Source organism: Pecten maximus, chromosome 1 (genome assembly GCF_902652985.1).
Source record: "Pecten maximus chromosome 1, xPecMax1.1, whole genome shotgun sequence".
In the NCBI taxonomy this organism is placed as follows: domain Eukaryota; kingdom Metazoa; phylum Mollusca; class Bivalvia; order Pectinida; family Pectinidae; genus Pecten; species Pecten maximus.
Window position 1 is genome coordinate 28,445,833 of NC_047015.1, and position 144,179 is coordinate 28,590,011.

The 144,179-nt window shown below is 36.0% G+C and overlaps 5 protein-coding genes across 13 annotated transcripts in view; 2 read left to right on the forward strand and 3 right to left on the reverse strand.

Annotated features, from left to right (window-relative positions):
• Positions 1–5,028: 5,028 nt before the first annotated feature.
• Positions 5,029–15,625, reverse strand: LOC117329453 (methylthioribose kinase-like). 2 transcript variants are annotated; one of them, XM_033887406.1, is made up of 8 exons: positions 15,460–15,625; positions 12,973–13,104; positions 11,828–11,957; positions 11,059–11,230; positions 9,992–10,229; positions 9,331–9,478; positions 8,773–8,881; positions 5,038–7,138 (listed from the first exon to the last, which is right to left on the reverse strand). In XM_033887406.1, exons 1-8 carry the CDS (start codon positions 15,544–15,546, stop codon positions 6,991–6,993), a joined length of 1,164 nt encoding a protein of 387 aa, XP_033743297.1. In that variant the 5' UTR covers positions 15,547–15,625; the 3' UTR covers positions 5,038–6,990. The 2 variants fall into 2 exon arrangements, with proteins under 2 accessions (XP_033743303.1, XP_033743297.1); XM_033887412.1 differs by lacking the exon at positions 12,973–13,104 and having other exon boundaries at positions 5,029–7,138.
• Positions 15,626–22,357: 6,732 nt separating this feature from the next.
• On the reverse strand, positions 22,358–59,613 carry LOC117329465 (zinc phosphodiesterase ELAC protein 2-like). Its single transcript, XM_033887421.1, has 19 exons — positions 59,265–59,613; positions 57,357–57,407; positions 56,783–56,853; positions 56,046–56,131; positions 55,614–55,650; positions 54,140–54,271; positions 53,736–53,803; positions 53,332–53,368; positions 52,793–52,940; positions 51,570–51,833; positions 49,840–49,946; positions 47,551–47,638; positions 46,241–46,379; positions 41,899–42,047; positions 39,836–39,908; positions 36,537–36,660; positions 29,559–29,637; positions 27,974–28,118; positions 22,358–22,945 (listed from the first exon to the last, which is right to left on the reverse strand). Exons 1-19 carry the CDS (start codon positions 59,492–59,494, stop codon positions 22,865–22,867), a joined length of 2,109 nt encoding a protein of 702 aa, XP_033743312.1. The 5' UTR covers positions 59,495–59,613; the 3' UTR covers positions 22,358–22,864.
• A 3,184-nt stretch (positions 59,614–62,797) lies between these two features.
• LOC117329474 (centrosomal protein of 131 kDa-like) lies at positions 62,798–91,440 on the reverse strand. Of its 6 annotated transcripts, none has more exons than XR_004533220.1 (21): positions 91,321–91,440; positions 90,176–90,325; positions 89,458–89,503; positions 85,587–85,668; positions 84,652–84,760; positions 83,404–84,123; positions 82,941–83,216; positions 76,497–76,695; positions 74,761–74,954; positions 73,549–73,728; positions 73,124–73,249; positions 72,168–72,274; positions 71,449–71,545; positions 70,777–70,994; positions 70,197–70,422; positions 68,957–69,180; positions 68,255–68,339; positions 67,878–67,964; positions 67,169–67,386; positions 65,847–66,710; positions 62,798–65,757 (listed from the first exon to the last, which is right to left on the reverse strand). XR_004533220.1 is itself a non-coding variant. In XM_033887433.1 (20 exons), exons 2-20 carry the CDS (start codon positions 90,317–90,319, stop codon positions 66,578–66,580), a joined length of 3,471 nt encoding a protein of 1,156 aa, XP_033743324.1. In that variant the 5' UTR covers positions 90,320–90,325; positions 91,321–91,440; the 3' UTR covers positions 62,798–66,577. The 6 variants fall into 6 exon arrangements, 1 of the variants encoding a protein (XP_033743324.1); XR_004533219.1 differs by having other exon boundaries at positions 62,798–65,788; XR_004533216.1 differs by having other exon boundaries at positions 65,818–66,710.
• Positions 91,441–91,668: 228 nt separating this feature from the next.
• Positions 91,669–114,900, forward strand: LOC117329497 (CCR4-NOT transcription complex subunit 3-like). Of its 3 annotated transcripts, none has more exons than XM_033887469.1 (19): positions 91,669–91,857; positions 92,920–92,987; positions 93,334–93,420; positions 94,018–94,107; positions 94,277–94,405; positions 96,142–96,231; positions 97,634–97,747; positions 98,254–98,359; positions 98,709–98,836; positions 100,858–100,908; positions 101,372–101,400; positions 102,369–102,472; positions 103,554–103,649; positions 104,519–104,835; positions 106,457–106,562; positions 107,062–107,311; positions 109,882–110,014; positions 110,319–110,444; positions 111,603–114,900. In XM_033887469.1, exons 1-19 carry the CDS (start codon positions 91,833–91,835, stop codon positions 111,699–111,701), a joined length of 2,148 nt encoding a protein of 715 aa, XP_033743360.1. In that variant the 5' UTR covers positions 91,669–91,832; the 3' UTR covers positions 111,702–114,900. The 3 variants fall into 3 exon arrangements, with proteins under 3 accessions (XP_033743360.1, XP_033743353.1, XP_033743368.1); XM_033887462.1 differs by lacking the exon at positions 101,372–101,400 and adding an exon at positions 101,431–101,552; XM_033887477.1 differs by lacking the exons at positions 101,372–101,400; positions 103,554–103,649 and adding an exon at positions 101,431–101,552 and having other exon boundaries at positions 91,670–91,857.
• A 14,289-nt stretch (positions 114,901–129,189) lies between these two features.
• Positions 129,190–144,179, forward strand: part of LOC117329513 (inorganic pyrophosphatase-like) — a 23,166-nt gene continuing 8,176 nt past the window's right edge. The window contains exons 1-6 of the mRNA XM_033887491.1: positions 129,190–129,429; positions 131,635–131,753; positions 139,214–139,333; positions 139,971–140,057; positions 140,495–140,558; positions 143,936–143,998. Coding sequence (XP_033743382.1) covers positions 129,216–129,429; positions 131,635–131,753; positions 139,214–139,333; positions 139,971–140,057; positions 140,495–140,558; positions 143,936–143,998 — 667 coding nt within the window. The 5' untranslated portion in view covers positions 129,190–129,215. The remainder of the gene's footprint in view (positions 129,430–131,634; positions 131,754–139,213; positions 139,334–139,970; positions 140,058–140,494; positions 140,559–143,935; positions 143,999–144,179) is intronic.

Sequence of the window (144,179 nt, forward strand, 5' to 3'; positions counted from 1 at the left end):
TGGTGAATGGACCTTAATTTCGTTTACCGTAAATTGATGGCCTAGCCTCTGGGCGGCAGAGAAACAAGGCTAAATAGGGGAAACCTAGAACCACTAGGTATATCAACAAACAATGGAAACGTCTGGTTTTACATCACATAACGAGGATATACTTCCAAATCAGATCGTGATGTTGACCGTAAATCTTTTTCTTGAATATCGAACCAACTGGACCATCGGTCGATATAATTATCTAAAACTGAGACCGAAGGACATCATAAGGTCTCTGTTTCCAACAGGGGGCTCAGTGTGCTCCCATGGATATGCCACTAGTCAGTTGGAAGGTCTGGTCATCAAAGTCAACAAAGATGTTCAGAAAATTATATTCTCACGAATTCATCTTCGATGTATTGTACGCTGCCGTATGGATCACAACATTGTAACTACAGGGCTGTTCACCTTTCTTTAGAAAAGCAACTGTTCGAGCCAGCAATAAAACGGTGTTTATTAGGATTCTTATAAAGTTGAGGAGTCTTTAATGAGGTAGAATCGCGTCCCTCTCACCATCCAGTATTTTGAAAGATTGCATTACTGAAAAAAAATATTGCTCAGTAAACTGGACATTTTTGATATAATTACAATGGTTATGAAGCAAGCCTCGTTCTATTTACAGACAAGAATAAAATCATCCGAACTATTCTTGACCGAATACCTGCAGAGGGACTTTTCGTGCAAGGTGGAAGTTCTTACACGGGACAAGACTAACTCCCATCAGACGGACGGAAAGGTTGGTGAACATTGATTGGAAGTGTGCCAGTGCAATGACTTGTTTTAAATGTTCCTTCTTAAAATCGTTCCGAAGCTTTCACTCTGTTCGACAGGAAGAAAGCAGAGTAGAGTATAGATATGGGTTTATAGACAGGAAGATAGTAGAGTAGAGTATAGAGATGGGTTTATAGACAGGAAGATAGTAGAGTAGAGTATAGAGATGGGTTTATAGACAGGAAGATAGCAGAGTAGAGTATAGAGATGGGTTTATAGACAGGAAAATAGCAGAGTAGAGTATAGAGATGGGTTTATAGACAGGAAGATAGTAGAGTATAGAGATGGGTTTATAGACAGGAAGAAAGCAGAGTAGAGTATAGAGATGGGTTTATAGACAGGAAGATAGCAGAGTAGAGTATAGAGATGGGTTTATAGACAGGAAGAAAGCAGAGTAGAGTATAGAGATGGGTTTATAGACAGGAAGATAGTAGAGTATAGAGATGGGTTTATAGACAGGAAGATAGCAGAGTATAGAGATGGGTTTATAGACAGGAAGAAAGCAGAGTAGAGTATAGAGATGGGTTTATAGACAGGAAGATAGCAGAGTAGAGTATAGAGATGGGTTTATAGACAGGAAGAAAGCAGAGTATAGAGATGGGTTTATAGACAGGAAGATAGTAGAGTATAGAGATGGGTTTATAGACAGGAAGATAGCAGAGTAGAGTATAGAGATGAGTTTATAGACAGGAAGATAGTAGAGTAGAGTATAGAGATGGGTTTATAGACAGGAAGGTAGTAGAGTATAGAGATGGGTTTATAGACGGAAGCTAGTAGAGTAGAGTATAGAGATGGGTTTATAGACGGAAGCTAGTAGAGTAGAGTATAGAGATGGGTTTATAGACAGGAAGGTAGTAGAGTAGAGTATAGAGATGGGTTTATAGACAGGAAGATAGCAGAGTAGAGTATAGAGATGGGTTTATAGACAGGAAGATAGCAGAGTAGAGTATAGAGATGGGTTTATAAACAGGAAGATAGTAGAGTAGAGTATAGAGATGGGTTTATAGACAGGAATATAGTAGAGTATAGAGATGGGTTTATAGACAGGAATATAGTAGGGTAGAGTATAGAGATGGGTTTATAGACGGAAGCTAGTAGAGTAGAGTATAGAGATGGGTTTATAGACAGGAAGGTAGTAGAGTAGAGTATAGAGATGGGTTTATAGACAGGAAGGTAGTAGAGTAGAGTATAGAGATGGGTTTATAGACAGGAAGATAGCAGAGTAGAGTATAGAGATGGGTTTATAGACAGGAAAATAGCAGAGTAGAGTATAGAGATGGGTTTATAGACAGGAAGATAGTAGAGTATAGAGATGGGTTTATAGACAGGAAGATAGCAGAGTAGAGTATAGAGATGGGTTTATAGACAGGAATATAGTAGGGTAGAGTATAGAGATGGGTTTATAGACAGGAAGAAAGCAGAGTAGAGTATAGAGATGGGTTTATAGACAGGAAGATAGTAGAGTATAGAGATGGGTTTATAGACAGGAAGATAGTAGAGTATAGAGATGGGTTTATAGACAGGAATATAGTAGGGTAGAGTATAGAGATGGGTTTATAGACGGAAGCTAGTAGAGTAGAGTATAGAGATGGGTTTATAAACAGGAAGATAGTAGAGTAGAGTATAGAGATGGGTTTATAAACAGGAAGATAGTAGAGTATAGAGATGGGTTTATAGACAGGAATATAGTAGAGTATAGAGATGGGTTTATAGACAGGAATATAGTAGGGTAGAGTATAGAGATGGGTTTATAGACGGAAGCTAGTAGAGTAGAGTATAGAGATGGGTTTATAGACAGGAAGGTAGTAGAGTAGAGTATAGAGATGGGTTTATAGACGGAAGCTAGTAGAGTAGAGTATAGAGATGGGTTTATAGACAGGAAGGTAGTAGAGTAGAGTATAGAGATGGGTTTATAGACAGGAATATAGTAGGGTAGAGTATAGAGATGGGTTTATGGACGGAAGCTAGTAGAGTAGAGTATAGAGATGGGTTTATAGACGGAAGCTAGTAGAGTAGAGTATAGAGATGGGTTTATAGACAGGAAGGTAGTAGAGTAGAGTATAGAGATGGGTTTATAGACAGGAATATAGTAGGGTAGAGTATAGAGATGGGTTTATGGACGGAAGCTAGTAGAGTAGAGTATAGAGATGGGTTTATAGACAGGAAGGTAGTAGAGTAGAGTATAGAGATGGGTTTATAGACAGAAAGAAAGCAGAGTAGAGTATAGAGATGGGTTTATAGACAGAAAGAAAGCAGAGTAGAGTATAGAGATGGGTTTATAGACAGGAAGATAGCAGAGTAGAGTATAGAGATGGGTTTATAGACAGGAAGATAGCAGAGTAGAGTATAGAGATGGGTTTATAGACAGGAAGATAGCAGAGTAGAGTATAGAGATGGGTTTATAGACAGGAAGATAGCAGAGTAGAGTATAGATATGGGTTTATAGACAGGAATATAGTAGGGTAGAGTATAGAGATGGGTTTATAGACAGGAAGATAGCAGAGTAGAGTATAGAGATGGGTTTATAGACAGGAAGATAGAGTAGAGTATAGAGATGGGTTTATAGACAGGAAGATAGAGTAGAGTATAGAGATGGGTTTATAGACAGGAAGATAGCAGAGTAGAGTATAGAGATGGGTTTATAGACAGGAAGATAGCAGAGTAGAGTATAGAGTATAGAGATGGGTTTATAGACAGGAAGATAGCAGAGTAGAGTATAGAGATGGGTTTATAGACAGGAAGATAGAGTAGAGTATAGAGATGGGTTTATAGACAGGAAGGTAGTAGAGTATAGAGATGGGTTTATAGACAGGAAGATAGAGTAGAGTATAGAGATGGGTTTATAGACAGGAATATAGTAGGGTAGAGTATAGAGATGGGTTTATAGACAGGAAGAAAGCAGAGTAGAGTATAGAGATGGGTTTATAGACAGGAAGATAGTAGAGTATAGAGATGGGTTTATAGACAGGAAGGTAGTAGAGTATAGAGATGGGTTTATAGACAGGAATATAGTAGAGTAGAGTATAGAGATGGGTTTATAGACAGGAAGATAGCAGAGTAGAGTATAGAGATGGGTTTATAGACAGGAATATAGTAGGGTAGAGTATAGAGATGGGTTTATAGACAGGAATATAGTAGGGTAGAGTATAGAGATGGGTTTATAGACAGGAAGATAGCAGAGTAGAGTATAGAGATGGGTTTATAGACAATCGGGAATCCATACAGAGTGGTCGGGTAAGGGGGGTAACTCACGTGGATAAGTTTGGGGGAAATGAGACATGGGTGCTAGACAAAATAGAAAAGATGAGAGTTTATCACTAATTCAATTAACACCCCAGAACTAGTATGCTAGCTGTATGGGTAATTTCTATCTTGTTTCATGCCTAAAGCTGATTTTATATTCTACAATTTTGTGGTTACCTCAGATTACTTTGTGGCGATATGAACTACTTTTAATTTTCACATTCTGAAAATTCATTTCATTGAAATCTTTATTTAACAATAAATTTTCATTAATTGCCCTCTCGCAGGAGGGGATTCTTCATTCAGCATTCTACGTTTCTATTTCATCCTTTCTTTCACTCATAGCATTTGTCAAATATTCAGCACTGTCCAAGAAATTAGTAGAAATTTAATTGAATATCTGACACTGAAAAATAGGTGTTAAAAACGTTCACCAAATCCAGAGAGCGTTTGTAAAATATAAAAAGAATGCATTACAAAAATATTCAATCTAAAACTTCATTGATTTTTCCTTGATTCAAGACAGATCAAAAGGTAATGTTATTTTGTTGCAATGAAAGCATAACACAATATTTTATTTTTCACTTCGATTAATTTTATCACATAAAGACAAATCAAAATGTTTTTTTTTTTTTTTTTTGAGTAAAATCTTTTTATTCAGGCAAAACATTTTCATATTACAAATATGTCCTCTCACAGGAGGGCTTGCACACGTCATTCATTCTACTTTTTTTCACATTCATTCTTCTTGCATATCATGTCTTTAAATATAATTCATAAAGTAATCATTTCGGTAATTCTCTCTCTCTCTCTCTCTCTCCTCTCTCTCTCTCTCTCTCTCTCTCTCTCTCTCTCTCTCTCTCTCTCTGTCTCTCTCTGTCTCTGTCTCTCTCTCCCTCTGTCTGTCTCTCTGTCTCTCTCTCTCTCCACATAATTGTTTGGACAAGTAAATATACAAATAAGGTAATAATAAATAAATCAATCAACAACTCTTTCAATAAAAAAGTACTACAAAAAAAAATAATGATAATCAAGTGAAGAAAATAAATGCGTAAATATGTTGGTGGAATTTTAGTATTAATCCGGATTCCGAAATCCGAGCATGTGTTTTGGTCTGAATTAGTTTTTATCTGCGTGTGTCTGCGTCGAGGTGGCTGTTCAAGTGTGTCTCGGAATTCTGTGAACCTAATGTGGTTGATGTAAGTATTGTTATTTCTTTATATATATATGTGTGTGTATAGTTATTTGCAGTAAGATAATTTATGTATATGTTTTTAGAATGTTATGTGAGTTTAGTATGACAAATCAAAATGTAAAGTAACTACTTATCTTTTGGTAAAACGTGCGACTAATATTTCATAAAATTAAAAGGTAATTTTAGTGTAACTGTTACATTAAGTTCTTCTACACAATCTAACTGATTACACAATCTAACTAATTACACAATCTAACTAAATACATAATGTAACTTATTACACAATGTAACTAATTACATAATCTAACTAATTACACAATGTAACTAGTTACACAATGTAACTGATTACACAATGTAACTGATTACACAATGTAACTAGTTACACAATGTAACTAGTTACACAATGTAACTCACTACACAATGTAACTAATTACACAATGTAACTGATTACACAATGTAACTAATTACACAATGTAACTGATTACACAATATAACTAATTACTCAATCTAACTAATTACACAATGTAACCCATCACACAATGTAACTAATTACACAATGTAACTGATTACACAATGTAACTAATTACACAATGTAACTAATTCCACAATGTAACTTATTACATAATCTAACTAATTACACAATGTAACTAGTTACACAATGTAACTGATTACACAATGTAACTAATTACACAATGTAACTGATTACACAATCTAACTAATTACACAATGTAACTAATTACACAATTAACTGATTACACAATCTAACTAATTACACCATGTAACTGATTAGACAATCTAACTACTTACACAATGTAACTAATTACACAATCTAACTGATTACACAATCTAACTAATTACACAATCTAACTGATTACACAATGTAACTAATTACATAATGTAACTGATTACACAATGTAACTAATTACACAATTAACTGATTACACAATCTAACTAATTACACAATGTAACTGATTACACAATCTAACTAATTACATAATCTAACTAATTACACAATCTAACTGATTACACAATCTAACTTATTACATAATCTAACTGAATACACAATCTAACTAATTACACAATGCAACTAATTTCATAATCTAAATAATTACAAACTCTAATTTATTACACAATGTTACTAATTACAAAATCTAACTAATTACATAATCTAACTGATTACACAATGTCAATGTTACGGTTAATTACGTTAAAAATGTAAAGGATTGTTATACAAAAAGTAAAAGGTAAAAATGACGTTTAACACTGTTTAGCAACTTTAAAGTTTAAAGTTCATCTAAATAGGCAATCCCTATAAATGTTTTGCCGAAATTAACACACAGCTTAACAAGTTACATGTCAACAACAAGACCCATGGTGATCCAGTTACTTCTGGTTCCACTGCACCACATTAGTGATTTATAGGCTTGTTAATGTCACTGGATATGCTATTTACATAGCCAAATATACAACCAACGTGTCACACAAAGCCGACAAATGCACGTGATTTACAATTGTCACAATTTGGAGATCAGCCTGACGCTGTCTCTGGACCAATGGCCGTTACACTTTGGTATAAATAAGTCTATACCAATCAGAATTTGCGCTAGTAATGAAGTAAATTCCAGATGCTATTCCTAGAGAAAAATATACTGACAATGATAAACTTATCACAACTGACGACAATACCTGAACACATTGTGTAACACCAGAAATGGTCTTTGTGAACACCGAATACATTATGTAATGCTGTATCAAGTCAGCATATGAGCAATAACCATCAATCTGTCCACTGTGTCGATCCTGTCCTTAGCAACTATCAGCCTGACTCCAGCTCCGAGGGCGTCGACTGCAGCCAAAGGTCTGCCCTCAAGATCTTCTACATGGGCCGCTCCGAGTATTCTGATACAAAACACACAATGGTTAAATCATCACATCTATAACTCAGTATACCTAAGGAGTTTAATTATCGCCTGACTAACCCAAGTATGAGTCAGTGCATCGCCTGATTATCTCCAAATCTGCAAGGAGTTTTACTTATCGTCTGATTATCCTGTAAAGGGTTTTACTTATCGTCTGATTATCCTGTAAAGAGTTTTACTTATCGTCTGATTATCCTGTAAAGAGTTTTACTTATCGCCTGATTATCCCCAGTATATGTCAGTATAATTGATATGATGATAGTTTACATTCCTTTATAATTATACTACCAATATTCAAATACAACGATACTATTTTTAGAGAAATGCTAATCTGATCAGATTCTATAATAAGGTCCATGTAAATAGTAGATCAAATGAGTTTTATCCAGATAAAAATTCACTATTCTGTTGCAATTAACAGATGTAACTTGATCAATTGTTAATATGTGTCATAGCTATCCATGGGTCTTGATTTTGACATTTAATTTGTTAAGTTACCTGTTAATTTCGGCAAAACAAGCGTAAAATGCAAGTTTTAGGAAAACAAATAAAGCTCATGTAAATCAGACATATTCCACAAAATAACCATGCCGTTATGGTCACAAGTGGCTATAGCAGGTAGTGCGAGCGCTTGTTTGACCGATTTTACTTTATAAAAGCATAAACGTCAATTCTCTTCTGACCTTGAAATGCAAATGGCGACTGATTACTTAACACATATTTGGCATATAGGAAGGCATTTCAATCTTCAAAAACGGTCTTATCAGACACTATAAAGAACTCGGATCATAGCAAGTAGCCCGTATTTAGGAAAAATAGTTCAACAGCAGAGTTTGAGGTAAAATATTCAGATTTCTGAAAATACAAACTCCACTAATTAACTATTTGTCTCGAAAACATTCCTCTTACTGTTCCCAGATGTGTCAATAGTATCTAATATGGGCATTTTTAGTAATTGAAATGCCTCCCTATATTTCATATCTGTGCAAAAGAGAATCGACGTTTATGCTTTTATAAAGAGAAATCTGGTCAAGCAAGCGCTCGCACTACCTGCTATAGACACTTGTGACCATAACGGCATGGTTATTTTGTGCAATATGACTGATCCACAGGAGCTTTATTTGTTCTCCTGAAATATGCTTTTTATGTCTGTTTTTGCCGAAATTAACAAGTAGCTTAACAAACTAAATGTCAAAATCAAGACCCATGGACAGCCATGATACATATTAACAATTGGTCAAGTTACTTCTGTTTAATTGCAACAGAATAGTGATTTTTAATCTGGATAAATATCAATTGATTTACTATTTACATGAACCTTAACCATATTGATAATTTGCTATTCACTGCATTTGACTGTAAACCACTTGTATCATATGCCACACGGTCGGATACATTGTGATAAACACTGGCATTCTGTCATTCTTATAACATATACTCGAAACCACTATTACATTATTACACTATATATACTGGTTGGTACTTAAATCACATCGTAATTCAGATTTTGATGGATCTTTCTATCAACTAACTTATTTAGGTATGGTAGATAGATATCCTACAACACTTAAATATTCCACAATTAAATGACGTTATTTTACACTCATTAATTACCTGCGAATTATCTCACAGCCTGCGAAACCAGCCACTTCAGACACGAAGTTCTTGTTGTAGCCGTCCATATCACCTGTGTAACTGGTCATGTTCTCGAAGTAGGTTTTTCCTAGGACAAAACATGTTCTTGCGTTCAATGTTTAATATTGTAAATTTGCAATATCAACTTTGCGCGATTAAAAAAAAAGAATCTATATCATGCAATGTCTTAGAATGTTGATTAGTCATCGAAAGAAATGTCAAAGCTAAATGGGTAGACGAACTAACCGTATGATTCAATAAATCTTAATCATTAGAAAAAAAGTCAAATACATGACTTGTGCTGAACAATATCACTTTTCAAATGGATTTTAACTTGACATACACGTTACCGATATTTTGGGTATTAGGACTGTAGACATTGAGATATTGCTCTTTGTCTCCGGAATTTACCGGTAAATCAATTATTGAAATTTGTAGTCCGACACTAAATTTTGAACTATATGGATATTAGCCAGTAGACGACTAATCCTTGACGAGGACACAGGAATAGGCTACTGATCTATAAGGTTTACATACCTGTAAGTTTACAGAAGTCAATAGTACGGTAAGCAAACTGCCGGTTGCCGTCCGACATGTGTTGGTAATAAGACATTATATAGTTAGCTATCAAACATCCTATATCAAATGCTCCAGGACCCACAAACGCAAATTCAATGTCCATCAACTGGCGAAAAAACAAATTACAAGTCACCATTACTACCAACATCGTAATGCTAATTGGTAAAACTCGAGGTCATATTGAACAGTGGCGATATGGATCTCAGATGGTCTGACAAACTTTGCCAACCTTTCAGTTCATTTGTCCATTACAATCGAGAGTTTACTATATACTTGTCTTGTTATCAAGTTAATTCGCCCTTGTAAAAATTTTTATGTCATGGTGTAATATATTTAGTAGAACATTTTTCGTCGGCTGCGCCAGTCAGAAATCGACTTGACGTCATGAATCGTGAGAGGCACAACAAAAATGGCTGTAATTTGTTTCATTTCATAAAATAAAAGATTTTCTACAACTCGTCTAGAACTTTTATTGTTTGCTCTCCAATTTAAGATTCGCAAAAACAAAAACATCTAAGACACGTTTTATAAGATCTCATATGAAATGAAAACTCATTTGAAATCCTATTTGTAGGTAGGTAGGAACATTATACCGAGGTCGTACTGCTCTGAAACTAACCTTGGCTGAATCGTTGCAAACCATTATGGACCCAGTATGTAGGTCACCGTGTATCAAACATTCCTTCTTTTCCAGGAAGACCTTTTTCATTTTTTCTGCGTTAGCTAGAACTTGTGGATTGTCGTAGACAAGGTGGGCATGCATGCTGACCTCTTCAGAGAATTTATTGGTCGGGTCATCCTTCGTAAATGGTTTGGTAAATACGAACTGCTCGGTCAGTTGTACCAGGTCTGTGTAACTATAGATATACCATTTAAATGAGAACGTAAACATTGTAACGTTTTAAAGTTTGATGATCGGGTAGGGGCCGCGGTGGTCGAGTGGTTTAGGTGTCCCGGCACTTTATCACTAGCCCTCCACCTGTGGGTTGCGAATTCGTAACCTCCGTCGGGCAGTTGCCAGGTACTGTTTGTATAATTTTACGCCCTATCAACAGCTATGGTCATTCAAGACTGGCCTCCCCTGTGTGCGTGTTGCATGCATGTAGTGCATGTGATTTGGGAGAAAGCGGTGTGTTCGTGTTTGTCTCATTTGCAACTCGCAATTTGCAACTCAACACTCAAAGAAAAGAACCCACCCTCCTCCCTGTGATAGCGTGATGTTGGCTCTGTAGTGCTACCCTGCTGCAGCATAATATCGACAAGCAGGACACTTCATCCGGTCACATAATACTGACAACGGGCAAACCAGTCTTCCCAATCACAAAAATGCTGAGCGCTAAACAGGACACTTTTATAGCAACTGCATGCTATGTCTCGGCCAGGACCCAACGACTTGTCCAAAAGGGCGAATACTGACCTAAAAGCCAAAAGTGAGGCAGTGTTAAGGAGAATATTAGGACCAAAACAATGTTTAGAAAGGAAATGTCAGATACCAAATTTAGTCGCCTCTTGTGATCATGCACTTGGGGCAGCAGGTACCATTCTTACGCCCTATCTGCAGGACAAAGCTATGGAAAGCGATATTGGTCGAAATGTACGTTAAAATATAAAATAGAGATGTGCACTAACCCCGCAATTCAATCAATTTGACCAACGATCATACCTTACATGTCGGTCTATATTTACCCGAACAGTTTCAGCAGGGCTTCCATGTCGGGGGTGCTGAGTTTGGCGACATGATTCTGTCTATGCACGATAGCAATGTGCTTAGCAATACATTTTACCGCCTCATCACTGAGTACTCCTTGTATAATCTCCCGGCGTAGGTCTTTGTATGATCTCAGATCTTCCATACAGACTAAAATAGCAAAGTGTAGGTATAATGTCATTATACTTACAACCTTAATATACAACCTTAACGCCACCAGTAAAATATACTGTCTAACAAAAATAAACGAAGGTATGATCTCAGATCTTCCATACAGACTAAAATAGCAAAGTGTAGGTATAATGTCATTATACTTACAACCTTAATATACAACCTCAACACCACCAGTAAATATACTGTCTAACAAACATAAACGAAGGTATGAAGCTGTGGTAACAAATAATGACTTGGGTGAAATGAAAACTCCAATCTAGGTACATCAATTCACATTATCACAAGCACATGAAAACTAGAACGACGTGTATATAAAATTGTACAAAATACACACAACTGTATATCACCTCTATATACGAATTTAATAACGGATACATTTCTACAGGATAAATTTACATGCTGAATAATGAATATTAAACTGTTCCTTCCAAGACTCGTAAGTGTTGTTAAAGACCAAAAGTGTGAAACCAAGAATGGAAGTCAGAAATCAAATTGGGCGATAATTGCAATCAGTCAAAATTCTAAGATAAGTCACTTTAATGTAACATTGGGATCTTTGTGTGATTGACTTACTGATTCTTGCGGTCGAGTCATAAAAATAGGTTCGAGGACAGCTGCCAGGTGATGCAGTGTTAAACTTGACCAAAGCCTGGAATTCAACGCTTCCTCTCTCAACTGCCAGGGGGTACTCTGGGCCCAAACACTTAAAAGACAACACGATTTACTCATATTTAACAGACAACTATATTGACTGATACTTCACAAAGACAACACTATTTATTTATACTTCCCAGAGACAACAAGATTTATTGATACTTCCCAGAGACAACATAATTTATTGATACAACGGTTCATTACTGTTTCTAAACAAGTGTAGTGCAGTGTTTCCCAAACTAAACATTTTGCCATAGTTCATTGAATATAGTGGTTAACTTGTTCTCAAGTTTTCTTTATATATACGAAGTGCCGTTTGACTAAATATTTAGACAATATACCAACGTTGGTGTGTCTACCTTCATGAAGGGAGATGTGTCTGTTGATAGTGACAGGAGTAAACCTACCTTGATGAAGGGTGGTGTGTCCATGTTGATAGTGACAGGTGTAAACCTACCTTGATGAAGGGAGATGTGTCTGTTGATAGTAACAGGAGTAAACCTACCTTGATGAAGGGTGGTGTGTCCATGTTGATAGTGACAGGAGTAAACCTACCTTGATGAAGGGAGATGTGTCCATGTTGATAGTGACAGGTGTAAACCTACCTTGATGAAGGGTGGTGTGTCCATGTTGATAGTGACAGGTGTAAACCTACCTTGATGAAGGGAGATGTGTCTGTTGATAGTGACAGGAGTAAACCTACCTTGATGAAGGGTGGTGTGTCCATGTTGATAGTGACAGGAGTAAACCTACCTTGATGAAGGGTGGTGTGTCCATGTTGATAGTGACAGGTGTAAACCTACCTTGATGAAGGGTGGTGTGTCCATGTTGATAGTAACAGGAGAAAGCCAACAAACGTAGACCTACCTTGATGAAGGGAATGTGTCCCTGTTGATAGCGACAGGTGAAAAACCTACCTTGATGAAGGGTGGTGTGTCCATGTTGATAGTGACAGGAGTAAACCTACCTTGATGAAGGGAGATGTGTCTGTTGATAGCGACAGGTGTAAACCCACCTTGATGAAGGAGATGTGGCCATGTTGATAGTGACAGGAGTAAACCTACCTTGATGAATGGAGGGGCATACTTGACGATGACACTAGAGTTGCTGTTTCGTCTGTCTTTCAACCTGGCGACATCGTTGAGGTTGCCATCTCCTACAGCCACAATCTCCACATTATCAGGTTCACGGACAAACTTGGTAAAAGTAAAGATACATGCTCTTGTAGGTATTTCTCGAATCGATTCCCTTTCGTTTATTAATCATAGTAAAGCCATTCGAATGCGTGTACATATGTTGTGTTTTTATGATTCCCTGTCACTTTCCAATTTATTTGGTTGGGCGGCGGTTGTTATTGCACCGGGTATGTCCATATGTAAATCATAGTATCACAACACGAAGTCCTTTGTCTAGCGAGGTTTTCATGTCCTTTACACAAAATACATTCAATAGATGAAACTTTTCTTTCCAAAAAGGATTGAATTTCTCTCATATCTCGCCATGTTGGGAAGAGTTTGCCTATGTAAGATAGCTATGGAAGAATATAAGACCCTTTCGTTGGTAGTTACGTAGGATGGGGATATTTCATCTCACAAAATGTGGTGAAACTACAAGGCTTGCCAAAAGTATTGACGGTGTTCTCAAATTCAACACTTACAACGAAACACGAGAAACAATGTGTTCGGAAGCTAGAGAGAGTGGCAGAAAAAAAACTACTACATTTTCAGTTTACTTATCAGGATAAGGCAAAGATACAGATTATTGACAACTCAACTCAAAATCAAGAAATTAACAACATTATTTTAATGATCTTATTTTGTCTTAATTAAAAATGTGTCCGTTAACCTTTCCAATGTATTGACTACGTATTGTCTCTCCTTTGTTACAGTATTTAAAGTTCACTGAGCCCATGTCCATTGTGAGAGGAGTATGCAGTAACAGTAGAAGTTGAGGACTGGTGATATAATCTCGTTAGTATTCTATATTGGTTTTGCAGTGATTATAGGTAATTTGTTGTTTAGCTTATACAAGTTAAACAACAAATATATGGCTATATGAAGTGAATGTATATTTTCAAATTTGAAAAAAAAAACACCTGTGCTTACTGAGTGTATAATATGTATGTCACACGAGTAGTATAATATGTGGGTATTTCTTCAATTATGCACAAACAATGTTTAAATGAAGCACAGTTTATTTAACATAAACACAGACACACACACGGAGACAGTGACCTGAAATAAAAAGAACAATACTTAAAATACATACGGACACGTGTAAACGATGCCGACAATTACATTATTTAATACTTAACGCATTAAATATTCATTTAGGTATATTTTATATGTTTATATTATATTCTATTTTATTCCATAGTTACACTTTTACAATTAACAATTATAATACATTATTTTTACAATAGCTTTGACCCTATGGAGCCCGACCACGTGTATGTCATAAGTTAAATATTTTAACATATTAAGGGCAAGATATTTAAAATGCAAATATATTAGTTTAATGTATTTTATATATCAAATAGCTAAAATACATTAAATATGTATTTATATTATTATTTTAAATTAAATAAACTTACCTAGAAGCACTGTGGCCATAAAGCACACAGGCTTATACCGGACGTGTGGCTTGTGTGGGGTCTATAGCCGTTGTGGCTGCACTCACCTGGGCAAGGCCCAGGTAAGGTTTTCCACGTGCACGGGTATAGGGTCATGCAGGGTCAAAGTGACACACTCAACCAATCCTTGCGCTCACCTCTCATACGTCACCATAACAACTATATACACAGGTACATAGGACATTATATGACACAGGGACTTGTACAAACATTATACACGATACACAGCACAAGTATCTATACACACTTTACATGTACAGGTGTTGGTCAGACTATTAAAGTTTGACCACCGTGACATGTACAGCTACAATGTTCCCTGTTAGCAGGTTTTGTACTTTGTTGATCGAGAATGAATGGAAACGACTGAAGATACCTCTACACCACGTGTAGGGCGAGTTCATTGTTTAGAATATATTATGTGGATCACTATGCATCTATATGCATGGCAAAGAAAAGTAAGTTAAGAAGCCCTTTGTGTTACGTATGTTATTGATACCAAAATAGCAAACTCTGCTATAATAAATATTCTTTATATAGATAATCGTGTTATATGTAAAGATACCCAATGTTTCCTATTAGAAATGTAAAATTGTTATAATTTAAGTTATTTGTAAATAAGTGAGTAGTGTCCTTGACCTTGATTTGATGCGTGCTGTAAACAAACATACAGCTTTCAGGTGGAGATACCATGCTGTGCCTGTTTTCTTCCTGTTGCAATATAAGCTAAGCAAACTACAAAAAAACACTTACACACAAACTTAGCAACACCTCCACCCCAAAACGCCCTCCCCGCGGTACCGCCAACATAGAAGAGAACAAATTACGTCACAATAAGTTACACACATTCGATCAGCTGTCCAGCTGGCGATCAATAAATACCAAAACCATGAACCCTATACACGTACAAATGTATACTTACAGCGAGGTTATCCTCGAGGTGGGCGTGACTTCGTACAACCCTGAGAAATTGATCAGTATCTCCAACAAGTCCTCCCACACAGGCCATAGTAGCGCCTGATTATTATATAATGGCCTCACTGACAGTTAGTGTGATATTTACACACGTGATATATAGTCTAGATAACAGACGCTGTGACCTTCCAGTCGACAGTGTGTAGTCAGAGACATATATATCTGTGTAATTATATGTCTCTGGTGTAGTGAACGAATTATTGACCAATAGTACGCGTATACCAGGCCATGTTCCGAGTGGACCACTTGACCACACGGAGATGTATTTTATTCTATACACACATCGACACCTTGCTCGACCGTCCAAAAATAGGTAAATATTAATTCATATTGTATAGTAATGTTGATAAATAATCTTATGTCAGCATTACTCGAAATTGTTACTTATTCTTTTTAATCTTATTTTTAAGTCAGTAATTAGTTTATTACAGATTCAATGTAAAAATGCTTAAAGGAAACTTCCATATAGACAAATAATAGGGATGGCGCGAATAAAGAGAGCAAATCATGTGAGGCGATGGTAGGAAATGTTGTTATTTTGCTTTATATCTATATTCATATTTTATGCAAGTAGGTGACGTCAAAGATTATACTACTGATCCCGCGCTTTTTGGCACATTTTGTCTTTCGGATTTCAATTCCATATTTTCGTATATGTTATATTTTGTCATACTCGTGATAAACATGCTATAATCAATGAGAAACTATTCCTATATGTATAGCTATTTATCCACATTTCAATATTACATATTTTCGGACTACCCTGCCTACAATCTCTCTAGGAGGGAACAACCAACCAATTGAAAAAATATATTTTGAAACAGCCCCTGTGTATAGAACGTTGAGCCAAGGATAAAATGTCTGGCAGCCACTGATTGGCCAGTATGTTATGAAGTGAGAAAATAGATATGTAGCCTGATCGGTAACTATCAATAAGAAATGTTGATATAAATTTCTTAAGTCCGATTGGTTTTTTTCCCAAAAGTTCACGTAATAATAGTAAACAGGTAAACATTTAAGATTTTTGAGAATTTTTACTGCGAAATTCACCTATTTTCAAAATGGCTACCATGGAGAAAATTTGAGCTGAAGGACCCAACTTTTTTTTTTGATTAGGTGTTATATCAGACCCTAAACTTTTGTTATAAACCATAATCGTCATATTCAATTCAAGAATTTGAATGAAATAATCCAAAACGTTAACACTAAGGTCTATGGGAAAACAATTGGTTGGTTGGTCTCTAGGAGAGATTGCCCTGCCTAAGGATTACCGGGCCTTCGGAACATTTGACCTTTGGCCTTCGGATATAAAGCGGTCACCGTCTGTGTGTGTGCATGTTTGTGTAGCTATGTAAGTGTGTGATCATGAACCTGAATGCATTTCCTTTCTTTCAATATTGTTTGAGATAGATGTACTTGTATTGTTCTTTAGATGGATTGGTATACCACGTAATAATCATGATTGCTTATTATATTATTACGGTATTGGTGATGAATACCACTATTTATTTCAATATGATAATGCTTTAGTGACATAGTTTAGACACAAATACATTCCAAATTATTACTATACAACTTCAACTATCAATGGGAGGAATGTTTGAAATATGTAACAAATCATTAAATTATTTCCTAGAGCGAGTCATTTCCTCAAAAATGTAGAAAACTTTTGATTTCTAGTAGATAATAGACACGTATATATTTCATATGTTGTATTGTACTTATGATATTTCTATGTATAGTGAGATAGCATTGCTTATATTCTCGTTATTACCCTGTAAGTCATGTACATTATTTTGTCATATTGACCTCTTGTTTCAAACTTTGTTTGTCCTGAGTGAATAAAAAACCGTGAAATCTGTATTTCTGTTCTTATCCTTATTTGGAGGAAATAAAAGAAAACGATAATGATTTCTCATTACTCGGACTTGAATGGAGAGTGTAATAAATTATTAGAAAGCTTTGCCGTGCCTATACCTATATATAGCCAGATAATATTCTTATGTCATACCTGTACGTACTTGTAATGGTTACCGTTTAGTTTAGCTCAGTAACTACAAACACCATGTTCGGTCTATTGTATAACCCAATACACGTCCTGGTTTTGCTGTTGAATCAGCATTTATACTGTTTACAGGTATATTTCACAACACTCGAGTAATAGTGTGTGGCGCCACAGTGTATATAAAGGCCGACTTGCGAGCTGTTGATTCAGAACACAATTCCAGTACTCCCGATATGCACTCATGGAGAGGGCAGAAGGCTATTGGAGGGTGTCCTCAGCCGCTTACTTCCTAACCAAGATGTACATTATCCAGAGCAAATCGTGTACGGGTCCGCCTCGTGTTTCAACACGGCCGCGGGCCCGGGTAGACTACACACATGAAGGATGATGACTAACTGGGTCGAAATGGGGTGTGGTTGTCCCGTTAGCGGCAACGCAGTCACACAGAAACGTGTGCTAGTTCCGGGACACCACCCCCAGGACGACCCCCCAGGCTTGCTATATTTGGGGGCGTGTTTTAATTAATTTCACGCTCCACAATGGTATTCCTGGGAATAATGAACTGCATGAACATCACTGCAACGGACAGCTGGTTTTAAAATATTGGACGACTCCTCGAAGAAGGTAGAAGATCTAGCTACATGTGTATAATGGAAAACCGCTTGTATCAATGTTAAAATTGTAACTAGAATGCGAGATTTTAGAAATAATTATGCAGTGTGTGGTCATCTAGATTGGTATTCGTGTGTACAGACTACAAGATCCAGATTGGCATTGAGTGTGTATGACCCAGATAAGTACTGGTACTGGTACATTGTATGTAGGGTCTAGATTGGTACTGGTACATAGTATGTAGGATCTAAATTGGTACTGGTACATAGTATGTAGGATCCAGATTGGTACTGGTACATAGTATGTAGGATCTAGATTTGTACTGGTACATAGTATGTAGGATCGAGATTGGTACTGGTACATAGTATGTAGGATCTAGATTGGTACAGGTACATAGTATGTAGGATCTAGATTGGTACTGGTACATAGTATGTAGGATCACGGCCCCTGTGTGTAGGATCTAGATTGGTACTGGTACATAGTATGTAGGATCTAGATTGGTACTGGTACATAGTATGTAGGATCTAGATTGGTACAGGTACATAGTATGTAGGATCTAGATTGGTACTGGTACATAGTATGTAGGATCTAGATTGGTACAGGTACATAGTATGTAGGATCTAGATTGGTACTGGTACATAGTATGTAGGATCTAGATTGGTACTGGTACATAGTATGTAGGATCTAGATTTGTACTGGTACATATTATGTAGGATCTAGATCGGTACTGGTACATAGTATGTAGTATGTAGGATCCAGATTGGTACTGGTACATAGTATGTAGGATCTAGATTTGTACTGGTACATATTATGTAGGATCCAGATTGGTACTGGTACATAGTATGTAGGATCTAGATTGGTACTGGTACATAGTATGTAGGATCTAGATTGGTACAGGTACATATTATGTAGGATCTAGATTTGTACTGGTACATATTATGTAGGATCTAGATCGGTACTGGTACATAGTATGTAGGATCTAGATTGGTACTGGTACATAGTATGTAGGATCTAGATTGGTACTGGTACATAGTATGTAGGATCTAGATTGGTACTGGTACATAGTATGTAGGATCTAGATTGGTACTGGTACATAGTATGTAAGATCTAGATTGGTACAGGTACATAGTATGTAGGATCTAGATTGGTACTGGTACATAGTATATAGTATGTAGGATCTAGATTGGTACTGGTACATAGTATATAGTATGTAGGATCTAGATTGGTACTGGTACATAGTATGTAGGATCTAGATTGGTACATAGTATGTAGGATCTAGATTGGTACATAGTATGTAGGATCTAGATTGGTACTGGTACATGGTATGTAGGATCTAGATTGGTACTGGTACATAGTATGTAGGATCTAGATTGGTACTGGTACAAAGTATGTAGGATCTAGATTGGTACTGGTACATAGTATGTAGGATCTAGATTGGTACAGGTACATATTATGTAGGATCTAGATTGGTACTGGTACATTGTATGTAGGATCTAGATTGGTACAGGTACATATTATGTAGGATCTAGATTGGTACTGGTACATAGTATGTAGGATCTAGATTGGTACTGGTTCATAGTATGTAGGATCTAGATTGGTACTGGTACATAGTATGTAGGATCTAGATTAGTACTGGTACATAGTATGTAGGATCTAGATTAGTACTGGTACACAGTATGTAGGATCTAGATTGGTACTGGTACATAGTATGTAGGATATAGATTGGTACTGGTACATAGTATGTAGGCCTATTATGTAGGATCTAGATACTGTTATCCTGAACTGATGTAATATGTTAACTTATCAAGTTGTTTGGGTAAAACTAGCGAGAAATATCATGAACCATGTTCATTTCCATGTCCATAATATCTAAAACAAACTTGTGCAGGTAACATAATAATTTATCTTTCATAAAACGAGAATACTGCACACCCTTGAACACCGACAAAGTGTGTGATAATTTTTTATGAAAATGACAAATTTCACATTTGCAAATATTTTCCCATTCATTTATCCACTATTAACGTCAATGAATTACTGATTTTGTGTGAAAACGTTTCTACATGTATGCATGTTTTCTGAATAATCTATTTTCATCTTATTGTATAGGCCAAAGCACCCGACAATACCCCTTAAGGTTCATGTAAATAGTAAATCAAGTGATATTTATCCAGATTCAACATCACTATTTTGTTACAATTAAACAGAGATAACTTGACCAATCGCTAATATGTATCATGGCTATCCATGGGTCTTGATTTTGATATTTAATTTGTTAATCTACCTGTTAATTTCGGCAAAACAGACGTAATAAGCATGTTTCAGGAGAACAAATAAAGCTCATGTGGATCAGTCATATTGCGGAGAAAAAAAACAGCCGTTATGGTCACAAGTGTCTATAGCAGGTAGTGCAAGCGCTTGTTTGACCAGATTTCACTTTATAAAAGCATCAACGTCGATTGGAAAAAAAGGAATGTTTGATCTGGATAAATATCATTTGATTTACTATTTACATGAACCTGAAGACGACACCTTGTTACCGCGAATGCTTTGTTTAGACTTGTTATGAACCGACTGGGGGGAAGCTAGGTGTAAAAAAAATACCTGGAATAGACAGGTATTCATCTCGGGTTATGTAATTAGCCAGACCTATTGTCCAGGTGTCTCATACAGACATCTTGCCGGAAGTATTACAAAATAAAACTCGGCCATGACAGAAACAAATATTATAATAAATGGACCGATAAAAGTATGCGAAAGATTGGTAATCCAGACAGAATACCGGGGATACAGGGATTGGTATCCCGAAGAAAAGTTAAGTATCCGAGTGACTACGGAATACCACCTATTTTGAGCCCCACTGGGCATGTCACAATACTTTGTTTCAAATAGTAACAGACAATAGTCTGGCTCTTCCAGTCAAGCTAGTCAAAATATTGATGACTGATGTTTTACAATGATGAAAACTCTTGGCACACATCTTACAAAACCGTGGCACATATATTTCCAACACGAGTATAGTTTAAAATTTTATTGGAAGACCATCTATTATAGATAACTCACTCACTTCAATCTTTATACTCTCTACTATGGCAAGTTGTCTTTTATTTGTGGAGCAATGTTGGCCCAGTATTTAATTAATTTATATAAGATATATAATTTTTCATGTAATATATCTTATAAAGCATATATAAAGATGTCTTATATGTTTGTAAGCTATCTTATTTATTTAAGATGTATCTTACATAATTATACATGTATAAGATACAGGTATCTTACATGATCTGGTTAAATGCTTGATCAACATTGCTTCATGAATAAATGGCTTGCCATACTCTAGTACACACCAGCATCTTCATTCTTTCATCAAACATCCTACCTGTAACCATTATAATGGTAAGGACTACAGGAGTGCATTGAAGCATAATTCAAACTGCACTCATGTATACAGTAACCACTGTTCTTCTGTTTTTTTTGTAGCTCCATGCCTTCATTTCATACTCTGTGTGCCGTAACACGATTCAAAGACGTCTGTGTGCTGTTACACGATTCATTGACGTCTGTGTGTTGTTACATGATTCATTGACGTCTGTGTGCCGTAACACGATTCAAAGACGTCTGTGTGTCGTTACACGATTCATTGACGTCTGTGTGCCGTAACACGATTCAAAGACGTCTGTGTGCTGTAACACCATTCATTGACGTCTGTGTGCCGTAACACGATTCAAAGACGTCTGTGTGCTGTAACACGATTCATTGACGTCTGTGTGCCGTAACACGATTCAAAGATGTCTGTGTGCTGTTACATGATTCATTGAAGTCTGTGTGCTGTAACACACGATCCATTGACGTCTGTGAGTTGTAACACGATTCATAGACATCTGTGTGCTGTTACATGATTCATAGACATCTGTGTGCTGTAATATGATTTTAAAGACGTAAGTGTGCTATAACACGATTGGCTGACGTCTGTGTGCTGTGACACGATTCGTTGACGTCTGTGTGCTGTAACACAATTCGTTGACGTCTGTGTGCTGCAAAACACGATTCAAAGACGTCTGTGTGCTGTGACATGATTCATAAACGTCTGTGTGCCGTAACACATGATTCATAGATGTCTGTACTGTGACACGATTCAAAGACGTTTGTGTGCTTTAACACGATTCAAAGACGTCTGTGTGCTGTTACATGATTCATTGATGTCTGTGTTGTGTAACACACGATTCATTGACGTCTGTGTGCTGTAACACAATTCGTTGACGTCTGTGTGCTGTTACACACGATTCATTGATGTCTGTGTGCTGTGACACGATTCAAAGACGTCTGTGTGCTGTGACATGATTCATAAACGTCTGTGTGCCGTAACACATGATTCATAAACGTCTGTGTGCCGTAACACATGATTCATAGATGTCTGTACTGTGACACGATTCAAAGACGTTTGTGTGCTTTAACACGATTCAAAGACGTCTGTGTGCTGTTACATGATTCATTGATGTCTGTGTGCTGTAACACACGATTCATTGACGTCTGTGTGCTGTAACACAATTCGTTGACGTCTGTGTGCTGTTACACACGATTCATTGATGTCTGTGTGCTGTGACACGATTCATTGATGTCCGAGTGCTGTGACACTTGATTTAGGAACATCTATTGTAGCATATCACAGTATCCAATATCACAGTATCCAATATAACAGTATCCAATATTGGTTAAGGTAAATCGGTCGGTTTTATCATCTTTTTAACATATAATTTGACAATTCCAGAAAGAATGGATTGAAGAGTGGGGTGTAGTCTAGGTCACTCAGTCGAACCTACAATCAGAAAATGAAATATTTATTATCAGTTTATTAAAATAATTGAAAGTCAATGTACACATGTAATGTGGGCTTCCGATACAATATCACTGTTTAGTGTGAGGTCAGTGTGAGGTCTCGAAAAATGTAATTGTGGGTTAATGTGTATTACTGTTTAGTTTTTAGAATAGTTGTGCAATACAGTGATATAATGGCACTACCACAAAATTATTTACAAGTGTGAGCGTTACCGTATTAGTTAAGTAATGCAATTCCCTTACATGGGAAACTTTTAAGTAACATGGCAACTTTTTCTCACTTAACACAAGAGATCAAAGAGGGACCTTAACGTCCACCATTGAACGGTCTTTATTGGATCAATAAGAGGGACCTTAACGCCCACCATTGAACGGTCTTTATAGGATCTATAAGAGGGACCTTAATGCCCACCATTGAACGGTCTTTATTGGATCTATAAGAGGGACCTTAACGCCCACCATTGAACGGTCTATATTGGATCTATAAGAGGGACCTTAACGCCCACCATTGAACGGTCTTTATTGGATCTAGAAGAGGGACCTTAACGCCCACCATTGAACGGTCTATATTGGATCTATAAGAGGGACCTTAACGCCCACCATTGAACGGTCTTTATTGGATCTATAAGAGGGACCTTAACGCCCACCATTAAACGGTCTATATTGGATCTTTAAGAGGGACCTTAACGCCCACCATTGAACGGTCTTTATTGGATCTATAAGAGGGAACTTAATGCCCACCATTGAATGGTGGTCTTTATTGGATCTATAAGAGGGACCTTAACGCCCACCATTTAATGGTCTTTGTGGATCTATAAGAGGGACCTTAACACCCACCATTGAACGGTCTTTATTGGATCTATAAGAGGGACCTTAACGCCCACCATTGAACGGTCTTTATTGGATCTATAAGAGGGACCTTAACGCCCACCATTGAACGGTCTATATTGGATCTATAAGAGGGACCTTAACGCCCACCATTGAACGGTCTTTATTGGATCTATAAGAGGGACCTTAACGCCCACCATTGAACGGTCTATATTGGATCTATAAGAGGGACCTTAACGCCCACCATTGAACGGTTTTTCTTGGATCTATAAGAGGGACCTTAACGCCCACCATTGAATGGTCTTTATGGGATCTATAAGAGGGACCTTAACGCCCACCATTGAACGGTCTTTATTGGATCTATAAGAGGGACCTTAACGCCCACCATTGAACGGTCTTTATAAGATCTATAAGAGGGACCTTAACGCCCACCATTGAACGGTCTTTATTGGATCTATAAGAGGGACCTTAACGCCCACCATTAAACGGTCTTTATTGGATCTATAAGAGGGACCTTAACGCCCACCATTGAACAGTTTTTATTGGATCTATAAGAGGGACCTTAACGCCCACCATTGAACGGTCTTTATTGGATCTAGAAGAGGGACCTTAACGCCCACCATTGAACGGTCTATATTGGATCTATAAGAGGGACCTTAACGCCCACCATTGAACGGTCTTTATTGGATCTATAAGAGGGACCTTAACGCCCACCATTAAACGGTCTATATTGGATCTTTAAGAGGGACCTTAACGCCCACCATTGAACGGTCTTTATTGGATCTATAAGAGGGAACTTAATGCCCACCATTGAATGGTGGTCTTTATTGGATCTATAAGAGGGACCTTAACGCCCACCATTTAATGGTCTTTGTGGATCTATAAGAGGGACCTTAACACCCACCATTGAACGGTCTTTATTGGATCTATAAGAGGGACCTTAACGCCCACCATTGAACGGTCTTTATTGGATCTATAAGAGGGACCTTAACGCCCACCATTGAACGGTCTTTATTGGATCTATAAGAGGGACCTTAACGCCCACCATTGAACGGTCTTTATTGGATCTATAAGAGGGACTTTAACGCCCACCATTGAACGGTCTATATTGGATCTATAAGAGGGACCTTAACGCCCACCATTGAACGGTTTTTCTTGGATCTATAAGAGGGACCTTAACGCCCACCATTGAATGGTCTTTATGGGATCTATAAGAGGGACCTTAACGCCCACCATTGAACGGTCTTTATTGGATCTATAAGAGGGACCTTAACGCCCACCATTGAACGGTCTTTATAAGATCTATAAGAGGGACCTTAACGCCCACCATTGAACGGTCTTTATTGGATCTATAAGAGGGACCTTAACGCCCACCATTGAACGGTCTTTATTGGATCTATAAGAGGGACCTTAACGCCCACCATTGAACAGTTTTTATTGGATCTATAAGAGGGACCTTAACGCCCACCATTGAACGATCTTTATTGGATCTATAAGAGGGACCTTAACGCCCACCATTGAATGGTCTTTATTGGATCTATAAGAGGGACCTTAACGCCCACCATTGAACGGTCTTTATAAGATCTATAAGAGGGACCTTAACGCCCACCATTGAACGGTCTTTATTGGATCTATAAGAGGGACCTTAACGCCCACCATTGAACGGTCTTTATTGGATCTATAAGAGGGACCTTAACGCCCACCATTGAACAGTTTTTATTGGATCTATAAGAGGGACCTTAACGCCCACCATTGAACGATCTTTATTGGATCTATAAGAGGGACCTTAACGCCCACCATTGAATGGTCTTTATTGGATCTATAAGAGGGACCTTAACGCCCACCATTGAACGGTCTATATTGGATCTATAAGAGGGACCTTAACGCCCACCATTGAACGGTCTTTATTGGATCTATAAGAGGGACCTTAACGCCCACCATTGAACGGTCTTTATTGGATCTATAAGAGGGACCTTAACGCCCACCATTGAACGGTCTATATTGGATCTATAAGAGGGACCTTAACGCCCACCATTGATCGGTCTTTATTGGATCTATAAGAGGGACCTTAACGCCCACCATTGAACGGTCTTTATTGGATCTATAAGAGGGACCTTAACGCCCACCATTGAACGGTCTATATTGGATCTATAAGAGGGACCTTAACGCCCACCATTGAACGGTCTTTATTGGATCTATAAGAGGGACCTTAACGCCCACCATTGATCGGTCTTTATTGGATCTATAAGAGGGACCTTAACGCCCACCATTGAACGGTCTTTATTGGATCTATAAGAGGGACCTTAACGCCCACCATTGAACGGTCTTTATTGGATCTATAAGAGGGACCTTAACGCCCACCATTGAACAGTTTTTATTGGATCTATAAGAGGGACCTTAACGCCCACCATTGATCGGTCTTTATTGGATCTATAAGAGGGACCTTAACGCCCACCATTGAACGGTCTATATTGGATCTATAAGAGGGACCTTAACACCCACCATTGAACGGTCTTTATTGGATCTATAAGAGGGACCTTAACGCCCACCATTGAACGGTCTTTATAGGATCTATAAGAGGGACCTTAACGCCCACCATTGAACGGTCTTTATTGGATCTATAAGAGGGACCTTAACGCCCACCATTGAACGGTCTTTATTGGATCTATAAGAGGGACCTTAACGCCCACCATTGAACGGTCTTTATAGGATCTATAAGAGGGACCTTAACGCCCACCATTTAATGGTCTTTATTGGATCTATAAGAGGGACCTTAACGCCCACCATTGAACGGTCTTTATTGGATCTATTAGAGGGACCTTAACGCCCACCATTGAACTGTCTTTATTGGATCTATAAGAGGGACCTTAACGCCCACCATTGAACGGTCTATATTGGATCTATAAGAGGGACCTTAACGCCCACTATTGAACGGTCTTTATTGGATCTATAAGAGGGACCTTAACGCCCACCATTGAACGGTCTTTATTGGATCTATAAGAGGGACCTTAACGCCCACCATTGAACGGTCTTTATAGGATCTATAAGAGGGACCTTAACGCCCACCATTGAACGGTCTTTATTGGATCTATAAGAGGGACCTTAACGCCCACCATTGAACGGTCTTTATTGGATCTATAAGAGGGACCTTAATGCCAACCATTGAACGGTTTTTATTGGATCTATAAGAGGGACCTTAATGCCCTCCATTGAACGGTCTTTATTGGATCTATAAGAGGGACCTTAACGCCAACCATTGAACGGTTTTTATTGGATCTATTAGAGGGACCTTAACGCCCACCCTTGAACGGTTTTTATTGGATCTATAAGAGGGACCTTAACGCCCACCATTGAACGGTCTTTATTGGATCTTTGTAAGACTGACCTTTCCCCTCTTCTTAATCATTTGATAACAAAGGAATCTATGTATAAAATCTAGAAAGATTTAAGAACTTTCTAAGACAACAAAACAAAATTTTAACAGTTAATATCCAAGATGGCTGCATGTTGGCCATTGTTTGTTTTCGTGATCAGTCCACATATGTACATGAAATCTGAGGAAAACAAAGAACAGTTTGAAAAAAAGCGATAACATACTTCAATTGTAGCCTTGGGAACCGACATATATTTGTAAAGAAATAGCAAAAACTAAGATGGCTGCCTCTCAGTCATATTGTTACTTATAGCACTTTCACACACACAACTAAGTATTAATGGCAACCAAGGTATTAGTCCAGTACTTCCAAAAATATACAGCTCCGTACCAAGCTCCAAGTCAAGACCTAACTCCAACAGTCGAAATTGCCACCTTTTGGCCATTTTGTTTTCCAATCAGTCTCAAAATTGATCTATAGCTAGAGCACCTAGGGACCATCATGGACCAACATATGAAATTTATGAATGATCCATGTAGAAATTTCTGAGATTTAACAATAACAATCTTCAAGTCAAAATTCAAAATGGCAACCTGTTGGCCATATTTTTTTTTTTCGATCAGTCTCAAAATCTATCATGTACAACTAGGGACCAATGGGAACCTTCATATGAAGTTTGATAAAAAACCTTACAGTACTTCTCAAGAAATAGTGATAACAAGAATTGTTGACGGACTATGTATGCAGGGTGATTTGAATAGCCCTCCATCTGACCTTCTGATGATGGTGGGATAATAAAATGTTACCTTCATATGATCCATTGCAATTGTGATGCTAATCTGAGATAAGATCAGTCTTTTCTCTTGAAGAAGAGCTTGTGATTTGAAGTGTGTCAGGATAGTATTCTTGGCCTTCATTTGTTTACTTGCCTCCACTGCCCCTGCCACTGTACTGAAAGAAATGAGATCAGACACTTGGCTATAAAATGAATGTCTTGAAAAAGGTTTCGGATCTACCTCCCCATCATATCTCATAATCTGTATCGACTCCCATACAATACGTTCCTGTCTTTGTGTGTTACAGATGTCTGTGAATCATGTAGTTTTAATCGTATGACTATCCTATCTATATTTTTTGCATGTTGATCACCACAGGTTACGGTACATGTTCAATATCAACACAACAGCTTTTTGAAAGATAACCTTTAGGTAACATTGAGTAAACTTCAGATAACTACACTACATATATATATACAATGTATAGAATTTGTAATTTCATCAGTATCAACCACAACACTTTGACAGCCGTATACCCAGTATGCCAGAGGGATCTCCAGGCACCTATCATTGAATAATCTTTACTGGTTCTATGTAAATATGAATTTTTAAAAACTTTCCTGCATGATTTTTTCTTTTTCATTCTCTGTTCCAGTCAGAGATATACATATAGTAATTACAAATTTCAACTGACATAATCCAAAATTGCTGCTTGACTGTCATTTCCTTTTTTCCAATCTGTCTCAAAATTGAACATTCACAGCAAGGGATTAAGTACATCCTTCCAGTACTACTCCGGAAAAAAAAAGTAAATACAAACTTCTACTGTCAAAATCTAAGATGGTCACCTGTCGGCATTCCATTCAGTCTTAAAATTAAAGTAAATACTAACTTCTACTGTCAAGATCTAAGACGGCCACCTGCTGTCTCAAAAAATTTTACATGCGATACAAGGGATCAATGGCAACACAATTTGATGAGCCAATTCCAAAATGACTGCATTTTGGCCATTTTGTTATTTCAATTTATCACAAAATTGACCAACCACAACTAGGATCAAGAGGAACCTACATATGGAAGTTGAGAATGATACATAAAAAACTTTCTGAGAATAGTGATAACAAACTTCAAAATTCAAAATCAAAGATGGCTGATTGTTGGCCATTTTATTCTTTAATCCATCTGAAAAATTTAATTTGCATACTAAGTAACTGGGACGAGGGAAACCTATAATACATCAAGTTTGAGAAGTGATTTTCAACAGATATGAAACACATGGAAATTCAGAAAGATCCCTCAGTTCTTAAAAAAAAAAAGAGTGCTGGTGGGGAGTGGCTTTTCCAAACTTGTGAAATCAAGATGTTGCTCAGGAAAACACACACATTAACATTTTATATCATTGAATACTAAACTTCTTGAATGCGATACTTTTTGGAAAAGCTTACTCCAAAACTTAAAACATTAAGATATTTGAGATTTAGACGCTGCCAGTGCATACCTGTATACTGGGTGGACTACAATAGACAAGCTTAAGAGACATTAGCCAGAGAAGTGCTCCTGTGCCATCATTGGAAATCCTGGTGAACTGTATGTATAAATCATGACAAATATTTACCTATGATTGGTCAGCTTGGCCAGATGCACATCCCGAGAACTGTACGTGGCTTCGTGTATCAATAAATCGCAGTTTAAGCCTGGAAGACCAAGAAAGATCTATATTATTTACACAATCATCTATCAAAACTACCTTTTCCAAATCCTGATGATTTAAAAAAAAATCCAACTTTCTCTTTTAAGCCAATTCAATGCAATTCTGTGCATTTATGAGTCAAAAATAGCTTAACTTTGGATAAAGTGCTACTTCAACGAAGCCGAGACATGTTGATATGATAGTTTAAAATTCTATGTAGGAAAACATTGGGAAGCCTACAATGATTGAAATGATTATATCAAACAGCATCTTCGCTAGCCAAGGCTTCTGATTACGTTACACTCCACGAACCCTTGGCAGATATACGCGTCAGTTCTGGCCCTCTAGCGGTGATTCGAAATTACCACCCTTCACGCATGAAATTTTCGACCAATCAAAACAAGCGTTACCGATTTACTTTATCGGTGATGTTTACAAACACACATCGAGGTTTGGTGTCATTTCGATGAGATATGTGATCAATGACTTATATGAATTGATCAAACACTGCGAATGTTCCCCCAAAGATTGTGATTTTTGTATTTAGGTAAAATGCCATGACATAGTCGGCAATGTAGCTCTGTACTGGGTGCCGCATTTTTTGTTTACTGCGAAACCAAGCCAGAATGTAAAACGCGATTTGATTGGGTGCCCTAGGATTCCAGGGCGCGACGGTTTGAACACGACTATATCCGCCAAGGGTTCGTGGAGTGTAACGTAATCAGAAGCCTTGGCTAGCGAAGATGATCAAACAGGGAAGCTAAGAATCATTGATTTGAGAGTCTTAAACCCTAATGAGAAGTCTGGAATCGTTAATATGATAGTTTTAATTATCCGGTACAAAATTTGCTATATTGAGAAGCAAACAATGGTTGAAATGATAGTAGGTACCTGTATCAAACACAACAGGGAAGTTAATAATTGTTGATTTGAGAGTCTTAAACCCAATGAGAAGTCTAGAATCATTGATATTATGGTTTTAAACACTATGAAGGAAATTTACTACATTGAGAAGCCAAGAATGGGTGTTGATACGAATGAACAAAGTATTAAAACCATTTATGTACATTGAGAAACTTGACACCTTAAAAGCACAATTATTTGACATCAATGAATCTGATAGACTGTGAAGGCAGATCTGATCACCTGTAAGGACTGTAATAACTGCTGAATTACAGTTTAATGACAATTCTTAGATCTTATAATTAATCCAACAGAACAGAGAAAATGGAATTTATTTTTGGTTATATTTTCTACATAATGGCTAAAATATGGCACAAAAAATTAGAATATGATACAACATTACTGATGAAGCTGATCAATTTTTGAGCAACAAAACCTTCTCAAACACCTGCCATGTAGACAACAGTTAATTTGTTGAGATGTTTTTAAGATTGCTGCCACATTACACAACTAAAGTTGAAAACAAGACTCGGAAAAGTAAACATATAGAAAGTCAAACTTGAAACAGTTTACTGGTACATTGTAAATGTTTTATGACAAAAAGAAACATAATTAGTTGAAATCAAATGAGAAGACATTCGACTACAGGTCATGGTCACCAAGTCAAAGGTCTAATTTGAAATATCTATTCACAGCAAATGATTGTGTTTGTAATGCAATAAAAAAAATAATTAAATTTTGAAAATCTTTTTCTCAACACCAATATGCAGTAAAATCAAATACTGTTCCTGGATGGCAGGGTATAAAGGGATTTACTGAAATTGTTAATAACTTCAAGTTCTACAGGGTACATGTATATCCGATGTACTCCTTGACCTCAAGTTCTACAGGGTATATCTGATGGACTCCTTGACGTCAAGTTCTACAGGGTATATCTGATGGACTCCTTGACCTCAAGTTCTACAGGGTATATCCGATGGACTCCTTGACCTCAAGTTCTACAGGGTACATCTGATGGACTCCTTGACCTCAAGTTCTACAGGGTATATCTGATGGACTCCTTGACTTCAAGTTCTACAGGGTATATCTGATGGACCCCGTGACTTCAAGTTCTACAGGGTATATCTGATGGACACCTTGACTTCAAGGTCTACAGGGTACATCTGATGGACTCCTTGACGTCAAGTCCTACAGGGTATATCTGATGGACTCCTTGACCTCAAGTTCTACAGGGTACATCTGATGGACTCCTTGACGTCCAAGTCCTACAGGGTATATCTGATGGACTCCTTGACTTCAAGTTCTACAGAGTATAAGTTCTACAGGGTATATCCGATGGACTCCTTGACTTCAAGTTCTACAGAGTATAAGTTCTACAGGGTATATCCGATGGACTCCTTGACGTCAAGTTCTACAGAGTATAAGTTCTACAGGGTATATCCGATGGACTCCTTGACTTCAAGTTCTACAGGGTATATCCGATGGACTCCTTGACTTCAAGTTCTACAGAGTATAAGTTCTACAGGGTATATCCGATGGACTCCTTGACCTCAAGTTCTACAGGGTATATCTGATGGACTCCTTGACTTCAAGTTCTACAGGGTATATCTGATGGACTCCTTGACTTCAAGTTCTACAGAGTATAAGTCCTACAGGGTATATCTGATGGACTCCTTGACGTCAAGTTCTACAGGGTATACCTGATGGACTCCTTGATGTCCAAGTCCTACAGGGTATATCTGATGGACTCCTTGACGTCAAGTTCTACAGGGTATAAGTTCTACAGGATATATCCGATGGACTCCTTGACTTCAAGTTCTACAGAGTATAAGTTCTACAGGGTATATCGGATGGACTCCTTGACTTCAAGTTCTACAGAGTATAAGTTCTACAGGGTATATCCGATGGACTCCTTGACTTCAAGTTCTACAGGGTATATCGGATGGACTCCTTGACTTCAAGTTCTACAGAGTATAAGTTCTACAGGGTATATCCGATGGACTCCTTGACTTCAAGTTCTACAGAGTATAAGTTCTACAGGGTATATCCGATGGACTCCTTGACTTCAAGTTCTACAGAGTATAAGTTCTACAGGGTATATCTGATGGACTCCTTGACCTCAAGTTCTACAGAGTATAAGTTCTACAGGGTATATCCGATGGACTCCTTGACTTCAAGTTCTACAGAGTATAAGTTCTACAGGGTATATCCGATGGACTCCTTGACTTCAAGTTCTACAGAGTATAAGTTCTACAGGGTATATCCGATGGACTCCTTGACTTCAAGTTCTACAGGGTATATCCGATGGACTCCTTGACTTCAAGTTCTACAGGGTATATCCGATGGACTCCTTGACTTCAAGTTCTACAGGGTATATCCGATGGACTCCTTGACTTCAAGTTCTACAGGGTATATCTGATGGACTCCTTGACTTCAAGTTCTACAGGGTATATCTGATGGACTCCTTGACTTCAAGTTCTACAGGGTATATCTGATGGACTCCTTGACTTCAAGTTCTACAGGGTATATCTGATGGACTCCTTGACTTCAAGTTCTACAGGGTATATCTGATGGACTCCTTGACTTCAAGTTCTACAGAGTACATCTGATGGACTCCTTGACTTCAAGTTCTACAGGGTATATCTGATGGACTCCTTGACTTCAAGTTCTACAGGGTATATCCGATGGACTCCTTGACTTCAAGTTCTACAGAGTATAAGTTCTACAGGGTATATCCGATGGACTCCTTGACTTCAAGTTCTACAGAGTATAAGTTCTACAGGGTATATCTGATGGACTCCTTGACCTCAAGTTCTACAGGGTATATCTGATGGACTCCTTGACCTCAAGTTCTACAGGGTATATCTGATGGACTCCTTGACTTCAAGTTCAACAAGGTATATCAGATTGACATGGTGATAATTATTTTTGTTATTGAAAGATAACACATCATAGATATACCTATAGATAAAATTTAAGGACTTTGCAAGGTCTGTGTCCCCTCTTCTGATAAGCTCTTCAATACAATCAGCTTTGCATGAGAACAAAAACGAAGTCAGCCAACAGAGAGGCACAGTTTGTTCCCGTGGGTATGTCAGTCAGCCAACAGAGGGGCACAGTCTGTTCCCATGGGTATATCAGTCTGCCAACAGAGGGGCACTGTCTGTTCCCATGGGTATGTCAATTAGCCAACAGAGGGACACAGTCTGTTCCCATGGGTATGTCAGTCAGCCAACAGAGGGGCACAGTCTGTTCCCATGGGTATGTCAGTCTGCCAACAGAGGGGCACTGTCTGTTCCCATGGGTATGTCAGTCTGCCAACAGAGGGGCACTGTCTGTTCCCATGGGTGTGTCAGTCAGCCAACAGAGGGACACAGTCTGTTCCCATGGGTATGTCAGTCAGCCAACAGAGGGGCACTGTCTGTTCACATGGGTATGTCAGTCAGCCAACAGAGGGGCACAGTCTGTTCCCATGGGTATGTCAGTCAGCCAGCAGAGGGACACAGTCTGTTCCCATGGGTATGTCAGTCATCCAACAGAGGGGCACAGTCTGTTCCCATGGGTATGTCTGTCATCCAACAGAGGAGTACAGTCTGTTCCCGTAGGTATGTCAGTCATCCAACAGAGGGGCACTGTCTGTTCCGGTGGGTATGTCAGTCAGCCAAGAGAGGGGCACTGTCTGTTCCCGTGGGTATGTCAGTCAGCCAAGAGAGGGGTACAGTATGTTCCCATGGGTATGTCAGTCAGCCAACAGAGGGGCACAGTCTGTTCCCATGGGTACGTCAGTCAGCCAACAGAGGGGCACTGTCTGTTCCCATGGGTATGCCAGTCAGCCAACAGAGGGGCACAGTCTGTACCCATGGGTATGTCAGTCAGCCAACAGAGGGGCACAGTCTGTTCCCATGGGTATGTAGTTAGCCAACAGAGGGGCACTGTCTGTTCCCATGGGTATGCCAGTCAGCCAACAGAGGGGCACAGTCTGTTCCCATGGGTATGTCAGTCAGCCAACAGAGGGGCACTGTCTGTTCCCGTGGGTATGTCAGGCAGCCAACAGAGGTACACAGGTTTGCCAATAGTAACCAAAGAGACTGTCGGTCCGAAATTCCATCATACTCACAATTTAATCTTTAGTACATGGGGAATGGTTTCTAGTATATATTTTGAATGAATGAATGAATGAATGAATGAATGAATGAATGAATGTACATGTACCTAAGGAATCTTGCTGATGGACATTGTCAGCAAAATGTTGATAAGTTATGGCATTTGTTTACTCAATATGCAAGCTAGCTGATAATGTATGGAGTTTATTTACTCAGCATGCATAGCTATGGTCATAACAGCAACACAGCTGTAAACTTCCAGGGAGGTAAACTGGCAAATTCAAATTTGAATGAGTATACAAAAAATTTATACAATGGTAAAACAAGTAAATCAGTTTTTGTTTTTCATTTTACATTATGTATACAAATTTTATAAGAAAAATTCTACAAATAGACTAGGTTTTATTTATTTTTTAATGAATTAATATTTTTTTTTTTAAATTTTTTTTTTACTAAAGATGATATTCATACAGGTGTAGGAGCAGCCTATTCTTTCCCCCCTGCTAAAAGTTTCCCCGGGGAAACAATTGACTAGCCAATTCTTCCCCCCCTATCAGCGATGTTAGCAGGGAAATTTTTGGCTAGCCCTTTTGTTCCCCCCTATCAGCTTTGTAGATGGGGAAACTTTTGGCTAGCCTATTCTTTCCCCCTTATCAGCTTTGTTAGCGGGGAAACTTTTGGCTAGCCCATTCTTTCCCCCCTATCAGCTATGTTTTTACCATTATTTCTTTGGTACTTTTAATTGCAAGAATGGATGCAGGCTGAATAACTTTTGGGCTAGCCAAAAATTTCCCCGCTAACAAAGCTGATAAGGGGGAAAGAATAGGCTAGCCAAAAGTTTCCCCATCTCCAAATTTAAAGCCGACAGGGGGGAAAGAATGGGCTAGGCAAAAGTTTCCCCATCTCCAAAGCTGATAGGGGGGAACGAAAGGGCTAGCCAAAAATTTCCCTGCTAACATCGCTGATAGGGGGGAAAGAATGGGCTAGCTGATTCTTTCCCCGGGGGGGGGAAACTTTCAACTAGGGGGGGGGGGGGGGGGGGGGGGGGAGAATTGGCTAGCTGATTGTTTCCCCCGGGGAAGAAATTGGCTAGCCAATTCTTTCCCCGGGGAAACTTTTGGCTAGCCATTTCTTTCCCCGGGGAAAGTTTTATGGGGGGAAAGAATTGACTCCTACACCTGTCCGTATTCAGGTTCTTAAAAATGTAACCATGACAAAGTCCCTGTTAGATATTTTCTAATAAACATTGATTTGAGGAAATAGTTTTGCATCACTCTTGATTTTCCTACATTGCTTTTGAAAGTGTATGATATCAACAATTTTGGCTTCTTTATGTAGGAAATTTCTAAACTGGGTTTTACACTGGGTTTAACCATTGTAGGCTTCCAAATGTAAGGTTACATTTGTATTTTCCTTCATTGTGTTCAATACTTGCATATAAACCATTCTAGACTTCTCAATGTAGCAAATAGTGTTTAAAACTATCATATCAATGATTCTTGGCTTCTTGATGTTGGAAATTTTCTATGTTTGGTTTCAAACAATCATATCTATTCTAGGCATCCCAATGTAGCAATTTCCTATGCAATGTTTCCAACATCAAAGCAGTATAGCACAAATTTCAAAGAAAGGAATTTTTTCTCCAAAATGCACAGAATCACATAAAATTGACCTAAAAGCAAGGGAAAGGTGGAATTTTCTCTTCTTATTTGGAATCATGAAAAGATCTTTTACTAAGTTCACAAAATGTGAGGTTTTTAATCTAGAAAATTTTTTCTTATAACCTACCTGTATATGGTAGGATGTCCTGACTAGATAATACAGCTCCGATATAAATAAAACAGACGACCAATGATAAATTAGGTAATATGTAATACAATCAAATCTAGCCTCTCACCTAGGTTAATTAAACTGTCAGATGGCATGGTGTCTCCTGAAAAAACCAGGTGCCATCCACTTTGATGCTTAATGGAAACAGAATGTGCCCGTCCGTAGTTGTGAAGAGCTTTAACTGTCCTAAACTGTAAAACAAGCATACCAGTAAACAGAAAAGTAGCCAAATATTTAAAGCATAGGTGAAAACAAGAGATCCCAGAGGGATCTTGGCGCCCACCATTGAATGATCTTTATAGGTTCCATGTCAGATTGATCTTTTCTCTACTTTTCCCTTCCTCTAAGTCTTACTAATCTGTGTAAATTCAGAAACAGCCCTCTAGTACTTTTCAAACAAGGGGAACCTATATATAAAATTTAAGATTTAGCGATAATGGCTGTCTGTTGTTTTCGGATTGGTCCCAAAATGCAACACCAGGGACCAAGGGGAACCTACATATGAAATTTGAGAAAGATCCCTTCATTACCTTCTGTAAAATAGCGATAACAAACTTCAATTGTCAAAATACAAGGTGGCTGCCTGTCGGGCAGGTTGTTTTCTGACTGGTCTCAAAATCCAATATGCATAACTAGGCACAGAGGGCAACCTATAAATGAAATTTCACAAAGATCCCTTCAGCAATTTCTGATAAATAGCGATAACAAACTTCAATTGTCAAAATCAAAGATGGCTGCCTGTCGGCCATGTTGTTTTCCTATTGGTCCCAAGAATTAGATGCAATATGCAGAACTACAGACCAAGGGGAACTTGCAAAAATGTTTGAGAAAGATCCCTTCAGTACTTTCTCAGAAATAGCGATAACAAACTTCAATTGTCAAAATCCAAGATGGCTGCCTGTCGGCCATGTTGTTTTCCGATTGGTCTCAAAATGCAATATGCATAACTAGGCACCAAGGGGAATCTACATATGAAATTTGAGAAAGATCCCTTCAGTACTTTCTCAGAAATAGCGATAACAAACTTCAATTGTCAAAATCCAAGATGGCTGCCTGTCGGCCATGTTGTTTTCCGATTGGTCTCAAAATGCAATATGCATAACTAGGCACCAAGGGGAATCTACATATGAAATTTGAGAAAGATCCCTCAAGAACTTTCTCAGAAATAGCGATAACAAACTTCAATTGTCAAAATACAAGATGGCTGCCTGTCGGCCATGTTGTTTTCCGATTGGTCTCAAAATGCAATATGCATAACTAGGCACCAAGGGAAACCTACATATGAAATTTGAGAAAGATCCCTTCAGTACTTTCTCAGAAATAGCGATAACAAACTTCAATTATCAAAATCCAAGATGGCTGCCTGTCGGCCATGTTGTTTTCCGATTGGTCTCAAAATGCAATATGCATAACTAGGCACCAAGGGGAGCCTACATATGAAATTTGAGAAAGATCCCTTCAGTACTTTCTCAGAAATAGCGATAACAAACTTCAATTGTCAAAATCCAAGATGGCTGCCTGTCGGCCATGTTGTTTTCCGATTGGTCTCAAAATGCAATATGCATAACTAGGCACCAAGGGAAACCCACATATGAAATTTGAGAAAGATCCCTTCAGTACTTTCTGAGGATTAGCGATAACAAGAATTGTTTACGGACGGACGGAGGGACGGACGGAGGGACGGACCACGGACCACGGACGCAGGGCGATTTGAATAGCCCACCATCTGATGATGGTGGGCTAAAAACTGTATTTGATTATCCAATCAAAAAGCTATAAAGCCCAATGGCAGCTGAGACAGAGTCTAACATGTCAAAGATAATCTCCAAAACAATAGCATGCGATTCAATGTATTTCTTACAGTGTTATGGTCAATTAAGTGTATAAGGTCGTACAAGTTATCTCCCTTCCCGAGATTATACGCTGTATTACCTATACAGGTATGATATTGTTACGTTATTGCACATGAGGTTGTAGGTTCCGACACGTGGAATATAGATTTAGGGCATTGTGAGGCTCACTGTTGTTCAGTAAGGACGTGTTTCTAATTGTGCGCGTTATGTGGTTGCCCCACCCTCCCACCGATTTGGCTTTTGATAGCGCAGGAGAAAATAAAACATTTTATAATTATGTTCATTGGCTTAATCGGGTAGTAAGGAGGTTCAATCACCACACTCTGGAGGTAATGGCTTCAGCAATTGCTATATCAAGATAAAGTTCTCTTGTTAAGGCATCGCATGCCATCGAACACAGGTTTCCATTCTACATAGTAGATCGTGGTTTTTCCTGGGCGGCGACATTACCTGTGATAGAGGGTACCTATCCAGTATTTACATTTAGAGAGAAAAAGTACTTCCTACATGTTATTGCACTTTGTATTAATCATATCAGCAATTTTTTGTGAAATGATGTTATTATGCAGGAAACAAAATACAAAAGCCGCACATCCTATATTCATTGTTTTCTTGTCTTTGATAAAACTACATAAGACAATATTTACTGTCGGACGCACAGTATGAAGGGAGAAAATAATTCATCTCACTTTGAATGGTACTGATACATCACTATGTCAGGATAACCTCACTTTGAATGGTACTGATATATCACTATGTCAGGGTGACCTCACTTTGAATGGTATATCACTATGTCAGGGTGACCTCACTTTGAATGGTACTGATATATCACTATGTCATGGTGACCTCACTTTGAATGGTACTGATATATCACTATGGCAGGGTGACCTCACTTTGAATGGTACTGATATATCACTATGTCAGGGTGACCTCACTTTGAATGGTACTGATATATCACTATGTCAGGGTGACCTCACTTTGAATGGTATATCACTATGTCAGGGTGACCTCACTTTGAATGGTACTGATATATCACTATGTCAGGGTGACCTCACTTTGAATGGTATATCACTATGTCAGGGTGATCTCACTTTGAATGGTATATCACTATGTCAGGGTGACCTCACTTTGAATGGTATATCACTATGGCAGGGTGACCTCACTTTGAATGGTATATCACTATGTCAGGGTAACCTCACTTTCAATGGTATATCAATATGTCAGGGTGACCTCACTTTGAATGGTTGAACGCTTCCTTATCAGATTGGAGAATATTACCTTTGTCACCTAGGTGAAATGCAACTACCCAATCCACAGTTTTACTCTATGTAACAGGTTTTGATTTGACACATTCTACATAATCATAAAACAGATGGTAAGTAGGATTTGCCTCATTATCATAAGACATGGGCCATATGAGTAAAATAAACATGGCCATCAACACACAAAACAATCCTCTACTGACATGTCTTAGTCATCTCTATAAGTAAGGACTACAATATTGATAACTTACCTCTGTCAGGTTTAATTTTTCATGAATTTTTGACAAGTATCCAATTGGTCTGAAGTTCCTAGACTTGTGTAACCTGAAATCAGACAATGTTAACATGTCTTAGTGTCCACCATCTCATATCAATCACAGAATTAATTGATCGTTTGCCTTGGCTATCCTGAGAGCTTTTCATTATTATATTATAAAGAAACTTTTAAAAGGGGAAAAAAACAGACTGTAGATATTTAACCTCCAAGACATTAAATGTAATCCTGCATTAATAGAAAGTTGGGTTCATACTCTACAACTCTGCTTCATAATTCTTCAATACTGCATCAGAATGTTTGCCACAAAGACCTTAAAGAACTTAAAAGTTGACATCTTACTAACCATACAACTGCCTAATTTGCGTAATTATATACTGAAACGAAAAAAGAAACGCAACATGGAAAATTGTGATTAATTTTGTATTAAATATACATATCTGTATAAAAATCGCGGAAATAAACATGCACCCTGCCTAACACCCATACCAATCTTCAAAATCACCCAAGTGTGACTAGAGACCTATGCACTTCCGGCGCGGTAAAAACATCAAAAACCGTGCCTGTACAAACATATGCGTTCTTTTTTCATTCAAACCAGTATCAATTCATCACTAACATTGAGCCACATCATCGCCAATACTTTTGCAAACAATAATTCCTTTTACAATTATGCCACGGTTATCAAAGGTTGATAGAGGACGTGCTATAGCGATGCTTCTGGCAGGGAACACGCAACTTCACGTCGCTCGACAATTCAGAGTTCACAAATCGACTATTAGTCGATTAGTTTCACGTCTTAACGCAACAGGAAGAGTCGATGACCAGCCGAGATCAGGACGTCCACGCGTAACGTCGCGACGTCAAGACCGGGTTCTTAGGTTGGCACACCTGCGTAACAGGAGATTAACGGCCGCTGAAACGGCAAGGAATACGATTGGTAATCATAACCGTCGAATTCATCCCCAAACAGTGATCAACAGACTGCGTGAGGCTAATTTGCGTGCAAGGCGACAGTACGTTGGTTTACCACTAACACCGCAACGTCGAGCACGTCGTATGCAATGGGCAACGGCACATATGCCCAGACGTTTTCCTATGAGACGTTGGAGGTCTATGCTCTTCACCGATGAATCTCGATTCACGTTATTTCGAGCAGATGGCCGTCAACGTGTGTACCGGCGTCGAGGCGAACGTTTTGCTGACGCCTGTGTTTTGGAACACGACCGATTTGGGGGTGGATCAGTTATGGTTTGGGCGGGAATCTCCCATGGTTTGAAGACGCCTTTGGTGATAGTCAATGGGAATTTAACGGCCGTACGCTATCGGGATGAGATCCTTAGGCCCCATGTTGTGCCGTTTGTTAGGCAGCATCATCTAACCTTTCAGCAAGATAACGCGAGACCACACGTTGCAAGAGTCTGTAGAGACTTTCTTGCGACACAGAACATTGTTCCTATAGATTGGCCTCCATATAGCCCCGACCTGTCCCCAATCGAGCATTTGTGGGATGAATTACACAGAAGAATTCGAAATCGCCGTAACCCCCCAAATACCCTCCCTCAGTTAGCAAATGCACTCGTCCAAGAATGGAATAACATTCCAATACGGAAAGTCAATGCCCTGATGAACTCAATGCAACAAATTAGAGACAAAGAATTAGAGATGTGATAACTGTTCGAGGAGGACACACACGATATTAGGGCACGGTTTCAAAACTGCTGCCATTTCAACTTGGATTCACGTAGGGTACTACCAATCATGACCTTCTAGCAAAGTGACCTGTTCTTAAAAATCTCTAAACATTTAAAGGATGTTACATCAATATTCAATATTAACTATTACATATGAAATTTAAACATAATGCTCACAAGTATTATTTTATTAAACCTACAATTTGAAGTTGCGTTTCTTTTTCGTTTCAGTATATATACATGTACATGTATATTGTTTTTGAAGATTGAGTTCAGAAATCTTAAGGTTTGTATATTCACCACCATAACAGGAAAACATCTGATAGACAATCAGTTATCAACCTACACTGTCTCTTTCAAGATATTAGGCACGAAATATGCCAGGGTGTATGTTAAGGCAGATATGTCATCCTCTCCAATGATGTCAACGGCCTCCACAGGAACACCAATCTCCTTAAAGGCCAGGTGTCTCTGCTTAAGAATACTAGCTAACCCCTGAAACAATATAAGCAAAATATCAGGAAAATTACAACCCTCCATACCCTGTAAATGGTATAGAAAAATACTGTAAGATATATTTCCTGGGTTAAATTCCTGTCAATAAAAATGTATTTTTGTCTGTTCATACTACTGCCAAACGAAATCTCTCAGGTTGTGGTCTTTTCGGGAATTCTCCAGAATAAAGGATGAGCGGTATAAAAGTAGTGGACTGGTGTGTGATGCAATGTATCAGGCATGACTGGTCACTCAGTTAATAGATCATTCTTAATTCGGTAGTACCAAGGATTAGACAGGTTCAAGGGTGTCACATTCAAAATCTATAATCAGAAGGATTTATAAAAAGTATCCTGCCCAAAGCGGGGCTCATCATAGCAACCTCTTCTAGCCCAACACTCTACCACTGAATAGAAGGAAATTCACGCCAGTGTGTCCTGGTAACCTATACTATCTACTGTTACACATAACACAGTGTGACCTGGTAACCTATACTATCTACTGTTACACATAACACAGTGTGACCTGGTAACCTATACTATCTACTGTTACACATAACACAGTGTGACCTGGTAACCTATACTATCTACTGTTACACATAACACAGTGTGAGCTGGTAACCTATACTATCTACTGTTACACATAACACAGTGTGACCTGGTAACCTATACTATCTACTGTTACACATAACACAGTGTGACCTGGTAACCTATCTACTGTTACACACATAACACAGTGTGAGCTGGTAACCTATACTATCTACTGTTACACACATAACACAGTGTGACCTGGTAACCTATACTATCTACTGTTACACACATAACACAGTGTGACCTCGTAACCTATACTATCTACTGTTACATACATAACACAGTGTGACCTGGTAACCTATACTATCTACTGTTACACATAACACAGTGTGACCTGGTAACCTATACTATCTACTGTTACACACATAACACAGTGTGACCTGGTAACCTATACTATCTACTGTTACACATAACACAGTGTGACCTGGTAACCTATACTATCTACTGTTACACATAACACAGTGTGACCTGGTAACCTATACCATCTACTGTTACACATAACACAGTGTGACCTGGTAACCTATACTATCTACTGTTACACATAACACAGTGTGAGCTGGTAACCTATACTATCTACTGTTACACACATAACACAGTGTGAGCTGGTAACCTATACTATCTACTGTTACACACATAACACAGTGTGACCTGGTAACCTATACTATCTACTGTTACACATAACACAGTGTGACCTGGTAACCTATACTATCTACTGTTACATACATAACACAGTGTGACCTGGTAACCTATACTATCTACTGTTACACATAACACAGTGTGACCTGGTAACCTATACTATCTACTGTTACACATAACACAGTGTTACCTGGTAACCTATACTATCTACTGTTACACATAACACAGTGTGAGCTGGTAACCTATACTATCTACTGTTACACATAACACAGTGTGACCTGGTAACCTATACTATCTACTGTTACACATAACACAGTGTGACCTGGTAACCTATACTATCTACTGTTACACACATAACACAGTGTGACCTGGTAACCTATACTATCTACTGTTACACATAACACAGTGTGACCTGGTAACCTATACTATCTACTGTTACACATAACACAGTGTGACCTGGTAACCTATACCATCTACTGTTACACATAACACAGTGTGACCTGGTAACCTATACTATCTACTGTTACACATAACACAGTGTGAGCTGGTAACCTATACTATCTACTGTTACACACATAACACAGTGTGAGCTGGTAACCTATACTATCTACTGTTACACACATAACACAGTGTGACCTGGTAACCTATACTATCTACTGTTACACATAACACAGTGTGACCTGGTAACCTATACTATCTACTGTTACATACATAACACAGTGTGACCTGGTAACCTATACTATCTACTGTTACACATAACACAGTGTGACCTGGTAACCTATACTATCTACTGTTACACATAACACAGTGTTACCTGGTAACCTATACTATCTACTGTTACACATAACACAGTGTGAGCTGGTAACCTATACTATCTACTGTTACACATAACACAGTGTGACCTGGTAACCTATACTATCTACTGTTACACATAACACAGTGTGACCTGGTAACCTATCTACTGTTACACACATAACACAGTGTGAGCTGGTAACCTATACTATCTACTGTTACACACATAACACAGTGTGACCTGGTAACCTATACTATCTACTGTTACATACATAACACAGTGTGACCTGGTAACCTATACTATCTACTGTTACATACATAACACAGTGTGACCTGGTAACCTATACTATCTACTGTTACACATAACACAGTGTGACCTGGTAACCTATACTATCTACTGTTACACATAACACAGTGTTACCTGGTAACCTATACTATCTACTGTTACACATAACACAGTGTGACCTGGTAACCTATACTATCTACTGTTACACATAACACAGTGTGACCTGGTAACCTATACTATCTACTGTTACACATAACACAGTGTGAGCTGGTAACCTATACTATCTACTGTTACACACATAACACAGTGTGACCTGGTAACCTATACTATCTACTGTTACACATAACACAGTGTGACCTGGTAACCTATCTACTGTTACACACATAACACAGTGTGACCTGGTAACCTATACTATCTACTGTTACACATAACACAGTGTGACCTGGTAACCTATACTATCTACTGTTACACATAACACAGTGTGAGCTGGTAACCTATACTATCTACTGTTACACACATAACACAGTGTGACCTGGTAACCTATACCATCTACTGTTACACATAACACAGTGTGACCTGGTAACCTATACTATCTACTGTTACACACATAACACAGTGTGACCTGGTAACCTATACTATCTACTGTTACACATAACACAGTGTGACCTGGTAACCTATACTATCTACTGTTACACATAACACAGTGTGACCTGGTAACCTATACTATCTACTGTTACACATAACACAGTGTGACCTGGTAACCTATACTATCTACTGTTACACATAACACAGTGTGACCTGGTAACCTATACTATCTACTGTTACACACATAACACAGTGTGACCTGGTAACCTATACTATCTACTGTTACACACATAACACAGTGTGACCTGGTAACCTATACCATCTACTGTTACACACATAACACAGTGTGAGCTGGTAACCTATACTATCTACTGTTACACACATAACACAGTGTGACCTGGTAACCTATACCATCTACTGTTACACATAACACAGTGTGACCTGGTAACCTATACTATCTACTGTTACACATAACACAGTGTGACCTGGTAACCTATACTATCTACTGTTACACATAACACAGTGTGAGCTGGTAACCTATACTATCTACTGTTACATACATAACACAGTGTGACCTGGTAACCTATACTATCTACTGTTACACATAACACAGTGTGACCTGGTAACCTATACTATCTACTGTTACACACATAACACAGTGTGACCTGGTAACCTATACTATCTACTGTTACACATAACACAGTGTGACCTGGTAACCTATACCATCTACTGTTACACATAACACAGTGTGACCTGGTAACATATACTATCTACTGTTACATACATAACACAGTGTGACCTGGTAACCTATACTATCTACTGTTACACATAACACAGTGTGACCTGGTAACATATACTATCTACTGTTACATACATAACACAGTGTGACCTGGTAACCTATACTATCTACTGTTACACATAACACAGTGTGAGCTGGTAACCTATACTATCTACTGTTACACACATAACACAGTGTGAGCTGGTAACCTATACTATCTACTGTTACACATAACACAGTGTGACCTGGTAACCTATACTATCTACTGTTACACACATAACACAGTGTGAGCTGGTAACCTATACTATCTACTGTTACACACATAACACAGTGTGACCTGGTAACCTATACTATCTACTGTTACACATAACACAGTGTGACCTGGTAACCTATACCATCTACTGTTACACACATAACACAGTGTGAGCTGGTAACCTATACTATCTACTGTTACACATAACACAGTGTGACCTGGTAACCTATCTACTGTTACACACATAACTTAGTACATGATACAAACACTTACCACAATGTGGTCAGCATGTAAATGTGAAATGAAGATGCACTTGATTTTTCTGAGCTTTTCGTTTGTCTCCCCACCAAAGTGCAGGCACATCTGCATGAATGTACCTTCTCCACAATCCAACAGAATGGCAGTATGTGGGCTAAAATTATTAAAAAAATAATTATAAAGATGTCATGGAATAAAATGCTGAGCAGATATATAGGAATGGCCTGTATTTATCTCAACAGACATATAGGAATGGCCAGTATTTATCTCAACAGACATAAAGGAATGGCCTGTATTTATCTCAACAGACATAAAGGAATGGCCTGTATTTATCTCAACAGATATATAGGTATGGCCTGTATTTATATCAACAGATATATAGGAATGGCCTGTATTTATCTCAACAGATATATAGGTATGGCCTGTATTTATATCAACAGATATATAGGAATGGCCTGTATTTATCTCAACAGATATATAGGTATTGTCGGTATTTATCTTGATTTAGGTGCTGCCTATGTGACTACAAGTCTCTTTTATAATATGATCTGGAAGTGAACATTACGCCTCTGAGGAGATAATAATTTGTCATAAACATGAGGGTCTGCTGAAAGCATTTCTCAATCTATGATCCATGAAGTGGAATTCATATCTACCTATAAAATTTACTTGTCAAAGAACATTTTATCTCATATCCACTACTGATAGTCAACATTCACCAATTAATGGTTGATATTTGACAGTTTTCATAACTTTTCTTTACTATTTTATGTATGACAAGTTTAATTATCTTTACTGGTACCATGACAGACTGATAATTTCTTTACTTTCGCTTCTTTCCACTACTCCTCTTAATCATTTGTAAAAGGGGAAACTACATGTGGAGTCTTTTTGTGGAGATTTTTTTGAGAAATACTGATGACAAATTGTCAAAATCCAAGACAATTTTCTGTCAAGTATTTTGACTTCCAGATTAGACTTAAAATTGAATGGGAATATCTAGGGACCAAATGTGATTTTGATAAGAAATATCCTGCCAGTACTTCTCAAGAAAAAGTGAGAAAAAAAAATCAATATTCAAGATGGCACCTGTCAGCCATTTTGTTTTCCTGATCAGACTCAAAATTAAAGGGACACAACTAAGGACCAAGGGAAACCTGCATATGAAGTTTGAGAAATGTCCTTCCAGAATCCATACTTTTTCCTGTGAAATACTTGGCCATCACTTATTCTTTGGGATGAGATCCTTTATAGTGGCAAAAGATTTCACTTATCTTGAATGCATAGAGGTAGGAGTAAAAACTACTAGCCTATTGGAGACTTACTCCGTCTCTAGGTATATCCCTGTCACATTCCTCAGTGTGGTGGGTAGTGTGGCTCCAGTCCCTAGGAATAATATTACCGGGTATTCAACTGAAAATAAAATACAATTTTTTTCATTATATTTTAAATTTACTTTGTAATCTATGTAATAAAATCCAAGCAGTAGATCAGTTTTATATTTCTATATTAAATAGAGAAACATCTAGCTAATTTGACTGTCAGACACACATGTGTATAAAACATCTACCAGTTTATGAGCACAGCCCTGCCTATTCTGGACACAGTAGAACCTTGTCATAGTAGCAATAATAAAGAGAAGATTACAAAAGCCATCATGGATAGTCTCGCCTGGCTGGAGAAAGATAGCAATGTCATTGTTGATCAAGGGTTTAGGGCTATTTTCCAGATTTGGAATCATGTGGCTTGACAACAAAGATGTTGTCTATCTAAAACCTGGGCAGATTCAACATGTTGACAACCTAAAAGCTAACCGTGATAGCTCCATAACTAAATCCAGTTGGATAGTGGAATCATATCACACACGATTCAAGCAATGGCTGTTTTTCAAACAAAACTTGCCTCCAACTGTTTCATTGATGTCATCGAGGCACTGTCTAAATGGAATCCCAGGACCCATATATGTTAGAACAGAAGAGCAAGAAGCAACCGATAGGGTGCTGGCTGACAAAATGAAAGCACCTTTTAGTGTTCACAACACCTCAGCTCAGAGTGTGAAGTACAATATCACTGGCAGGCTGGCTACATCAGTGAGCACCTCAGTGATGATGGTGACTATGAGAATCTGGATCTATTGGCACTCGCGGGACAATGTACGATGTCAGATCCACTCAAGGCATATGAGTGAAGTGGATCCAGCATGACAGCTCCAACACCATTAATCCCATAAAGGATTATTAATGTCAGTGTCCTACTGGACAGAGAACAATGGGGTATGTGCCCACTGCCCACGTAGTCAGTATCCTATACTTTCTAGGATACTACATGCATTTAGAAACCAGTAAGCCTATGTATCCAAAAGTCAAAAGGTTTAAGACAAACATCAAGTAATGTAGATTTCACTACCAACTGTCATCTACCCGATATGAGGTATTGTTGACTTGTACAATAAGAACTATGATGTAGACCAACACCGACATGGCCAATCCACACTAGGACAAGGAAGCCATACTGGATTCCAGATTAGGTGATTTTTGGTTTGGTTTGTTTATGTTTAACGTCCTATTAACAGCCAGGGTCATTTAAGGATGTGCCAGGTTTTGGAGGTGGAGGAAAGCCGGAGTACCCGATGAAAAACCATCGGCCTACGGTCAGTACCTGGTAACTGCCCCACGCAGGTTTCGAACTCGCAACCCAGTGGTAGAGCGCTAGTGATAAAGTGTTGGTACACCTTAACCACTCGGCCACCGCGGCCCCCAGTGATTTAATGTGTAAACTAACATAAATCTATCTTGTAGCATTCTTGTCAGAAAATTGATTCAGCAGTTGTAAGAACCAATTTTAATTATTTTGCACAAAACTCCTAATTTCTATTTTCGGGCAATTTTATTTTGATACTGTTTGGAGAGAAGTTGTATTTTTGACTTTCAGAAAATTTTGCTTAATGTAAAAAGAACATGTTCTTACTAAAAATCCATCACATTTTTATCTCCAATTCCTTATGTATTCAAAATTGTAACTTCTTGCTTTGTATTAATGATATATAATATGTTATTATCAGCCTGTTAATGTTCAGTTATTTCAAAGAGTAAAGAAATGATATTGTAGCATTTTCCCCCAAAACCATACATTTTTTTTCATTTTTGGCCCAAAAATGGCCCTAAATTCTTGCATATGAACATGTTTGAAATTAATGCCTATTTGTTAACGTAGTACTACAGAGGCTACAAATACCACATACAACCTATTGTATTTGCTTCTTAGGCTATTCTTTAACCCCACCTTAGTTGTACACTCTTAAATGTTTATCAAATGATCATAATCTAGAAAATATCTGTAGGACATGAATGATTTTGATCAAAATCCATTAAAACAGCTGATGTCATATGCTGTTGTACGTGAAATCAGGCTTTAATCTCGGTAATGAAATTGTGTCTTCTATCAATCATTGATATAAAGAGAAGCACTGCAAATACATTAGTAAAGTGTATGAAATAGAATCTAACACTTGGATTACTATTAAACTTATTCATTAACTTCATGATATATTAATAAACTTGATAAATAAATTCACTATTACTTCATCATGAGTGCTAGATCCTTTATTTATGTACCTTTGTTTCGATTTTGCTTTTGCACAAATTCCTTAACAGATCCAAGATATTTTTCATCGGCTTCTTTTAATTTCTGGATTCCTCTTCTTAAAGATACATCTATAGGCCTAAAATGAAGCAAAGGTGAATTTTAGTTCACAAACAAATATATGGTCAACTGCACATATAACAAATTTCTTTTGAGTTAAAAATAAACACGTCATTATCATTTATGAACAGAGTTTTCTTATTCTTGAACTGATAGTTTGCTATCAAAATAACAAGAAAATACTGGAGTAGTGTGCATTTTAAGCATACACATTTGATATATTTCACAAGCCAGAATTTCTGCAGTAATCATCATTTTTATTTTATCTAACTTTTAAGAATTCTCACATAAAGATACTACTGCAATATTACCTCTATGATGTAGATTTGTTTCTGTTGACTTGTTTACTATTCAATATGAGGTATGTAACATTAAGGTTTCATATTTGTGCAACTTGAACCACAATTGCTGCACGAGACATGAGGATTCAGAACACAAGCCAAGTATTGAATAAAATTATATGGAGAACAGCATTCAAGTTGTCTTTTAGCTTCTTGTATCACTTCTACAAACTTAAGTTTATACAGTGTATTGAACAACAGCCTTGTTGTCTATTAAGTAGACTAGTGGTATTTCGAGTGATTTGATTTAATCAACACATAGTTATTTACATCAGACTATGACAAATCAATCATGATTTTCTGTGACATCACATCTTGAGAATGGGCAATTTTGATAATCTACACTCTACTATAGTTCCATCTATTGTGATAAATAGAGGTTACACAACGAGTGGTTGTTGGATATGGAATTTATTTCACACGAGTAAGTTATTTTTTAAAAGTTACAAAAGACACGAGCTTTAGCGAGTGTTTTTTGCAACTTTTAAAAAATAACTTACGAGTGTGAAATAAATTCCATATCCAACAATTTCGAGTCGTGTGACCTGTTTCTACCACAATAATATCGGTTTGAATCAAAGGGAAACGTGGCCAAGTATAATTTCGCGTATGCAAATAAATTGTACCGGTGACGTCCGGGACCCGGTGATGTTACGTCATTAGATTATTGATGACGTCAATAATAATTGCAGCTTGGGTCAAAGTTCACCGTGTTAGCCAATAAAAATGCGTACAGAGTTTATACCACGTGTGGTATAAACAGATTGTTAATCAACAGCTGTAATGATTAACTGATGGTCTGAGGGTTGAATAACACGGGGTATTGTGGTAGAACATGTGGATAAACAACAACCAGTCACTATCATGTTCTTGAACGGTGATGCATGTTGTAGTTTGACCAAAATAAATCGGTGGTTGAGCCATAGTCCACCAGACATACACAACAAAACTTCATGTTTCTCTACAAATGCACATTTGATGTAAATAACGTGAGTTCTCACCTACAAGTCAATATTGTTTCTGCTCGCTCTATAACTTGGTAACATCAGGAGTTAATGATGTTTACAGTAGACTTGTAAAGTGACTAAATGAACCAAATTCCTGATAAATTATACATTAATACAATACTTTAATACACATCCATCACATTTCCCACTTTTAGATATATGTTTTAGTAAATGTTTCCCTGTCTGTCCATAAATAATCAATCATTTGGAAGATTATGGTGATTAATTATAACTTTTAAAGTGATTCCAAACACTACAGCTTAGAGTGTATAAAGTAATATGATTAGTACAAACCTGAGTGTGTGATCAAGTCTGACAGAATGATCTTCAAATTCTATAGTCTGTCCACATCTTGTTGATAAAAGTTTCTTTTTATTCTTTTTGTATCTTAATACTTTATCATAAGTCATATTTTGAAGTAAATTTGCAGAGGATGGTAATACTGGGAAAATATTATCATCCAATTCATTAAGGACGCTCTGGATATATCGCACGGAATTCTGAGATGGCTGTCCTTGTGTTTCATCAACATGAATGTGTTCAGTTGATGAATGAAACCTGTAAATAGAAATGAACAGCTATCAAAGTTTTAAAGAAATTGGTATAAGCCTTCTAAGTTTTAAAGAGATCAATTCAAAAATGGAAATCTTCGAACAAAAGTCAAGTACTGAAATAAACAAGGGGCAATAACTTTTGCAAAAATACTAGAAGTTGAATCAAAATGCCATTCAGGGAAGCACAACTTCATATCATTATTATAAATCTTACAAAGAGATGGATTGAAAAATGAAGGCAATAACTATTGTAAAAATAATTGAATCAAAATGTAGTTTACAAATCATGAGTATAAGTTTCAAAGATATCACTTGAAAAATGTAGATATCCAAACAAAAAAAATAAAATACTGAAATAAACAAGGGTGATGACTTTGCAAAAATAGTCTTATTAAAATGGCGTTCAGGGAAACAAGATTTCACATGTACTATTATAAAGCCTTACAAAGTAAGATCAGCTATATCAAAATACTGAAATGAACAAAAGGAACAACAGTTGCAAAAATAGTTGAATCCAAATGCTCTTCACGGAAACTATGATGATAAAGCAAATCATGTTCACTTCACAATTTCCAGTCCTTTTCTGATTAATCTATGTGTGATACAAATCTTTACAGGATGTTATACAAATTACATTATAGGTATGTAAGATGTTATACAAATCTATATCAGAGGATTTCATATCAAACATTTTGGTTTCAGCAAAACTGTTGTTTCGCCAAAACAACCAACAAAAGTAAAAAAAAAAAAAAAATTAAACTGGCCCATGGGTAGTCGACCAAGAACTTTCAAGGACCTTTCATCTTTTGACCCAAAAAATATTAATGGTGGTCTAATTTTATAGGTAGTAAACCTAAATATTTAAATCAAAACAAAATAGTATTGGAAAATAGAGCGTCAGCCAAGGTTATCATGATGATACACAATCTACAGGGACAGCACCATATAATTAATTACCCGTACCTGTCGATGAAAGTTTTGTATCTAGGATCTTGAACTACACTGACAGGAGACAGGTGGAATACATGTGTTCCATGAACACTTTGGTATTTCTTTAAATCTTCCGACGCCAACAGACTCTCTAGGTATCGCTTATCTGGGCATTCCAGGACTAGAACAGCGAAAAACAAGTATTTTATGATGGCACCAGTTACATGAATTCAACTGTTACAGACTTTGATACCACAATATAAAAACATGTGTTCATAACGTCATTACAAATTTATAGCATCCTAAACCTGTAGCTAGAGTATGGCTGTGAAATTGATATGACACTGGTCAGCTAATTGCAAAATTAATACACTTACCTTTGTCAACCCTTTACAGTTGAGAATCATAATCTTTTAATCATAATTTCAGAAATATGAATGCTAGTATTCATAAAATACAATAATTTCTTTAAAAAGGAGGACCAATTAGTCAGTAATACATCATGATTTCTATTCAGATTACTCAACTGTTAAACCTGGTATGTCACAAACCAACATCTACTATGTACTTACCCATAATAGTAGGCAGAGTGTTGTTTTCTTCTCTAGCCTGTAAAAGACGACCAGCATGAGAAGCTGTTGATATTTTATCTTTTTAATTCTCTGGACAATGAATCATTTTTTTATCTATAATTGGTATTTGTAAAAAATGTTTTGTTAACATTACAAGTCATAATGCCTTTTGTGTGTATAAAATAGAATCTAAAAGATACATTTGTGATCAAATTGCACAACATCAATATCAGCATGGAATCAACATTAGAGTACATGTATTTGGTAATTAGATCATCATGCCTGCAAAACTGTGCAATATCTTTTTATGGACTTGTTAATGCTGGTCTAAACCTACAAAAAATTAACACGTTAGTCTCACTTCCTTTTGTTTTATCGTGATGAAATCTCAGGTGATTACTGACCTTCAGTATATACACTATAGAGGACATTTTCCTCTTCACCTTTGGCTGTATACCTTCAATCCTCCAATCTATAAAATAAAATGAAAGATATTATACTGTTCAGCTAATACAACACAAACCTGTTAATCAGGGACCACATATATGACATCTGTAAATCAATCTAGCTACCTGTACATCTGTGAAAAATTTCCAAAAATCAAATACCATATTTTTTGTTTATGCGGTAAAAATTGAGCTGTATAATTTCCATAAGTATATCAGCAAGATACATTTGTACAATTTTAATAAAAATCATCTAAATGAAATCCTAACTATGTGGAACATCCCAATAAAGGTTGTTGTAAATTGAAATGATCACTTTAGCAGATAAAAAAAGAGTACTCTAGACTGGGGAGGATACATACTTTTTGTTTCATTTCTGACGTCAACTGGAAATTGTTCTAAATCTTCCTCAGACAGATCAGGAAAAAATGGCACAAACTTTATCTGTACATAATCATCTTCATGAAACATATCCATCGTTGCATTTACCAAACCTATGAAAAGGATAAAAGATTCTATGCATTTAGCACCTGGTGCATTCAATCATTTTGACCAAAAATAGTTCAATAAAATGCTTGACAAGACTAGAGATCCCAGAGAGATCTTTATGATCTTCATTGGATCTATGTAAGACAGTAGTAACTGGTGGATACCTCACTGAACAACATACAAGAGACCTATTGCAAGCCATCCAGACCAATCAGGGTAAAGTGTCTTGCCAAGAACACAACCAAAACAACACAGACCAGTTTGTTTCTGAGCTTCCAGAGAAACACAAACTGCCATGGGCAGCAAGCTCTGAACTACACACCTTGGATCTTAACCTGAGGTTACACAGGACACACGATCTAACTGACTGAGCTATCATGACCCCAATGCTTCTTTTACAGAAATAGCAATAACCATCTGCATCTGTCAAAATCAAAGATGACCGCCTTTCAGCTATTTCATATTTGGATCAGGCTCAAAATTAAATGGGCACAACTAGGGCATAGGGAATTCTACTAACAAGAGACCCATGGGCCTTAATGGTCACCTGAGTTTTGAAATATTTCAGTTAATTTGACCCTTTTTTGCCCTGCCCAAGTCCTAGGGGTCAGTCAGTGCCAATATTCACTTACTATTCATTAGACATCCCATACTGATAATTCTAATCAAGTTTGTATTATTTCAAATGGCAATTGGAACAAATAATGCTCAAAGATGTGTTTTCCCTATATAAACTATAGTAAACTTTAACCCCCTCCCCAGGGGGAAACAAGTGACCCAAGAGTCATGAAATTTACAATTTCAGAAGAGGATGTTAAGTCATTTCTATCTATGAAGAGTATTTGGTACTATACTATCTGGGAGTTGAGACGAAGATTTTTGCAATTTTAGTCAATTTAACCCTAGCTCTCAGGCCCTTGCGGGGGTTGGGACCATATAATTCATACTTTTGGTTGACCTTTTGCAATGAAATCTTCCTGCCAAATTTCATTGAATTTGGTTCAGCGGTTTTGGAGAAGAAGTTGAAAATGTAATTTGTTTACAGACAGACGACGCACGAGACGATGATGGATAAAAGGCGATTAGAAATTTAGAATAGTAGGTCACTTGAGACTTCATCTCAGGCGACCAATAAAATTTGCAGAAAAATCCTTCCAGTACTTTTCAAGAAAAAGTGATAATAATGATTGTTTAGGTACAGACCATGGAAAAAGACATAAGTATAAATTAGCCACTGACAAACAAAGCATCATACAGTGTATACCTTGACAAGACTGAAGTTCACATCTATACTTGTAACCAGTGCCTAGATAGGGAACATAACCTTGGTAAATGATGTCTACTTACTGTAAACTGGAGCTCTACCAACATAAAAGCGATCCAACTGTCAAAACAAAAACACATTTGGAAATTTTAAATGTACAAAATGAAAATCCAACAGCTTTATACCATGTTATTAAATTTGTAAGGCAAACTTTTCACTTGCTCCTCATGTTCAGACACAACATCTGGCATAGGGGATAAACTATTCAATAACTTGTATATCAGTATATGTAGTCCACTAGTCATATTATACAGATATTTTTACCTCAAAATCTTTATGTTATGTATCAACAAATTCTTTTATCTTTCAAGCATTGCTTTGGGTCAAATAGAAAATTAATTTCAAAATTGTCATCCGAGATCTAAAACACCATGTCTGACATTTTAATGGTTAAACATTAGAGCATTCACATAAGTACATACTGAGAACGACATGGAAATGAGACGTAGTCTTACCATCGATTCTGGTCCATACAATTTTAACTCTTTACGAAAGATTCCACCTTCAACTACTTCATACTTAGGTCGTTCGGTAAATAGTCCTGTATGTATTAAGATACATGTATATAACAAGAATGAATAAAAGTAGATAGGATGTATACTTATGTTACATTCAGACATTTCAGTCTTTTACTTTAGCATATCATCATTCAACCAACATTAAAATGGTATTGTACACCAAATACAAGCATCTAGGAGTTTTGTAGCTTGATCTAAATTTTATAACCTGTTCATAGCATGCTTGTCTGCTCAACTCTGAAGTTCCTGTCAACCATCAATAAAAATTATGGAACAAAGCTTTGTTAAGTATTTTCATAATTTGTATCCCAGCTGGTTAAGTTGTTAAGTTTCATTCATTCAGGAAACATGCCCTCCTCAAGCTGGTTGCTTGCTAAATGTTTGATTTGTATACTGTATGCAAAACTAAGACAAACTTTCGTGTGATAATCACTGTTCTGTATTTGGATATCATTATTAAAAAAAAACATCCAGAGCAGAATTTGAGGTTAGGAACACCAAATAGGCTACAGACACTATCCAACAGTATAACTTGTTGACCAGTGACTGCCCAGTCTAATTCTATCTAATTTAGATACTATGTAGTTTGTCATTAATCACATCCTTCCTCATATGACCCTTGCTAAGCATTATACCAACAAAAGCATTGATTTGGTATGAAAAATGATACATACCTTTTAACCCTCCCAAATTCTCCCAATTTGTGACTGTAATAAAAATGTCTTCAATGGCATTCTTTGTAAACCTGAAGAAACACAGTATATATTATACATTGTATATATTATTCTGTACCTGTAATAGCTACCATAACAAATCCCCTTGCATACCAAGTATACAAACCCGCTGAAATATCCTGATATAAGGTATATATATAAATAGTAATGATGACCTTGTCCCCGACCATCCCTTTCTAGTAATGATGACCCTGTCCCTCCCTGACCTTCTCTTCCTTGACCATTGTATCAGGTTTTATTAAACTGTTTAAAGATGAAGTAACTAGAGTGCTGACACAGATTTTCTTTAACTAGTATCAATGACCTTGTTGTTCCCTTGGCACCCTGAAACATAACTTCTTTGAGGTATTCTCATTCTTGACCAATATATAAAGTTTGATTAAAATGCATGAAATAATAAGTTCATCATGTTTCCATAATGCAATTGTTCATGAGTAAATTATAATAATAATCATATTGAACATTATATATGTGTATTCTACCTATGCCTTTTTCCTACACAAAATGTACTTACTTGTTCGTGGCATACATTCTTTTAGTACCTTCGCCACAGTTGAACAGGTAACTGTAAAAGATAATGTATCTATTAATGTCCTTGGCTGTGTACCTTATTCAACACACAGTCCCCAACTAAATACAAAACCATATGGCAAGAATGGACAGATTATGTGTAGAATCTAATTCTAGATACTGAATAACCGACACTAGCTCAACAGTATCTAATGATTCAATAATCCCATTCGGTGGTATTGAAGTGAATGAAGTATTATCACAAATTTCAGAAGATGTCAAAAGTCAAAATCAAGTGCAGGAAATCAGGCCCAAACGAATTTTATACTTGGATGTAGATCAGACTGACCTACTTTTTAAATGACACTGCCTAATGCAGGTGAACCAATACCCCAAGTATGAAGTTCCCTAGGTCATGGTCATTTATATGAGAATCTTTATAACACTGTCCTATGTACCTGCTGGCAAAAAGCTGTCCTAAGTATTTGCTGGAAAAATATCAGGCCTCTTGGTTCTCTAGAATTTGAGATTATCAGAGGGATTTTATCTATTTGACCCATGTGAGCTTTGAAATAGGTTAAGGTCATTGATTTGAGGATCTTCATAGTTCACAGTCATGTTTTTAAGTACTTACAGATAAAATATTCCTAAGTGCCTGCTGGCAAAATATCAGGCCTCTTGGTTTTCTAGAATTTGAGATTTAATATCAAAGGTATTTTTTCTATTCGACCCATGCAACTTTTGAAATAGGTCAAGGTCATAACAATAGTACTTGGTCTTAGATACTTTTCAGCAAAATATCAGGCCTCTGGAACTTGAGAAGATTTTTAGACTCAACTGTGACCTATAAAATAGGTCAAAGTCATTCATATGAGGAAACTTTGATGTGTAGGGGAACTGGACTGGCTGAACGCAGGTGGCCAGGTAGCTAAAATGGTATCTGCCTAAGAGTTTGGATGTCCTGGGTTCAAGCCCAGTCTAATCACGGCATTTCCCCCCTCCATTAAGCGCCTAAATGAATACCCACGAAAATGGTATATTGTCTTGTGTGTCTTCTGGAAGACTTTCTTGGAGGAGAGAAGAATGTAGCGGACTGGACTGGGCTGAACACCGGTGGCCATGTGACACAAATGGTTAGAGCTTTTCCCTAAGAGTTCATAAGTCCCAGATTCAAGCCAAGTCTGATTGTGACATTTCCCCCGGTCAATTAAGTGTCCAACTAAATACCCACGAAAGTGATATAGTGTCTCGTGTTTGTCTTGTGGAAGACTTTGTTGGAGAAGGGAGGAATGTAGTGAACTGGACTGGACTGAACGCCAGTGGCCATGCAGCTCAAATGGCTACATCCTACGAGTTCAGAGTTCTCGGGTTCAAGCCCAGTCTGATCGTGGCATTTCCCCCGCTCAAATAAGCTTCCAACTAAATAACCACAAAGGTGATACATGGTCTCATGTGTGTCTTGTGGAAGACTTTGTCGGAGGAGGGAGGATTGTAGCAGACTGGACTGGACTGAACGTTGGTGGCCAAGTAGCTGGAATGGTTTAGAACATCTGTCTTGATCTGTCATGAGTTCGCATGTCCTGGATTCTGGTCATTGCATTTTTCCTTCTCCAGTTACAAAAAATGTACTCTACCCCATCTTTGTTCTTTCCAATGATGTCTAATTTATAAGTATAACGTCGATGTTAACTATCAAAAACTTGCGGAATGACGAGTCATGATTGGGTCGGTAACTTAAAAGTTTCAGTGTTTTATATGGAGTGAAAACGACTATCAACATTAACTGCGACAGAGAGCCGTAATTCTGACTGCCCTACAGTTAGAACGTCGTTAGACATGCCAAATAGATACATACTTTTAACCTAAGTGTCAAATGCTTTGAAGGGTTTACTGAAACACATAAAATGTTAACCTTTTCCAGATATGACGTTTGTACTGGTGATCATCCTTGTGGACATCGTCGATGGAATGTTTATCCTTTCGGTCTTGTATTTTCACTTTCACCACGATCGATTTTGGAGTGCCAAGTCCACCACTTGATATAACAGAGACCCGTAGGTTGGTTGCAGAAAAATCCCGAACCCATTCTGTTCGGGTGTGTGACGATAAACGTCGGAAAAGAACTCGTACGTGATGTAACATCACTACTGTCGGCTGTCGTGCGCCATGCTGTAACCTAACTTACATAGAGATCAAGACGTAATCACTTACACATGCAATACGGCACCTAGTTGTCTGAAGCTAACGGCGTGAACACGTAGTGTTATTCATGTGGGTTGTACTAACTGCCGGAATGGTAACATGACCGGAACCATGGACTTACCTGAACTTAACTAAAAAACATTTATTAAAACTTTATAAATTGTTAATCCATGAAGCATTACCCTGTTAATTTTATAATTCCGTGATTCACAACAAGGGGATACTACTAGTTAGAAGACAATAGAACGAATATTCATACAATCGATATAATTGTCTACCCATCGTTCAGAGCTACGTGATCACAGCTGAGAAGATAACACAGGGACAGTACAAATAAATATACCTTCAAATAAGGCTGAAATTTACAACCAGGCATATATTTGATAATGCAATGACACTGACTACCACATGTTGTATCTGGAATCAGATAAAGCAACTAGACTATTAAGATATGAAATTATTTAATAATATGATGAAAAAACATACCAATTGAAGTATACATTTTTTGTAGCAGGTGCACATACATGAAATAAAGTCAAGTTAAACATGTAATAATACAGATAATACTGTATCCATAAATAAATAAATAAATAACAAAAATCACAATTAGGAAATTTAAGATATTTGTTTTCAAACAACTTATCATGAACTGTCAAACTGCAAAACTATTGAAATATATGAGCTCTACCCAGCTTAAGTACATGGTATCAGATTTAACACTTAGCAGTGGAAGCCGTTATAGTCTGTAATTTTATTTCAATTGACAGATGGTAAAAATTGTTATCACATCTTTAAAAAAAATTCCAATAATCATAATCGTAAAGTCTCCAGTTTACTCCATTTGATATGGAAAACTCCTTGCAAAACTCAAATTTTTAGCCTCAAACTGAGAGTTTTGGGAAAAAATTATTATGACTAGTCTTATATTTTTATCAAGAAGTTGTAACAACAAGAGCTGTTGGAGAACAGCATAGCTCGTCTCGCAAATGTTTGTCAATAAATAATTAAGATATATTAATTGGTATGGTTTCGCAAATTGCATTAATAATATTCATATTGTTTACTTGATCAGTTGATCAGATTGTGTTTTGTGTATTCATGCAATTTTCAAAGCCATACCAATTTATATATATACCTATATTATTTATTGACAAACATTCGGGAGACAAGCTATGCTGTTGGATTGAATAAAAATATTAACTACAACTGTAATTGCGTTTGGACCTATTTCTTCAATTTTTTGATAAAATACTATCCTAATGAGAATTGTCTCCCTTGAAAAATGTGGACCGGTATATAAATTGTCTAATGTGAGCATTTTCACATTGATGTTTTTTCAGTTTCACTCCAAGAAGGGATAGTGTAACTCAAGAGGGACTCTTTTACCAAATATCAATAGTACAATCATAAAGTGATGTGTTAATAGCTTTCAACACTTGCATACAAACAAATAACCAAAAAATCTGTTTTTTTTCTTTCAGTTTAACTCTGGCAAGGGATAGTTTAACCCCCAAAGGGAACCTAATACCATGTTTTACTATGCCTTTCAACACTCGCAACATAAACTTATAAAAATGATCTTAATCCAAAGATTTAAAACAAAAACAAACAAAAAACAGATTTCAAAAGAAAAAATCCTTTTTTTTTAGTTTTACTCCAGGAAGGGATAGTCTTACTCCATAGGGACTCTATTGCCAAATATCAGCACCCTAGTACAATTATAAAATGATGTATCAAAACCTTTTAACACTTGCAACATAAACTTAATGCAGAAATATTCTATGTCCAAAAATCAGGTTTTATTTTTTTTTAAATCTATAAGTTTAACTCCGACAGGGGATAGTTTAACGCCAGAGGGACTCTATTGCCAGATATCAGCACCCTAGTACAATCATAAAGTGATGCATTCATACGTTTCAACACTTGCCACTTGCACCAAAAACTTGATGCAGAAAAATCTGTTTTTTGTTGTTGTCTTTTTTTTTTAATCTTTTAGTTTAACTCCAGCAGGGGATAGTTTAACTCCATAGGGACTCTATTGCCAATTATCAGCACCCTAGTACAATTATAAAGTGATGTATTCATACGTTTCAACACTTGCACCAAAAACTTAACGCAGAAATATTTTAAGTCCAAAAAAATTCAAAAATGTTTTTTTCCCAAAAAATCTTTTATTTTAACTCCAGCAGGGGATAGTCTAACCTGCACAGGGACCATTTTACCATAAATTACCATGCTTTTCAACACTTGCACCAAACACTTAACATTTGGAAAACCAACGCTGACGCAGACACCGATGCCGGAGTGACAACATAAGCTCTCACTCTTCTTTGAAGAGACGAGCTAAAAAGTTTAAGCAGCTTATTTGATTAGATTTGAGCAACGTAAACAAAATTATCCAGTTTTCTAATATTTCCTTATCTTGCGATCTCCAGTTTTGCAGTTTTGATCCTTAACAGGAATATGTATAAAACAGCAGAACTAATTGAATTTCAAACTTATCAAACAACAGATTCTGTACTTTATAACTAAACATTGGAAAACAATAATAAAATCAACAAATACCAGACATTAAACTTACAAATTTTACTTCCTTGATTTTGTATCATCTTTCAGCTTATATACAGTCAAGTATTACAATATAACTGTTCTTCATAGGGAAGGTTGAGCTCAACAATGATAACTTTCTGTTTCTTCATTGTGTTCACATGTTCTTTTTAACAAAGAATTAAATTAATAGAAAAAAAAGTTTGTACCTGTAATTTTACAGGTGACATTAACATGACAGGGTCATCTACCTGTAGAAATGTTTCATTGCAGGCCTCAAAATCGAGAGAGAAATGCATTTTAAAGGGTTACCAAATAGAAAAGCCTTACAATTAACTTTATTGTATACTTTTTTTTTCAAGTTGATGGTACAATGTATTCTATATGTTTCGACATTTTTGTGCTTAGAAAAATTCCTTTTTGAAATGTTATATTAAATGAAATACACTGTACTGGTGATTCCAGGTAGGACGGTAACTTTGTCATGTGGAAACAAAGCAAGGCATGTTTATACATTTGGGAATAAAACCAGTCCTCAGTTCTTCAGACTTTCCAGACTTCTGAAATCTGAAATACCTTTTCAAATTAGCCTACATGGCAAAGCTCAACAACAACTCATTACCCATCACAGTTTTCTCAAACAGGACCTACAGCATTAGAAGACAACTATAAATTGACACAACATGACTCTAGACCTTATGGTTATATAGGATTTATTTTAAAGACAAGTAACAAGACAAATCAATACAACATTTTGCATAAGCTCAGACACTTTGTACCATAGGAGCTAAGAATACATAATAATTCAAGAAATAACAATGACATTGAACATTTAAAATAGATAAATATGTAACATCTATAGCATATGCTCATGATTACATGGACATTAATATCACAGACTTCTGCTAATGGGAGATTATAGCTTACATATAAAACAGCGACATGAATGCTCACAGGATTGGACGTATCATCAACAGATCATTGTAACCAATATAAATAAATATCCTACCTTTCCCTGCCTCTTCTTTCTCTTATATAATAATATATTCACTGCTGTCCATTGTGTACTATAATTCAAAATTATGTATATTTATGGAGAATGGAAGTTAAGTTAAACTGTGTCAATCCTTTCATTGCCCAGATATAACAATCCTTATTTTCCAGATATGACGATACAAACATGTTTAAACTAAAACAGTATTATGGTAATCAAACAAGAATGAGACAACTTTTTTCTCACATGTCCAGCCACACAACATACACCTTTTACACATGACTCACAACACAGCTTACAACTGACTCACATGTCCAGTCACACAACATACATATAGAGCCTATCTCCTTTTACACATGACTCACAACACAGCTTACAACATATTCTAACAGGATCACTACTTAATATTTAAGTCAACATGTAGCACTACATATAAATAGAATATCAATGCTTAAGTAAGTGGGTTCTCCTAATAATGACCAGGGGAAATCATAACTAGTGACAGGGTAAACAGCCAAGTATAGATCACAACCACAGGGAATCTGATTATTAACTGTTTATAGAACATGATTTTATCATTTTACAATATCAACACACAAATATTTAACAACTTCTGTAAAGTTCCTGAATATAGAGCAAAGCTACAACAGACTAATTCTATGGATGAAAAATGTTCTCATTCTTTGGTTTAATTTCCACCAACACCGAAGGGAATCCCTATCTGCATGATACTCCATACTTTTCTATAAATGTTAAAAAAATAACCATTTAATATAATAACAAAGGAAAGGTTAACTAGTTGATAATAACAACTACATATGAGATGTCTTACAATATTCTAATGCTTCTAAAGCAAATATATAATCTTCCATATCTTGACAAAGATTTACAACACCAGGTAATATGTTTCAGTTGTGAAACCCCTTGGGTCTGGACATGTTGGTTTATGTAGGACCCCACATTGCCTTTTGTACAAATTTATGTCAAGGCCAAAAACTTATTATCCAAACATAATTTATTAATTTCATCCATAAAAACTATATATATGTATATATAGTGAAAAAATAGTTTGTTTCCATGTGAAAGTAAGAATAAAGATATAATAATAAAAAAAACTCGACTTGAAAGCCAGTCGTCAAGTTTTTTTATTATTAGCTTGAAAGCCAGTCGTCAAGTTTTTTTATTATTAGCTTGAAAGCCAGTCGTCGAGTTTTTTTATTATTATATATGTATATATATATATATATATATGTATAAAGTGGTTGTAACAAACTCATTTCTGTAGAGACTTGCTGACCCCCAACACATTTAATTCATTCTAAACTCAAACTTGTGCAAATCTATAGATTTTTGAAGAAACACAAGGGTTTCCAAAGTGATTTCAATGAAAATTTAATCGACCTTATTTACTTCTGAAGAAACAATGGTCTAAACACATTGATTTCTTTGAAACTCATAAGTGCTGACACACTAAAGCATTTACACTTTTTTGAAATTGTTCCTAATTATGTCAGAAGAAAAAAAGTGACCTTCACCATAAGATAAAGTGTTTGACATACACTATCTAGTCATCCAGATATCGTAACTGTTCAAACCAATGTCCAGACGAGAATCAAAGAACTCCTTCACCAGACTATTACTGTCAAGATATTCAAAACAGAAATATTTGAAGCAGTAGATTAAGATTATGCAGGACTACACTGTACATCCCTCATCCCTCATGATTAATTCAAATCTCTATACTGTATTTGAGATACATTTTCAATTTATTTGTAATTAAAGATGAAAAAAAATGAAAAATAAAATGTAAACCTTAAGCACACACCAACAGACCAATAATTCATTGGGAAAGTGAGTATAAACTGAAGAAGATAAAAATCAAATTTCAAATGTGGGAATATAATTACAAATTTTTGAAACTTGCTTCATGGGTGATATACCCGACATACAGTTAGTCATACAATATACCTTCTATTGACTTGTAACAACAAAATGTATGCTTCATGATTAAAAGTTAATACATTTTATCATATACATCATACCCTAGTCAATCATGTTTCTATCACATTTCTCCAGTGTTTACAGTAGAAATGCACTGATGTGATCCCAACAAGATAAATCCATAATTTGAATTAGCTGTCACATACAGTCACAGAGCAATAAAGTAAGCTATGTATTATTTGTGAGCAAGATTATCATAGTTGAAGGTTAAGGTAACCTGGGTTCAAGTTAATTGGCATTCTACTGTCTTTTATATACTGCTACTTATAACAGAGGTTGCATACATTCAGTAGTCAATGAAACACCTCAACTCAGTATTAGCTTTACACTGATATCTGCTGTCCCAACATTTCACTCGGTGTTTCTTATAGGTAGAATGGACCTGCAAGTGATTACAAATGTCTATGTGACACCTCAGCCAAATGTTTGTTGTCTGTGTGACACCTCAGCCAAATGTTTGTTGTCTGTGTGACACCTCAGCCAAATGTTTGTTGTCTATATGACACCTCAGCCAAATGTTTGTTGTCTGTGTGACACCTCAGCCAAATGTTTGTTGTCTGTGTGACACCTCAGCCAAATGTTTGTTGTCTATGTGACACCTCAGCCAAATGTTTGTTGTCTGTGTGACACCTCAGCCAAATGTTTGTTGTCTATGTGACACCTCAGCCAAATGTGTGTTGTCTACGTGACACCTCAGCCAAATGTGTGTTGTCTGTGACACCTCAGCCAAATGTTTGTTGTCTGTGACACCTCAGCCAAATGTTTGTTGTCTGTGTGACACCTCAGCCAAATGTTTGTTGTCTGTGTGACACCTCAGCCAAATGTTTGTTGTCTGTGTGACACCTCAGCCAAATGTTTGTTGTCTGTGTGTTACCTCAGCCAAATGTTTGTTGTCTGTGTGACACCTCAGCCAAATGTTTGTTGTCTGTGTGTTACCTCAGCCAAATGTTTGTTGTCTGTGTGACACCTCAGCCAAATGTTTGTTGTCTGTGTGACACCTCAGCCAAATGTTTGTTGTCTATGTGACACCTCAGCCAAATGTTTGTTGTCTGTGTGACACCTCAGCCAAATGTTTGTTGTCTGTGTTACCTCAGCCAAATGTTTGTTGTCTATGTGACACCTCAGCCAAATGTTTGTTGTCTGTGTGACACATCAGCCAAATGTTTGTTGTCTATATGACACCTCAGCCAAATGTTTGTTGTCTATATGACACCTCAGCCAAATGTTTGTTGTCTATATGACACCTCAGCCAAATGTTTGTTGTCTATATGACACCTCAGCCAAATGTTTGTTGTCTGTGTGACACATCAGCGCATTGTTTTCTGTCTGTGTTATAGTACCTTATTCCAACTAAGCAGAGATGCTTTTGCTCTAACTAATAGGAGAGTCACTCTAACATTAGATAATGTACAGCTACTGTACTAAATCTACACAATTTGTCTACACAACAAAATGTTCCTTGCAGCTAGATGTTGGACATGTCATTTGTTGAGGAGCTGTTTGCGCTGTTGCTGTAGTAGCCCCTCCAGATGGTCTGCCCTTTTTTGTGAAGCCTGGTACTGCTGTCGCACCTGGTTCAACACCTCTTCCTTCTTCACAATAGCCTGCTTCACCCTGTAACAGTATCACAATATTTACCTTACTGTAGGATCCCAACAGTTGTTTTCCTTTATATTGAATCAGAAAGTGAGTATTACACAGTAAAATAACATATGCCGGTGTGATGCCAAAGTGATCATTCACAGGTAAATTATCTGATGAATTGTTTCTAGCAACATAATGTGTTTTCATTTAAGTGAATATAGGATTTTGGGACTATATTTAGATGATATTTAGACTTTGGACTGCACATGGATATTTGAAGACTGCATGTCCATGATCATCATGACATCTTAATGTTATATTCTTGATATCATATTAACTTTGATCCAAAAATGATGTAATTTTTTATATATACACCAGGTGTATTCAGACAGAAATGATATTATATGAGCTTACACCAATATTACAACAAAAGTGTGTAAAACACATATTGGGATAAATTTACCAACGTGTACAAAAATTAATATTACCTTTTATGTACTTCTTCCATTTCATCATCCTTGCGTTTCTTGACCTCTTCTATTTGATCTTTGGCTCTGTCCAGCTCAATACGATGCCTTGCTTTCATTTCAGACATTTCATTTTTAATTCTACGGTTTTCCTCATCAGTGGTTACAAGTCGATCAGCAAATTCCTGTCTTATAATGTCCGAGACACGATCTCTCTCCTTGTGCATTTTATCTGTCAGCTGAAGCAAGTTTTAAGAGTTATGTATGATAAATATATAAATTCAGTAATGTTCAACACCCGGATCAAATTTTTTATACATACTTTTATACTGCAACACCAGATAGACTAAACAGGTATTAGACTTTTTTTAGATATAGCACACATACATGTATGCATACTTTAACAAGTAACTCAAAACACATGCAGTAAGTCAAGTTCACATATAAGGGCTGATTATGAACAGATTATCAACAAAACAATGTGTAAACCTAATGTAAATATAAAGAACTTTTGTATGTCATACATGTATTATAAATAATATACCCCGGCATGTATAATATCAATCTGTTAGCAAATGAAAATTGAAAAAATCTTTGTTAAATTGATATTTCTAACATCTTTTGTAACAGCCTAGGTTTCCAACAATTCGTCATTTTCCACATTCCCTGACAAGAATTTCTGTAAATTCAGTGCCCATTAGTCAGATATACCTGATTGTGGGAAACTTACTTGCTGTAGTTGGGCAATTTCTTGATCTTTTTGTTTTAAATACACTTTAAGGCATTCATTTTCTCCTTCAACTTCAGTTAGTTTTGCCTGGAACAGATCAAAAACAACAAAAGGTCAAGTCAGACTGTATTGCTCACCTTTATATTAATGTTTGAAGGATCGATGAAGATCCTTTCCATATTAAGACCTACAAGCCATATCTCAAGGCTCAATGTTGAACACATGAGATAATCTTGGTTGCATGATGGTGTTTTTCTCTTCAAAATTTCTTAAAGTCCAAATGGCACACTTATGAATAAATGTAAGAAATGGTTATCTTTTCAAGCAGAATGTCCCATAAAAAAAATAAGCAAATTAAAAATTTAAAATAAACCTACCTTCATTTCATTGTATTTTTCTAAAGCTTGCATTTCAGATCGTTCCAAATCCTTCATCTCTGTTTGATATTTTTCTCGTATTCTCCTGTGTAAAAGTAACATTAAGCCATTATCTACATGCATAAGAAGCAAGCCATAGCTAATGTTGCAAATGCTCTAGCATGCTTAAAATGAGGAATTATGATCCTTCTTATGGTATGGAAATTCACGAACATCAATCTAAAAATTTCACCAGAATAATAAAACAAGTATTTAGCAAGTGCAAGAAAAGATTGTGAAGCTCACCAGCAGCAGCAATCACACTATGCACTAATTTTTTTATGTATGTATAAGCATGTCATTTTGAAATTGTACGTCACATAACATCACTCCTAGACCTCTAATGGACATGTATAAATCAAAGCTTTCCAAAAACTTACCCCAAAAATCTAAGGTGGATTAATTTTATGGTACCCCAAAAACTTTAAAGTGGGTTTTGGTGCTAAAAAAGTTAATTCCACAAAATGCTTAAACGCGAAAAAATCACAAATTTTTTCTGCGTGATTTTGCCTTAACATCACTCCCAGACCTCTAATAAATGTACAAACCAAATTAGAAGGGTGTGAGGTGTATGCTTTTGGACTTTACATTTCTCCCGTTTACTGGTATGTTGAAATTGTTATTTCAACTTAATTTTGTGTTTAAAGTTTTAAGTAATCTTACTTGATCTTGTTTTCTGCAGTTCGTTCACAATCTTCACGTGATGAAGTGGCATCATCCTCGAGTCTAGAGATAACCAACTCAATCTCCTTGTCCCGGTCTCGCTTCACTTGATCCCTAAGTTCACGCTCCTTCTGCATGATCCAGGTATCCTGTTTTTTACGATAGTTCTCCTCCCACTGCTCCTTTTCGATCTTAACCTTCTCTTTTATATCTGTTGTTTCCTCCTGTCAGAAATATGTAGTACACACTTTGATAATCCAGACCAGACATTTGTAGAATCTCAGGACAATGGTATAGAACTTCAGTGGAGGTTTTTGTAGATTTACAGTGGAATTTCTCTGAACCGATCATGCACAGTACATGAATATTTGGCCATTTCAGAGAGGGTTCGCATTGGAGAAGTGATCGATTTTGACAAGTCAGGAATCGAGAATACTACTGATCAGATGACGTTTTATATCTTTTAAGCAGTGTTAATATTATGGAAGTTAATAGATACATACCCCGGTATATAGATTGCAAAATTTATAAAAATTAAAGTATTCAAACAAGTTCTTATACTGATTGCAAATGTAAACAAGTCATTGGCAAAGAACTGCATCCAGCCTGTCACTACACCTGTGTTTATGGGGCACAATAAGGGATATTTCATTAAAATCTGGAACGGTTTTACAAAATAAGAACAAGAACTTTAAACATTAACCAGTTCCTACTGGCCTTATTTAGGACACTGATATTACATTTTAAAATTAGATGCGAAACTCTGGCTTTATAGCTCTACACTTGTTCCTTATGGTAAAACAGACCATACTGCTTCCATGATGCATGTTGACTTGTTTTAATCTTGACCGTTTTGATTAGTATACAATTATATCAATACTCCTCTATTCATGGGTGTTATGTACCAATTTACCTACTACATCGTCATTTCTATTGGTAAATATCAAGAGGTGATTGGATTTGAGAAGGATCGGTTGTGGGAAATTGCAATGTACTTAGTTCAAACATTGCTAATATGCATGTGCAATATAAGCCTTTGTCATACTTGATCTACATATTAACTTGGTCACAAACTATTCATTTTAAGAAAAAGCTAATGAACATGAACCAATCAAATCAGAATTCAGATACCACATCAATTATGCATAAATATGCACATATTACATTGGTAATTAGCAAAAGTAGCCAAAGATTAGTAAATTGGGTAATAGCAAACTACATATCCTGTATCAAAACTTACATTATGTCTCCGTTCTTGTTCCTCTCTGGCCTTTTCAAACTCAGACTTCATGGCATTGAGTGCATGTCGGTGGCTATCCTCAAGCTGTCGCTGTAGCTTATCAAGATCAGTCCTCTGGCGCGAAGCCTGCTGGGCAACCCGGTCCTTCTCTTCCTGAACCTCGGTGTATAGCCGCCGACGCTGCTGCTGGTATGCTTCCTCTTCATTTTGTAGCTCTTTCTCATATCTACATGATGAAAATAAAATAAATGAAAAGAACATTTATACAATGTTGTTTACAAAGTCAACAATCAACATAATCTCTGTAGAAAAATGGAAAAAAATGTTTTAGATATTGGAGGAAAACCCATAGGGAAAACCAATGGCCATCGGTGAGGGAACAACTAATCCGGCATAACTCATCCCAAGCTACCAGTGTATCTCGAACGCGTTATAGGGGAGATTTTTGAAAGCTCATGCTTGATTGCACTCCTTAGACAATTTATACACCAGTTTTCAGTGGTAGACATTTAAAACACTGTAGTGTAAACTTTTTATCTAAGAACCATAAAACAATAAGATATAAAATCCATTGGAATACCTTTGTTTGGCCAGTTCCCTCTCTCGTGCACATGCTGCTTCCTTCTCTTGTGCCAGCTGGTCTCGGAGTTCCTCGGTCATCTTTACATATCTTTGGGCAGCACGCTCGTCAGATTCAAGCAACTCTGCCTCATGGATCTGTTTCATCTTCTTGAACTCATTTTTGTGTTTGGCTATCAGCCTCTGTATCTCTGGCTCCAGTCCCTTCACTGTCATCTCCTTTTACACAACAACCAAAGCAAAAATCTTCATTATGATTTATAATTTTCTTGGACTGGTTTTTAAAACTAGCACATTATCCTTCAGTCATTAGTGATATTTTACCATCATAGTCATTAGTGATATTTTACCATCATAGTCATTAGTGATATTTTACCCTACTCAAAGGTGTTTCCCCTCTAAAATACTCCAGCTGACATTATTTCTTTTTAAATATCACTGACATTTCAACATATTCATGTGAAATAACTGCATACATTATGTATCATTTTTGGTTTTTAGGTATGTTTTGCAGTTAAGATTTGATATTGAGGTTGTGTCATAACCATTAACCACAGAAATGAAGTACTATATTAACTAAACTTTAACCAAAGAAATGAAGTACTATAACTAAACTATCATTAAGTCAGTTAAGTTAAATGCTCTTTATTACCATGTACAATTATTTCTATACCTTTATTTTTTTAGTCTTATCTTCAATCCATCTCTCCCTTCTAAGCTTTTCAGCAGCTTCATGCATGTCTTTTAATTTCTTCATCTCAATTGAATGCCTTCAAGGGAAAATTGATATACATTTTTATTTTGATAAATGAACTCTAAAGAAACTTACAGATAGAGCTTGTTTTTATGCGAGTGCTTTCATACTGGAGGTAATCATTCATGTACATCGTGTATTAGTACCTACACTTCAGCAAAACACAGACTCCTTAAAACACTAATACGAGTGATGTGGGCCTAAATCCATATCAAGTTTGACATAAACCACTGCAATTGTTTTTGAGAATAAAAAAAAATGTCTCTGTCAATCAGAGGTCAAGATATCTCAGCAAATGTAGTACCAATGGAAAGGTCTTAAGATAAGGAACAAACATGTCAAATATAATCGCTATCTAATAAAGTTAACATACTGTAGTCATTTTTTTAAGTAGGTCAAAGGTCATGATCAAGGTCAACAGGTCAACTAAGGAAATGGAAAGGTCTTGTGCCAAGGAACAAACATGTAAAATACCTAAGCTGTATCTGCATTAGTATTAACACAACATTGCTATGAAAACTTTAACATGGCTGTCTACGGAGATGACAAAGCCAGAGGTATAGCAATAGCTCCCCCGAGACTTCGTACAGGCGAGTTTAAAATTTTGCCGCCATCAATTGATATAAGAAATAGCTTACTTGTCATCCATGCTCCTAAACTTATCCTGGTATTTCCGATCCACAGTCTTCAACTCCTTTACTAGTTGTTCACACCTCTCACTCAAGCTTTTTTTGTCATCAATCAGCTGTTGTATGAACAGAAACAGGTTATGGGTGTTTTCTCATTCACCAGAAAGTCCTTCCTGGTAAGGACACTATAGACCTACACCAAACACTTTAATATAAACTAATCTGTAGGCTATTGGTCAGTGTGAACAAGTTATTACTGGCCCCTAACCTTTTAAACATGTATGTTTGTTGGTGTCCCAATTTCATTGGCCAAGAACTGTTCAAAATTACTCTTTAATCATACAAGTGCTCTATGTACATGAATACAATATCACAGATAAAAAGATAAAAAAAAATGTAATTACCACTGCAAAAAAGACGTAGTTCTAGAAAGTTGGTTTTCAATATATTTCAAGCTAAAACCTTTTTACAACTTAACTGAATTTGACGAATGGGTCTTGTCACTACTTTCACCCCTCTACTTATATGTTTATAATCAATAACTCAATGTGATTGCATGTATTGTGTGTCACACAGTCGAATGCCTAACCATGCATGCAATGTTTGATATGGGGTTGTTAACAGGTGCTCTAGAAACCTTTATTTTCTCCGAATTTCATAATGAAGGTCAAAATGATGTATCATATACCAAAAGTAGGTCACAGTGTTCTATAGTTTGATGGAAAAACTTTATTTAGTGCCCTGCTTTTTAAAAAAGAAAAAAATGGTGTTAATCAGGATAAATTAAGTGGCAAATAGTATTTCCTTGCAAGCAGAAAAGTGAAAAATTCTCTGTAAAAATTAATACAGTAGGGGTTGTTTGTGATTGTTTTCAAATGAATTACTTAAAAGATGATTAAAAATTAAATTGAGCAAGTATGGGACAGTTGAGTGAATTCAGCAACAGTTTTATATAATTTACAAACCTGATCAATGAATGAGAGATGTCGTTTTATAGCCTCTTCATATTCATCCTTTTGTATTTCAAGCCTTTTTTTCATTTCTTTGTCTGTTTCCTTTGCATGTCTGACTGTTAATTCACGCTGCTGGTTCTAAAATACAGGTGATTACTTTTAGGATATTTCTATTTGATTCTGACATGCTGTGTATGATGCAAAACCTTCTGCATGTTGTTTTCACAAAAATCTGCTTATTTAAATATAAATGCAAATGTAAATGGAAGTATCTTAACTATTCAATGTTTACCTCATAGAAAAGGCAAGGGACACTGATATTTTGACATACAAAAACAGATTATTGAATAATGGACTCATTCAGACTTAATTTGAATTAACATCAATGTAAAAACTGTAAAATATCACCATGCAACTAACAACTAATATTTACTTACTAGAGCTTTCTGTAGCATGCTAACTGTTCTTTTTTTCTCATCAAGTTCTAGTCGCTGTGACAACACTGTGGAAGTTACTTCGTTAGCAGCTTCCTGAGCGTGTTCAAGTTCAGCAAGCTCGTCTACAGAGGGTACAAGTGGTACTGGTCGGTCAAAGTCCTCTGATGCCTTACTTATCTCCTATAACAGAATAAAACCTTAAACAGCTGTCTTACCATAGAAGTCCTCTGGTGTCTTTATGCTGACATGACGTTATCTAGCACTCTAGCTATAAAAGATTTCTATAGTACTCTCACTACTTCAAAAACATGTATTCTAACATTTAGGAAAATGTTATCCACAATACATGTAGTTACATGATTTTTTTAATTGATTCTCAGTCATTAATAGTCCAAAAACGTAATGCTTGTATTTTGTTTTAAATCTATTGACTATTCACAAGTCATCCCGAGCATTTCAGATCCTAGCAATTATCTTACTGTTTCACACTCCATTTCTTTCATACCTTATTTGAGGAGAAGTTTCTTAGAGCTCCAAATTAGAAAATTAGCGAACAATTCATGTTTCTTTACCTGTAACAATTCATGTTTCTTTACTTGTAACAATTTATATTTCTTAACCTGTAACAATTTATGTTTCTTAACCTGTAACAATTCATGTTTCTTTACCTGTAACAATTCATGTTTCTTTACCTGTAACAATTTGTTTCTTTACCTGTAACAATGCATGTGTCTTTACCTGTAACAATGCATGTTTCTTTACTTGTAACAATTTATGTTTCTATACCTGTAACAATTCATGTTTCTTTACCTGTAACAATGCATGTGTCTTTACCTGTAACAATTCATGTGTCTTTACCTGTAACATTCATGTTTCTTTACCTGTAACAATGCATGTTTCTTTACCTGTAACAATTTATGTGTCTTTACCTGTAACATTTATGTGTCTTTACCTGTAACAATTCATGTGTCTTAACCTGTAACAATTCACGTTTCTTTACCTGTAACAATTCATGTTTCTTTACCTGTAACATTCATGTGTCTTTACCTGTAACAATTCATGTGTCTTTACCTGTAACATTCATGTGTCTTTACCTGTAACAATTCACGTTTCTTTACCTGTAACAATTCATGTTTCTTTACCTGTAACATTTATGTGTCTTTACCTGTAACATTCATGTGTCTTTACCTGTAACAATGCATGTTTCTTTACCTGTTCTACAGCACTGATTCTGTCAGCGACCTGTACTTCATCAAGGAAGGACATGATACTTTTGAGCTTGTCATCACTGAGGTAACCACTGGCAGCACCTCCGTCTCTCGGTCTGTTCAACTCCTGGAGTTTATCAGCAGTCAAATAGGCAACATCCTTCTCACTGGACTGGGCTACTTTCTCCAAGTCATCCACTAAAGAAACAAATATTAATTTATCAGTACAATGAATCTACATTTTCCATGAACAGCACATGAAATTTGATACAACTGAAATCAGAACAAGTTGGAACAGTTTAATGTGTATGGTCATTACTGTAGAAACAGCTATCATGGTTTATATGTATGATCATTACTGTAGAAACAGCTATGATGGTTTATATGTATGGTCATTACTGTAGAAACAGCTATGATGGTTTATATGTATGATCATTACCGTAGAAACAGCTATCATGGTTTATATGTATGGTCATTACCGTAGAAACAGCTATGATGGTTTATATGTATGATCATTACTGTAGAAACAGCTATCATGGTTTATATGTATGATCATTACTGTAGAACAGCTATCATGGTTTATATGTATGATCATTACCGTAGAAACAGCTATGATGGTTTATATGTATGGTCATTACTGTAGAAACAGCTATCATGGTTTATATGTATGATAATTACTGTAGAAACAGCTATGATGGTTTATATGTATGGTCATTACTGTAGAAACAGCTATCATGGTTTATATGTATGATCATTACCGTAGAAACAGCTATTATGGTTTATATGTATGATCATTACTGTAGAAAGAGCTATGGTTGTTTATATGTATGATCATTACGGTAGAAACAGCTATGATGGTTTATATGTATGATAATTACTGTAGAAACAGCTATCATGATTTATATGTATGATCATTACCGTAGAAACAGCTATCATGGTTTATATGTAAGATAATTACCGTAGAAACAGCTATGATGGTTTATATGTATGATCATTACCGTAGAAACAGCTATCATGGTTTATATGTATGGTCATTACTGTAGGAACAGCTATCATTATTTATATGAATGATCATTACTGTAGAAACAGCTATGATGGTTTATATGTATGGTCATTACTGTAGAAACAGCTATCATGGTTTATATGTATGATCATTACTGTAGAAACAGCTACCATGGTTTATATGTATGATCATTACCGTAGAAACAGCTATCATGGTTTATATGTATGGTCATTACTGTAGGAACAGCTATCATTATTTATATGAATGATCATTACTGTAGAAACAGCTATCATGGTTTATATGTATGATAATTACTGTAGAAACAGCTATGATGGTTTATATGTATGGTCATTACTGTAGAAACAGCTATCATGGTTTATATGTATGATCATTACTGTAGAAACGCCATCATGGTTTAGTTTAATGTGTTGTCTACTCATTTGAAAATTAATAATGCTGAGGATGAAAATCTTTTTATAATATCTTGCGATCAATTACTCATTTTTAAGGAATCTGAAAAAGCATGTTTACAGCAAGTAAGCACGAATATTAGCATTTTTCAAGCACTTGTGAGCGAATTCCAGCACTTTTCCAGGACTAACCCCTAATTCCAGTACTTTTCATCATATGTACAAACAATGAATCAAATACATGTATTTCATAGTTGAAAGAAAACTTTTGTGATACATGTGTTTAACCAATCTGGAGCCTACACTGTAATATATTATTACACTTACACCAGGCATTCTTCTTCTCTGGCTTAGGTGTGACCAAATGTTCCTCTTCCTCAAGCTTCTTCAGCGTCTCTAACAGGTCATTGAGTGTGGACTTGTTAGTGACCTCGCTATCAGGCCCTTTATACCCCTGACTCCGCTCAGTCAAGGTGTGGGTATCACTGTTACGGCTGCTGTCCATCTGGTTAACACTACTTGCAGACTACAAAAGAGAATATATCTAGTCATACAACTTACAAGGACAAAAATACATTGATCATTATTCTCCGTTGAAGTTTTAACATTGATACTGAAAACATCCAATGAAGTCCTTCTCTCTCTACTGTTGTAAAATAGAAGTGTTCAGCATTTAATTTGTCAACTTTTTAAATTCTTATATTGTATAGCATTCTATTAACAGCTATTATCAATTAATGATGGCTTTGTCAGTGTATAGTATACCTGCAGTTCTAACTATTGACATAATATTGGTTCCCTTGTGTTGATTTAACCTATATATTTAGTGTAAAGATACCAGTGTTTGCATCATATTTTCCTTATTTTACTCATTAAAGGATTCTCAGGGCAAGATATGGCGGAAGATAACAAGAGATCCCAGAGGGATCTTGGCGCCCACCATTGAATGATCTTTTATAGGTTCCATGTCAGATTGATCTTTTCTCTACTTTTCCCTTCTTCTAAGTCTTACTAATCTGTGTAAATTCAGAAACAGCCCTCTAGATCTAGTACTTTTCAAACAAGGGGAACCTATATATAAAATTTAAGATTTAGCGATAACGGCTGTCTGTCGGCCATGTTGTTTTCCGATTGGTCCCAAAATGCAATACCAGGGACCAAGGGGAACCTACATATGAAATTTGAGAAAGATCCCTTCAGTACCTTCTGTACAATAGAGATAACAAACTTCAATTTTCAAAATACAAGATGGCTGCCTGTCAGCCAGGTTGTTTTCTGACTGGTCTCAAAATCCAATATGTATAACTAGACACAGAGGGCAACCTACAAATGAAATTCAGAAAGATCCTTTCAGCAATTTCTGATAAATAGCGATAACAATCTTCAATTGTCAAAATCCAAGATGGCTGCCTGTCGGCCATGTTGTTTTTCGATTGGTCTCAAAATGCAATATGCATAACTACGCACTGAGGGAAACCTACATATGAAATTTGAGAAAGATCCCTTCAGTACTTTCTGAGAAATAGCGATAACAAACTTCAATTGTCAAAATCCAAGATGGCTGCCTGTCGGCCATGTTGTTTTCTGACTGGTCTCAAAATCCAATATGTATAACTAGACACAGAGGGCAACCTACAAATGAAATTCAGAAAGAACCTTTCAGCAATTTCTGATAAATAGCGATAACAATCTTCAATTGTCAAAATCCAAGATGGCTGCCTGTCGGCCATGTTGTTTTTCGATTGGTCTCAAAATGCAATATGCATAACTACGCACTGAGGGAAACCTACATATGAAATTTGAGAAAGATCCCTTCAGTACTTTCTGAGAAATAGCGATAACAAACTTCAATTGTCAAAATCCAAGATGACTGCCTGTCGGCCATGTTGTTTTCCGAATAGTCTCAAAATGCAATATGCATAACTAAGCACAGAGGGGAACCTACATATGAAATTTCGGAAAGATCCCTTCAGTACTTTCTGAGAAATAGCGATAACAAACTTCAATTGTCAAAATCCAAGATGGCTGCCTGTCGGCCATGTTGTTTTCTGATTGGTCTCAAAATGCAATATGCATAACTAGGCACCGAGGGAAACCTACATATGAAATTTGAGAAAGATCCCTTCATAAGTATCTGAGAAATAGCGATAACAAACTTCAATTGTCAAAATCCAAGATGGCTGCCTGTCGGCCATGTTGTTTTCCAATTGGTCTCAAAACGCAATATGCATAACTAGGCACCAAGGGGAACCTTTATATGAAATTTCAGAAAGATCCCTTCATAAGTTTCTGAGAAATAGCAATAACAAACTTCAATTGTCAAAATCCAAGATGGCTGCCTGTCGGCCATGTTGTTGTCCGATTGGTCTCAAAATGCAATATGCATAACTAGGCACCAAGGGGAATCTACATATGAAATTTTAGAAAGATCCCTTCAGTACTTTCTCAGAAATAGCGATAACAAACTTCAATTGTCAAAATCCAAGATGGCTGCCTGTCGGCCATGTTGTTTTCCGATTGGTCTCAAAATGCAATATGCATAACTAGGCACCAAGGGGAATCTACATATGAAATTTGAGAAAGATCCCTTCAGTACTTTCTCAGAAATAGCGATAACAAACTTCAATTGTCAAAATCCAAGATGGCTGCCTGTCGGCCATGTTGTTTTCCGATTGGTCTCAAAATGCAATATGCATATTTAGGCACCAAGGGGAACCTACATATGAAATTTGAGAAAGATCCCTTCAGTACTTTCTCAGAAATAGCGATAACAAACTTCAATTATCAAAATCCAAGATGGCTGCCTGTCGGCCATGTTGTTTTCCGATTGGTCTCAAAATGCAATATGCATAACTAGGCACCAGGGGGAGTCTACATATGAAATTTGAGAAAGATCCCTTCAGTACTTTCTCAGAAATAGCGATAACAAACTTCAATTATCAAAATCCAAGATGGCTGCCTGTTGGCCATGTTGTTTTCTGATTGGTCTCAAAATGCAATATGCATAACTAGGCACCAAGGGAAGCCCACATATGAAATTTGAGAAAGATCCCTTCAGTACTTTCTCAGAAATAGCGATAACAAACTTCAATTATCAAAATCCAAGATGGCTGCCTGTCGGCCATGTTGTTTTCCGATTGGTCTCAAAATGCAATATGCATAACTAGGCACCAAGGGAAGCCTACATATGAAATTTGAGAAAGATCCCTTCAGTACTTTCTCAGAAATAGCGATAACAAACTTCAATTGTCAAAATCCAAGATGGCTGCCTGTCGGCCATGTTGTTTTCCGATTGGTCTCAAAATGCAATATGCATAACTAGGCACCAAGGGGAACCCACATATGAAATTTGGGAAAGATCCCTTCAGTACTCTCTGAGGATTAGCGATAACAAGAATTGTTTACGGACGGACGGACGGACCACGGACCACGGACGCAGGGCGATTTGAATAGCCCACCATCTGATGATGGTGGGCTAACAAAACAAAACAATTTTTCCTCGTTTAACATTAAATTTTTTTTTTCTTATAATTTTTTTTTATTTTCCAAACATATATATCATCATCAACAATCAATAATTGTAATATATCATCCTTCACACTACCATCACCATTTAACAATCATCATTATTAGATATTTTTTTAATAAAACATACATAACCAGAGGGATCTTGGCGCCCACCATTGAATGATCTTCATAGGTTCCATGTCAGATTGATCTTTTCTCTACTTTTCCCTTCATTTTACTAATCTGTGCAAATTGAGACATCCCTCCAGTACTTTTCAAACAAGGGAATCCTAGCTATATAAGAAATTTGAGATTTAACGATAATGGCTGTTTGTTTGCCAGGTTGTTTTCAGGACAGACTGGTCCAAAAATGCAATACAAGGGACCAAGGGGAACCTACTTATGAAATTTGAGAAAGATCCATTCAGTACTTTGAGAAATAGAGATAACAAACTTCAATTGTTAAAATCCAAGATGGCGGTCTGTCGGCCATGTTGTTTTCTGATTGGTCTCAAAACGCAATATGCATAACTAGGCACCAAGGGCAACCTACGTATGAAATTTCAGAAAGATCCATTCAGTACTTTCTCAGAAATAGTGATAACAAACTTAAATTGTCAAAATCCATGATGGCTGCCTGTCGGCCATGTTGTTATCCGATTGGTCTCAAAACGCAATATGCATAACTAGGCACCAAGGGAAACTTACATATGCAATTTGAGAAAGATCCATTCAGTACATTCTCAGAAATAGCGATAACAAACTTCAATTGTCAAAATCCAAGATGGCTGCCTGTCGGCCATGTTGTTTTCGGATTGGTCTCAAAACGCAATATGCATAACTAGGCACCAAGGGAAACCTACATATGAAATTTCAGAAAGATCCATTCAGTACTTTCTCAGAAATAGTAGTAACAAACTTCAATTGTCAAAATCCAAGATGGCTGCCTGTCGGCCTTGTTGTTTTCCGATTGGTCTCAAATCGCAATATGCATAACTAGGCACCAAGGGGAACCTACATATGAAATTTGAGAAAGATCCCTTCAGTACTTTCTCAGAAATAGCGATAACAATCTTCAATTGTCAAAATCCAAGATGGCTGCCTGTCGGCCATTTTGTTTTCCGATTGGTCTCAAATCGCAATATGCATAACTAGGCACCAAGGGGAACCTACATATGAAATTTGAGAAAGATCCCTTCAGTACTTTCTCAGAAATAGCGATAACAAACTTCAATTGTCAAAATCCAAGATGGCTGCCTGTCGGCCATGTTGTTATCCGATAGGTCTCAAAACGCAATATGCATAACTAGGCACCAAGGGGAACCTTCATATGAAATTTGAGAAAGATCCATTCAGTACTTTCTCAGAAATAGCGATAACAAACTTCAATTGTCAAAATCCAGGATGGCTGCCTGTCGGCCATGTTGTTATCCGATTGGTCTCAAAACGCAATATGCATAACTAGGCACCAAGGGGAACCTTCATATTAAATTTGAGAAAGATCCCTTCAGTACTTTCTCAGAAATAGCGATAACAAACTTCAATTGTCAAAATCCAAGATGGCTGCCTGTCGGCCATGTTGTTATCCGATTGGTCTCAAAACGCAATATGCATAACTAAGTACCAAGGGGAACCTTCATGTGAAATTTGAGAAAAATCCCTTCAGTACTTTCTCAGAAATAGCGATAACAAACTTCAATTGTCAAAATCCAAGATGGCAGCCTGTCGGCCATTTTGTTTTCTGATTGGTCTCAAAACGCAATATGCATAACTAGGCACCAAGGGGAACCTACATATGAAATTTGAGAAAGATCCCTTCAGTACTTTCTGAGAAATAGCGATAACAAGAATTGTTTACGGACGGAGGGACGGAGGGACGGACGGACGGAGGGACGGACGGACGGACGGACCACGGACCACGGACGCAGGGCGATTTGAACAGCCCACCATCTGATGATGGTGGGCTAAAAATACTAACTATGCTTTATACTTAAGATTCAGGAGCAGATTCTATCAGTCAATATGATACTTAATGTTTATGTCAGCTATAAGTTTCATTGGCATCAATTCAAAATAGTTAATAATATCGTTCTGACATGAAATTTTAACCAAGGGCAATTCCTCTGTAAATATGGGGTTTTGAGCCCTATATCAAGTATGCTGTACATTGTCTTAGCGTAACTGATATCCACAGCAAGTTTCGTGATCCTTTCTTAACTGTGAGCAAAGTTATGCTTCAGACACGCAACAAAGGGCAATAAATCTGTGAACAAGCATACTGAGTACTGCTTTACCATATCTATCCCCTACCATGCTAGCTATAACGGTTATTTACAAGGGTGTGAAATTTGATGAAATTCGTTAAAGAAATGAAGCAGCTACAGTGGTGACACTGAATATTCCAAATTAAGTAAGTGACCTTAACCTTCAATAAACAACCTTGAAACTCAAGCTTGTCCGAGATATTGCCTGTGTGAAGTTTGATCAAAACCCCTGAAGGAATGAAGACGCTAAAGCACCGAAAAGGATTTGATCGTGACCTTGACCCAACAAACCTGAAACTTGATCTTGTCTTAGATATCATGGTCCTTTATAATTGTGTGAAGTTTGATAAAAAAAAATGCATCAAAGAATGAAGCCGCTAGGGTGCTGACAAAGCATTTTCTAAAACTAGTAACATGACCTTGACCTTGCAACCCTGAAATTAAACTTCTCTAGAGAAATTATGGTTCTTTAAAACTGTGTAAGTTTGATCAAAATCTCTCAAGGAATGAAGCTGCTAGAGTGTTGACAAACTTTGATGTTACATACATTGTACAAGAGGGACCAAGAGGAAAACTGTAGCCACTGGTAGGGGACTAACAAGGGCTTACAGGCCATGAATTTGGTACACTTCACATTATCTTATAATGACCAATGTATACACAAAATTACATTATCCTAGTTTAAATGCAATAAATGTTATGCTCCAGAAACTCAATTTTAACAAATGGCAATAATTCTGTAAATAAGGGGATGTAGGTCTTGAATCTAGTACATCGCCTTTGTGTAACTAATGTACACACCAAGTTCAATGATCTTGTTCAAATGTGGGGAAAGTTATGCTTCAGACATGAAAACGACAGAAGTAAAGACTGATGGATTGACAAAGCACCAACTATATGCTCCCACAAACATTTTCAAGAAGCAAAGTAATAACAAACACAAACTACTGAAAAAAAAGAAACTTACAATGATTATAACTATCCTATACTTGTCACATACCTCAATAAATTCTTCACTCCCTTCTTGAGAGCGTGCTGACATAGTTTTCACATCTGATATTGCAGACCTTGCAGACTTTCCATTTGCCTGTGCATCTCGATCTACATTATTGTCTTTCAGTGTATTACCAAAACTTTTTGTAGGAGATTTCTTTCTTCCAATATTGGCCTTTGCAGGTGTCTTTGTAATTTTGCCACTTGCTTGTAAATATGATATTTCTGCCTCTGCTTTCTGTTTCACTTCATCTCTCTTTTCTTCCCTCTTCTTTTGTAATTCCTAAACAAACAATTTAGAATCATAGTTCTAGTATTAATATTCCAACGATCATCATGTTTACCAAAAGACTTTCAGTTACACTACATAAACTGTGGCAGAGCTTTAAAATTCACCTAAGACATACAATAATTGTAGAAACAAGCAGTACAAACCAGGACAACAATACCTAATCATTTTAACATTTTACCTGAATTGCCTGCTGCCGTGCCTGTTTTGCTTTGTCATCCCTAATCTTCCTTCTTTCCTCAATTTTCCTATCTTCTTCATCCAGAAAGTCCAGATCTAATTTGTGTTCTTCAATGTCTTTTTTCTTCTTCCCTAAAAGTCTTTTGATCGCTGCTTCTCCCGCCATTTGCACAGCCTCATTCCTTTTCCTCCTTACACAAATTTTGCGGTACCACCTTTGTATTTTGATTGCTGCAGATGTCAATGTTTGTACATACTCCTCTGTTGAACTTACAAATCTATGATTGGCTAAGCCTTCCTTAACCTGATTCACTGGTGTTTTGTGCTTTATGTTCTGATAGGAATTCTCTATACTTGACAAAGAAGCTTTTGTCCTTGGTGATTTCACAGATGTAACCATATTGTTTGCTATACCATTTACTCCATTCATATGATTGACAGCAGAATCAGTGGTATTCACACGAGATGGTCTTGTTTTCTCCTTAGGCTTTTTGTTCTTAAAACTATCAGATTTTGCTGCATGAGACTTACGCTGAAGTGACTGTATTTTATTCAGACTTGATGACAGTATACCGCCATCATCTGAGTCTGAGCTACTGTGAATACTACTCGGCTGAAAGAAGTTCTGTTGCATGGTAGGTGACAAGAGACCACTGCCACCATTGTTGACCCTCTGGGTGGAGTTGGTACTTCTCTGGCTATCTAGCTCACCCTTATGAGGCTATACAAAACAAAAAATAAAATGGTATTATAATCAGGGCTTTTTCTCACTGGTTTGGGATGTGGCCTTTTTGTCTCATGTTGGGAAGAAAATTGGTGAATTGGAACGATTTCTTCAGTAAACTGCAAATTTTGGGCATTTGGCTTTAAAATGAAATAATTCCAATTGGGAATGGGGCCCATTAATGGCCCCAAGAAGCCCTCAGAAAAAGCCCTGATTCCATATTTGTTGCCATTGAAAATGGCATGAATATAAATACACAGTGAATATTTATACATACAAATAGAATTGTTTACAGCCGAATATTTATATACAAGGCATGTGTGCACGATATTTAGGTCTGAGTGGTACTAACCAGGAAATATTAAACCAGTGAAAATTTACAACTATAAGGTACTTTTAAATGTTGCTATAACAGAATGCTGCACTATGACATAAGAGCTCTTGGCCAGGTGAGCTTCTCTATCTGTAAATCAATTAAGTGTCTTCATCTTACTATAATGTCTCTTTTGTAAATATGAAACTTACTGCTTCTTGCCAGAGAACTTTGACTGCATTTGGTGAAGGCTGCTTTTGCTTTGATGCTGATTTTATCTTGGGCTGCATGGATGTCTCAAACAGAGCCAAGAAATCCTCCCTTGAAAAAGTTAAAGAAGGGAAAGTGTGAAATACATGATTGAGAGTGTAAAAATATCAACAAAATTTAAATAACAAGAGGCCAAGAGGGACAACTATCATCTGGACATTTAACCAATCATTACAGAAGAGTATTGTCAAAAGTAATATTGCAAGATTTACTTTAAGGGTGTGATAACTAATCCTGATAGCATGACAATAAATATACAAAATAAATGTACATGGTTACTGTATAGCACAAGTCTAAATTTTAACCTAAAGACAAGTTCTAATCTAATGGATTACATGTATCATCATCATTCATGAGTATCTATCTCTTTATATTTTGTATATCTATCCATACAGGTTGAGGATCTCGGCCATTTATGTGTTATGACCCATAGATACATGTATTAATTCTCTTCATCATTATACACTTATTGGAGAACCGAGATCCCAACAATTTCCGTGTTATTACCCAGGGACCAAGTTCCTGAGAGTTGAGGAGAAGCGAGAGATCTCTCCTGATGTACATCCCTATTTGTACCTTACTACCACACAATTCTAAGGCTGTAATCATATACTGGATTTAATCTACAGGGTTAAGATCAGAACCAAGACAAAAGTATGATTGTACTCATATCTTCATGGCCAGCATCTGTGACTATGAACTGTGATAAAAAGTATGCAAATAATTATTGAGACAAGATCTCAAAACTTTTACAATGGTCATTCTGGTCCTTGTACAGTAGTAGTGATTATGACAGTATTAACTCTTTTACGAAAACGGAAACATGTTTTCAACATAAATCACTATATTCATGTCTAATTCAATCCAGAAGACATACCCTGGTGACTTGCCCTTCTTGCTGCTGGCTCTACTCACTGCAGACACAGCACTCTTTTGACTTCTGTCACTCAAGTTGGGTGCTGCAATAAATGTGAAAAGAATGCACACCTTATACTAAATATAAAGTATAAGAATTTTGAGTTTACAGACTTTTTCTCCAATTCTATCATAAACAAGAGATCCCAGAGTGATCTTGGCACCCACCCTTGAATGATCTTTTTCAATCGGATGAAAGACTGATCTTTTCTCTACTTTTTTCTTCTTTCCCCCTCCTTGATCATATGGGAAACCTGCATATGAAGTCTTAGAAAGATCTAAAACAAACTTTCATGTATGCCTTATGGAAAGAGATATAACATTCAGAACACTATTTTAGGAGGAAACAAAAAGAATATCTGATGAGTAGGTTTAGTCATATATATATATTTTATGAGGACCTGCAAGCATTTTGCGTACGGCAAGAATGACATGTGTCACATTAAGCGTCGTTCGAGTTATCACCCCTTATAATCAGAAGACATGGCGGCTCAGGTAAAAAGTCTATTGTCAAACTATGGCAACCGTCCGCAATAATGTTTTGGAAATGGTCCTAAAATAAAGTATGCACAACTAGGGACCAAGGGGAAGCTATAAATGTTATTTCAGAAAGATCCCTTTAGTACATTCTGAAAAATGTTGTTAACAAACTTCAAGTGTCAATATTCAAGATGGTTGCCTGCCGGCAAAGTTGTTTTATTTTTCCCCAAATAGAATGTGCACAATTAGGGATCACCGGGAACCTACAGATGAAATTTTAGAAAGATTTTTCTATTTCTGAGAAATAGCAATAATAAACTACAAATGTCGAAATCCATGATGGCTGTCGGTCAACCATATTGTTTTTTTATCAGACCCAAAATAGAATATGCACAACTACGGACCAAGGGGAACATGCATAATGAATTCCAGAAAGATTCTTTCATTGTTTTTTGAGAAATAGTGGTTAAAATCTTCAATTGTCAAAATCCAAGATGGCTGCCTGTTAGCCATGTTGCTTTTCAATCGTTTCCAAAATGGAATATGAACAGCTAGGTACCAAAGGGAACCTATATAAAAAAAATTCAGAAAGATTCCTTCAGCACTTTCTGATAAATAGCAGTAACAATCTTCAATTGTCAAAATCCAAGAAGGCCACCTTTCGGCCATGTTGCTTTTCAATCGTTTTCAGAATGGTATAAGTGTGACATGCGACTATGGGGAACATATGTATCAAATTTCAGAAAGATTGGCAATTTTCAGTACTTACTGAGAAATAGCTATAGGAGCAACAAACTTCAAATGTCAAAATTCAAGCTGGCCACCTGTCAGCCATGTTATTTTCTGATTAGTCATGAAATGCAGGGCCCGGCAAAAGCACTCGTCCGCTCGTCCTGACGAGTGGATTTTCCCGACGAACGAGTGGTTTTAATTGCCAACTAGTCCGTCGGACGAGTAGAATTTTTCTATGTTATTTCAGCTGTCGTTAATAAAATTGCTTAAAATTTGATGCATTGTTAGTTATGTATTCTTTATTGTGCCATTATTACGAAAAATAGTAAAATTTCTGCATGATAGCAGGTAAGTAGGCCTATCTTCGTCTGTAGATCGGAAGTCATGTACGATGACCGATAACCTCTGAGTGTTCCGGGTGACATGTAAGTATAATGAGTGTTGTCCGAGGATGTCTGCATAAAAATGGCTCAGCGAAAATTGGATTGTTATTTTTATTGTCAGTCAACGTAAAAAAAACAGGATGACAGTTGTGTTGAGACGACCCATTCAAATGTAAACGGTAACCATTATGATCTCTAACAAATAATTGATGAAGTCATTGCTATATTTTATACTGGTTCATCGAAAACTTTCTCACAATTTCTCGCGTAATGTGACCTATTTTCCCGATGTTTACATTAGCTACATTCCTGTATTAGTTGAATCATCGGTCTTTCAATCGATGGATTAAAACTTTACTAACGTAATGAACATTATAAGATCAAGCGTAAACGTATTGAATACAATTAGTAAACAGCCATGTGAAAAATGAGAATGTTGTATAGCAGATAATTCTGAAATTTTCTGGACAAGTGAATTCTTTGTTCGGAAGAGTACTTTTATTCAGGCCACTAGTCCGATGGACGAGTGCTTTTGAAAGTTTTTCCTGGGCCCTGAAATGAAATATGCACACCTAGAGATCAGGAGGAACCTACAGATGAAATTTCAGATAGATCCCATGAAGTTTTTCCAGAGATATAGCAATAATAATCTTCAAATGTCAAAATCCAAGATGGTCACCTGTCAGCCATGTTGATTTCTGATCAGTCCCATAATGGAATATGCAAACTAAGGACCAAGGGGAACACACATAAGAAATTTCAGAAAGATCCCTTTATCACTTTCTGATAGAGCTGTCATTTATATGAGTTTGGTGTATCGATATCATATATCAAAAGAAAAATATCGCGATATATCGATACAAGTAGAAACATTGATGGTGTTGAGACGAGAATGTCCAATAAACTTTATCATTCAAGAAAAAGGCTTTCTAGTTGTTTTTGACAAATTAACATACTACCAATGTAAAGTAATTCACCTATAACAGTACACTGTTATCAAGTTTCCTCAAACTAAACCATGCATGGTGCAAACTGCAAAAGTTTCCTTCCGCCATGCTTATTTTATTGATAATGTGTTTTTGAGACTACAGGGGAATAATAACTGTTATATGTTTGTAAGATTGTTTTTATTCATTGTTGGCCTATGTTTGCAAGATTGAATCATTTTTTACAGCAGTTAAGAAGCCTAACAATGTGAAAATAAATGAAAGGGATTCTTTTAGAAATCCAGAGAGTGATTGTTTTGTGTATTACATAATACAGTCGTAGGCAAAATGGCTGCCCTCAACTATCGAGACCAGGCAAGAGCAGGAAGACAATCCAGTAAAATAACAATTTTATCATCATATACTGTACCAGTTTTTGCAACAGTTGTCTACCTTTATATCAATTCTCTGAAAAAAGAATCTATATCGTATCAGAAGATGAGAATCAACAATACATTGATATCGTTTGTAAAGATGACAGCTCTACTTTCTGAGAAATAGCGATAGAAAGAATTGTTTACAGTGGGATGGACACCGGAATATGGACGCAAGGCGATTTGAATAGCCAATCATCTGATGATAGTGGGCTAAAAACTACTTACTTATTGTAAGTAAGCAAACATGATAATATAATGACTCCACGGTAGCAGACCACAGAAAGATTGCCTAGCTATGGGTGATTTTTTTGTTAAGCAAATAACTCCTGTATTATGATTTGCATAAAAAAGGGGGGAAATTTTTACACTATAATTGCTAAATTCATTATGAAGTAGTACATACAGGCTTCACATTTGTTAAAACTAAAATAAATAAATTTTCCGGATTTTTCCGAAAGTGTGTTTACACATGGAAATATAGTTTTGCCTACAGCTAAAAATGATTGCTCATAATCAGGGTAAGATTGCGGGAAAACTTAATGTACAACATATGTCAAAACAAGATTAAGTTTGTCTTTTGGATAGAGATATTTAACTTCTAAAAGGTATCAGAAAAAAAACTGTGTAGAGAATTGTGTCATGTTGGGTCAAATATCATGATATTTTGCAATTTTTAAGTTGTCACCATGGTATTCACAGGTCAGAAAAACATAGAAAAATAAGTTTACTTATCCTTCAGAGCTGTATTAAAATTACAAATTTTGTATAGATTACAAATATATATACTTTATTATAGGTAATATGTAGGGTTAACCAGGAATGTTTACATATCTAAAACATGTGCCTTATATATATTATATGTATGAAATATTTACCATCTCCAGAATTTTTCTTCGGATGTGTACTACTCCGTGATGTCTCCTGGAAGACAAAAACATTTGTTTTAAAATGGTTTATATTCCTTGAAAACTTAAAATATCAATATAAAATTACCAGGTAAACATCTTAAACACAGCACATAATTAAATATTAAAAACTCCAGCATGGTGATAAATTGGCACACCCACATTATTTGCCAAATAAGCAGCATATGCATTGTTTAAGCTTTGCCTTATGCAGCAAGTGATGCCCGATCCTTTCATATTCGCAATAAAATTTTCAGAAATTAAATTATATGGAAGCTGATCAGCAAAATCATAATTTAGCACAATGCTTCTAGTGCAAAAAAGTGCTCTGCTAAAATAGTATGAATGTTTAGGGTACTGAATCCCCTTTTATTGATCACCTGGTGATTAAGTTCATCAACTTAATTTCTTGCACCAAAACTCATTTGTCATAAATTTTCCTTCAGCCCATTTTGCGTTTTTTGGGTCTCCTCCCTTTTTATCATCACTGACGAGTCCTAGAAGCATTAAACAGCTGTATGGTGCAGTTTACTCAATCTTGGCTCTATTGTATCTATCTCTCATTTTATTTCACAGGTGCTAACATCTTGTGTGTTTTTGTACAACCCATAATACATGTACTTTAAAACTCCAAAACACAAATTAGGAAGATGTACTGGCATGAGAATATGCATATTTCTTAACATACCTTGTTTGGTCCCTTTTTATCACCAGGAAGATTGGACTGCCTGCTAGATGAGGACTTTCTGATGGAGGATATTTGTGAGCCAGTGAGGCTAAGATTCACATCTTCTCCACGAGCCTTACTTCTACTACTGCTCCGTGCAGACATTTTTATCTAGTGTAATGAAAAATTTGAAAACTTGTTTAACTGCAATGAAAAATAAACCATATATAATTAAAAGCTTACATTACATTAACAGTAGTACCTGTGCTAAAGAATTATAACCAATAAGCCTTCTTTAAGTTCAGTACGTGATTAAAGCCATCCTTACTTTAACTTGTAGTTTACTTGTTGACCGCTGGGTTAATCGCAGGATAAATACCTAAGGTAGAGTAAATGGTAGAGAAAAATATCATTCTAGTTTGAGGATGGATGTAAAGAGAACCAGGCAAATATAGTACAAAACTAATGAATTCTATTCCATGTGATAAGACAATTACTTGATATAAAGTGAATAATCTTTTGCATTCTTGGTCAAAGATTAAAATGTGTAAAACTCTTTTCTACCTTATTGTAATATTGAAGATGACCATGTATATATATTGCAATAAAACCACTTTTGCAGCTTCCAATCTCAACTCCCTTTTTAAAAGTATGAATTGTGTCTTCTTTTTATATACCAGGTAATTGTAAACATTTATTTACAACTTTTTTTCTGTGTTCAACAAGCCTAATCTCTTAAATGTTAAGAAATGCATTCTTGCATGTACCCCGAGAGGAATCGTTCCCAGTCACAGCTCTGCCATACAGACCCAACGCAGAATGATCTATCATAACACTAATGTTACAGTGCAGTAATGTTCAATCCTTTTTTTCCACATTTTACAGGGGCATTTCATTCATGTCCAGTCTACTAAAATTCTATCCGTGTTAACGTACTCCTCATGAGCGAAATATGTATAGTTTCCCTCGAGTGTAATGTACGAGACAGGGTATGATTATTTGTTTTATCATAATCGGCCTTACAGTTACACAGCCTACAGTAAGTTTTACATGACATGGGGAAAGAGTACTAACGTTGGAATCTGGTGACAGGACATGCTGAGTATCATGAATATGCGAAGAGCGTGCATTAAGATAATATTCGCACGCGATCAATGCCAAATTACCTTTCAAATTCTATTGAAAAGACATATATAACACACAACTACACATTATGTCAGTCATCCAAAGGAATCTTGTCAAGTTTGTCGGAAATAGGTCTACTTGTTGTAAACAACACATGCGTAAACCATACTTATCCCAGGATACATTGTAATAAAACTTCCATAAGTAGTTCTGGAGAAATTATTGAGCAACAGTATAAATAGATTATAAAAATATAATAAAAGTTACATCATTCATTTCAAAATAAGAAAACCTTTTTGCGATTTTTCACATCAGCTATTTGCTTAACACGATTCGATAAACGTTATCATTAGGTCAAAGTGATGCGAACTACTTTTTACGCGTACTCATATAATTCGAGGTGGTACATGGAACGACGAGGGAAGCCATTTTGGATTTGAGACTGAATAGAAAGATAAATTAAAACAATTTTTGGGTACCATAAAAGCGATAGCCTGGTACCATTTGAGCATTAGAGCATGCGTCTATCATTCACATACGAATATTCATAGCTATGGCTGATAGGCGAAAGCTACAAGGTAAGAAAAAATCGAAGGAATAACCCATGGCTCCGCAATCCGTTATATTTTTCCTTTCTCTTTTTGTTTGTCTGTCGCTCATATTATCTGATCTTTAAGAAGTTTATCCATTTTAATGCATAACTCTTCCTGCTTCTCACAACAGTTTTTGATATTCTTAGCATACGAACCAATAGATTGGCAAATGCATGCATCATTGTGAACAAAATGTTGCACTGTCGAAATACAGTATTGCGGTTATGCAGCAGTATTGCAAATTCATAGCTGTCAATAACGTGTATAAACGGTTATAAATTCATTTCCCAGTATTTATAGATTATTTGATTATAAGATCTTTCTTATCAAATATGCTATATTATACATGGTAATGAATATGTTCAAATTGCAAACGTTGACAAATTCTGAATTTGGTAGTTGGTGGGGTTGCAATCTTGATTCATAGCATCTATGAAGGTAATCATCCAATAGCGGTACAGTAGTTTCACTAATACGTAATCGAACGTGAGGATTCTTGACTAGAATCCGATAAGTATAGTGTAACCATTTAATTATGTTTTGTTATTCTGTTCTAGTTGAACTGTTATGTGGTTTTTGTTTCTTGATTTATAGCCATACCTTACAAGTTACCTTTCTTGTTTAAACGCGATAATTTAAACTTGAGGAAAAGTTACTGTTTATCTTCTTACTAGGGCTTTAAAAAATAGTTTACCAAACAGCAAGAAAATAAGTGGGAGAGAGGATTGACGCTAAGGATTGTAAAAAGATATAATGGAAACCCCAAGTGTAGAGAACAAAATCCATGTACTCTTTCAGTTGATTTGGTTTACTTTCCTGTCCTAGCGTAAGCCGCCAATTCACCTTATTGTTCATAATAGATAAGATAAATTTAACAGAGCTCTGTATGTGAACCTAAGAGGATTTTTTTTTAATTCTTAATTTTTCCCTGCTGTATGAATAATGCTATCAAAAAGAATGATTATTGACATTTTTGAAATTCCAGTTATGAACAGACAATAATGCAAAAAAATCTGCATTCCTATATAATATATTATTGTTTTCCAGGAGAAATAGACAGATGTCTAAAGAAAGTGGGCGAAGGTGTTGAAACTTTTGAAGACATCTGGAATAAGGTTTGTTAAAATAATTTTTATCTAACAAAATAAAAAAAATCTCACAACACAGTCAACAACTGAACAAGCGTAATATATTAATAATGACAGTTTGACACAATGATATACAAATGTAGTTATATTTATTTATAAAGAAATTGGATTATTTAATAAAAGTTTGCTAAGCACTTTCAAAGAACAAGAATGGAGTGATGGTAGAATATATCTTTGTGATGAATAACAACACCCAGTTGTATGAACCAATATTGTCATGATTAATATAGAGCACTGGCTCGATAAAAAAATATGCAATGCATTGTTAAAACATGAAAATTTGTTCATAATCTGTAAAGTATGTTTTTATTAGATATCCTTGCAGGTGCATAATGCTGCAAACACAAATCAAAAAGAGAAATATGAAGCTGATCTTAAGCGTGAGATTAAAAAGCTTCAAGTAAGTATATTAAAGGAAGTCATTGGTGTTTTACATCCTCATATGGATGTAAAAATTGATGAATAAATTTACAGGTTTTGGACTTTGTTAAAATATCTAGATATCATGGAAAAGTACAAATGGATTCCATCCTTTTATGCTAAGTATTTCTATTCCGCTAGATTTAGTCCAGTATTGTTACTTTTTGTGTCATCAGACAGAAGTTCGACAAGACAAAGCAAAACAGCATTGTATCGGCATCATTGTCATAACTCTATCAAGAATCCTAATGAAATAGATATAACATGGACCAAATTCAACATGTGTTGTCTCGATTAATTATGATTTAGTGATAATTGAATGGTGACAGAACCCATTCCAATCATTTATGATTTAATCATAAAGTTTCATAATCAAATTAATGGTTGAAGAAGATGTACATTTGTATGTAATTTTCTATTTATCTCTGATCCACCTGAAATTATGCTTATGGTATTCTTATGAGGCAGATTGACTCCTAATGGGATGTCTAGTAAGTTAAACTGAAGTGATCATATACATGGAAATGTCTTATCCTCAATATCTCTAATTTCTTTATATCAACTGATGTTTTTGCAGCGGTTGCGGGACCAGATTAAAACATGGTGTGCCAGCAGTGACATCAAAGATAAACGAATACTGGTGGAAAACCGAAAGTTGATTGAAACTGTAAGTCAAGGAAATAACAATGATTAAGGTATTTTTATCATGTCTTACTATGACTATATATGGAAGTATAATCAGATTAAGGAAGTATTTCTGTTTTGTAAAATTACAATTTTAGTTATAAAAGAAATAAAGGTTGATGTATTAAATTTCATCACGATTTTCCCTTTAGCAAATGGAGAGGTTCAAGATTGTTGAAAGAGAGACAAAAACAAAAGCCTACTCAAAGGAAGGCTTAGGGGCTGCTGCAAAAATGGATCCTATTGCAAAAGAAAAGGGAGAAGTTGTAAATTGGCTTTCAGTAAGTTATCTTCATTCCCTTTAAGATATATAACGGTACTTATATTGAATGTTGTTTTACATCTTCAATAGTAAACAACACAAAGTATAAATATGCCTGAAACCCTGCTGACTTTGCTTTTATTCCTATATACAAGCTTATACATGCCCTGTTTCATTTTTGTGAAAATTTTGCTGACATTTCTTGTTGAAATTAATGAACACAAGTTGCTTCGAAAGATCTATTAAAATATTTCATTTTGATTGTGAATGAATTGGTTTTTTTTTTTAAATTCCTCACATCTGTTTTTTATCCAATAAAACAGTAAAATAAAATGCCTCCCTCTCTCATCTATTGTTTCAAAAATTGGCCTAAGAACTAACTTATTAATTTATATGGCCTTAATGAAGCTTTATGACTAACCTCAGTGTATTAAATATAATAAACATTTCATTCGATTGTATTGATCTAAAGCATACAAAGTTAATTTCTATAACATGTCTAAAACGTTTTTTAGAAACAGTTAACATGCAAATTATTAACTATCTGGAAGCTCTCATATACAAAATTACGAATTTTGAACAGCATTATTTGGAGTGAAAACAAAATATAAATTCATTAAAAAATAAAGTTTTAATACTTACTATTAGGTCAACTCCAGAAATGTACGAAAATCTCCTCCTTCAAAGTCATTTAATTTGTGAAAAGAGCATGAGCAACATCTATTACAATCCAGGAATGCATAATTACTTTTAGAAAACTGGGAATATCTTACTTTTTCACAAAATATTCCTGTTAAGTGTGGCGAATTCTGATCCAAAATAGTTATTGAGTGACTATGCTTTGTGTGAACTACTTGTAACTTGTGTAATGTGTGTGCTAATTAGTACTATACCTGTCACTAGCTATAGGTAGCTAGGGCCACTCATGCATGAACACACATGCTGAAGGTAATTCTTTCGGTATGTTTTCACTTTGTCACAAAGCAGTCACCGCTGCTACTATTTTGGACATGATACTACCACATTTTAGTGGAGTAGTTTGTGAAACAGGAAGGCAATTCTAATTTTCTGTAAGTAATTATGCAGAGATTTTCATACATTTTTTGGAGTAAGTATTGAATTTTTTTAATGAATTTATTTTGTTTTCACTTTAAATGATGTTTTTCATGAATATCTTTCCAAAGCAGTACCTAGAGAATTTGTAAAATATTGTTGGATAAATTGGCTATTTTTCATGCACTCGCATGGTTGGAGTGCCCTGATATAAGATGGCCATTCAATAGTCTGTATTTATTTACCTTTTTACTTGCCATTAATTGGCCCTCATAACCTTCTAAGTGTTTATAGGCTGTTAAGAATATAATAATAACTTGTTGCTAGGCCATTTAAACATAGCTCAGTGTTTATCATTTTATGATAAAATTGACAGTTATAATTCAATCAATTGTTACCTTTCCAAGTCTCCAGATACAGATTGAGAGTATCCAATAAGATTAATCCTTAGGTGAACTAGTGTTCACCCAAAGTAAGAAGTACTCACATGTGAAAGAGAAAGTGGCAGTTGCAAGATATAGTTACAGAAGCTAGGCAGTTGAAAAATCTGTTGGTCGTGGATAGTTTCACAAATTGTGATATTTCAATGTTTTGTTGAGAGCCTATCAGAAATAATTGCAGAACATGGTAATATTTCATAATTTGTGAAGTCTGATTATATTTGAAGTATTCAATATTTGATTATTTCTTTTCTCTTTTCAGACAACAATTGAGTCCTTACAGAAACAGCTTGAGCAATTTGAAAGTCGAATAGAGCAGCTGTCATCGAAAAAGAAGAAAATGGATAAAGATGTAAGCTTAAATTGATTAATAGCTCACATGGCCCAGGGTACTGGCCAGTAGGTACCTGCTATGGAGTCCCATCTAATACCTTCATTTTCAAATCTGTTAAAACTTGGGAGAATGGTCTTAGGTTCTGGAAGACCCACTTGCCTGATATTTTGCCAAGGTGTTTTTTTTAGCTCACTTGGTCCGAAGGACCATGGTGAGCTTATGCCATACCGTAGCGTCCGTCGTCCGTCTGTCCGTCAACAATTGACTTCTTCTTTAATCACAGATCAGAATTTGACCAAATTTGGTCAGAAGCATCCCTATGGGGTGGGGACTCAAAATTGTACAAATGGTGGGGCTGACCCCCCAGGGGCCTGAGGGGCAGGGGCAAATGTGGTCAATTGGGCTATATTGATATAAACGACTTCTTCTCTGAAACCGAGCAATGGATATTGCTAATATTTGCCTGGTAGCATCACTATTGGGTGGGGATTCAAAATTGTACAAATGATGGGGCTGACCCCCCAGGGGCCTGAGGGGCGGGGCCAAAAGTGGTCAATTGGGCTGTATTGATATAAATGACTTCTTCTCTGAAACCGAGCAATGGATATTGCTCAAATTTGTCTGGAAGCATCACTATGGGTCGGGGATTCAAAATTGTACAAATGGTGAGGCTGAACCCAGGGAGCTAGAAGTTGAGTCAAAAGGGGTCATTTACGCAGAATTGATATAAACAACTTTTTCTCTGAAACTAAGCAATGGATATCTCTAATATTTGACTGGTAGCATTTCCTTGGGTTAAGGATTCAAAATTGTACAAATGAAGGGGCCTGACCCCCAGGGGGCTGAGGGGCGGGGCCAAAAGGGGTCAATTTGGTTAAATTGATATCAACAACTTCTTTTCTGAAACTAAGCAATGGATATCACTCACATTTGTATGGTAGCATGGTCATAGGGTGGGTATTCAAAATTGTGATATTCATGCACACACAGCATGTAGATTCGGAAATAATCAACAATAATACTGCCATGGAATACGCTTGGAAGATTTTCTGAAGCTTATACAATGGTAGAACTATACATTTTGATATAGGATGGGTCCATTGCGATTGTGGCATGGACGTTTCCCGACAAACTGAAAGTTTCTTGTTGAAACCAATGAACGCAGAAGTTGCTTCAAAAGATTTATTAAAATATTTCAGTGTTATGTGAATGAAAAATAGAATCGCCAGCATCTGTTTTTTATCCAATAAAACGGTAAAATAAAATGACGCCCTCCCTCATCTATTTTTTCAAAAATTGGCCTGAGAACCAACTAATTAATTCTATATGGCCTTATGTTCACTTCTTTTTTTTTAAATGCATATATATTATGCTGCAACTTTTATCACATATTTTATGCATTAATATTGTTATGACATAGACACAAGATCAGTATGATGATTTGCGAGCTGCACAAGATCGACACAAGTTCCATATAAAGAAGTTAGAAACAATCATGAGGATGGTGGACAATGATGCACTACCACTAGACCAAGTGAGTTAAGACTTGATTGGGTCTCAAGTATGTATTGAAATACCTGAAACATCAGTATGAAAATCTATTGCAATATGTTGTGATATGGAAATTATATGTCATGAGATGTGTCAGGAACAGTCACTAGGGGTATGTTTTAAACAAGTTATGGTTTGGCAAAGACCATCATGGATAAAGATCATATCTTTAGCCATATGTCATATTAAAAATATCAATACTAGTTCTGAAATGTGAGTAAAATAGTGATAAAAAGTTGATAAAACAGTACAGTACGAAACACATTGATATCATGATTGAATGATTTTGGTAGTTTTGGTACAAAATAATAGAAAAAATAATGTTGAAGGTTTGTTTAGAAATAGCCGATTGAAAAAAGAGAATTAGACTTTGACAGTTTGAGGGAAATGAAAAATGAAATAATGATGAAGGTTAGCTTAGAAATATATGGGAAAGACATCAGATTGACCTGTTGTATCCATGTTATTTGAGGTTCATATTTTCCTCAGATTAAAAAGATCAAAGATGATGTGGAATACTATCTTGAATACAACCAAGAACCAGATTTTGAGGAGAACGAATTTCTTTATGATGATTTAGATCTTGATGATCTAGGTAAGTTTTAAAACCTTAAAGAATCATTTTATCATGTGGACTTCTGACAGATCAAGTTTTGTTTATCCCAAATTATTGTAACAATTTCCTCTCCATTAGATTTTGAGTCATCGGCCAATGCCAAACGGGTAAAAGATATTTTTGGGTAAAACAACATGTGTATTGGAATATGACACTGTTCAAGTTCTTCTGGTACGTAACTCATTAGTCATTATCAACAAGGGAGCTGTGGATAATTTTGGGGGGTGGGGGTATTGTTTCTCTAAAATACTGCTTCAGTAATTAATTGAATTTAACCAAATATACATAGATACAGACCAACTTCAAACAGTTTAAATTTGAATTTCAGGTTCACAAGTGCTGGCATCTTCACCGCCAAATGATGATAGCATATTGGATAAATTATCAAGTACGCCAACATCAACAAACTCCAGTTCTCCTTCACCTAGTCCTAGTCTTTCGATGAATCATTCCAAGGTAATTATTTACTGGTATACAGCATTTGGTACAAAACACTAGGTGAAAAATTGGGCTTATAAGATATCCCACACAGAAGAAAAAAATTGAAATTAAAAAAAAACAACTACTATTTTTTCAGCTGATTCGATCAAAATTTTAGCGTATCAGATGGTGGGCTGTTCAAATTTCCTTTCGACAAAGATCTGACTGTCTATCGATCTTCCACAAATTTCATAGGCAGATTTCCTTGGTTCCTAGTTGTACATTCACGATCAATTTTTTGACTGATTATTACCTTCATCTGTCAAAATATCAAGTTCTACATATGGATCTTTATCAGATTTCATATTAGAAATAAAGAAAAAGATGAGAAAATGTGGAGAGTCAATTGTAAGTAATTTGACTGAAATTAGAATACTTTTAAATGTTGCATTGCATTATCATTCTTGTGGAAAAGTAAGCATCCATGAACAGGGCAGGAAGAAACATTTCAGCATCACTGGTCCTTTGGGCAAGTTTGGGTTCAAAGTACTGGCCCAAAGGTGAAACGCAGTGGTCCAATAAAACTTATTCATAGAGTACATTTGACTGAAATTAGAATACTTTTTTAAAGTTTTTAATGTACTCAAAGGGAAAGGTAAAAATTTTGAGAAATTTTGCACTTGCCAATTGGGCAAGTAGTCACCAATATTTGCTTGCCCACAGACCAAATCTACTGGCCCCGGGCCATCGGACCTGGGTTTTTTCTTGCCCTGATGAAACAATATTACCCTGGTTTTTGAAGGAAAAATTATTGTTGTAATTTGAGTTTGTTTGCTATTTGCCGGCCCCCATTTTCGTTCAATAACTAGCCTCACAAATCTGTTGGAGAATGTCATATGAAGTTAATGGTACAACATTTCCAAAATCTAATGAAAAATGATGTACTCTAAAAGATAATGCATTCGTATTTAGAGATAGTGCAGTCGTTTAAACTTAAAATAATGAATTGAAATTATACTAAATTCACATACAGTCTACCCTCGTTATATCGCCACAATTCGTCCGTGTCAATTATGGCGGTATAACGAGGGTGGCGTTAGTATCGAATCATGAAAATTACAACAGTAAAAGATAATATTGTACCAACGTTTTAGTAAATACACAATGAGTTAACATATAAGAACCATGGTATTGACCGTACATTTCGTAGCTTACAAATACACATTTACATATGTAATTTCTGAAAAAAAAGTCATTAATTTGCTTTTGTCACATGCCATCTGTTACAATCTGTCAAATTTTATAGGAAATTACGCGGCACTGGATCAAGTCCCATTCGGTGGTTTTATGACCATGATCAAGAACACGCTTTCATCTCGGATTTTCCATCTCGACTGACGAAGCCAAATCGTTCATACCATAAATAAGAACACTTATTGAGCAGAAATCAGTCATGCTTTATTACAAATCAAACCATACCTGTGTGTCACATATATAAACATCAATACATATATCTACCTGAGCGAAAGAAACTCATTCAAGCGTATAACTAAGTTACTTGTGAAAAAGGAAATACCCTAATTCTATAAATAGAAGACTAAAGAGTTCCTCGATCGCAGAAAAAACCAAGATGGCGATATCGTCGAGGGTAATATATAGGGATTCGGGACGTTTGTATTGTTATGAACGTGGCGGATGGCGGTATGCGAGGGTGGCAAACTTAACGAGGGAATTATATAGAAGGGAAATCAGTTCTAGGGGTGTAGGTGGTGGTATGCAAGGGTCGCGGTAGATTCGGGTGGCGATAGGTCGAGGGTACACTGTACATGTAAATATCTTTCACAAGTAAATTCTCTGTCGCATAAATAAAAACATTGGTTTGCTCACTCCATGCCAATGCTTCACCATCTGTCCATCTATAGATGTACCAGGTATATACAACATAGTCCTGTCATAACACATCACGATCAATTCTGAGATCATATTTTGTTATAATCACGCAATAATTGACATATCAATGGCAAGATGTCTGCAATAATTTTGTTTGTTTCCATCAGGACAAGTATGAAGAGATGGACAGGAAAAGGCACAAATCCCAAAATGAAGACGTAAGTTTAATCCACTTGTCATTTGCTATATATACTGACAGCACCAGTATAAGAAACGGTATAGAAAATTTATTTTGGCAATATGCTGATCATAATGCAAATACTCAGGAAAGTTTACACTTTACATTCTTTGATTAGCAATGTGATTGGTTAAAACTTAAGGCCAATGTTACTAAAACAGATTTGCATTTTGCACTGCTTGGCTTTTCAGGTTCTTTAGATGTCAAAATCTGCAGGTCCAAGGATTATTTAACAGACTACAAAGAACTATATCTGTATTTCTGATATAAAATATATAAAATTGTCTATATGTAAAACACGTGAATAAGATTGTATTTTGAATTTTATGACTATAAATTAAAAAAAAAATTTAAGTAAGCTTCAGCCTATCTTGAATGTGAATGTTGTCACATGTCTTAAAAACTTTCATTGTTTTTTTGCACATCTTTGTTTTGTTCACCAGACTTTGCAGTTTAGCTTTTCTAATGTCTGGTGAGTATACTTTGCTTTTAATATTTTCAGAAACAAAAAGCAACAATAATTGTAACATCGTCCATGTCATCACCCTCATCAACAAACTCATCCTCATCATCAAGTGTAACTGTCAACAAAGTACCTACAACTCCTACAAAGATGTTTCCAGGGTATGTTTAAATTACCTTTTGGTTTTATGTATCAGTTTCTATCTGTATTTTTTAATCTATATTTAGCTCAGTAAAATATATCCAACAGAGAACTCCAGAAAGGAAGAAACTCTCTGAATGGTGGTTGCTGGAAAAAATAGTTTATCATATGGTACTATTTTAATTAAACCACATTTTTTTGTGGTACTTGTTTAAAAAACCTGGAGTCCTCCCATTGGGAAGATATTTTATTGAAATATTTTGCCTAATCTATCTCCGATATCGTGTAGATCTGCACTCAGTCCTTACATTTAACAACTACATACCAAGAAAACAACTCATTATACCATCATATCAATATCTGTTGACTTTATACCTCCACCATGTCAGAATTACATTGGCTTAACATTTTAATGGGCCAATGAATTTCCAACTTAAAGCAATGCCTCCTTATAATTACTATTTGATTGTGATTGTGTTTTCTCTCTTACATAACATCTGTACTGTTAGTTTCACCAATGACTTTCATGCTTGTCAACTTCTTTTATTATTGGAAAGATTGCACATTTTCTGACAGCATCTCAAGCCTCAAAATGATCATTTAAAGTAGACAAGTTCTTCACAAATGAATACCTTTATAAGTCCCCTACATACTTAAATATTTTGTGGTCCTGTTATATACACATAATTGATATTTTTGGATGTTTTAATCATATTTTGATATAACAGAGATACATCCAGGTAAATTTCATCGCAGACACTGGTAGCTTATTGATTTGACTTCAGTGGAATGACAGAATCCTGATAATGTATTTTAGTGGGTTTTTTTCTTTGCAGGAATTCAATTGCCAATGCAGAAAGCAATCATCGTCCAAGTTCAACACCGCCATTGACAGCATACAATGTTGCAGCAGCAGGGTCCCAGCAAAACAATAGTGCAGGTGATTTGTGTTCTCAATTGAGTGATATTTAATGTTTCCTTCACACAGATAATGTTACACAACAATAATTGATATCTATCCCCGTTGCTGTTTTCAAAAGAAAATACCCTTGAATATAGAAGAAAACAATGTTTCTTCTTTACCTATTTATTATCTTAGATTTTAGTGCATATCCTTTGTTTTTTATCACTATTACAAAAAATTGAGAGAGAAAAAAGGCATGCATAAGTCTGAATTCAATAACATTTCAAATCTTGTCAAAACCTAAATTGTACCAATCTAATATAGTTTTAAAAGCCAAATGTGGAAACAATGGACCTATTTGGCCTTTTGTTCATTTGGGTTCAGTGTTCAAAAAAGCTATCTTAAACGGAATTCTGACTATCAATTCTGATGTGCATTGTCGTAATGTTTCTCTTTTCTCTTTCATTACTGCACAAAATCTCTTCACAATTGGACTTGGTTTTCTGTTGCCAGTTGTTGTCACATCTAACAAAAAGAGTTTCACACATCAGAATTGATACTATGGAAATAAATCATTATTTTTGTGTAAAAGAGGGCATTTCTTCAAGTGAACTTAGTTCTTGCTTTGACTTTGTAGATGTATATTTTATGACTGTTTTCGATAGTGGTGACACCATTGTCCACATTGCTCACTAACAACATTGTCATGTAGATGTATTTCACTGCAGGTTTGCATGTAGACTCTGTATGACCAGTATGTGTGATAGCATGATGTGTTACAATTATCTCTAGTATGTATTCTATCTATATAGAAGGAGTCTTGAAACAACTTATCCTGAAAAATATTAGGAACATTATTATGGCATTCTGTTCTTACAAAATGCACCAAGTCACTTTTTCTATCTAGCATTTGTTTCAAGGGAAAAGGTTCTTTTGTTCCTTTGCTTCGAATAAAAGGCTTTTTGATAGTTTGAATTATTGCTGTAAATTCTGAAATTGCAGTTTGGATTCTTAATTATTGTTCAGGTAGGTTTTACTTTCTGTCTATTCTTTGTATAGTTCTAGCTAGTCCTAGTTTGGTTCTGCTAGACAAATACAGACTGCTTCTATATTGTAGGTCTATCTTTCCCACGACTTTTCAACAATTCTGTGTGGCAGCGCAATTTAGCTGCCATGAAGCTATCATACTTGTCTGATCGTTTTAGTCGAGCTGGTAAGACTTGAAGTGTTCATCAAAACAAGGTTTTAGGCAGTTTTGGTGACAGTGATATAGTCCACATTGTATAAATTGCATGTGGTATTTGGTTAACTATAAATCATATGGTGTTCAATTGTCATTCTGCTTTGGTGTGGTATGCCCTTCGTTTGGAGGTAAAATATCATCATGTTTAATTTCAGATAAGTAATTGCAATGCATGACAACACATATTACACTCAATACAAATATGTTAAAACAATAGGTTTCATATCTGACAGTCTTTATAAATGCTATCATTGGTTGTTGGTATTGAATATTCCATGGGAAATTCTTTGCATGTTTTATTAGCCCATAAATACATCTACTGCATATTTTGAGCTGGCCCATGGTTATGATTAAGACAATTTGAAGATAAAGTGAACATGGACTATTTTTCAATAACAATTTGATCCCCATATCAGACATAAAACAATAGACCCAAAGTTTGAGAATATTAATTCCAGAATTGTGCTACAAATATAAGACAATAGTTAGGATATATTTTGATACCAGCTCATTTTGAGCTTTAAATGCTAATTTCATGTTGGGTAAGTCAATATAAATTAATATTTATGTCTTGTGATTTTTCTCATCGTTAAGTTTTAAGAGTAATGGGAGGGAGCACCAAACATTTCATGAACTTTCCACACAAATTTTATTTTTTTGTAATAAATATTTTTATCATGAAGTAATGGATATATGTTATTATAGGATCCTGTATTATGTGTATCTGTGTGATTATAGCCTACACATAATTGGCTAAAATCCTATTCATTTTCACAGGAAAGCTAGATATAACACTATGTGATTTTGCATTAATGTTTACAAAATTCTTTTTGTTGTAGAAACAAAGAATCAAGCCCCACTTGACCATATTAATTCTACAATAAGTAGTGTGCCAGTGACATCAAACTCAACAATAACAAACTCTGTCTCTTCAACTGGAAATCCCGTCTTACCAGCTGTACCGATCCCTATGATATCAAACAGTGTTATGTCAACTTCTCCTAACACGATTGTGTCAAATAGTGCAACAAGTAGTTCCTTAATGACTTCTTTTCAACCCAACTCGGTGTCTGTCAAACCTGAGATGCAAGTTGTAATGAATGGACCGCTTAGTGCTGTTGGACCATTACTAAAAGGTGTTACAGAGAATGATATTGTAAGTATACTGCAAATGTGAGGAGTTTATTTTGATAAAAATAGTGTTGTTACTTTTAGACATTCCTATGATCTACCCATTTAGTGTTTCTGCCAGTAAACTAAGTATCTGCCAGCGAATACTAAATATCACTTTCTGTTGTTATCATATATATATATAGAGAAAGTATTTGATTTTAGAATTTAATTCATTAGTCCCCTACAGGCCTGACCAGAGGTGACTAACTTCTACCATGAAACTGTTGTCTCATATGAATTGAACTCTTCAGCAAATACTGGTTCCAGAAAAAATATGGAAAATGTGAAATTTCTTACCACAATTTTATTAATCTTTATTTGAACTCGGCTTTGTTTGGTTAGTGTCAATTAGTGGCGGGTTGATTGTCGCTGATGATTTTGAAAAAGCAATTAATTGGAAATTTCGGGAAGATTGGTAAATCTTTGGCTTGGTTTATTTTTAGAATGTTATCAAACCAAGAAGTAGTTGATCTTAAATTTTACCAATATATTCATTGGTCATTTTAAGCGATTAAGGAGAATGAAATACATTGGTAGCTGTTAAAGGTTTTGTGTGTGTTCAGTAATAAAAATATTGATGACAAAGGCTAAGACATGTAACAAATGTACTTTAGATGTACATACATTTTCTTTTTTTGATGGACGTTAAGTATAGACCAGAGATCCAATATTATTCAAATTGATTTTTTGAATTTCATACACACTTGTGCTTCAATTAACAACACTATTTTTAAAAGGTAAAGATGACGATAACATATTTACCCTTTGACTACTCAACTTCAAGGCCAGACTTGTATTCCTTGTGGAATCCGCCGGCTGGGTAACACGAAACGGCACCAAATTTGTTACACAGACTTTGGATCTCCCACCTTCCTTGTACACTATTTTTAGGTAATCTGACCAAAAGGGTCAGGATAATCTACGGCCATGTCTGTCACCGCCTGCTGTCTGTAAACATTTTCGGCTTCTGCTCATAAACCACTGAACCAATTTCAATGAAGTTTTGAAGAAACTTTCCATGGCCAAAGGGCAACCAAATTTATAAATTGTATGGTCTCCAACCCCCAGGGGCCTGAGATGCAGGCCAAAATGGATAAAATTAACAGAAATTTCAAAAATCATCTCAAGATCCAATTACATTAGAATCAAATACCGGTACTCTTCATAGATGGAAGAGTCATAAGGTACTTTACCAAAATTGTTAAATTCGTAATGCGTGGGATGGGTTAACTTTACTTATAGTTTAGATAGGGAAATCACATTTCTGAGCATGATTTGTCTTATTTGCATTGGAAATAATTCCAACTTGGTTAGTATTATCTGTATTGAATGATAGTTTGATGGTATGCACATATTGGCTGAATTTCAACAATGATTTCTTCTTTACACCTAGATATGTTATAATCTGATACTCTTCCGAAATGCAGAGGCAGAAAAGTTTATCATAGTTTATATATATATGTATTTTAGGTTTTGTTGTTGGGGAAGTCGGATGACATTGTGGTCCGTGGTCCTCTTTTTAAGTCATATAAAAACAGGTTTAAACTCTGTCAATTATTTTCTGAATTTGAATTATTAGTTTAATGGGATTTTCAATTTTTCAGGAGTCTATGTCATCATTAAAGTCAATAGCGCAACAGGCTGTGTTAGATGCAGGTCTAGAAAACAGGATTCCAACAACGCACACAACAACAACATTAGATGGAAGAGGTTTGTTTGAATCAAATAAAAACATAAAATACATTTAAGTTTGTGAATTATGTGAATGGAAAATTGGTGAAATAAGGGTGTCAAGATTGTAGGGTATAAACTACCAGAATAGTAAAATATAATGAATTGCCTTCTCAGCTAGGGCCGCGGTGGCCGAGTGGTTAAGTTGTCCGGACACTTTATCACTAGCCCTCCACCTCTGGGTTGCGAGTTCAAAAACCTACGTGGGGCAGTTTTCAGGTACTGACCATAGGCCGGTGGTTTTTCTCCGGGTACTCCGGCTTTCCTCCACCTGACACGTCCTTAAATTACCCTGGCTGTTAATAGGACGTTAAACAAACCAAACCTTCTTAGCTAACATGGCTATGACAAAGTGGTAAAAAGCTTTAAGAATATTATGGGTTCTGCCGACAAGTACTACTGCTGTTGCTTTACCAATTTCATGTTCATAGAATATCTATCAGTTCCACTGATTCTCTTGGTCTTCATGAATTTTCAGTACATGCACCATTCAACAATTCAACATCTACGTCATCCCAGGTGGCAGCACCTCAGCCCACCTCCCCATCACCATCATCGTCTTCAGACCAGTCACAGCAAGCACAGACCACGACAATACACCTCAATCCTCTATTGGGTGTGGCGCCCTTAGGCCCTGTGCCACTCACTAGGGAACACTTCTACCAACTAACGATGTTAGAAGCAGCACATCACCACTTTCCACACCCGTCGGACTCCGAAAGAATCAGGTAGGTAATAAATATCAGAACAATATATTTAGGTGCTATGAAATAGCCACCTGAAGCTATCATCACCAAATTTCTCTAGAACAAATTCGTTCAGAGCTCTTGGTGGAATCAAAATGTTAAATCCTGACGAGTTCAGGATGGGACCAGAAATAATTCTTCCCAAAAAAGACTAACAGCACGCTAGACAATCTAACCTCCTTCTGCGAAGTATTTGTTTGTGATTAAGTGATATGATTCACACTTTTGTATGTTTGAAGACATTTGTTTTCAATAGATTAATTATAGAAAAATAGTTAAAATCATACACAATTACCTGTTTTATCCCCGAGTAATCCGATCTCTTTTCTGTGCAAATTATTACTCTTGCTTCCTGGTTTTTGCAAGGGGAGGTAACTCGTATACACCCTAGTTGATGCAACATTGGAAAGTCACCTCGAGCTCTTGGGTTAATAAAAATGGCCCGCGCCCATCAAATACTATTTCTAGTGTCAGATTTTCCAATTGGAAATCAATAAGTGAATCTGATTGTTTTTACATTTGATACTTAAAATGAAAGTAGAATACTTCATATTGGTTGTCATTTCCAAGAAATAGGCCACATAAAAATGGCCATGCTGGTTGAAGTGATTATGAGGTGTAACCTAACGTTAGCTTGTTTCCGCAACAGAGATTCTGATAGCAGTAAAGAGTTTGCATGTTTTAAATCGGTCGATATTGAAATGTTTGCAAGTATATAACACAAACAACTCAACAACTCACCGGAACATATAAGGTAGCCCCATTCATCAGGAACAAATTAAGTTTCCAAGACGAAAGTTGTGAAATATCTGATCATGATACAGATCAGTTAATACATAGAGAGAGAAAAAATCCTTAAAAAGTGTACAATTTAAACACTTAGAAACCAAAATATACTGGGAGAGTAATTCACAGGAATCTTATGCTTAAGGAATCGTGACGTGGTTTATCAAGAAACATGACAGAGACTACAGATTAATCAATCTAAGAATTAAACTTGTCATTAATATTGTCATAGTATGCCAATTCAAGTTAGGTTTAAAAGCATAATTCTTCACCGTACATCAGAATTGTGTAGAAATACATTGTAAATAAATAGAAGATAGAAGTTATATGTTTAAGACTCATGACCATTAAGGCCCATGGGTCTCTTGTATTTATATTTGATTTCATTGTCAGCACATATATTCCCTGTGTTAACATAAAGGATTGATACCTACAGCATCAATGTGAATCTCAGTAAACTTTTACAGTCCAATACAATCTCTCATTCAACTTGAAATCTTTGAAGAAATACTATAAAACGAATATGAAGGAAAATGGTCAATTTCACAAATATATAGCCAAACTTACCCTTAAAAACTAAAGCCAAATGGAGAATTTTGTGCCAGTAAGTTGTTAATATGTGGGTGCAGTTTATCCAGTAAAACTCCCTAAAATTCCTTTGAGTGGAAAGGCCTTTCTTGTAAGATACAGCAGACCAAATCATATGTCAAAAGCATTACTTCCTGTAAACAAATACTTCCTGTAAACAATATAGTCAGATGATGAATATCTTAAGTTGTTTTGTGTGTGATGTCTGAATTAATGAACCCTTCGCAATTGAGGATTATAAAATTAGATCAACTGCATTGATAGGTTTCTACTTCTTTTGAAAGCCAGGCATATCTAAATGATTAGCACAGTGGGAAATGAAGTTACTTTCTTAGTTTGTGGTCCAACATGATGGAACTAAAATAATTTGATGTGGGCAAGGGGACTCCATGGTTAATGAATTGAGTGAGAACCAATAGAAATGAATGACAAATATTCTTTAGAATAATTAAAGCAACTATAATTCTAGATTTCAGACTTTTTAAACAGTGATTTCTTATAAATAGTACAATAGGTTTAAAATATAAAAATGCACAAGCCCATACCAGAAAAAGTATTAAAAGTATTTTATAAATGTTTGTTTAAAAGTTTTAAAACACTTTTTACCTCAGTTGATATTTGCAAAAAAATACTAGAGATATAAAGCCAAGAGATATAAAGCCAAATGGAGTGATTGGGTGCTATTGACCAGTCCGCAGTGATTATAATGATATCAAGGAAAATGGACAACTTCACAAATATATAGCCAAACTTACCCCTAAAAACTAAAGTCAAATAGAGAATTATAGAGATTGATTAATCCCCTACTATAGCTATAGGTTTCTTCCCCGGCCTTCAACTCAGTTTTCCGCACTTTTCTCAGCCATTATTCAAGGTATGTTGGTGAAAGTTGGTATATAACTTCAGTATAAGTAGCTACAGATCAGTTTCAGGGTTTTGGGTCAAGTGCAGAAGTAATATTTCATAGCTGTACATTAATTCCTCATTTTGGGGTATGCCTCACTGCACTCCTTAATTATTGGTTGATTGACAGAATTTGTTTACTCTTGATACTAAACATTGTAAATTTCGGAGTCCTCCATGCAGTTGTGAAATATATAAATAAGAATCTCCCTCATTTGTGAAATATTTATGTTGCCAAGTCTATGTTTGCATGGTGTAACTGTTTGATATTTCAGGCATTACTTACCACGTAATCCATGCCCGACTCCTTCATACTACCCACAACTCTCTCCACCCCATACGGACTCGGTGGACTATTTTCAACGATTATCAACAGAATCATTATTCTTTATTTTCTACTACATGGAGGTAAGATATGTTATTCTGATGTCAAAAATTTGCAAAATCTTAATTCACTTTTTTACCAGATCCGAATGCAAAATGCAGCTGAAGAAATGCTGTCCATTGGGTGTTTGCATAGGTTATAGCTGAAGTAGCAAGGATAAAAAAACAAAAGTTGGTTTCCTGTTTGCCAAAGTTATTCCTCATTTATGTTCAACTTTGCCAACCTTGATGTTTTCTGTGTGATTAATCTCTTAGTGAAATTTATATTTGTGTGAAGCTGCTTGTTGACAGAATATAGCTCATACTTTCATCATGTTATTCTTTACAGGGTACAAAGGCTCAATATCTGGCAGCAAAAGCTCTTAAAAAGCAGTCGTGGCGGTTTCATACAAAGTATATGATGTGGTTTCAGCGACACGAAGAACCAAAGACAATTACAGAAGACTTTGAACAGGTATCTAGTGACTTCAGTAGTATGTGCTTAGCATCTTACTGCCGTTGAACCCTATCTGTAGTGGATGAAATTGTAACCCAAATGTGATAGGTATCAAGTGTATATTATCAAATAAAAGTAAAGCACAGCTTCTGGGAGTAAAACATGTCTATATTGGACAGTTCGCTTATAAAGAAGGCAGTGTTCAGGCTTTTCAATGACAGCAAATGTCTTCATGTGCATGTGTACAGGGGTCCTCCACATAGGGAAAATTTGAATTTGTGGTATCCGCACAAATTTCCATATCTATATGATCTGAATGCAAAATAAATAGATTGTTGATTGATTTCTAAGAAGCTACTTTTAAACAACACCTAGCAGGCCACTCCAGTGCTAGATGTGATTATTAACTGAAATTGAGTGTAAACACATTTGAACAGCCCTTGCTGTGAGGTAAACGACAATCTTAAATCAAACATCAGTTTAACAACAACACTGATGCTGATAAAAATTGTGGATTTAGTCGTTACAGTACTAGCACTATCAGTGGGCCTGATCATGCCGGTACACAAACACCTCAGGGTAGCAACAATTTAATCTGCACTCTGAACTCAGTAGGTTGAATGAGAAACATGAAACGCTGTCAATATTATTGTTCTACTTGATATTCCAAATTATTATTTCTGTCGCTATTTTGATCAATGAGGATGTGTGTGAATACAAAATCATGGGCCAATTTTATTTTTTCATTTTCTGCTGTTGTCAACAATTAATTTGACCTCTGCCTACTTCAGGAACAGCCAATCACTACCACTGTAACACTAGTGGGTTGTGGCTTTCTGATTGTGTCGTCTCTACATTTAGTGCTATCAACTCACATCCTAAAGTACTTCCATCAACCACAGATAATGGTTGAACTACTGTAATATATAAGTATATGTAGAATAAAATTGCATTGTAAAATTTAGGCATCTCCCTAGTTAAATGTTTTGGTCCTCTTTCAATATATACCGTAAATAATCTATATATATACCCGGGTAACTCTGTCAAAGACTTCCATGTTATTTGAAAAGAATAAGCGGTTTGGTCTGATGCAGACATGGGCAAGAAAGGGTGATTATCGTTGTGTGAGTCATATGATTTAATATATATCATTAAATTTTGTTTTGTTTTTTTCAGGGCACATATATCTACTTCGATTATGAGAAATGGGCCCAGAGAAAAAAAGAAGGGTTTACCTTTGAATACCGGTATTTGGAGGATCGAGATTTGAACTAAATGAAGTGTGACAATGGAATTCTTAGAGTTCTATTTCATGAATGATTCAGTTTCCGTGGATCTGCTACAACTGCCAATCATGAGTGATCTGACGGGACGAGTGAGAGGATGAAGTGTGAATGGTGCTAAGTGAAGAGTTCATTTGTTGATTTCAACCTTCATGTATGTTCAACTGTAGTGATCTATCAATATGAAAGTGTTGTTTGCCCATTACCTCCCAAAGTGACAGATGACATGCAGTAGCATGTTGCAGGACATGATGACAACAGCCATGTAGGCTGTTAGTCTTGGCAGCATATTGTGATACACTGTATATTGTACTTTATGAGGCAGGAACCTCTTAGTCTACCTGATCTCGCTTACTTCTAGGGAGGGTAAAATGCAATCTTATCATACTCGATTATTGTGGTCATTTTTGATAGTTGATGGAATGTTGAAATCTTCACATCACATTTATCTAGAGTGTTTGTAATAATTTGTTTCCTAGTTTGAGACTGTGTAGGTGATTGAGTCTAAATGACTTTGTGCTCCATTTGGCTGTTAATGTTTTTATCATTTCAATCGTTGTTTGAGATATGTGGCAGCTTCGAAAAGAATCTCATATTGCATTACAACCTGGATTAATTACAAAAACTATTCTACAGCTTCTCAAACCTTGCTTTGATACTAAATTATTTTATATAATTGAATATCAGAACTTCTATATACGACTATTTCAAAGCTAATATTTCAGTATTTTTATTTTATTACCCTCATTTGTATGGTACTGCAGACAACATGGTAATTTTGACATCACAATCTTGATGTTTTATTTACTAAATTGTCCAAACCAAAGTGCACTTGCCTGTCATATTTGTACAGTTGATGGCTTGTTCCTGACCTGACATCCGTTATGTCCTTGTTTGTCAGGTTTGGACCAACACCACCATGGTAGTTGTAACGATACTCATCCTTTACTGATATTTATTGACATTGGAAGCCTCTGTAAGATATGTGCCAAACCTTGATTGCCGAGAATCCTGTCTGTAAGTAGAAATCTAGTCATGACAGATAATCTGCTACACATATCAAAACAGAATTCCTGGGCCTACTACTATACTGTAGTATACATCCCACCTGATATCACAGTATTCACATGTACTATGTACATAGCATTACATGTATTGGACACCTAATCAATACGTTTGTGCACTGTTTGTTTCATTCAATATGCCATTTCGTTATTTAAAGATTTGCTGCTGTTGACCTGTGATCTAATAAGATTCAGAAGTGATTGATATCTGTAGCCTTAAGATGTGTATTCCAACTCCTGGTTCATATTTCAAACAGAACTTTAGTCTTTAATTAACAACAGAAAATAAGTGATAGGATTTAATTGCAGTATTGCTGTTGTTTTTATGTTAAATATCACAATCTTTCAAATTTCAACTATCCAAGTTCAATCATCAAAATTTGAAGAAGAAAAAAAGAAAAGGGACAAACATTGGGGATATGTTTCTGTGAAGAAAAACAACTTTGATTGCTTACAACTGCATGGAAATTAGACTTAAATGCACAATGCCATCATTGCTTTTGCATATTGGAGTTGTAATAAGAGTTGGTGATACAATCAGCATTGTCAGATATACTGGAGTCCTTTGGTATGTTGCCTTTGTGCGTGATGTTATAGAATCAGGGCTGTATGAATGTGATATATGTATCACAGACTAGCCTGGGTCCCTGTCTAGTGACTATTTACAATCCAGAGCCTCTTGTGTGGTACTTAGGTGGTATTCATTGATCGGCTGTGATGTACTGAAATATGGTTGATAGCACTGAGATTATTTTCAGTTGTTAAACAGATTTTGTTTTGTCTCAGAAGTGCTGCAATATTAAATCTGTTGTGTTAAATATTTTAGAACTGTCACATTCATTTACTTCATAGATGTATAGAACAATTATATTGTGGACCAATGGTCTTTCCCTGTAGATACAGGCCTGTGTGTAAGAATTTTTATGTTGTTTGTGTGAGACTGTAACTTTTTTGTGTCTGTGCGAGTGAAGACTTATGTAGGTGCAATCCATAATAAAAGCAATTTTTAAAGTATAAGTGAGAGTGTATGTAGAATTTTTATCGGTTTTACTTGTGGGCGTCCTTAAGTCTGTATGTATCTATCAGAAGATAAACAATCATATTGTGAAATTTGTTACATATTGTAAGTAATCTTTTTACATCTGTCATAAGTTTTGGATAATATTCTTTAGGGCTAAGGAAACAAGACACTACATACAATTTGAATATGGGTCTATTAGAAAAGAAGAAATGCATGCAAATTCTCTCAAGATTTCCAAAGTGTTAATTATTCAACTGAGTATTTGTTAAGTATTCGAGTGAGTATAGATGATGAAGTGAATGAGACAATTTTGTGTTCAGAATTATAATTCAATCAATCATAAACATTTATTTTTACATTTGAGGTGTAATATTTGAAATAGTCAAGTATTAGTCTAAAAAAAACTCATTTTTCTTCCAACAGTTTTTTTTTTTTTTCTCTCTATTTAAAGTTTAAAAACATAATTATAATTCTGTATTTAATACTACACATTTTTGGATACAAAATATTAATTAAATTCAAACAATCACTGCGGATGTCTGTTGATGTGTGCCATAAATTGATTGTGACTGAATACAATAATAAGTCGGTTTAGTCACATGTTGGTTGTACAGCCTCGAATGACTTGGTACAGATAAGATAAGCCTGGAGCACAATTTCATGTGTGAATGGTGTCCTTAAATCAACATTGTTTTGTGCATAAAGAGAAAGAGAGGGAGAGAGAAGGTGTGAAGATGGGCAGTTTTACATCATGTTTGGAAGGTAGTCTGACCAATCAGGGAAGCTGATTCTCTCGTCATGTGATAGACATAGTCATGGTGGACGGTGTGAACTGACTGAGCTGGCTTTCGATCAAGACATTGGTTTTATTTGAGTGCATAACACTCTGTATACATGTCTTATTTTTGTACAGATGTAAAGTGCTCTACCTGTGCTTGTCATTGACATTGGTCACTAGGTATGGTCCAGGCATTTGTCCGGCCTGGTCTGAGACTAGTGACTGATGTAGATAGATATGACAGTGTAGGCAAGGGCAGGTAAAACTATGGTGGAAAAAAAAGATAAAAAATTAAAAAAATGACAAAATGATTTTGTCAGTGACTGATTATCTGCCTTATCTTATTTGTCTCGCTTATCTGCCTTATCTTATTTGTCTCGCTGCCAAAAGGTTTCCCCTTAAATACTACCGGTATTACATCTATGTTTACAGCATTCTTTACTGAAACAAGTACAAAATGTTTGCATACTAACTTGCTGACCTCAGTATCTAATATATCTTTGTGTGTGCCATGAGGTCTTTAGACACACATTTTAAATGACCCATAGTACAAACATATTTTACATCAAGGGAAGTTTTAGTTTTGAACTCCAGATAAAATTTTAAAACATTTGGTACAGCAGGTCCAGGGCTATGGTTACAGTTTTGTACGTGACTGGAGGGTTTATTGGTATTGGTGGGTATATAATGAAACTACCTTGGGTGTCTTAGGTAGTGTGTTTCAGTGAGGCAGCACTATGAAGTTGTCATCAGTTTTGCGCTCTAACAAGGAAATATACCACAGCCTCCCAAAACACACACTTGCTTCACACAGGAGGCCATCCTTAAATGACCTTAGCTGTTGATGGGCTTAATATTACCAAAGCAAACCAACATCGTGTATAATGTCCCAACTTTGTTTTATCGGTGTACATTAACTACTGCTACTGCTGTGCAAGTAAAGTTTACCAAAAGTAAGTCATGTTGAGTGCCAAGATGTCTGAATCATTATTCTTCCACTTCTAAGAAACCTACTTTTTTCCTTAATCAATTTTGTTTCACTTCGAAGAATTGTACCATTTTCCTGAAAAAAAAATTCTGCACTTTCTTGGAAACGAATTGTACCATTTTTCTGTACCTTCTTGGAAACATCCCTTTTTTTTTCTTTTTTTTTTTCTGTTTTCCTAAAAATCGATTGTCTAATTTCTGAGAATCCTGCACTTCAATGTGGTCAATTTATGTACATATAGAATACATAATCAGTGTATTAAAATATAAAAGCTTTATTTTGGAGAGACATTTTAAATGGTATCAAAAATATCCAAAATATGTTCGCCTTTTAAATGTTGTTTCACTTAGAAGTAGGTCAGTTGAATTTCATCCATGTACGTTTAGGCTAGAACCCTCGTCAGACAACAGTTATATTGACCTTTGCCCTATTATGAGATTGTCGTAAAATACTCAAAGACCACTTATTGATCATAATGTTATTCAATTCTAACATGTAACGAGGTTGTCCATCTTCGGATGGGCCATACAGATATATACAACGCATTCCTACCCACTGAAGTGAGAGGACTAGCCTCGGTACACCGCATGCAATGAACCATTTACCATTAAACATTTTTTTTTTTTTATTAGATTGCATTGATATACAACCTACAAGAGAAAGTTTTTTACAACAGCAAAGGAAGTCTAAATTCTTTTCAAAGTCGTTGCATTCACAAAATTTCTAACTATCTAAAAGCTGTTGGTCTGTATAACCAGATTTGGGTAACAATCACCACTTTTTTTATTTTAAAATACGTGGGTGTACCATTGTATATTCGTTTGCACATTTTTACTCACCATTTTCTGGCCCTAAATGACCTTTCATAGTATACAACTAAGTAACTAACAGGTTAACTTTGTCGAGATATACGATTCTGGTGTCGACCTATCTCGACTTGCTACTCAATTGATTCAATTATCTACTATTGATTCCGGCAATGTTCTGTTGTACCAAAACGTTGCGTGAATCTAATGTTTAGCGGTTTACAAGTTTTTGTTATATTGTAAAGCAAATTACAAAAGCATATAAAAACTTGCCTACCCAATACGAATCTAGATCACTTAGCAGTGCAAGTAATTCCGCTAAAAATGTATAGTTAGACTATATTTATCTCCCCATTGTCTTCTCATGGATCGGACAGACACAGAAATGTACCATGTTAGCGTCGAAACTGCCGTGTGTCTTGCTGACGTCGAGGACGAATATCATTTCATATTTTAAATGTCCTTGTACAGTGTATATTAAGCCCTATTATCGACGAAATCCTTCCCTATTTAGATTTGTTATATTTCGATCCTCCATTCATTTTTTCAACGGAAACATATTCTGAAGAAATCATTTAGTAGATGAATAAATGTTGTACGAATGAAATGACCCTGGAAGTATTTATTGTAATTTGATTTATGCCAATTTTGTATCTATAAACCATTAGTTTACGATAAAAAATACGAATAGCGCTCTCCACACGGTTAGATCTGACCTCCATGACTGACACCCCAACCCCCCATCCCATTACTCAAATAATCTTAAAGTTTAAGCACGAACGTTTTCCGCTGAGCAAAGAGCAGGTAAGTCACTACCTTTTAACAGAATTCCATTGATCATTAAGTATAAAAAAAATGAGTTCATGTGGTTACAATGCTCTCTATAAAGATCGCAACCAAAAAATCAGTGTCGGATAACTTTTCAGACCAGTGTTGCGACGGCTGGATTAAGGCATAATTGTCGAGAAACTCGGAACTTGTTTCCTTGTAAAACAAATGGATACATTATTTGCTTTAGATGCCATACAAAATTTCAAGTTCTGTCAATATTTATTTCCCGAATACGGATTATAATTAGGTATTGTTTACACTTAGGAGAAGTGGGTAATGTTTAAACATAGGCGCGTCGTGTCAATAAAATTCTGCGCGCGACAATAATTCTTATAATTTGTTTTCAAATTGATAAATCATTTGTTTCACTCAGAACTTGTTAAGAAATTATTAGAAAACATGGAAGTTATAACTCGGGTATCGGTTCTTAGTCTAACTGGTCCAGTGTCGGGGATATATACATATGTCCCTTATCTAACGTAATAAAAAAAAAACACTAATTAGACAATTACAAATATGTTCTCGCGTTAATCGATCATCGATATGCCGTCAATCACCATTGTGTATGTTACTGTCAATTATGTTGCAGGATCGAATTGATATAAGAACAGGTGAAACACACAAAAATATTCCACATGGTACTATTATATCGGCGCGATCGAACACTGGTACATGTATAAGCTTACTGGTACCAAGACGAGTTTAAAAAACTATGGCAGGTATAGATATAACTAGACATCGGTCGTCTGGAAATACAATATAAGATCCAAGGTACCAGACTAACACTCGGTCGTCTGAAAATATCAAATAAGATCTTAGATACCAGGTATAGACTAACACTCGGTCGCCTGAAATATAATATAAGAACTTAGATACCAGGTATAGACTAACACTCGGTCGCCTGAAATATAATATAAGAACTTAGATACCAGGTATAGGCTAACACTCGGTCGTCTGGAAATATAATATAAGAACTTAGGTACCAGGTATAGACTGACACTCGGTCGTCTGAAATATAATATAAGGTCCTAGGCACCAGGTATAGACTAGCACTCGGTCGTCTGAAATATAATATAAGATCTTAGGTACCAGGTATACACTAACACTCGGTCGTCTGAAATATATAATATAAGATCTTAGTTACCAGGTATAGACTAACATTCGGTCGTCTGAAAATATAATATAAGAACTTAGGTACCAGGTATAGACTAGCACTCGGTCGTCTGAAATATAAAATAAGATCTTAGGTACCAGGTATAGACTGACACTCGGTCGTCTGAAATATAATATAAGATCTTAGGTACCAGGTATAGACTGACACTCGGTCGTCTGGAAATATAATATAAGATCTTAGGTACCAGGTATAGACTGGCACTCGGTCGTCTGAAAATATAATATAAGAACTTAGGTACCAGGTATAGACTAGCACTCGGTCGTCTGAAATATAATATAAGATCTTAGGTACCAGGTATAGACTAGCACTCGGTCGTCTGAAAATATAATATAAGAACTTAGGTACCGGGTATAGACTAACACTCGGTCGTCTGAAAATATAATATAAGATCCTAGGTACCAGGTATAGACTAACACTCGGTCATCTGAAATATAATATAAGATCTTAGGTACCAGGTATAGACTAACACTCGGTCGTCTGAAATATAATATAAGATCTTAGGTACCAGGTATAGACTAACACTCGGTCGTCTGAAAATATAATATAAGATCTTAGGTACCAGGTATAGACTAACACTCGGTCGTCTGAAATATAATATAAGATCTTAGGTACCAGGTATAGACTAACACTCGGTCGTCTGAAAATATGATGTAAGATCCTAGGTACCAGGTATAGACAAACACTCGGTCGTCTGAAATATGATATAAGATCCTAGGTACCGGGTATAGACTAACACTCGGTCGTCTGAAATATATAATATAAGATCCTAGGTACCAGGTATAGACTAACACTCGGTCGTCTGAAATATAATATAAGATCTTAGGTACCAGGTATAGACAAACACTCGGTCGTCTGAAATATGATATAAGAACTTAGGTACCAGGTATAGACTAGCACTCGGTCGTCTGAAATATAATATAAGATCCTAGGTACCGGGTATAGACTAACACTCGGTCGTCTGAAATATATAATATAAGATCCTAGGTACCGGGTATAGACTAACACTCGGTCGTCTGAAATATAATATAAGATCCTAGGTACCGGGTATAGACTAACACTCGGTCGTCTGAAATATATAATATAAGATCCTAGGTACCAGGTATAGACAAACACTCGGTCGTCTGAAAATATAATATAATGTCCTAGATACCAGGTATAGACTAACACTCGGTCATCTGAAATATATAATATAAGATCCTAGGTACCAGGTATAGACTAACACTCGGTCATCTGAAATATAATATAAGATCTTAGGTACCAGGTATAGACTAACACTCGGTCATCTGAAATATATAATATAAGATCCTAGGTACCAGGTATAGACTAACACTCGGTCATCTGAAATATAATATAAGATCCTAGGTACCGGGTATAGACTAACACTCGGTCGTCTGAAATATAATATAAGATCTTAGGTACCGGGTATAGACTAACACTCGGTCATCTGAAATATAATATAAGATCTTGGGTACCAGGTATAGACAAACACTCGGTCGTCTGAAATATAATATAATGTCCTAGATACCAGGTATAGACTAACACTCGGTCGTCTGAAAATATGATATAAGATCTTAGTTACCAGGTATAGACTAACACTCGGTCGTCTGAAAATATGATATAAGATCCTAGGTACCAGGTATAGACTAACACTCGGTCGTCTGAAAATATAATATAAGAACTTAGGTACCAGGTATAGACTAACACTCGGTCGTCTAAAATATAATATAAGATCTTAGGTACCAGGTATAGACTAGCACTCGGTCGTCTGAAAATATAATATAAGATCCTAGGTACCGGGTATAGACAAACACTCGGTCGTCTGAAATATAATATAAGAACCTAGGTACCAGGTGTATATAGACAAACACTTTGTCGTCCGAAAATATAATATAAGATCCTAGGTACCAGGTATAGACAAACACTCTGTCGTCCGAAAATATAATATAAGATCCTAGGTACCAGGTATAGACAAACACTCGGTCGTCTGAAATATAATATAAGATCCTAGGTACCAGGTATAGACTAACACTCGGTCGTCTGAAAAATATAATATAAGATCCTAAGTACCAGGTATAGACAAACACTCGGTCGTCTGAAATATAATATAAGATCCTAGGTACCAGGTATAGACTAACACTCGGTCGTCTGAAAAATATAATATAAGATCCTAAGTACCAGGTATAGACAAACACTCTGTCGTCCGAAAATATAATATAAGATCCTAGGTACCAGGTATAGACAAACACTCGGTCGTCTGAAATATAATATAAGATCCTAGGTACCAGGTATAGACTAACACTCGGTCGTCTGAAAAATATAATATAAGATCCTAAGTACCAGGTATAGACTAGCACTCGGTCGTCTGAAAATATACGATCCTAGGACATTCCGTAGTAAAGTTACGGAGACGTGCAAAAAGTATTGAGAAATATAATATTTTACAACATACATTATATGTATTTTTTTGGGGGGGGGGGGGGGGGTTTGTTTTATCTTTCAACTATAATTTTACCTACCTTTTTTGTGTACACATTAAACCACCTTATCTGAAATGCAATATAGCTTCCTTGTCCTAGTATCTGATTGACCACGTGTGTTGGTCTACATAATAGTTCTAATTCTGCATTACTTGAGGTTTGTCTTAATCCTCTTGACTCTCTGCAAATGCTTACTGGTCTCCAAATACATGTAGTATCCGTATTAGTATAGAATGATGGCTACGTGGGATTAATAGTGTCGGAGCTGTCATGCTGGATCCAAACATTGTAATTCACATTGCTCGAGTGGATATGAGATCGTACAATATCCCGTGAGTGCCGATAAATCCAGATCTCGTAATCACCATCATCCCTGAAGAGTTCAATGATGTAGCCAGCTGCCAGTGATATTTGGTATGTGCCACAGGATTTTGTCCGAAGGTATTCCATGTCTAACTTCGGAAAGTCAAAATTATCCGAAGTTGCAAATGTAACTTGGCCCTACTGGTAAGATCTCGCTCATCTTTCACATGCTAAGCTACGAAGGCTGATTGATATGGGGCGCCGTTTTACTATTTATTCCCATTTGGTGATATCACCTATTCAATCCGTGATATCACCTATTCGAATAGGTGATATCACCAATTCATTTTTCAAATAAGTGATATCACCTATTCGAATAGGTGATATCACTTAATGAAACGAATAGGTGATATCACTTATTCGAATAGGCGATATCACTCATTCGAATAGGTGATATCACCAATTCGAATAGGTGATATCACTTAAAAATATTCTAAAGTGATATCACCTATTCGAATGAGTGATATCACCTATACGAATAGGTGATATCACTTATGAAATTTTATAAGTGATATCACCTATTCGAATGAGTGTTATCACTATGGGCCGTCGTTTTACTATTTATTCCCATTTGGTGATATCACCCATTCATTATTCAAATAAGTGATATCACCTATTCGTTTCATTAAGTGATATCACCTATTCGAATGAGTGATATCACCTATTCGAATTGGTGATATCACCTATTCGTTTCAATAAGTGATATCACCTATTCGAATGAGTGATATCACCTATTCGTTTCAATAAGTGATATCACCAATTCGAATAGGTGATATCACTCATTTGAATGGGTGATATCACCAAATGGGAATAAATAGTAAAACGGCGCCCCATAGATTGATATGTAATTGTGAGCCTTATATTGAAGGATATGAATTTTGCCGGACATATTGTATAACTTTTCAACATAATCCCCTTCAGTATCTATACTGTTTTTATACCACTTTTATAGAACTCATTTCATTGGCTGTTCAGAAAGTCATTCCCTGTAGGTTAGGGTTAGAGTTAGGGTGCCTGAAATAGCCGTTTTCAGTTTTGGAAATAGATGCAAGTCTGATGGAGCAAGATCAAGTGAATAAGGCGAATGCTCAATCAATTTAAGCCACAATCGTGAATGAAATGACAGACACTTTCACCCTTACTCTAACTCTAATTGATTTTGTCCATTTTGCAAAAGCCGCTTGTCTTGTGTAAATTAACCAAATGAGACCAGTCCTTGGGTACACGGCCCAATATAGTCGGATAATAGTATAAAAGAACATCCTTGAGTACCTCCTTCAATACGAGGCTCTTATCCATCAGTCCTCGTAAGGTGTTGTGAATACAAAGACTTTTTCATTTTAGCAGCCAACTCCCTATCCAATGCGTCTCGTTCTGATGTTAACATATGGGCCATCGGATTGCATTGAGACAGGCTGTTAATATTTTCCTCCTCCTCCTCCATCTTCTTAATTCTTCAAAGAAACAAAGATCACATATGACGTCTCCAATATGGATAGGTTCATTATCATCTATTTCTTGGTTGAAAATCTAATCAGGATTCAAATGTTTTGACCGTTGGTGCGGTAACCACGGCATCGGGAAGTGATTGTCAATCCGCTCGCTTAACGAATATTTACTAAGGTTCAGTCTGCTCTCCGTTTTATAATGTCATGGTATACCCTCTTGTTCTTTTGTTTGTATTTTGTGTTAAAAATCTCTCTGTGATAACTTAATCATATCCTCCGTGTGTTAATTTATATACTTTGATAATATCTCCCCTAGCCTTAGATATGTTTCAGTGTAGGTAATTTAAGAACCTTCAGTCTATTTTTGTAGCTTAGATCCAACATTGCTGGTATTTGTTTCGTTGCTCTTCTTTGGACGTTTTCTTATTCATTTATAATACTGCAAATACGGGTTCCAAATACAAGCCCCATATTCAAATGAGGCCTTACAAGCTTCCTTTTCTTTATTGGGCTTCGCCCCTTGATGCGAAGTTTGATCCCCTTCCCCAAAGATCGAAGCTGCTGAACAAATTTGAATGACAGGATTTGGTCTACCTGTAGTTTGAACCAGTGTTCGCATGGAGAGGCAGCTCGAAAGAAGGAACATATTTGTTATTTAGTGAGCGATGCAGGCCACCTCATGTTGCAAAGTGGGACATTTATTTTTTAAGTTTTTAAGACATGTGAATGATCGCAGTTTTATTCCCAAATCGCTTGTAGGTGCCTATCACGTAATTCTGTAAGACGTAACTATACAGTTTAGATTATCCTACCCATTGAAAAAATAGAGTTATAAAAAGCACTAAAAGGTTGTAAAAATAAATACGTTGTAAAGGTATAAGGTGTCTCAATACTTTCAATTTCAATTTTCAATACGTTGCCTGTGTCTGTAGGCCTAGTCTATCTAGATAATTTGAGCTTTACTCAAAGTATATAGGGGCCTGTTCGTTTATGCGGACAAACCGGTTCTTCGGTTTAATAATAATAATAATAATAAAACTTTATTTCACGAGGGTTACATATTTAGTACAGTACTAATCTTACATATGGCCCTCACATAAAACATGAAGAAAACAAAAAACATTCATTTTGACAGCAATACAAACATCGTAACTATTTGTCAATATTTCCTTCACACATTCACTCACTCACACAAACACGTCTAATTAAAAATCAAAACATATTAACAATTATTTGTTAATCATTTACAAAAATACTAGAGCGACAGTAGCATGTGGAATGTTGAAAATATACCTAGTTTGATCATGTAAATAAATTAAAAATCAATTTGTTAGATACATTGTTAAAAAGTGTTTTTTAACGTTCTTTTTGAAGACAAATAGTGATGTCACAGTTTTTAAACTAGTTGGTAAGTTGTTCCATAGCTTAACTCCATTATAATGAAGGGATTTTTTGAACAGCTCAGTGTGTGCTCTAGGTAAGATTAAGTTATTTTGTGTTGTTGATCTTAACCCATAATGATACATTTCATTGCAAGAAGTAAAACAAGTTTTCAAGTATTCTGGTGCCATATTATTTAATGACCTATACACTAGCACACATGTGTGGTACATAATTCTATATTCAAAGGGAAGAGTATCGGTATCATTAAACAGCTCTTTGCTTGGAGTCATTGTTGCCTTTTTTTAAATAATCCTAAGTGCTCGTTTTTGAATTTTAGTAATTGCAGTGATTTGTTCCCGAGTTAGGCCATTCCCCCAAACAACAGCAGCATAGTCCATTATTGGGAGAATATATGCATTGTAGTACACTTTTTTGGCATCGGTATTTAAATATGTAGACATCCTACGAAGCAAAGCAACTGCCGAGGCTAGCTTTGATAACACTTGTTTTACCTGATCTACCCAAGTAAGGTTTTCATTTATATATACACCCAAAAGCTTTTGACAGGATGTAGAATGTATTTCTTCATCATCTGCATACAATACCATGGGATTATGACCACCCAACTTTTGTTTACTGGCAATTAACATAGATTTAGTTTTTCGTTGATTTAGTTTCATGTTATTATTTGTACACCATTTCACAATTTGGTTCAAATTTTCTTGAAGTTGACAGGTAACACTAGTATAGTCATTGCCCTTTACATGCATGGTACTGTCATCTGCATACATATCTATTTGACAATTTTTCACATATAGCGGCATATCATTAACATAAATTATAAACAATAAAGGACCAAGTATCGATCCTTGTGGAACTCCTGATTTTATGAATTCCGGTGTTGAGGAGATATTCCTAAACTGAACTTTTTGAACTCTATCACATAAGTATGATGCAAGCCAACTAATACTTGATGAAGAAATATTTAAGCTTTTTAACTTGTGAAGAAGTATGTTATGATCTACCAAGTCAAAAGCCTTCCTAAAATCTATAAAGATTGCTCCTACCATTTCATTTTTATCTATGCAGTCAATCCATCTATCGATCAAATAGGCTAGGGCTGTCTGACATGAATGTTTTGCCCTGAACCCTGACTGTGCAGCATGTAAAAGTTTGTATTTTACCAGATATCTATAAAGATGAGTAATAACATGCTTTTCAAATACTTTGAGAAAGTTGGTAATATAGATATAGGCCTATAATTGTCAAGATTGTCTTTTTCACCACCTTTATGCAATGGCGTCACTCTTGCTTCTTTAAGAAACGATGGAAAACAAGATTTTGATATGCTTAAATTTATGATGTGACTTGAATAGGGGGAAATAACACGGTTACATAATTTTATAACCCTTGGACCTATTCCATCAATACCCGTTGATTTTGTTTCATCAAGCGTCCTTATATACGTTTCAACTTCCTCCAATTTTATGTAAGGAATACAGAACGGATTCTGAGTGGATATCAGCCTTGATGCATGTTCTTCCATTTTTATATGATCATTAGAATCAAATTCCTTCTTTTCAACTAGATTTGAGACATTTACAAATTCGGCATTTATTTTGTCAATAATCTCTTGGTGATCAGAAATGATCACACCATTATCGCACTTCAGTTGATTTGGAATATGGTTATGCTTCTGACATTTAGACATATCTTTCAGATGATTCCACAATAATGCACTAGGCTTATTTTTAATGATTGCATTTTTAAACAGTTCTTTTTTGGATTTTAAAATCAGCGCACTAGTGCGGTTTCTCCAATATTCATAACTCTCCCAGTTCTTTGCTTTATGATAACTATCCCTTAACCTTCGAGCTTTTGATATCTCTTCATTGTACCATTCAGGTTGTTTACTTCTTTTTACCCTCTTTGATTTAAATGGGGCATGTTTATCTAACAGATGTAACATTATTTCATAAAGGCAGGCTAGTGCCTCATCTGGATCAGTTTTGTTCAATATATTTACTAAATAAGAGTTTTTAACATCCGATATGAAGTCTTCTTCTACAAACTTTTTAAAACATCTATATTTGATAAAATCATGTTGAGACTTACATTTTCTTTCTCCACCATTAGAATTCTGATGTACTGTTATACATACAGGATAATGATCACTTATGGTAATACATGGTACATGGACAGTAGAAATGAGATCAGTATTATTCACATAAACATGATCAATAATGGTTGATGACGTACTAGTGACTCTTGTTGGTTTAGTAACTAATTGAGTTAAACACTGAGAGGCTATGAAATCAGACCATTTTGAGTTTGTATTTCCTCTTGATATGTCAATGTTAAAATCACCCATTAACATAATGTCAAGACTTTCATTCATCGCTTGTTCAACCATTTTTTCAAATGTCTCTATCCATGCAACATTGACACTAGGCGGTCGATATACAAAACAAACAAGGAATTTCTTTTGATGAGGTATATCCACCAAAATCCAAATGCATTCTATATCTGTTACCTCTAAATCCGCCCTTCTCCTGTATAATAAAACGTTATTAATATAAACCAATACACCACCACCATTTTGATTAAATCTGTCTCTTCTTTCAACATTAAAACCATCAATTGCAACCAAATTATCGCTCACTTGCTCATTTAAGAAAGTTTCACATAAGCCAAGTATATTAAGAGTATTTTCTTGATTTAAAAGTAAAATTACTTCGTCTATTTTTGGTAACAGATGTTGAATGTTCCAGCTACCAATATGAAGACCTTTACTTGGAAGACAAAAATCAGAATTAATTGTTGGAGAAGACGAGATATTTGATTTTTCAAGTTTGGTGTTGATATAATCCGTTAATTTTTTCAGGTGTACAATATCATCATATAAATATTGCGATTTTTCTTTTTCTAATTGTTTGGAATAGCTATTTTTCTTCTCAAAAATTACATTATCCTTCCTTTGAGTTAAACAGAGGTTCGTATTTTCTGGACAAGAATTATTTTTAAAAGTGTGGTTACAATGATGGTTACCACAAGCTAATAGTTTACTAGTTTTATTACACCCACAATCACACAGTTTCTCTAAAACTTGGTAATAATTATAAAATGAGTTATTTAAAATATCAGAGTTTCTGAAAACGCCTTGCGTTTCGTTGCTACTGTCTGCTCTTCCCTAGTAGTTGTGATTTCGGTGTCGGCGGTACATAGGTCCAGATCCCGCAGCCCTTTCATGACTTTGTCTCCATGGTGATCCAGCAGAGTGTTTTCTCCGAGGAGTGATTAACACTCTGTTTTTGTTTCCGTGACTCGGTGTGGAGTCTCTTTTTCTCGCGGATCCGCCAACATTGTTTACAGTGGGTTTGAGGTCGGTATCACTTTATGAATGCATTTTAAAAGTTGTGACGTACCTGCATTGGTTAAATGAACCTTATCCTTGTGTAGATACATTGTCACAATCTCTCCATTTCCGTCGTGGAAAGCTGCAGAACAGTCCACAAAATTACATCCTTTACGGACGGCCATTTCTTTTATAATTCTGTTATAGAATTCAGTATCTACATCTTTTCTAGGGCATAGACCACACACGGACACATTTTCTGATAAGACACGCCTTGTTGTACTTATGAGCTCTTCATAGTTTTCTTGGAATTTAGAAATATTTTCTCCGTCAGCAGCATCGTTTCCACCAACAAACAGAACTACGTTAGAGTAATATTAGATCTTTAATTCTTGCCCCCCTGTTTGTATCAACATCACAATTGTTTATGCCTCTCGGGTTTATTCCTTTCAATATTGAACTTCCCAACAGCAGAGTTCTTTCTAGAAATTCTTGCGGAGGGTTGACGGGCAGTTCTGGTGCAGCTAGTAAAGATTCCTCGGGCGTGATGACATTTGACAATTTACATTTTTGTGGCGAATTGACATCCGTTTGTAATCTGGACTGTTGTTTTTTAACAACATCGGCTATCCTTTGGAGCCTATTTTCAAGCTTACTTGTGATACTTTGGACATTGTCATTGATGTTGTTACTCATTTCTTCAACAGCGTCAGCCACATGCATCTCACTTACCTTTACATTTGATTTTATACTGCATATCTTATCTTTGAGTTGCTCAAACTGGCGATTTGTTTGTACAACATGATTATTTAATGAAATTTCAATTAATTTGACACATCTGAGAATGTCTTCAAGGAAACTTTTGATATCTGGATCATCTGTGATTGTAACGTCAGAATCTGTATCGTCAGACTCGAGGGCTGTCTTTACCGGAGAAACACTACTGATAACCTGATCCTCGGTCTCCGTTTGCAGTGTACTTTCCAACGGGTTGTCCTCATTACTTTGAGATGAAATTTTCTTTTTGGATACATGGGTCTCATTTGTGGATTCATTGCGGGAAGTTGCAGATAGTAGATCTAGCGATTGCTTCAGGGAGTCGTTGATTTTCTCACAACTTAGGCTAGTCCTGTTTTACTTAGTCCAACCTCCATTTTATGTAGAATATTTTTGAAATCGACATTCATAAATCGCTCAACATCTTTGCCATTGATTAGACATCTACAGCTAGTATGGTATAAATTCAATGTGTACACGGCTTTATTACGGCCTTTCGTAATGCGGAAACGTGCCTCGATTTCATTTCCACTTTTGTCCGATATTAGCGTCAGTTTGCATTTGTAGTTCTCAAGTTCAGAAGTGAAATCATCACCATCAAAATAATCCTTGATCGTATTTCTCATCACTTCATATGTACCCGTGTTTAGTGATATAACTACTCCTCCTTTGGTATTGTTTATACAAATGTCGGACCTATTAGCGGCTTCAAGTTTCTTATCAAGGGACTTTTCCATGTTAATACTAAAATCACGGGAATCATTATCTATGTCCAATTGATTATCTAATTTTTAAATGTAACATTTCAAACATATATATATCTTTACTGACCTGTGTATCTAAATACAGGCCTTGGAAGTCTTTGTCAAGGCTCGTCTGAAAACAATATAAAATCACCATATCCTTCTTTATTTCATAAACGAACAACACCGGTCCAACTGGTCCAACCGTTTGGACCAACGGCCCAGGACTGAGGCACTTTATAGTCGAACGCGCCCAACTACCTGTCAGATCCGGAACGTGTATGCGTGCGCACCGCTAATGCCATACCTTTCAATGCAACGTGTGCGAGCAGCGAATCGATTGGTGTCCGTCGTTCTTGGAGGTTGTGTGAAGTCAGCGACTCGCAGTGTGCTCGTGAACCGTCCAATAACTTGTTTATTAAAAAGACATATCCACACAACCAGACTGACCATGTCGTATGCAACTGTCGAGAGGGGATGCCCATACACCATGGATTATCGCATGTTCTTCAGTAAGTTGGAATGAAATTTGGTATGCATGTACTGTTCAGTAGTCATGTACTAGTCTTGATTTATGAGTGAAGTACTGCAGTCGGAATAACCGATGTTAGAGAGGGAACGATAAGAATATTAATAGTGTGATTGCATTGAAATGTATCGGGCTTCTCCAATAAGTACAAACAGTCTAAAATCTGACTGACACATTTTAGAACGGGGCACAGAATAGAAGTAAACAAACACTTCTACTTCTACATGGTACGGGCTAAATTCAACAACTTGAAAGAGAATTCGAATCGTAACCACCTCGTAAATAAATGGAAAAGTAGCTGATTAAATTGTTGAGTCTGGGATAAGTTACAATAGTCCAAATTAGTGGTTAATCCAACCCTGAGGGCCCTATGTAGAGTTCACATGAATATTAATATTAAAGGACAACAGCCATTGAGGATGGAATTGATAACACAACACCTATCCCTCGGACTGCCTGCAGTATTGTAAATAGAGTGTTATGATGACAAAAATGCTGTTTGGCACCGGAATACACTTTTATCACACCATGGAAGTGAACTGTTTGACATACTCTAACAGTCAATTCCAATCTTTTCTTGACATTTTTGAAAGGTTGCAAAAAAAAAAAGGTCTAGAAGCTACACAATTAGTCTTCCAGTCGTCGGTACTTGGATGAAGTCTTTTCTTACACTATATTGACAATCTTGCCTCTGCAATTCAATCCTCAGTCAAGCTATTTTCGGATGACATATCTGAAAATTTCATAAGATCAGGATGCAAATTGTCTCTTATCAGATCTGAACAAAATTGGAAAAAGATTGGAGTGTGTCCTCCAAACAAATGTAACATACTATCTGTAACTAGTAGTAGAACTCCAAAAATCAATTAATATGTACTTCACAGCCACACCCATAAGCATGTAATGTCTGCAAAATATTAAGGCATTAGATGAAGGGCTACCAAGTTTGTTCAATTTAATGACCATGACCTTCCCTCTTCAAAGTTCAAGGCTTGGTATAATAAAATCGCTAATTTTGCTTCTTCTCAATTACCAAAAGTCCCAGGGTCATTATATTGGGCCTGGCAGTAGCATGCTGGGATGAAAGGCTAATAATGTGTGTTCCAAAGAATGACCTTGACCTACCTTCAAGGTCACATGTTTGAGATGTGTTTAATGTTGGTTTAAAAGCAAAACAGCATCGATCAGTATACATATCAAAACTCGGGTGACCGTTTAGGCCCCTGGACCTTTTGTTCTACATTTGATCACTTTATTTAGATACTTATCTCATTAATAGTAATCATACAGTTCATTTCTTACCAATATTATTTATTTCAACAAGTTTTTAATGCACATTTTCTGCACTCACCAGTGTCAAAGCATTCAATGTGATGAATGACGACACAAAATTGGCAGAAGCAGAGCGGATGTGTTTTTAACTTGCTTAAGTAAAGGTTTCAAATAAAAAAATTGCACCTTGTAATTTAATAAATGACTACTAAACTCCATGTCTAAACAATTAGAGATTTTTCTAGGACTTACTGTCATCAATCACAAGGTCTTGGAAGGGAAAAAACGCTGAATTAATAAATATTATCAGTATACATGTGTTTCATATGCATAGCTATATTAAAAAATTATATTCAGGAACGTCTTATTTAAATTTCTTGATGAATAAAACAATTTTACAGAGCAGCTAGACATATATTGGCTTATTACCAACTATTTTGTTACTAGATAAGACATAAGTTCTTAGAACCAGTGTATAGCTCAAGTGCCTTCTTATTTTCTAGGAATGCTGACTAAGTGTGTGTTAAATTCTTCCCTGTATGAGTAATCCGACTTATCAGTCGGGACAGAAAGCTGAGACATTGGCTGATGCAATGTTTTGTATTTTAAACTAATTAAAAAAAGATAGAACTAAGAAGACTCTTTATTGTGGAAACAGGGCCAAGCCACTCCCTAGGTGAAGAATGATGGGACCCAATAGGGAATTCAAGGTTTTTATAAACAGAGGGTCAGACCCCTAGGGAGCAGGATGGCCCTTTCCAAAAACAGAATCTTTACACAATTACAGATTATTTCATCAAAGTACTTTGAAGGAAAACATGTATTTTGGAGAATAAAATTTTCACAAATTGCATTCATTCAGACTCACTTAAACATTACACTGTTTATTACTTGATTTTGTCTCTTTTTTTTCTAGCTAACACTGAAGGAAATGTGATTTCTCCATTCCATGATATTCCTCTGTATGCTTCTGATGACCATTCCATCTGTAATATGATTGTAGAGATTCCTCGATGGTCAAATGCCAAAATGGAAGTAAGTTTGAATTTAATCTCACTTCTTAATAAACCTGCAATGAAAAATATCATGGTGTGTGGAAGCTGCAGAATATTGAAAAAATAAAGAATTATTTTAATAGGCTTATGCAAAGGATATACCAGTAGATACAAAGCCTGAGAAATTAAAGATAAAATGGGGCTGGATGAAACTACAAATGTACTAGCAAAAACTGAACATCTATGGCCTTGTAAAGTGAATATTATCCAAATCCCAAAAGTCCAAATGTAGCCTCAGTGAATCTTGACATGTTTATAATTTGAATCAATATTGTAGAAACTATGATATTTCCACATTTTAAGTTATCCGAGATCAAATGCATAATATGGCTAAACTGTACCATAATAAACTTGTTATGTCATTTTCAGAATTTGAGGTTTATGTGGGAAAAAAAAAGAAAAAAAAAATCCTATTCATACAGTGTGTATGTATGAAGTAAAGACACAAATGTCCAAGTTTCTGTGTTTTCAATGAACTTTTAAGGTCATGATCAGCATTTGCTTTACCAAAATTGTGAATTTCATGACCCTGGGGTCTCATGTTTGCCCCTGGGGAGGGTGTAAACTTAACTATAGTTTATATAGGGAAATTAAATTTTTGACTATAATTTGTTTGATTTCTATTAGAATTCATTCTTACTTGATTAACATTATCAGCATGGGATGACAACTTAATTGCATGCACATGTTGGCCCTGACTGACCCCTTGGACTGATGGGTGGGGCCAAAAAGGATCAATTAAATCAACTGAAAAATTTTGAATCTCAGGTGACTGTTAAGGCCCATTTCTTCTGCTGTAAAAAATGTAAAACTGACCATAATCACAAACAAATTCTGGTTGGTCACCTTTTTATCTTCAGCTGTTTACAGCTGTTAAATACAGAGAAATGTCACTGAAACGAGACATTGATGATTGTGGAAGTTTTAATGTAAGGTGAAGTGTTTGTGACGTGTCAATAATCCCACTCACTTGTACCTTATCACAGCTTTACACATAATGGACAAAGCATTGCATGAATAAACTGGAGTACAATATGTTGCATAAGCCGGTCATCCAAATACTGTAAGACTGGATGAAAACTTTCATTTGAAAATAAAAGGTTATACATATACAGTATGTTCGGATTGCAGACTTGATCAATTTGTCTAGAAGTTCAAGGTGGACATTTTTCAGGGATGAATTCTGACAGGCTAGCAACAATGTAAAGTATTTAGGTTTTTGTGTTGCTTTTCAACATCTGCTATTTTTTTTACCATATTAGGACAAATATAGATATTGAAACATTTTTACAATTAACCATAAATATTGAAACATTGTTACAATTAACCAGAAATATTGAAATATTGTTACAGTTAACCAGAAATAATGTTTTATTACTTGCCTGTAGTCTGTTAAACATGTTTAATGGAAAGAATCCACAATGGCAATGTCACTGAAGCTCAGTACAATATAAATCTTATTTACCAAAGATATTATCGATAACAATAAAATTTTGTTCTAGCATCTACCCCAGTCTCTAAGATACACAGTAGAAATAGTTTTTATGTTCTTGTTTCATTGATATACAGGAACATACTAGTTTGATTACAATATGATATATATTATGGTATCCAAATTTCCAGCATAAGGTCCTGATTTGAGACATCTACAGGTTAATATCTGTTACACAGATAATAATTATGGCTAATTTGCAGGCACCTGATTCCCAAACATCCATTACTCCGGCATTAGTGTGGTATTCATGTCCAAACTTGAACAAATCTGTGGAGTACAGTCACCTGGCCACACTGTGTTGTCCGTGGTGTCAATATTTACATAGCTCACTAAGGATCTGCTGGAATCAATGTATACCAGTAATGGAAATGTAGTTCAAATGATTAACTTAGGACAGATTTCAAATAAATATGTGAAGTTAGATTTATACAACACTCACCTAAGAGTCATAAATTGGAGAGTTGTATATCTATTGTCATGTATAACATAATGAACTCCCTGTCGGTGTGATTAAAGGCTGTAGATGTTTATATAATGCATGATAAATTTAAAGGATTTTTTGTTTATTTTATATTTATATCAAACAATTAAAAGTTAAAATGTTTCAATGTGTTTACAAATTTTGTCCGACCTTATTCTTGATGTATTATACCCAATAACAATACAGGCCTCTGGAGCACACCAGGCACTTTATGTAGTTGTTAACTTACTTGAAAGAAAGTGTAACATTTAGATTGAGTTGGGTAGTGAATAAGTACATTTAAATAAAATTAGTTAACAACTTCATTCTATTTTAGCCACTTGAGAAAACCAAAACATTTACCGTCAGCTAATCTACAAGTTTTTAAAAATTAATACATGTACTACATTGCTAACATCTTACTCTCCAATTCCCACAAACATTTTCACTTCTGTTATAATTTTCAGCATTTCATTTACCTTTGTGAAACAATGGCATATTTACCATAAATCAGTGTTGATAACCTGGATGTTAATTTAAATTTTCAAAATTTTATGACTAAATGAACGACCCAGTAAGTCTGAAACACACTCTGATACACAACATCCCTCATTAAACATAGAAATCATTGAAATCCTGCCAAATTTACTGTAGATATGATAGATACAAGATTTCTTCATAGAAAATCCAGGTAAAATGCTTACCATATTGTGAAAAGTTTGAGCAGATAATGTGAATACGATGGACAGAGTCTGTACAGATAGACTGAAAATTGATTAGTAAATTGATCTGTAAAGGTAAGCCACTGTCACAGATGGGCCATAACAAAATCACTGTCAGGTACATGGTGTTGTATAATTTACTGTACCAAGAGTATAGATTTAACAGGCCATCACTGTAGTGATGAGAAAACTATTCTGCCCATCAGGGAAATGTATTTAATTAACCCCCTCCCCATTAATTAAAGCTTAAGTTTAGTATTAAAGTTTGGTGAGTGCAAAAGTGGGGCCGCGGTGGCCGGGTGGTTTTGGTGTCCCGACACTTTATCACTACTAGCCCTTCACCTCTGGTGGGGCTGTGATGGCTGAGTGGTTAAGGTGTCCCGACACTTTATCACTACTAGCCCTTCACCTCTGGTGGGGCTGCGATGGCTGAGTGGTTAAGGTGTCCCGACACTTTATCACTACTAGCCCTTCACCTCTGGTGGGGCTGTGATGGCTGAGTGGTTAAGGTGTCCCCACACTTTATCACTACTAGCCCTTCACCTCTGGTGGGGCTGCGATGGCTGAGTGGTTAAGGTGTCCCGACACTTTATCACTACTAGCCCTTCACCTCTGGTGGGGCTGTGATGGCTGAGTGGTTAAGGTGTCCCGACACTTTATCAGTACTAGCCCTTCACCTCTGGTGGGGCCGCAGTGGCTTAGTGGTTTTGGTGTCCCGACACTTTATCACTACTAGCCCTTCACCTCTGGGTTGTGAGTTTGAAACCCACGTGGGGCAGTTGCCTGGTACTGACCGTAGGCTGGTGGTTTTTCTCCAGGTTCTCCAGCTTTCCTCCACCTCCAAAACGTGGCACATACTTAAATGACCCTGGCTGTTAAGAGGATGTTGCACAAAATAAACCCAAATCTGCAAAAGTAAAGAAGGCAGCATTTGTGTATCGGGGCTTACTTGTGGATGAATAATCTCTTGTAAATTTTGTGTGTCACAATTTTCCCAATACAAGTTTGCAATTTGAATACTCATTAAAAGTATGAAACATATCTCTTTATGTTGATGAATATATCTTGCAAATAATATGGAATGCCAAAGTGTCAAATGATACATATAATGCTTGAGAGAAGCAGATTTTTTTACCTTAAGGGTAAAAATCCTTTTTGGCATTGTGGTTTTTTTTACCTTTGGTGTAGATAAATATGATCCCGTCTCATAATGGCAAACAAATATTTACCTTGAAGTAAAAACATTTTTGCCATTATGTACATATTGGCAAGATTTTTTTACCTTAGAGTAAATAAATTGTACGTAATGGCAAGTAAAAGTATCTACATTAAGGGAAAAAATGTTTGCCATAATAAATAATGTTTTCTCATATACATGTACATGTATACCCAAAATGTTAATGTGACTGATGTTACTTTCTTACTTAATGGTAGAAGATTTGACCTTATGGGCAATTATTTTGCCATTATGGAAAAACAGCATTTTTATTGCCACTTAAGGTCAATTTATTTAACCAAAAGGGCAAAAGATTTGCCCTTAATGTTAAATCTTACAATACACATTTGGTTAACATTTGTACACACATTAATACACAGATATGGACAGTGTGTAAGTTAACACTTTGTATACACATTAATACACAGATATGGACAGTGTGTTTAGTTAACATTTTGTATACACAGTAATACACAGATATGGACAGTGTGTTTAGTTAACACTTTATATACACATTAATACATAGATATGGACAGTGTGTTTAGTTAACACTTTGTATACACAGTAATACACAGATATGGATAGTGTGTTTAGTTAACACTTTGTATATACATTAATACACAGATATGGACAGTGTGTTTAGTTAACACATCAATACACAGATATGGACAGTGTGTTTAGTTAACACTTTGTATATACAGTAATACACAGATATGGACAGTGTGTTTAGTTAACACTTTGTATACACAGTAATACACAGATATGGACAGTGTGTTTAGTTAACACTTTGTATATACATTAATACACAGATATGGACAGTGTGTTTAGTTAACACATCAATACACAGATATGGACAGTGTGTTTAGTTCACACTTTGTATACACATTAATACACAGATATGGACAGTGTGTTTAGTTCACACATTAATACACAGATATTGACAGTGTGTTTAGTTAACACTTTGTATACACATTAATACACAGATATGGACAGTGTGTTTAGTTAACACATTAATACACAGGTATTGACAGTGTGTTTAGTTAACGTTTTGTATGCACATTAATACACATATATGGACAGTGTGTTTAGTTAACACATCAATACACAGATATGGACAGTGTGTTTAGTTAACACTTTGTATACATATTAATACACAGATATGGACAGTGTGTTTAGTTAACACTTTGTATACACATTAATACACATATATGGACAGTGTGTTTAGTTAACATATTAATACACAGATATGGACAGTGTGTTTAGTTAACACTTTGTATACACATTAATACACAGATATGGATAGTGTGTTTAGTTCACACATTAATACACAGATATGGATAGTGTGTTTAGTTAACACATTAACACACAGATATGGACAGTGTGTTTAGTTAACACTTTGTATACACATTAATACATAGATATGGACAGTGTGTTTAGTTAACACTTTGTATACACATTAATACACAGATATGGACAGTGTGTTTAGTTAACACTTTGTATACACATCTTCATACACAGATATGGACATTGTGTTTAGTTAACACTTTGTGTACACAGTAATACACAGATATGGACAGTGTGTTTAGTTAACACTTTGTATACACATGTTCATACACAGATATGGACAGTGTGTTTAGTTAACACTTTGTGTACACAGTAATACACAGATATGGACAGTGTGTTTAGTTAACACTTTGTATACACATGTTCATACACAGATATGGACAGTGTGTTTAGTTAACACTTTGTGTACACATTAATACACAGATATGGGCAGTGTTTAGTTAACACTTTGTATATACATTATTACACAGATATGGACAGTGTGTTTAGTTAACACATTAACACACAGATATGGACAGTGTGTTTAGTTAACACTTTATATACACATTAATACACAGATATGGACAGTGTGTTTAGTTAACACTTTATATACATATTAATACACAGATATGGACAGTGTGTTTAGTTAACACTTTATATACACATTACTACGCAGATATGGACAGTGTGTTTAGTTAACACTTTGTATACACATGTTCATACACAGATATGGACAGTGTGTTTAGTTAACACTTTGTGTACACAGTAATACACAGATATGGACAGTGTGTTTAGTTAACACTTTGTATACACATGTTCATACACAGATATGGACAGTGTGTTTAGTTAACACTTTGTGTACACATTAATACACAGATATGGGCAGTGTTTAGTTAACACTTTGTATATACATTATTACACAGATATGGACAGTGTGTTTAGTTAACACATTAACACACAGATATGGACAGTGTGTTTAGTTAACATTTTGTATACACATTAATACACAGATATGGACAGTGTGTTTAGTTAACACTTTGTATACACAGTAATACACAGATATGGACAGTGTGTTTAGTTAACACTTTGTATACACAGTAATACACAGATATGGTCCGTGTGTTTAGTTAACACTTTGTATATACATTAATACACAGATATGGACAGTGTGTTTAGTTAACACTTCGTATACACATTAAAACACAGATATGGACAGTGTGTTTAGTTAACACTTTGTATACACAGTAATACACAGATATTGACAGTGTGTTTAGTTAACACTTTGTATACACATTAATACACAGATATGGATAGTGTGTTTAGTTCACACATTAATACACAGATATGGACATTGTGTTTAGTTAACACTTTGTATACACATTAATACACAGATATGGACAGTGTGTTTAGTTAACATTTTGTATACACAATAATACACAGATATGGACAGTGTTTAGTTAACACTTTATATACACATTAATACATAGATATGGACAGTGTGTTTAGTTAACACTTTGTGTACACATTAATACATAGATATGGACAGTGTGTTTAGTTAACACTTTGTGTACACATTAATACACAGATATGGATAGTGTGTTTAGTTCACACATTAATACACAGATATGGACATTGTGTTTAGTTAACACTTTGTATACACATTAATACACAGATATGGACAGTGTGTTTAGTTAACACTTTGTATACACATTAATACACAGATATGGACAGTGTGTTTGATGGACAGTTGCATCCATTCTCCAAACACCATTTTCAACCCTTTGCTGAAACCATATATTTTGTAAATGACTAAAATCTTATAACGATCATAATTTAAAGTCTAAACATATGATAATGTATTAGTTTCGTTTCTTTCCAAGCTTCCTCTTCAATACAAAAATCCTGTTTGAATGATTTATCACCATGACAAAGAAACTGGGGATATAGCTTTAATGAGAATAGCATTATAAATATCGGCCCTGGTTGTTTATTGTAAACATGGTGTTGTCATAAGGTTAATGCTTTTCAGCATCTGTAGCCATATAATTTAATCAATATATCTGCTTTATATTGGTTCCATTCATTTTCAGTAAACAAATCCCAAGAGATAATCATGAATTGATCAATCTCGGATTTAATAAAAGATCAAAACTGATTAATTTTTAACAAAGTCAATGTTTCCTTTAACTTTTAACGAAGTCAATGTTCCCGTTGCTTTTTCCAGATTTGTAAAGAAGAAGTAATGAATCCCATCAAACAGGATGTAAAGAAGGAAAAGCCAAGATTTGTGAAGAATGTTTTCCCTCACCATGGTTACATATGGAACTACGGTGCTATTCCACAGGTATGGTATTTAGATGTCATACAATTATATAATATAGTTTTGACACTGGTAAGAAATACGGCAATAGGCTTATTTGATGCCAAATTGTTTTTCACTATTTTATTTTGTAAACAGCTACTGAAATGTGTATAAATGTTACATTTAATCATATACAAATAAAAAAATAAATGTATCAATATATTATGAATAAATAAGTCACCAGCTAGGTTCCACTTCCAGACATATCTCAGGACCTAAGTCTAAACTTTGAGTCTAAACGTCCCAGGATGATGTATCTATATGTTGAATACATACCTGAGTTTAACAGTATACTAAGAAAGAGTCTTATTTAGTTATTAACACACCCCTCTTTAATACCATTTTTGTATGCAAACAAGAAAATTCATTCATTGAGATATTTAACATTGTGTAAAAACAAGAACTGTACAATTGTATTATGCTTAATATTCCTGTTGCTTTAATCATTTAATTAGGGGTAGATTTACAATTAACTTTGCTTGTTTCTTCTGAAACTTACATTATATCAGACCATGTGTTATTTTGAATGATCATGAATGTGAAAATCTAAATATATACATTCATGATTAGATAGAAAATATCCAATTTTACATTGAGACATTGTATTTGGTTTCCCCAGACCTATGAGGACCCCAATTTGGCTGACCCTAAAACAGGGTGTAAGGGAGATTCTGACCCACTGGATGTGTGCGAGATCGGATATAAGGTATTCACATTATTGATTTCTCTAAAACAAGAAAGGTTCTTTACATACTTGACACAATTGCCCAAAGGGTAGATAATCTACCATGGTAGCATTGATTACTTGTAAGGCAGTATACCCAAATGTACTTAATCTACACTTCACAGTATTATTCTGCCTCATAAAATTTATAACTAGTATGGCATTTATATTAGTTTTCTATTGTTGTGGTGAAGAATGTGATTTTAATGCCAAAAATATCTCTTATATCTGTGAAGATATCACTTGTCAAATATCTATGCTGATCAGCTACTCCTTTGGTAGTTTATATTTGATGCAGAGGATTAAATTATTCATCATCACACTGTTTCATTGTAATGGGATAACTTTGGATCTTAGTGCATCTTATCATTGTCTGTCTGTCCAAAGATTTATGTGTTTTTTATGGTTTACTTACTTAGGTCCATCCTAGGGGAACTGTGATACAAGTGAAAATCCTAGGGACACTTGCTATGATTGATGAAGGTAAGTTCTGACAAGCAGTTCTTCCATGAATACTCTTTCTGAGTAAATTTTCATGAAGGTTAATGGGTCACTTAATCCTGACAGTGGTTGATATCATTCCATTAGGTTAACCCTGACTGTGGTGACTTAATGTCAATGATTAAGGCAAATCCTGTCAGTGTTGATCTCATTCATTAGGTAAATCCTGACAGTGGTTGATCTTATTCATTAAGGTAATTCCTGACAGTGGTTGATCTCATTCATTAAGGTAAATCCTGACAGTGGTTGATCTCATTCATTAGGTAAATCCTGACAGTGGTTGATCTCATTCATTAAGGTAAATCCTGACAGTGGTTGATCTCATTCATTAGGTAAATCCTGACAGTGGTTGATCTCATTCATTAAGGTAAATCCTGACAGTGGTTGATCTCATTCATTAAGGTAATTCCTGACAGTGGTTGATCTCATCATTAAGGTAAGTCCTGACAGTGGTTGATCACATTCATTAGGTAAATCCTGACAGTGGTTGATCTCATTCATTAAGGTAAATCCTGACAGTGGTTGATCTTATCCATTAAGGTAAATCCTGACAGTGGTTGATCTCATTCATTAAGGTAAATCCTGACAGTGGTTGATCTCATCATTAAGGTAAATCCTGACAGTGGTTGATCTCATTCATTAAGGTAATCATGGCAGTGGTTGATCTCATTCATTAAGGTAAATCCTGACAGTGGTTGATCTCATTCATTAAAGTAAATCCTGACAGTGGTTGGTCTCATTCATTAAGGTAAATCCTGACATCATTCATTAAGGTAAGTCCTGACAGTGGTTGATCACATTCATTAAAGTAAATCCTTACTGTGGTTGATCTCATTCATTAAGGTAAATCCTGACAGTGGTGACTCCACATCGATGATTAAGGTAAATCATGGCAGTGGTTGATTTCATTCATGCAAACAAATCCTGAAAATGGTTGCTCTCATTCATGTAGGATTGTACAAAAGACATGCATGACATTTGACATCTGTACCTATCAAAATAAATTTAGAGTTAAGATACATTAGAGCCAAAACCATGCAGAAGCGAGGAAAGAATTTTCATCTCACTGCATGTCATAAGAGATGACTAATTGTGGGACCCCCTTTCCCCCCTGCAGGGTCGGGGGGGGGGGGGGGGGATCTCCTTTGTCTTCTGTTCAGTGGACATCAGAGAGCCCTAGAAGAAAGTCCGCTGTATCCTACTGTATGTTGATCATAGAAGACATAAAAGTGGATTTCCTGAAGAATCGGGGATTTTCTTCTGTGTCGTCTATTTAGGGGACATTGACTAGACCAAAATAGATCTTCTGTCCCTATAGCAACACTTGGGATCTTAAGTCTTTCTTTCCTTACTGCTCTGTCTTTCTCTGCTTTGTTTTCCTACTCTAAGTATCTCCTTGATACCTGTCCTCATATGACCATGGCTGTTGTGGGGACATTAAACCACTTAAAAAACAAACATTAAAGCCAAAATGAATTAAACTGCATCATACAGCTGTTTTGCTCTTCTGGGACACATCAGTGATGTTAGGGACATCATACAGCTGTTTTGCTCTTCTGGGACACATCAGTGATGTTAGGGACATCATACAGCTGTTTTGCTCTTCTGGGACACATCAGTGATGTTGGGGACATCATACAGCTGTTTTGCTCTTCTAGGACACATCAGTGATGCTAGGGACATCATACAGCTGTTTTGCTCTTCTAGGACACATCAGTGATGTTAGGGACATCATACAGCTGTTTTGCTCTTCTGGGACACATCAGTGATGTTAGGGACATCATGCAGCTGATTTGCTCTCCTAGGACTCGTCATTGATGTTAGGGACATCATACAGCTGTTTTGCTCTTCTGGGACACATCAGTGATGTTAGGGACATCATACAGCTGTTTTGCTCTTCTAGGACACATCAGTGATGCTAGGGACATCATACAGCTGTTTTGCTCTTCTAGGACACATCAGTGATGTTAGGGACATCATACAGCTGTTTTGCTCTTCTGGGACACATCAGTGATGTTAGGGACATCATGCAGCTGTTTTGCTCTTCTGGGACACATCAGTGATGTAAGGGACATCATACAGCTCATTTGCTCTTCACATCAGTGATGTTAGGTACATCATACAGCTGTTTTGCTCTTCTAGGACACATCAGTGATGTTAGGGACATCATACAGCTCATTTGCTCTTCTGGGACACATCAGTGATGTAAGGGACATCATACAGCTCATTTGCTCTTCACATCAGTGATGTTAGGTACATCATACAGCTGTTTTGCTCTTCTAGGACACATCAGTGATGTTAGGGACATCATACAGCTCATTTGCTCTTCTGGGACACATCAGTGATGTTAGGGACATCATACAGCTCATTTGCTCTTCTGGGACACATCAGTGATGTTAGATACATCATACAGCTGGTTTGGCCATTCTAGGACACATCAGTGATGTTAGGGACATCATACAGCTCATTTGCTCTCCTAGGACACATCAGTGATGTTAGGGACATCATACAGCTCATTTGCTCTCCTAGGACACATCAGTGATGTAAGGGACATCATACAGCTGATTTGCTCTCCTAGGACTCGTCAGTGATGTTAGGGACATCATACAGCTCATTTGCTCTTCACATCAGTGATGCTAGGTACATCATACAGCTGTTTTGCTCTCCTAGGACTCGTCAGTGATGTAAGGGACATCATACAGCTGTTTTGCTCTCCTAGGACTCGTCAGTGATGTTAGGGACATCATACAGCTGTTTTGCTCTCCTAGGACTCGTCAGTGATGCTAGGGCCTAAGTGTTGATGATAGGACTCAACCAAAAACAAAACTCCAAACAGATCGAAAGAAATGCCAAAATAAGAATTGAGAGGTGAAAACAACCCATTTGAATTCAACATGTTTCATAATTTTCAATATTGCATTTCAAAAGAATAAAAAGTAAACCTTCATCAGACGGTGTGGAACTAAAATTACCTTTCCTCCATGGTCCATTGTTCTTCTGTCCTTCATTCATCTATCAACAATTCTTCTTCTTTTTATCAGAGTATCAGAGAGATGTGTCTAAATGTATGTTAATCCTGAATGGATATGCTATATGTTACATTTTGGGGCTGATCAGAAACAAAAGATATTTTCCTCTTTGTCTCATGTTGTGCATGCTTAATTCCTAGACTGATTAGAAGAACAATTATATCTTATTTTGTCAATACAACTTGACCGTACTTAAAATAATCATTACAGGTAATGAAGAGGAAAGTACAAATTAGTACAGAAAAGTTCAATAGAACCTATAAAGACCATTGATGTTGTTATAGAAATGTGAACACTATAACTTCGAGTGCTCTAATTGTTGTTTTACAGGTGAAACTGATTGGAAAATACTAGCCATAGATGTAAACGATCCACTGGCGGAGAAATTAAACGGTATTTATAAACATTGATTCTTTCTGTCATTGAGTAACTAATATGTAATAAACTCTTACTGTTAATACTGTAATTCTAACGGAAAGTTTAGATGTGGTACTTAATGTATCTTACTATTAGTAGTGTAATTCTAACGGGAAGTTTAGATGCATGGGTCACTAAATGTATCTTACTACTAGTA

Bases quoted from the DNA above. Each gene is read 5' to 3' on its own strand.
- LOC117329465 (XM_033887421.1), bottom strand. From the start codon at position 59,494: ATGTTACATCACGTACGAGTTCTTTTCCGACGTTTATCGTCACACACC. The intron at 36,661-39,835 runs GTAAGTTATCAA...CTTGTTTTACAG, and splicing joins AAAAATTAAACCTGACAGAG to TTTAGGACAGTTAAAGCTCT. The intron at 28,119-29,558 runs GTAAATATTTGT...CATTTCTTTCAG, and splicing joins GCCAAGCTGACCAATCATAG to TACAGTGGCAGGGGCAGTGG.
- LOC117329497 (XM_033887462.1), top strand. From the start codon at position 91,833: ATGGCTGATAGGCGAAAGCTACAAG. The intron at 94,406-96,141 runs GTAAGTTATCTT...TTCTCTTTTCAG, and splicing joins AAGTTGTAAATTGGCTTTCA to ACAACAATTGAGTCCTTACA. The intron at 102,473-103,553 runs GTGATTTGTGTT...TCTATATTGTAG, and splicing joins CCAGCAAAACAATAGTGCAG to GTCTATCTTTCCCACGACTT.
- LOC117329474 (XM_033887433.1), bottom strand. From the start codon at position 90,319: ATGTCTGCACGGAGCAGTAGTAGAAGTAAGGCTCGTGGAGAAGATGTG. The intron at 84,124-84,651 runs GTAAGTTTCATA...TGTTTTGTATAG, and splicing joins AAGTTCTCTGGCAAGAAGCA to CCTCATAAGGGTGAGCTAGA. The intron at 73,250-73,548 runs GTAAGTAAATAT...CCTGTATTTTAG, and splicing joins GCATGCTACAGAAAGCTCTA to AACCAGCAGCGTGAATTAAC.
- LOC117329453 (XM_033887406.1), bottom strand. From the start codon at position 15,546: ATGGCCTGTGTGGGAGGACTTGTTGGAGATACTGATCAATTTCTCAGG. The intron at 13,105-15,459 runs GTAAGTATACAT...ACTTTTACCAAG, and splicing joins ACCTCGAGGATAACCTCGCT to TTTGTCCGTGAACCTGATAA. The intron at 9,479-9,991 runs GTTAGTTTCAGA...TTTTTTCGCCAG, and splicing joins TTTGCAACGATTCAGCCAAG to TTGATGGACATTGAATTTGC.